The 144,179-nt window shown below is 38.9% G+C and overlaps 1 protein-coding gene and 1 pseudogene across 2 annotated transcripts; one reads left to right on the forward strand and one right to left on the reverse strand.

Annotated features, from left to right (window-relative positions):
* Nucleotides 1–3,503: 3,503 nt before the first annotated feature.
* Nucleotides 3,504–109,593, forward strand: LOC307104565 (succinate dehydrogenase [ubiquinone] cytochrome b small subunit, mitochondrial-like; the record flags this gene model as incomplete). The annotated part of the gene is made up of 2 exons (XM_079779485.1): nucleotides 3,504–3,570; nucleotides 109,172–109,593. The coding sequence occupies 2 exons, from the start codon at nucleotides 3,504–3,506 to the stop codon at nucleotides 109,591–109,593; spliced, it is 489 nt and encodes a 162-aa protein (XP_079635611.1).
* Nucleotides 109,594–139,222: 29,629 nt separating this feature from the next.
* LOC307103952 (large ribosomal subunit protein eL21-like) lies at nucleotides 139,223–139,707 on the reverse strand (annotated as a pseudogene). Its single transcript has one exon. The product of its transcript is annotated as a large ribosomal subunit protein eL21-like (transcript).
* Between the last annotated feature and the right edge of the window lie 4,472 nt (nucleotides 139,708–144,179).

The following is a 144,179-nucleotide window of genomic DNA, read 5'->3' on the forward strand; positions in this document are numbered from 1 at the left end:
CTCTCTCTAAAATCAATAAAAACATTTTAAGAAAAAAAGAAATAGAGCAAATGTCCAGAGATACTGTGCCATGTTAAAGCTTAGTTCAGTCTAGCATTCAGCAAGCTTAACTTGTATTCCAGGCTGCAATCCATTGCTGTACTGCTGTACCCAGGCTCCCACCTACATTTACTAGTAGAGTCTGCATGGCCAATGACCATATGGCTGCTAGTGTCACATGGCTACTACAGAGAGAACAGGCTAGCACTGGAGGCAAGCATGGGTCAGGAGCAGGGGAAAGAGAGTAAGAGAGAGAGATAAAGAGAGAGAGAGAGAGAGGTCTTTGTTTCCTGGGATTATAAACAGGAGCATTTTCAAATTAACCAATAAACGTCCCAAGATTTTGTGGGCTTCCAGTGGGGCCCATCCCCTAGCCAATGATCTTTTGCCCAGGTTAGACTGGCAGTCCTCTATGGTTAAGTTCCTCCCCCAAAGCCATTTTGACTTTACTGAGTATATCTTTATCTCCCCATGCTCCCTCCCCTACACACAAAATCATCCGTACTGGAGACTGGAAGGGCAGGATGGTAATCCCCTTGGAGGAACAATGCTGAGATTTCTTGGGGTGTGAAGCTGGAGCTTCCTGGTGAAGCAAACAGGCTCAGTGTCCCCAACTGAATATGCTCAACAATGTCTGGCTCCCCTTGCCCTCTTTTTATTAATAACTAGGTAACCCTGGTAATAGATGGAGACTTGACTTGGGGTGGTGAACAAACAATACAGTGTACATATGATGTGTTTTAGAATCATGCACTTGAAACTTGTATAATTTTGTTAACCAGTGTCACCCCAATAAATTCAATAAAAAGTAAAAAAAATGTATATTTTAAAAATAATGACTCCACACCCTCTGATGGCTCAATTTATGGGCTGTTGACTACAGTTATCACTGCTGTGTAGCTTGTAGGCTGTGTTTAAACTTCTAGTTATTTTTTTCAGACACTCTGGGAGAAGTACTACCAATGACTTTACTAGGATGTTGGATGTAGAGTTACTGAGTTCTATATTTCCAACAATTAAAATAGTACCGTGGTCGGCAAACTGTGGCTCACGAGCCACATGCGGCTCTTTGGCCCCTTGAGTGTGGCTCTTCCACAAAATACCACAGCCTGGGCAAGTTTATTTTGAAGAAGTGGCGTTAGAAGAAGTTTAAGTTTAAAAAATTTGGCTCTCAAAAGAAATTTCAATCGTTGTACTGTTGATATTTGGCTGTGTTGACTAATGAGTTTGCCGACCACTGAGATAGTACATTGCTAACACAGCTTCCTGGGTTTGAAGAAAGTAGACTGTAATTTCTTTCTTTCAATGTTAAATATTGGCCAAAATTTCTAATCCCACAGCTCAGTATCCTCCTCTGAAATATCAAATGTGAACAGAAACAGAATTTATTTAAAGAAAGTGAAAACTACTTTTTTTTTTCAAAGACGGTGGATTATGACATTATAAATAAAACATTAGCACAAAGGACGTTTATGACAAGGTCATGGTATCTTTCCAAGCAGATAAAGATTTGGGGGTAGAATATACACAATTAAGAGATTCATAGCATACACTTTATTTTTTTCATTCCTAAATTGTACTAATGCTATACACATTTCTCAGCAACAATACAATGGTGGTTTTATCAGCCCTGGCCCATGTGTTCCAAACGTTCTGTGGGGATCTTAGGAGCTTGTCTTGCCCTACTTAGAAAGGCTGAGATAACATCCCTGCAGGCTCATCATCCTATTAAAAAAATAGCTGTTAACTTAAATATGGGCAATAGAGGGAGCTACATTCCAAGAGACTCCCCACAGCAAAATACCAGCTTGAAAAGAATACAAAGCACTATGGAGTGCACTTGTTAAATAATGATCCTAATGGAACATCATATTCATCAACAAGCTCTGAGCATGCTTGCTTCAGCAAGGATTATAGATATTGTAGCAGCTATGGAATTCAATCTTTCTAAAGGTGGCTACGGTGGGGAATGTACATACTTGAGAGGTAGGCTCAATAAATAACTTTATGGTGAATTTGTGCCAAGCCTAAAAGTTATGACACAATGTCACTAGATGTTGTAAACTTTAGCATTGTTCTCTAACCTTCCAGGTATTAGAGACTAAAAAGGAATTTACTTTGCCCCATGGTGCTTTTGTTTAAGGTTGAAAAGAAATGAGTGCTACCAATTGGGGAGCATAGAAAAGCAGTGTTACATAATGGCATCTGAATGCCAGTGCCTTCAATAGCTCTACCACAGCATCTAAAACACAGTTATCTCCAAAACTCAGATGGAATCCAGAATTTACTAAACAATGGCTTCTATTTATCCTCTCTGTTTGGAAAATGTTAGATACATGTAAAAATGTTTCTTTTGGGAGAGAATAAAGAATGATGCACTAATTTTAATTCTTGTTGGTTTACTAAGTATTTAGAATTTTTATCACAGCTATTTGTTATAGTAAACAGCTTCTAAATTTACTCACCAAATGAAATTAAAACTAGATCTATGTAAACAACTATTCCTGAGATGAAAATATGTATTTGAAAGCTGACTTGAAGCCTGTTTAACTACAACACTTACGCAGAGTGATAAAAAAAAGTAAATATATGCTTAGAAAAATTACATATCGAATTAAGTATCCCCATCAACATATGATGGTGAAGAGAAAAAAGAGTAATAAGCTGGTTTATGAAAAATTGTTGGAAGGTCTTTAAAAAGAATGTTAGAAGGATATGGTTGTGATTACTGTGTTCTAAGGAGGAGACTCCTCTCCACTACAAGGTTCAAATCATGGTGGTGGTCCATACATAGGGTAATTCTTTTAGATAAGACTTTGCAGAATATGATCTATGACAAATAATTAATAGTTACCTAGGAAAATATTACATGAGGTGAGATTAACTGAGGTCAGAGGATGAACGGAGAAGGAAAGCGTTATATTGGCTAAATACACAAATAATATTCAGAATTCTAGTAATAAAAACACAAAGAATTAGGAAACATGATGCAACAGAAATAAAAGAGATGAAATGTTTAAAATGACTTAAATAATATATAGGGAATTAAATAATTTCTGGACAACACTTAACCACTCTTTAACTGTTAAGAAAATGATGGAAAATAATTTAAATTAAGAAAATTCTTAAATGAGCATCCCTGAAGATTAGCAAAATTTACTTTAAAATTTAGATAATTTTTTAAATTGCTGATGGAAGAATTTGAATGAGACCAGACTGAAGAAAGGAACTGAGGGACCAAACACTAATAAAATAAATAAATTCTACTTAGGAGAACTTAAAACCTACATCTACCCCATTTGGGGTTGTAAATAAGGCATAAAACAGACCTAAGTTTCCTGAAGTCCACTACACAATAAGATCTAAGGTTATATTTACAGAAAGATCCATCCTGGTACATGAAAATTTACAAGTGAAAATGATACCGGAACAGGGAGCTGTGGTTCTTCCCAAGATCGTGTCTCATGGAGTCGAAGAATGCAATCGAGGACCAGAAGAATCAAGCAAGAGATGAAGGATTTATTCAAGCAGGTACAGACTCCTGGCTCAGGGAGGGGGCCCAAGAGAGGGTGCCACTGAAGCTCACTTGTCTAGGGGTTTTATCCACTATGGATCCATTCTTTGTCTACCCATGTTACTCTCTTATGGCTCCTTCTATCTTTCTTGCCTAGCAATAATTTCAAAATCCACCCTGTGCCCGCCTCATTCTTTTCTCTTCCTCCCCTCTCTTGCAAGATTCTGTGCTTTGGAGATAAGCATTCTTATCTCCTGACATCCTGTTTTCTGCAAGATAAATATTCCTGAGGTTTTGGCTAACTCCAGTGGTCACCTTTGCACTTCCTCTTTCCTGAGCCCCTCTCCTATCTGCCTGTTTGCTTCTAACTCCTCTCAGATGGAGTGTGGGCTCACAGACCAAAGGGTCATGGTTTCATTCCATCAAGGGCAGGTACCTTGGTTGCAGACTCCATCCTGGCCCTAGTTAGGGTGAGTACAGGAGGCAACCAATCAATGTGTCTCTCTCACATCGAGGTTTCTCTCTCTATGTATCTCCCCCTCCCTTCACTCTTTAAAAATCAATGAAGAAGAAAAAAGCATCCTCAGTTTTTAAATTAAAATTAAATTATATTAAATTAAATTAAAATTTGCATTTGGCATTCAGTTTCTTGGGAACATGGATTACAACAGAATTTGTATTGGGGAGTAAACTAAGGTTGGGTTGGACATCTTTGCAAATATTTTCAGAAATCCTTTGACTTACATACAATTTTTCCAATTTTACTGAGTAAAAAAGTAGTTAAATAATATTCGAATGAATGGTAAAACTGCCATGCTTAACTTATACTAGGCAACTAAGGCTGTGTGGAACACCTTTATAATGGCTTCATGGTGTAATCTAATGGTTGACATCCTGAGGGTTCAAATCTACAACAGTTAGAATTGATAACATTTTTGTAAATAAAAAGCATGGAGTTAAACATATTATGGATAGTAATCTTTTTAATTTATTTTTTCTCTTTATTTAAATTTTCTTTTTTCATCACCATTTATGCCCCCTATACCCTCTTTTACCTTGAGAGTTAACATTTTTTAGGTTGAAAATGAAATGCTTTCTCTCTCAGATGGCTGGCCTATAGGCTAATAACTCTTGCTGTAGATATGCTAATTAACTAGAGGAATACTGCTTGAGGCTTGAGCAGCCCCCTTGTCAGCAAAGAGATGGTAAAATATGCACAAAATAATGAATGTTTTTTTTGTTTGTTTGTTTTTTAAAGATAAGGATGTTTCTTATTTTATTTTTATTTTAATATATTTTATTGATTTTTCACAGAGAGGAAGGGAGAGGGATAGAGAGTTAGAAACATCGATGGGAGAGAAACATCGATCAGCCGCCTCCTGCACACCCCCTACTGGGGATGTGCCTGCAACCAAGGTACATGCCCTTGACCGGAATCGAACCCGGGACCTTTCAGTCCGCAGGCCGACGCTCCATCCACTGAGCCAAACCGGTTTCGGCATGAATGTTTTTTAAAGATTCACAGAAGTCTCCATAACTGGACTCTGATCAGTGGGAGTCAATGGACCAACTGGGAATAAAGGGATTGAGAAATGTTGCACTCTTCCTTGAATCCCTTTTAATGCCTACCTTTCTATGGCCAGCACTTAACCCTCCCTCCTTCCCTTAATAATGCAAGATGTCTCAATTCCAAACTGTCTTATGATGAATTTGAGAATGGGTACTCCCATGTTCTTTCGCTAGGCCTTCTCAATCAATAAAGTTTTCCTTGCTCCAAACTTTGATCTGTTGGGTACTGGCCTTTCTTTTGAAGCATCAGGCACAAGTTCCTTGAGCCTGTAACAAAAATAGAAATGCAAACACATTTCAAATCCATTTTTGGTTACCTATACTATTATTTCCAAAAAGATTCATAAAAACCATTAACATTCTTGCCTTTGAGATGATGTGATGTTATATTGGTATGTCATGGGCTCTCTATTATGTCATTTTACAATATTTTGTACTACTTTCTGTTACTAGAGGCATATATCATTGTGTGTGTGATTTATTCACTCAAAAGTGATGCTGGGTGGCACCCAGAAAAGCCAAGGAAGCCTCAACACGATACTTGGTTCAAAGTTCTTGTTGCAAAACAAGAAAGAATTTGAGAGCATGACAGAAAGATTTAGCAAAACACAGTACATTTATTAAAACAATAGTAGGCACTCAAGAAGTGAGAGGGGCCCAGTCAGCATAGCTCAGTGGTTGAGCATTGACCTATAAACCAGAAGGTCACAGTTTGATCCCAATATGGGGCATGCATGAGGCAGCTGGTCAATGCTTCTCTCTCATCATTGATGTTTCTATATCTCTTTCTCTCTCTTTGTCTCTGAAATCAATAAAAAAAATTAAAACTTATAAAAAGAAGAAGTGAGAGCAGATGACCTGGGAGAACAAGATGCTCTGATGAGGTCAGGGTGGAAGGTTCTTATTAAACATGAACAAGGGTGTTTAGGGTGATCCTCTGCTTCTGACGAAAATGAGATAACTCCAGAAACAGCTCATCCTTGTCCCTCCTCTCCAACTGTTGACTTTCTTTCTTTCTTTCTTTCTTTCTTTCTTTCTTTCTTTCTTTCTTTCTTTCTTTCTTTCTTTCTTTCTTTCTTCCTTCCTTCCTTCCTTCCTTCCTTCCTTCCTTCCTTCCTTCCTTCCTTCCTTCCTTCCTTCCTTCCTTCTTCCTTCCTTCCTTCCTTCCTTCCTTCCTTCCTTCCTTCCTTCCTTCCTTCCTTCTTTCTTTCTTTCTTTCTTTCTTTCTTTCTTTCTTTCTTTCTTTCTTTCTTTCTTTCTTTCTTTCTTTTTCTTTCATTTCTCAATTATAGAAAACTAGAGGCCCATTGATTCGTGCAATAGGCCTTCCTTCCCTTGGCTTCCAGCACAGGTTTTCCTCTGGCACCCGGGACCCAGGCCTTCCCTCCAGCCAGAGTCTGCTTCTTTGTCTTTGCTGCAGACTCCGGCTGGAGTCTGCCATCTTCTCTCCAGACTCAGGCTGGAGTTTCCATCTTCGTCTTCACTGCAGACTCAGGCCAGAGTCTGCCATCTTTGTCTTCACTGCAGCTGTCTTTGTCTTTGCTGCAGACTCTGGAGTCTGCAGTCTTCGTCTTCCCTGCAGCCGGAGTGCTGCTCCTGTAGATCCCTTCACCCCCTGCCCTCCTCTCATAGTAGGCATCCTTCCCTGCCCAGCCACTCTGCGCCTGGAGCAGCTGGGCGGCCTCCATCTTTGTCCTTCTAATTTGCATATGCCTTCCTGATTGGCTGGTGGGCGTAAAGGAGTGATGGTCAATTTGCATCTTTCTCTTTTATTATTGTAGATTAGGGAGGGGACAATGAGGGAAGAGGTGGTCAGTGAATATTGCATCTATAATGTTCCAGTCAAGAGAGAAAAGGGGAGAGGTAGAGCTTGAGGCCTTTATTCCCTATTCTAACTATCCAGCCTCAAAAGTATGTTGTAAAATGTTGATTAATTTAACTAAGTATTCACTGCATAATTTTACATTAAAATATAAAGACATGAAAGTAAGAAAATATGAATAATTCAAAATACATTTCTTATTTTTATATTAATTTTTATTCCAACAGCCATTAGATTTATTTCTCTCAGATTTTAAGAATAACTCATAGTGAACGCACTTGCAATTCTCATATAAAACAAAAGTTGATAAAAAAAAAACTTTCTAGATGATATTCCTCTGTGTGCTGCCAGCACGCAGTGAAAGAGCATTGGTGTCATTTATTTGAAAAGTCTTCAAGTCATTGACATAAATGGGCCAGGAGCAGTGAGAATAAATTATAAGATAGAGGATATTCAATGGCCATCGGATACCATGTTATAAAGGTTGCTAGTGGTTTTTTTCTTTTTTATATTGACTAACAGAAACAAAAATCTACCCTTCATATTTTGAAGAAGCAAAACTATCATAATTGAAATTTTAACCTATTGACATTGAGCAAGACAAAAAGGCACTTCATTTTTTTAGTTGATACCAATAAAAGTCTCGATCACTTTAGATTATAATTATTTGAAAACCAATGCATAAAAAATGCAGTTATTTATTTCTACCTCAGTAAATCTTACTATACCTCAACCTCCCATATGTGGGTCCCAGAAATGCTTTTTTCATGCCCCATTTCCACCAGCAACAAGTTGAGATGGTATTCAATATGCTTGAACATTTTTAACTGTTTATTTTATTGAACACTAGTTCTACACTTAGCTCCAATATTATCAACTGTCCTGTCTCTCTTCAAATAGATGACAGATAGATGATTGATGATAGATGATAGATAGATGATAGATAGATAGATAGATAGATAGATAGATAGATAGATAGATGATAGGTAGATGATATAGATAGATAGATAGATAGATGATAGATAGATAGATAGATAGATAGATAGATAGATAGATAGATAGATGATAGATAGTAGATATATAAATATATAGGATCTCACCCAACACTGAAAGAACTCACCTCAAAATTTATTTTGTTGTCTTATGCTTTCCATATATCTTACCTTATTCCTTTAAAAAAAAAAACAACACTCTTTCTCAAGAAGCTTATTATAGTCAAATTATCTTATATCTTATTCCTTAATCCCAACAAATCCATTCTAACTTTACATAATTTCTCAAATCAACTTATGCACTTAATCGTTTTTCTTTCATTGTTGTAACTATTACACTTGAGTGCATATTCCCATCTTTCCCAGATTCACAAAATTTCTGTATTCTGCTCTCTCTTTCCTTTATCATTAAGGTATCCATATATGATGATATTCACTATTTTAGCAGCTCAATTTACCTCATATATTTTTATGTTTTCTGCCCAAATAATCACTATTCCTCTCCAACTAGAGTATTCTCAGGATTTTTGGAGTCTACCTTACATTGTGAGCTTAACCTGTGTGATCTTGGTAGTATCTGCCTTCTAATGTGGGTTATGAGTAATATCAGTAAACTTTTAAAAAGCTGATAGTGACTATCATTTTAATAAGCTTGTGCACATATTTTTATACATTTACTAAATAATACACCACAGCAAAGCAAAAAATGTGCTTTTTTTCATTTTTTACACATTAAGGATCACAAGCTTCTCTGTTCTATGTTCATTTCACATCTTTATATTGCCTACAAAAATGTTTCAGAAAATAGAAAATGGTCAAAAAGTACTTTTCTCGCAAAGAAACATGACCATTTTGATTTCTGCACATGGCTTTTCTAGCACACATTATGACTTTATGACACTTATTTATTTTTTTCTTATTTTTTTCTTTCTTTATTGATTAAGGTATTACATATGTGTCCTTATCCCCCACATCCTCCCATTGCCCCCCTCTTGTCCCCCCATGGCATTTCTTTTTTTTACATACCTTTGTCCACCTTGATTGTAAACAACCTAAGTCCATTATATGACTATTAAACAAATCTAAAAAAAAAAACTAAAAAAAAAAACCCTGAAATTCTTTCATGGCATTATACATTTTCTCTGTATCCCATTCCTTTGGTGGCTTTTACCCCTAGTTTTATTAAGATACTAGAGGCCTGGTGCATGAAATTCGTGCCTGGGTAGGGTCCCTAGGCCTGTCCTGTGATCAGGGCCAATCAGGTTCCCCGCCTCCCCGCCTCCCCGCCTCCCTGCCTCCTCCTTCTCTCGCTCCCTCAGCACCCTGCCACTGCTGCTGGTCACATGCCATGTTCCACACTGCCCCCTAGTGGTCAGCACATGTCATAGTGCATGATCAAACTCCTTTTCTCCTGGTCGAACTCCTGAGGGGACACTTTGCTTATTAGCCTTTTATACATATAGAAGATACTTTACATGTAATATTGTGTAACTTTAAAGTGATTTGATAAACATATGTATTGTGACTTGATCACCAAACAAATATTAGTTAACACACCTATCACTTCATATAATTACCGTTTTTGGCATGTAAGAACATTAAGATCTACTTTTAGCAACTTTCAAATATATAATAAGATATTGTTATCTATAGCTCCCATGCTGTGCATTAGATTGCCAGAAATTATTCATCTTATATGAAGTTTGTACCGTTTGGCCAACTTCATTCCATTTCCTCCATCCCACAGGCCCCACCAGTCTACTCTCTCTGTTTCTATGAGTTTGGCCTTTTTAGGGGGTCTCATATAAGTGATATGATACAGTATTTGTCTTTCTCTGTCTGACTTATTTTACTTCACATAATAATCTTTAGTTCCATGCATCCCACAAATGGCAAGCTTTCCTCTTTTTTCATGGCTGAATAATTGGTTTAAGTACTTCCATGTTTTTCATAGTGGCTGTACCAATTTACATTTTCACAAACAGTGCACAAGGGTTCTCTTCTCTCCACATCCACACCAGCACTTGTCATCTCTTGTCTTTTTAGTGACACTCATTTTAACAGGTGTGAAGTGATATCTCATTGTGGTTTTGGTTAGCATTTCTTTGATAATTAGTTATGTTGAGCAACTTTTCATGTAACCCTTGACCATTTGCATGTTTTCTTTGGAAAAATGTCTATTCAGACCATCTTCCGGTAGAGTTTTTTTAATGATGCTCCCACCTATCTGGCTGAGGACCCATCCTATCTATGCTTAAGCTTAACATAAAATAGAGGTGCTGCTTATGGTATTAATAAGAAATATGTGAACTATTTTATTTGCTAGAAAGTACATTAAACAACACAAATTATCTCGAATATATTACACTAATATATTGGATGGCCTGCCTGTGCATTCTTTTTAAATATATTTTTATTGATTTCAGAGAGGAAGAAAGAGGGAGAGAGATAGAAGCATCAATGATGACAGAGGCACATTGATTGGTTGCCTCCTGCATGCACCACAACCAAGGCCAGGGATGGCGCTTGCAATGTAGGGGATTGAGGCTGCAACCCAGGTATGTGCCCTTGACCAGAATCTAACCTGGGACCCTTCAGTCCACAGGCTTACACTCTATCCACTGAGCCAAACCAGCCACAGCTGCCTATGCATTTTGTAGTTCATGCATATATTTCAGTGAATCATCCCCAAACATACAACACTAGGTCTCTGATACAGAACAAATTTTGTTTCCAGATGAATTTAATATCTCTATATATAAAATACTAATATGCAACTAGACCTAATGGCGGAACAACTGAACAACCAACCAAACAACTGAACAATCGGTCGCTATGACGTGCACTGACCACCAGGGGGCACGCGCAGAACATGGCGGGTGTCGGCCACGACAGGATGGTGGAGCAGGTGAGCAGGGGTGCCAGACCAAGGTGGAGTGCCAGTCGCTGTCATCAGGGTGAGCCTCTGGTGGTTACTAAATATTCTTTGCTTCCACACGCCACGGTTCCACACTGTGCTTGCACCTGCTGCCAGCGCTGGCCCCGCTTGCAACCACTGCCAGCCCCTGGCACCAGTCCCAATTGCTCTGCACCATCAGTGGGTGTGAGTGGTGGCTGCCGGCCCTGATCGTCTCCCCCTGTGCCTGAGGGGCCATCAGGGCAGCAGCCACCACTCACACCTGCTGATGGTGCCGGCTCTGCTCACACCTGCTGCTGGTGCCGGCCCCAATCACTCTGTACCATCAGCGGGTGCGAACGGGGCTGGTGCCATCAGTGCATGGAAGCAGCAGTGGTGGAAGCGGGGCTGCCAGCAAAGTGGGGACTGAGGGCTGTGGCAGGAGGGGCCGGGCGGGAGCACGAAGGATGGGCCGAGAACTGTCCCCGTGCCCACCGCAGTCATATGGCCCAAAGTTCCTTTCAAGGTGCACGAATTCGTGCACAGGGCCCCTGGTTTTAAAATAAAACACAATTTTGCCTTGAGGGAAGCCTGGAAAGAATACTTTGATTTTGTTTTATTTATCATATGGACAGTGGAAATACTTCCTTGGTCCTGAAAGTTCATAGCCTATGTATTTGAATATCTACGATTCATGACTTTTTATATTTAACTTTGCTTTAAAACCATGGAGAGCACTTAATTTATTTTTTTAATGTTACATGCAATAAACCTTAATATTTTAAGAAAAATGATCTTAAATATAATAATGTTACATGCAATAAACATTAATATCTCAAGAAAAACTATTTTAAATATGATAATGTTACATGCAATAAACACCAATTATTCAAGAAAAATCTTACATGTAATATTAAATGCAATAAACATTAATATTTCAAGAATAAAAGGATTTTAAGTATAATAATATTATCAAAACTGTACTAAAATAGTACAATATCACAAAAGTGGTAGGAAATATTAAAAATATGCAAATAACAGGATTACTTCTATTATATTCTAGTATATTTTCCCCCCTCTGGCTCTATTTTTGTTCATCAGTTTATGTTGTTCATTATATTTCACAAATGAGTGAGATCATATGATATTTATCTTTCTCCAACTGGGTTATTTTGCTTTGCATGATGCTTTTAAAGTCTATTTTGTCAGATATGAGTATTGCTACCCCAGCTTTTTTTTTCTTTTCCATTTGCATGGAAAATTTTTTCCATCCCTTCACTTTCATCCTGTGTGTGTCTTTTGTTTTGAGGTGGATCTCTTGTAGACAGCATATAGTTGGGTCATGTTTTTTTATCCATTCAGCTACCTTACACCTTTTGATCAGAGCATTTAATCCATTTACATTTAGGGTTATTACTGAGAGGTACTTATTTATAGCGCTTTTAATTCTGTATGAATAGGTTTCTCTCTGTGTTTCTTCTACTCAGCAATCCCTGGCAGCAATCCCTTTAGCATTTCTTGTAATGCTGGCTTGGTGGTGATGAACTCCTTTAGTCTTTTTTTTTTTTTTTTTTTTTTTTTTGTCTGGGAAGCTCTTTATTTGACCATCTATTTTGAATTATAGCCTTGCTGGATATAATAATTTCGATTTCAGATTCTTGCTTTTCATTACCTTGAGTACTTCAGGACATTCCCTTCTGGCCTGTAGAGTTTACTCCTTTGTAGGTAACAGTTTTCTCTTGTTGCCTTTAAGATTCTTTGTCTTTAATATTTGGCATTTTAATTATGATGTGTCTGGGCATGGGTCTTCTTGTTTGGGGTTCTCTGTGCCTCATGAACTTGTGTGACTTTTTCCTTTACCAGGTTAGGGAAGGTTTCTACCATTATTTATTCAAACATCTTCTCTATTCCTTTCTCCCTTTCTGCCTCTTCTGGCATACCTACTATTCTAATATTGTTACGTTTCACATTGTCCCGCAGCTCCCTTAAGCTATCCTCCTGTTTTTTAATTGTTTGTTTTTTTTTTTTTTCCTTTTTGGTTCTCTAATTGAGTGATATTTTCAACTCTGTCTTCTAATTCACTGATTCAATTCTCAACTTCCCCTAATCTGAGGTGTGTTCATTCCAATGTGTTCTTTATTTGTGTTATGTCATTCTTTATCTCAGACTGTTCTTTTTTCATAGTTACTATATATTTTTTCATACTGTTGAGCATTTTTAACATCATTACTCTGAACTCTGCTTCAGATAAATTTCTTATCTCTGCTTCATTTATCTCTTCTTCTGGAGAATTCTCCAATTCTTTCATTTGAAGGTTGTTTCTTTGTCTCCTCATTTTCATTGACTGATTGGATTTGTGACTATGTTTTAGATCCTCTATCCCTCTCAATCTCTAGTGAAGAACAGTGTTAAAGGCTGTTTCTGACTAATTGGATCAGGCAAAGACTCAAAGCCTCCAGAGACCGCCTCTGTCTACAGACTAATAGGATTTTGACTTGAATTGCCCCCAGGCAATCGTCCTCAGGTATGGCGAGAGTTTTTTCAACAGGGGAGGACAGTTGCTTCTGCCTGGAGGCTAATTGTTACTTTTAATTTCTTAAGTGGCCTCAAGGCAAGGTGATTTCCAATAGGGTGTGTCAACTGTCTTCCCCCCTAAGGCAAGGCATATGTCTATGTGGTAAAGATGTTCTCCACTGTGTGAGGGAATGACTCAGCCCACGAAACTTGGGGTGTCTGCCTTCTGAGCTCTATCCCCCAAGTCCCCAGTTCTGGGTTCTGCTCTCACAGATCTAGTCCATTTCACTCTCCCTCTGCCAGAGCACAAGGTGGGTGGCTCCACATGGAATGTTTGTGCATTGGCCTTTTAAGAGGGTGCCTGAACTTTCAGCTGCCACTCCCTGGCAGACAGCACCCCTCTGCTTTTCACAGCTAGATGTTATGTGGGTACCCTCCTCAGTTTGGTGCTCTCTGCTGGGGAGCCCAGTTTTGGGATTAGATCCCAGAGTTCTCAGTGGAACCCATTCCCCCTCTCCCCCAACACAGCTGAGATATCTCTCTGGGACTTCAGTTGCCATCTGTGGGTGCCCAGCCAGCCCTTTTATGCCTCCGCCTATCCTACCAGTCTCTATGCCATCTCCACATTTGGTCCTTGGGTATCAGGGTTCTCTCCTGATACCCAATAATCAACTTTTCCATTGATTATTTAGGCAGCCTTTCCATATTTCAGTTGTAATTCCAACTTGTTCCTGGGAGCATGTCCATGCAGCATCCTCCTACTCTGCCACCATTTTTAATCCCATGGAGAGCATTTTCTATATTTAACTTTGGTTTTCCAAAAAATGCCACACTGACATTGCTGCCTAACTGCCACTTTAAACTGAAAATCCCAAGACTGATAAACCTTTGAAACTAACTTCAGGATTGGAAAGAAAGAGTATTTTCCATATAAACCTTTGTATTATCACTAAAACAACAAAATATCATATTCAAATAAAGTAATTTAGTAATTACTTATCTAATACTGAATACATGCCAACTATTCTATTAGGTATACAAATATCAACAGATATAATTTGTATCTTCAAGTAGTTCAAGTTCTTCCAAGTTATATAGACATATAAACAATTAATTATAAAGTAATCTGAAAGTGCTTCATTAATTTCATTAACAAAGTTTTGTTAAAAAACCTAGGGGTACCCTAACTGGTTTGGCTCAGTGGATAGAGCATCGGCCTGCGGACTGAAAGGTCCCAGGTTCGATTCCGGCCAAGGGCATGTACCTTGGTTTTGGGCACATCCCCAGTAGGAGGTGTGCAGGAGGCAGCTGATCAATGTTTCTCTCCCATCGATCTTTCTAACTCTCTATCCCTCTCCCTTCCTCTCTGTAAAAAATCAATAAAATATATTTAAAAAAAAGAAAAAAACCTAGGGGAATCTATCTCTTGGCCCTATATAAATTATTAAGTCTACTGAGTGATCTATTTTTATTTTATTTTTCCACAAAAAAATTAGATTATATGATGATTTTTAACAGTTTGACCCAAAGTATTGACACTTAAAATGGCATATTTAGGGAGTGTATAAATGTATTACTTTTCTATATGCAAATTAGTGGTTATTTTATATCCACTAATTTTATATCCACTATACAATCATTACAATTATAGGAAATGTTTGAATATTCAGTTTGGTTTTTTGTATCTTCTTTCATATGAACTAGTCTCTGAGTGCCCAGGTTAATTAACTAATCACTGCATTGTCAACTCTGTATTATTCTCTCTGCTGTATCCTATCACTGATTTGTTCTGGGTTAAGATTTATATTTGGAATTGAGAGCCAAGGCTGGAACATGCTGAACAGAGTGTTCTATTTCTGTATGTAATGATAAATGTTGCTCTTGCCCAGAATGACAACGCTTTGCACTACTCCCAATTTGTAAATTGTTCCATTTGTTTGGCATAATAAGTATACTGATGTATTTACTTCTCTACCAAGGCCATGCTGTTCAATTCCTCCCTGCTAGCCAAATATACCACAAATCATAACTTTCTCATCAGTAGGAAGACTAAGTGTGATCTCTTTCATATGTAACTTCCCTGCTGTTATTTTAAGTTACAGTATTTTTAAAATTCAAGATTAGAAAAAGATTTGTTGTGATCTTTTCACTTATATCAATGACTTAGTCTTAACCCAGCAAACATCCTGACAAAATAATTGTGTACAAAGTACAATCTGTGGAAATGATTTAATGTTTATATAACTATGACTCCTTTTCAAAATGAACTTTCATTTCTTAACTATATTTTTTACACTTCAAATTTTAAAAAGTGCATATTTTGACTTCACATATTACAAAATGAAATGACTCAAAATTATATTCAGCTATGGTACCACATATGACTTTGCTTTCTTTTATCACATTTTCTAGTTCTTTTTCTCTAATAAGCATGGATTGCTTTTACAGTTCCCCCTAAAGGAGCATGCTTCAAGGGAAAAATGTTAGGGAGTTCAGTGCCAAGTGTTATTGGTTTCCCTTATACTATAACATAACCAAAGTTATACATAGTACTTACCATCTAAGTTAGGGGGTGCCAAACTATGACCCATTGGCTCTATTCAGCCCATTGCCTCATTTTGTAAAACAAGTTTTCTTGTAGCCATGCCCATACACTTATATAATGTTTGTGGATGTTTTAGTACTATAATGGCAGGCTTGAGTTTCATTGCCTCCAAGGTTTAATGGCCAATAAAGCCAAAATATTTACTTGTATGGAATTTACTGAAAACGTTTGATGACTTTGATCAAAATCAGAGTCAAAAATTAGAGTTGTTTCTGGTGTTCTGCTATTTTTTTTGTTTTTTGGTTGCTTTTTTTTTACTTTTTTTAAAAAATTCTTTGAATTATTTCTGCTTTTATTATTCCTAGGGTTGTTAGAAAGATCAAATGAATTAAATAAGCTAATATTTGCAAGTAGTTAAAAAAATACACAGTCATTGAAAAAGTCATATAAGTGTTGTTAATAAAGAATGCAAACCAACTTAGTATGTACACTAACTCAAAGGATGCCAGATCAAAGGATGCCATTGATGTCTGTTTAACCAAAATGTGGATGCTAACAGTCTTTGGATATTCATTATAAAGATCAAGACTAACTTTGGCTAAATTGGGCAATTCATGAGAAAGCAAAAATGTGCGTGTTTTTTAAGATAATTAATAATTAATTTAAACAAAAGAAAAAAGACTTGTGACTGATTTTCAATTATAAACATACTAGAGGCCTGGTGCATAAAATTCAGCTGCTGGCTGCCGGCTGCTGGCTTCCAGCTGGGGCCTGCCAGCCGTGTGGAGAGACCAGGGGAGGTTGGCCAGCTGGGGGAGGTTGGCTGTGGGAGCTCACTGACCACCAGGGGGCAGCTCCTGCATTGAGCATCTGCCCCTTGGTGGTCAGGGACATCATAGGAACCCATTGTTCCAATCATTACAGTTGTTCTGGGGTTCCGGTCGCTTAGGCTTTTATATATAGAGATTCTAGAGGAAATAGTATCTGTTTTTGCTAACTAGTCTGTAGCTAGCAGGCAACAATAGGCTAATTATTGATATCCCTTTAGCTGATAATTGAATATATTACAGCAATTTAGTTGGTTGCTTTGAAGTATTACTCTTGATTACATCATATTCGACAAAAGTAATTTTTTGATGTTATAATGCTGCAGTTACACAAAAATAAATATTTTAGATTTCAGAAAAAATTGAAAAGTTTGTGAATAATATTTATTCTTCAAATGTCTGTTCCTCTAACTAAGAGTAAAGTATCTCTAGTCGAATAGTTCTATCCAAAGTAATTTAAAAATGACTGTGTTTGGTTTTAGGTGCTCATTTGTGTTAGTGATGACATTTTGATCAGTGAATACAGGATTCTTTTGCATACTTCTGTTCCCTCACATTCTTTCTACACTATTTTTTTTAGGAAAAATTAGGTAAAATTTATCTTTGCACTCATAGAAATCTCTTTCTGTTGTTTAGTGTGAGTGTACATTAAAGTGAACAGATTGCTAAAACATCTATGCAAAATTTGGTTGGCTGATTATGAATCTGTTATATGTAGTTTTACAGCATTTAGAAGAATATAGATCAAAGTAAATATGGAAAAATGTGATAAACAATTAACATTTTCATTATGTATCAATGAATTTAAAGATGGTATACTAAAGCCCGGCCGGAGTGGCTCAGTGGTTGAGCATCGACCTATGAACCAGGAGGTCATGATTTGATTCCCAGTCAGGGCACATGCCTGGGTTGTGGACTCCATCCCCAGTAGAGGTAGTGCAGGAGGCAGCTGATCAATGATTCTTTGTCATCATTGATGTTTCTATCTCACTCTCCCTCTTCTTTCCTCTCTGAAATCAATAAAAATAAAAACACCTTTAAAAAAAAGATGGTATACTATAAAGCTGCATGCATGTTTCTCATCCTCCTTCAATCAGTGGGTTATCAGGGTCATTTCTTCTCATCTGATGGCAACAGCAGATATAATACCACATTACAAATACATTTCAAGCCTCTAATGGCGTAATATCTTATGGAGCTGCATAAGTCATGTGGATGAATCTAAGGTCCAGAGTTGGGTAAATAGATTCCATTAACCGTGATGCAATGACTAGTCACATGGAGTGTCAATGTGGTGACGGAGAGTACAGGATTGAATATTTTTGAAACATAATTTAATCTGTATAGTGTATTCTTTTTTGTTGTTGTTGTTAATCCTCACCCAATGATATTTTTCCATTGATTTTTAGAAAGAATGGAAAGGAGAGGGAAAGATAGAAAGCAAGAAACATCGATGTGAGAGAGACACATCCATTGATTGCCTCCCACAAGCTCCCTGACCAGGACCAAGGATTGAGCCTGCAACGTAGTTATGTGCCCTTGATCGGAATCTAATCAGGGACCTTCAATCTGCAGGCCTGACTCTCTATTCACTGAGTAAAACCGGCTAAGGCTGCACAGTGCATTCTACTCAAATCAGTTTAATCACAGCTTCACTATTCCTTTATTACAAGTAGTACCAGAAGCATCACTAAGGAAACCTAAGATTCTGCAGAGAGTAAGCATTTGTTTTAGAATCAGACTGGAAACAAATAAATTATTTTAGACACAGAAATTGCTAATATTGCAGCCTTAAACAAGTCCCTTACATTTTCTGTACTTTTCTTATGTTTAAATTAATAAAAATTTATTTCATGGGGTTTATGTTCAAGATGACCAGATGATATAGATGATATAGATGTAGATATAGACATGTTCAGAGTCGTTTTGGGGCCTCGGTTCTTGAGTTCAGCTAAGAAAGAACACAGAGCCAAGAACTCTAATGCAAGAGGTTTATTTAGAAAGTCACAGAGGTGGAAGAAGGGAGCCAGCTGGGGCTGGGTGGACTCATGAAACAATCACAGAGGCAAAAGAAGGGGCCTTGGAACTTAGGGGAAAGAAAGCAAAGATGACGCAACTGAGGGAAGAAGATGGAAAAAGGTGCAGGCATGTTCTAGAGAGAGATAAAGAGTGTGCCTGAAGAAAGAAGAGGGGAAGGTGTGGGCATGCTCTAAGCAAGAGAGTGTGTTGGGCCCTTTGTCTTAAGGACTTTTATCTGTTTTCCAAAGGAAGGAGTTTTAGGGGAGGTCTCAGGGAAGTATCCAATAGAATATTCATCAGCTTTCCAGGTGTGTTCTTTCAGGGTTGTGGTCTCTGCTGACTAGTGGGTGCTAGGGTAGGGGATCATTAGTCATTGCATCTGGTCATGATGTCAGACACAGTATCATTTCCTCTGGTTCTGCTGCTTTAGTGGGCCTGGAGCTGAAACACAACTGGAGCCTAGATGTGATATCTAGTTTGACCAAAACTCTGTCTCTATGGTCAACAGACACAGGGCTTTTATCCTAAGTTGGTTTGATGCAGGCCAGAACCTCATTGGCCCGGAGGCCTACTGCTTAAGAGGATGGTCATGCAAGGCATTGTATGGGAGTCACTTGAGGCTATTCTCTTGTGCCTCCTATAAGTGAAACCGAAATATGGGGTTTGAGTCCAAGTTCCTTGTCTCACAAAACCAAAGAATGGATTCACAGACAAAAATGATTAACAGAGGCAAAGTTTATTGAGAGAAGCCAGTCCTGGAAAAGGTGCAGCTGGGGTGCCAGGAGCCAGGCAGTGTCTAGAGCAGTGATGGCGAACCTATGACATGCATGTCAGCACTGACACGCGTAGCCATTTCTGATGACACGCAGCCGCTGAGGCGGCCGCATGCCGAGGATGAAACATTTGCTGCTCCTGAGGATGAAACATTTGCGAAATAATGTTTTTTCCTCAAAGTGACACACTACCTGAGTTATGCTCAGTTTTTTGGCGAAGTTTGACACACCAAGCTCAAAAGGTTGCCCATCACTGGCTAGAGCTTCCTTTCCATGTTACAGTTGAGTGTTAAAGTCTATCAGTCCATGTGAAGAGCCCCACATGGCCATAAGCCACATGGGTGCAGAGGAGCATACTTCCTGCCATCAACCCAAGAATCTAGCGTGCCAGGGAGAGAGCAAGGGCAAGAAGAAATGCACACTTTTTAATTTAAGGGATAGCTACAGCTTTGCTAGCTCTTGATTGGTCTTTTCAAAGAATTCTGTCTAAGCAACATCCTTGCAATTGGTTTATATGTCTTATTGCCTTGTGATTGGTTATCTACAAGCTGCCTGTCTTAGTAACATTCATATATGTTAAAGCTCATGTCTCTCACATGTTGCGTGCCCTCCCTTCCCCACCCAGTTAGGGTGCCTTAGTAACTCCACCTAGTTGAAAGAAAAAAAACCCACTACATGGGAGAACATATTTGTCAATGTTATCACCGATAAGGGTTTAATCTCCAACATTTACAGGGAACTCATACACCTTATCAAAAGGAAGATAAACAACCCAATCAAAAAATGGGCAACGGACCTAAATAGATACTTTTCGAAAAAGGACATAAGGGAGACCAAGAGACATATGAAAACATGCTCAAAGTCACTAATCATCTGAGAGATGCAAATCAAAATGACAATGCAGTACCATCTCACACTTGTCAGAATGGCTATCATCAACAAATCAACAAATGACAAGTGCTGGCGAGGATGCAGAAAAAAAGGAACTCTTGTGCACTGCTGGTGGGAATGCAGACTGGTGCAGCCACTGTGGAGAACAGTATGGAGTTTCCTCAAAAAACTAAAAATGGAACTCTCATTTGTCCCCATGATCCCACTTCTAGGAATATATCCCAAGAAGCTAGAAACATCAATCAGAAAGGATATATGCACCCCTATGTTCATAGCAGCACAATTTACCATAGCTAAGATTTGGAAACAGCCTAAGTGCCCATCAGCAGATGAGTGGATTAAAAAACTGTGGTACATCTACACAATGGAATACTATGCTGCAGTCAAAAAGAAGGAATTCTTACCATTTGCAACAGCATGGATGGAACTGGAGAACATTATGCTAAGTAAAATAAGCCAGTCAGAGAAAGATAAATATCACATAATCTCACTCATACCCTAATATATAAAAAGCCAGGGGCTGTCATGAACAAAACAACTGGATGGATGACCAAAGAGCAGGCTGTATAGGGTGACAAGGCCAGCAGGGTGGTTAGTGAGGGACAACCAAACGACTGAACAGCAGACTGCATGTGGTGACCAGGCTTTTAGGGGGGTTAGTGAGGGATGACCAAACAACTGAAAAGCAGGCTGTGTGGGGTGACCAGGCCAGCTGAGGGTGGGGGAGTTGGGGGTGACAAGGCCGGCAGGGGGGGAAGTTGGAGGTGACCAGGCTGATGGGGGAATCAGTTGGGGATGACCAGGCCAGCAGGGGGTGCAGTGAGCAGCAACCAGGTTGGTGGGGGAGGCAGTTGGGGGCAACCAGGCCGGCAGTGGGGGCAATAAGGGGCAACCAGGCCAGCAGGGGTGTGGCAGTTAGGGGTGACCAGGCTGGCATGGGGGGGAAGTTGGGGGCAATCAGGCCAGCAGGGGGGGCAGTAAGGGGTAACCAGGCTGGCACGGGGGGGCAGTTAGGGGTGACCAGGCCAGCAGGGGGAACAGTTGGGGACAACAAGGCCGGCAGTGGGAGCAGATGGGGGTGACAAGGCTTAGGGGGGAAGTTAGGGGTGATCAGATAGACAGGGAAAGGCAGTTAGGGGTGATCAGGCTAGCAGGGGGGCAGTTAGGGGCGATCAGGCTGGCAGGCAGGTGAGCAGTTAGGAGCCAGCAGTCCCAGATTGTGAGACAGATATCCGACTGCCAGTTTAGGCCCAATCTCCGGGACATCCCCCAAGGGGTCCTGGATTGAAGAGGGTGCAGACTGGGCTGAGGGGACCTCCCCACCCATGCACAAATTTCATGCACCAGGCCTCTAGTGTGGAATATAATGATCAACATAATTGATGAACAAGAATCAATCCAGAGACAAATTGGGGGGGGGGGGGGTAAGAGATCAATCAAAGGACTTGTATACATGAATATTAGCATAACCAATGGACACAGACACTGAGGTGGTGGGGGCTTGCCCAGGGTGGGAATGGCTGGTGGGGGGTCAACTGGGGGAAAAGGAGACATGTGTAAAACTTTAGATAATTAATTAATTAATTAATTAATTAATTAATTAATTAATTTAAAAAATGAACCCTTTAGACAGCAGCCCACACAGTCACAGCAGATGTAAGTCCCTGACAAGATTTTGCCAACAACCTTTGTAATTAACAGTCTCTTCTGCCTCCAAATGCCTTCCCTTTATGTGCCACTTACACTAGTATAATACCTCTGTGGGGCTCCCCCAAACCCCACTCTTTTGGTTTAAATTTTCAATCTGGACCCAGCTCAGGGTCCACTGATGAACCTAACAAATGCATGTGTCCCAGGTTCTCACTGTCTGCACTACCCTGACGTTCCCCTATGGCTCTTTAAGGCAAGTGACAGGTACTTCCTTCATCAATTGTGAGATTAAACTTCTCAATTTCAATTTTTTTTTTGTGGTCTGTTACTGAACCGTGGCTCGCCATTTGACATTCTGTGCTCCACTTAATAAGTGTTAATTTGACAGACTCATAACAGGGTGTGAATAAATATTGTGTACTCTGCCTGCTTGAATGAGAAATCAATTCTAGTGCTAACTAAATAAGAAAGAATTGTTTCATGATAAAAATATTAATAAGTATGCAGTATTCAATAGAACAATAAAAGCATACTCACCTCAATAAGTATCACAGTATTTTTAAATCTTCCTGTTGCCTTTCATTTGAAAGTGTTTATTGCATGTTAGATTTCTGTTCCTGCCTTAAAGATATACACTCACATTCATTTCTAAGGTAAAATAAATTTTTCCTTATAATACTTCCTAAAAAATAGTTGTCTCCCTCATTATCCATAAAAATGTACTGCTGACTTGTGATTAAAGATGGCAGATTAAACATACTCATTTATATCATGTTCCTCTAAAACTCCACTAAGGTGATTTTTTTAAAGGTATAAACCTGGAAGAAAAATAAAAAAAATAAGAGAAGAAAATAAGCAAATAAACAGAAAAAAAGAATTTTGGAGGTTGAAGAGCAGATGCAGGGATGGTCACTAAATTAGCAGCCCTGAAAATGCTGCCTACTGTATTGGCAGTTGGAAAAGTCAATGGACTGCTTGATTTATACTGCACAGGAATTTGCTGTATCAGGTATTCAAGCAGAATCCCACACTAGATGCTCTTTCTCCTATTGCAGTTTTGCCAGACAGTATCTGCCAAGATTATGAATTAGGATAGGTTTGTGTCTCCAGAGTTCTAATCAACCAAGATAAACCATAAAGTAAGATGTAAACATGTACTCCTGGTGCAACAATCCAAACAACCAATATGACAACAATAAAAACACAAAAATTCCTGAAAAACACCGAGGGAGACAAAGACTATAAGGCCACGGTCTTTGTGTGGTTTAGGACAAGGCAGCAGTTGAGGTAGACAATAAGGTGACATTAAGAGGTTAAGTTGTAGAAAATTTTCAAAATTCACCCATTTTCTTCCTTTTTTTTTTTTTTTCTCTTTTGGAATGACTACTGAGTGTCTATGGAGTTTGCAGAAATAGTCTTGACCGCTGGTGTTGCAGCAGGTGGTGTCCACCGAATAAATATCAAAGTAATATAAAATCACTGGGAAGTGAGTAATAAGAGAAAAAAAAGTTCAAACTAGCATTCTGGTATTAGATACTCACTGTTTAACTCTATAACCTAGGAAGGTATGCTGTAAAGGAATGATCTCCTTTGCTTCCAATATCACTTCTTCCTAAGAGTTAAAAGTGAAACACTTATCATACGGGCTACTTTGTGGAAAAGGCCAACAGGGTGGCCAGCCCAGCAGAAGTCATCACTAAATCTTTTTCATATGTTGTACTTAGAATAGCAGGAAGCAGAGAACAACCAGAGCTGTCACAGAAAGCAATTTCACTCAGATAGTGAAGGGGGAGCCAAGGGCAATGAAGACAAGCAGAAGGACCCATGTTTTGCCAGGTTATCTTTTTTTCATCTTAAAAACCTTTATTTAATGTAAACATTTTCACGGAAGTCTATCAAATATACCAAAAAAAGAAGGAAATGAAAATAAAAAAGACACGTGTGGATAAAATACTGAATTTAGCAAGAGGGGATAATAAAAATCAGTTTCTACAAGATGGCTTTCTTTTAAGTGTTTATGACACACCATACCTCTCCCCAAAATAGTACAGCATTACAATGTACTTAGAAATGTTTATGTTTCCTAGAGGTTTACAATTTTAAATGATAGGAAGTTTCCTTCATAATTTCATGTAGGAAATCCACTGCTTTTGGACAACACTAATGAAATATCACCACCTAATATGATAAAATAAATATATAATATTAACACACATTTTGTTGTATGCATAGTATTTTTTACTACATTTAATTTTTATTGTATAAAAATAACCATTTACTAAAATAATATTTATTATATAAAATATAGAGTAATTTATTTACTTATATTTAGTAAATAAATATTAAAGTACTTAGTAATTAAATTAAAGTATATTTCTAGGATACTAAGATTTCTTGAGTGGTATAAAAGACAAAAATATATTATTATTATTTGTTGTTGTTAATCCTCACCCCAGGATATTTTTTCCATTGATTTTTAGAGACAGTGAAAGGGAGGTAGGAGGGGAAGAGAGACAGAAATTTCGATGTGAGAGAGACACATTGATTGGTTGCCTCCCGCACACACGGGAGATTGATCCTGCAATCCAGGTACATGCCCTTGACCAGGAATCAAATCCACAGCGACCCTTAAATTCATGGACCAACACTAATCACTGAGCAAACTGGCCAAGGCCAAAAATAAATTATTATGTAACTAGAGGCCTGGTGCACAGATTCATGCACATTGAAAGGAAATTAATTAGAAGAAAAATTTTAGAGGCCAGGAAGGGATCACGGAGATTGGCTCCAGGGTGTGTCCAGCCCGTCTCACTCAGTCCTGCTTGGCCAGACCCCAGCAGCAAGCTAACCTACTGGTCAGAGCATCTGCCCCTTGGTGGTCAGTGCATGTCATAGCAACTAGTCAAACGGTGGAACAGTCAGAGGGACAATTAGCATATTAGGCTTTTATACCTATACTAATAAAAGCCTAGGTGCCCTCGCACCCTCGCACCCTCACGTCATCACAAGATGGCCACCCCTATGTTGTCACAAGATGGCCACCCCAACATCGTCACAAGATGGCTGTCGCAAAAGATGGTCGCCACAAGATGGTTGTCAGGGGAGGGCAGTTGTGGGTGATCAGGCTGGCAAAGGAGGGCAGTTGGGGGTGAACAGACCAGCAGGGGAGGACAGTTGGGGGTGATCAGGCCAGCAGGGGAGGACAGTTGGGGAGGACCAGGCCAGCATGGGAGGGCAGTTAAGGGCAACCACGCCGGCAGGGGAGGGTAGTTGTGGGTGATCAGGCTGGCAAGGGAGCAGTTAGGCATCAATCAGGCTGGCAGGGGAACGATTAGGGGGTGATCAGGCTGGCTGGCAGAAACGGTTAGGGGCAATCAGGCAGGCAGGCAGGTGAGCAGTTAGAAGCCAGCGGTCCCAGATTGCGAGAGGGATGTCCTACTGCCAGTTTAGGCCCTATCCCACAGGCCTCCAGTATATAGATAAGCAACTATAATCTCTTCTAATTCATAATTTTCAATATTGAAATTATAAATTTAAACTTATGGCCATCATTATAAATATTTCATGTGACTATTTCAGGATATTGAGTGCTTGAGATGTACTTTTTATTTATTTTAATTAAAGTAGTACTTTATATTTGAAATGGCCATTTGAATAATTTAAATGTTAGAAAATGATAATTATGTTTCTAATAGTATACATAATATAAATACCTGCATATGGTGCTAAAGTAGGTAGTGTAAATTATAAAGTAAAATAAAATATGCTTTTATACCATCACTAGTGGCCCGGTGCATGAAATTTGTGCATGGGGGGGAGTTGTCCCTCAGCCCGGCCTGCACCCTCTCCAGTCTTGGATCCGTCAGTGGATGTCTGACTGCTGGTTTAGGCCTGATCCCTGGAATTGGGCCTAAACCAGCAGTCGGACATCCCTCTCACACTCCGTGACTGCTGGCTCCTAACCTCTCACCTGCCTGCTTATCTGATCGCCCCTAACCACTCTGCCTGCCAGCCTGTTCACCCCCAACTGCCCCCCCTTGCCAGCCTGATTGCCCCTAACTGCCCCCTCCTGCTGGCCAGCTCGCCTCCAACTGCCCCTCCTGCCAGCCTGCTTGCCCCCAACTGCCACACCGCCAGTCTGCTTGCCCCCAACTGCCCCCCTGCCAACCTGTTTACCCCCAACTGCCCCCCATGCCATCCTGATCACTCCCAACTGTCCTCCCCTCCTGGCCTGGTCATCCCTAACTACCTCTACCTCAGCCCCGCCACCATGGCTTTGTCCGGAAGGACATCCAGGTCTCCCAGAAGGTCTCCCAGTCTAATTAGCATATTACCCTTTAATCAGTATAGATACAATTATTTATTAAATGACCAACATTATTATAAATTTCAAAATGGTCATTCACATAACTTATCCTATCTAATAAAAGAGTAATATGCAAATTGACCGTCACTCCAACAAACAAGATGGCTGCCCCCATGTGGTCAAAGATGGCCACCCCCATGTGGACACAAGATGGCCACCACAAGATAGCTGGCAGGTGAGGGCAGTTGTGGGCGATCAGGCCAGCAGGGAAGGGCAGTTGGGAGGGACCAGACCTGCAAGGGAGGGCAGCTGGGAACAACCAGGTCTGCAGGGGAGGGCAGTTGGGGGTGACCAGGCCTGCAGTGGAGGGCAGTTAGGGGTGACCAGGCCAGCAGGGAGAGGGTAGTTAAGGGCAATCGGGCCATCAGGGGAGGGCAGTTGGGGGCTAACAGGCCTGCAAGGGAGGACAGTTAGGGGCAACCAGGCTGTCAAGGGAGGGCATTTAGGGGCAATCGGGCCAGCAGGGGAGCAGTTAGGCATCGATCAGGCTGGTTGGGGAGCGATTAGGGGATGATCAGGCTGGCAGGCAGAAGCAGTTAGGGGCAATCAGGCAAGCAGGCAGGCGAGCCTTTAGGAGCCAGCAGTCCTGGATTTTGAGAGGGATGTCTGACTGCCCATTTAGGCCTGATTCCACTGGGATCATGCCTAAACTGGCAGTCGAATATCCCTCAAGGGGTCCCAGATTGGAGAAGGTGCAGGCTGGGCTGAGGGACACCCTCTCCCCCCGTGCACGAATTTCGTGCACCAGGCCTCTAGTAATATAATATGTACATTAAGTTAAAAATCACTTAAGGCCTAGGATACCAACTGTGTGAAAATAGATTGCTTTTATGCCAGATGCCTGTGAAGACTGTCATACTTCAAAGACATATGAAACAGTTACAACCCTTCCTCTGATCTATGTAAAAAGTTCTTCTGTCTTTAGGCAAATGGTGAGAAAATAAATGGATTCCTTCAAAGCATTTTCTAATTAGCTATGTGGAACCACACATTTGTAGTCAGTGCATTACATCCACATTGGTTTGAAAAAAGGAACTAATTAGTATCATGTAATATGCAGTACCATTTCTCTCATTTTCAATAACTGAAGTTTTAAGGGCCTTAAGAAATGAAGATAATCTAATTTTTAAAAATAAATAAAAAGCTCAGTTTTAATTAGAAATTGAAATAGCTTTAAGGGCTTACTAAGTAATGAATTCTAAATTCTTCTTATTTAGACAAATTTAATATGTAAGTGTGGATAATAAATCTACTATGTGATATCTTCCTTGTTCTTTTACTTTTTCAATGTAAGGAAATGTAAAAACCAGCTTTGTAAAAATGGTATGAAAAGTCTTCCACTAAATATTTTCTTGACTGCAACAAAATTTGATCAATTAAAATACATCTATTTTCAACTATGTGCATGGTGTCTTTTTTTTTTCCCCACAAGCCTAGGAAATGTTGTTGTTTTTATTTTAACTTATTGTTGAAAGTATTACTGATGTCCCATTTCTTTGTTTGTTTTCCATTGACCCCCTCTACCCTGTACCCACCCCTCCCAGGCCTTCACCACTCTGTTGTCTGTGTCCACGGGTTATGCACATATGCATACAAGTCCTTAATTAATCATTCTCCTCCCACCTCCACACCCACTTGGTTCCTCTGAAATTCGGCAGTCTGTTCCATGCTTCTATGTCTCTGGATCTATCATGTGATACTTGTCTTTCTCTGTCTGGCTTATTTCGCTTAGCATGATACTCTCCAGGTCCCTCCATGCTGTCTCAAAGGGCAAGAGGCATTATAAAACATGGAGAAAATATAGCATTGTTTCCATCAACAAATGCACAGAAAGAGAGCCAAATACCATGCCTTCATTTTCTAAAAGAAGCAAAGTATTGTGATTTGACATATACAAATCCAGTCTCACTCCACACTAAAGAAGCAACACCCTCCACACATTCACACACATTGACTGGAGAGAACCTGAAACTCAAATGTTTAAATAGCTTGCCAAAGTCATATAGCTACTTTGCATTACAATAGAATTTGGATGAACCTAGGTTTCTCAAACTGCAAATCCACATTCTCACTATGGCTACTAGATTGCCACTTTGTAGTACCTTGAATTACCATAACAAGTAAATATATATACTTCAGTAAAAGAGACAAAATATACCTCCATGAAGTAGAACATGCTAGCAGTTCAGACCCAGGTATCATTGATGTAGGTGTGCACATGTGTGTGTACGTTTTTTTCTATTACAAATATATTTTTTAAACTCTGTCAGAAAACGACATTAGAATTAGCTTACATGACCTACTATCATCAGACATAATAAAGAAAAATTTAGATATTTGAAAGTTTACAAAAGGTTAATTGAAATAATAAAATTATAATTGGCCTTAAGCAATTTAGGATTAGAAGCAATTATACAAGCTATAGAATTGAAATATAGTGTGAGCTTTGAAGTATGTCTTGGCATAATTATGTGGAAAATCACATTTTTTCCTATGTGATGAGCAGAAAGAATAACATGGAATCTATTCAAAGGCAATGTTTTTTCTTCACTAGTATAATACCTTAATAATTAAAGAATCAGGAGAAAATCATCTAATAACCTACATGTAGAGATATCAAATTAAGGTTTTAAGTGACTAACATAAAAAAAAAAACCTCTGCACTGTAGGTAGTGAACATAATTTCAGATCATAGCTAAGAGAATATGATTTTGGAAAATTTATTTTTCTGTGAAGAACTTCTAATTTTTTGTTTTGTTTTGTGTGTGTTTGTGTGTGTGTGTGAGAGAGAATTATTTACACATGGATTATTTTTCTTATTCAATATCTTCAGTACATATCAAAATACAATTACCAATAAGTAAAGTAAGATTAAATTGAAGTGTAACTGGAGCAGAATCATTTCTAGTGACTAATTATTCATATAACACCATGCAAAGCAAAGACCCAATGACTCTGAACTGAGAAATAAAAATTGAAAAATACAATAAAATATTTCATTTGAACTGGAGATGGAGCAGAAGCTATTAAACAGCTCCTCAAATATTTTACAGCTTTCAATGAGAAATATATAGAAAAAAATAATTTATGCACCAACTTTTAATAAAATCTAATTAAATACTATGCATTTGAATAATGAAAGCACTTGTGACTAAACATTTTCAGATTTCTATCTCTTACCTCACTAGGAAATAACAGTCAATTCCTCTTATGTCCCTAAATATTATATTTGGAATCATGCAGAAATGACATTTTTAACATGTGTAGATCAATAGTTTATTGATATTATTTGATTTTTTAAAATATTAAATTACTTCTACAAATTTCATCATCATTAACACAACAGATTAACTTTTCAACTCCTTCCCCTGTTCTAGGTAGGCAGAATTATTTTCTCCTTCCTTATTGACTGTATTGCATTTTATTTATACCCTGGTTTAGTAGCTATCACATTTTACTATAAGATTTTAAACCTTCTAATATATAGTTTGTGAATTTTCTAAGATCAAGACTAAGTGCATTATTTTCATCAATTATCTTATTAATGAGAAACATGCCTACCTTATTACTGTGAGTATGGCACTAACAGTAATTAAAATAATTGCATTTATTTTAATCTCTTATCAATTTACTGGATTGTGCCTGAACATGATACTAAATATAAACATTATTTCTGCTCAACCATTCATGAAGCCAATATACTTATTTATAAATAAGGGTTGTAACTGTAAAATGAAATGCAACAACAAAAAATTTAATTACACACACACACACATCATATATTCTCCCACTTTATTCATGAAGTTGTCTTTACCTAGAATGCCTTCCTCTATTACTAGATGGCACAATTCCACCATCAAGATCCCATAAAAATCAATGAAACTTGAGACTCATTGTGGCAATTCTTATGCATATTCTTCCTCCCCATTTTTTTTTTCAATAATATATCCTAGGATCTCAAAAATAGTATTATTTAATAGTTGATTGTTCTTTGAATTTTCAAAAAAAATCTTAGTATTTTTCTTCCTTTCTTTTTCTAACTACACCCTATGTTTATATATTTATGACAGATCTTGCTGCTTCTATCTGTCAATCAAATATGTAATAGACCTAACATAGGATATATCATAGTAAAAATAGTGGGAAAACTTTTTAATTAAAAAAAGTAAAATAGTAGCTAGTTATCTTTAAAAATCTATTCACCTGCCTAGCTAGTGTGGCTACATGGTTGAGTTTCAACCCATGAACCAAGAGGTCATGGTTCAATTCCCATGCCCAGGTTGTGGGCTCAATCCCAAGTAGGGGTGTGCAGGAGGCAGCCAATTCATCATTCTCTCTCATCGTTGATGTTCCTATCTCTATCTCCCTCTCCCTTCCTCTCTCTGAAATCAATAAAACATATTTTTTAAAAATCTACTCACCTTTCCATGTATTGTAACTACTTATTAGAGTGTCTTCTCTAATAATTTTTTAAATTGATTTCAGAGAGGAAAAAAGGAGAGAAAGAAACATCAAAACATCAATGAGCCTTAGCCAATTTGGCTCAGCCCTAGAGCGTTGGCCTGTGGACTGAAGGGTCCCGGGTTCAATTCCGGTCAAGAGCACATGCCTGGGTTGCAGGCTTGATCCCCAGTGGGGGCATGCAGGAGGCAGCCAATCAATGATTCTCTCTCATCACTGACATTTCTATTTTTCTTGCCCTCTCCCTTCCTCGCTAAAATCAATAAAAATATTTTAAAAAAGAAAAAGAAACATCAATGATGAAAGAGGATCATTGATCAGCTGCCTCCTGCATGCACCTGTCAGGAGATGGAGACCACAACCCGGACATGTGCCCTGACCAGTAATCAAACTATGACCTCCTGGTTCATAGGTCAATGCTCAACCACTGAGCCACACCAGCTGGGATCGAATAATTTTCTAACTTTTCTCTACATTCCTCTGTGGCCTAAATTAAGTGACTTAATTAAATTAATATTTTAGTGTTCATAAAGTTCTATTGGAACACAGTCATGCAAAAATAGACAGCCACTTTAGAAGAAAGTTTGAAAGTTTCTTATAAAACTAGGGAGACTTTCTCTGACTGACTTATTTCACTTAGCATAATGCTCTCCAGGTTCATCCATGCTGTTGCAAATGGTAGGAGTTCCTTCCTTTTTACAGCATGTAGTAGTCCATTGTGTAGATGTGCCACAGTTTTTAATCCATTCATCTGCTGATCTCTCATTTGTGGAATATAATAAACAACATAAACTGATGAAAAAAACAGATCCAGAGAAAGAGAAGCACCGATCAGACCATCAAAGGGAAGGTAGGGGAGGGTGGAGGTAAGGGGAAGAGATCAACCAAAGAACTTGTATGCATGCATATAAGTATAACCAATGGACACAAATACCAGGGGGGTGAGGGTATGAGTGGGAGGGGGGCAAGGGGGGATAAGGACACATATATGTAATACCTTAATCAATAAAGAAAATTTTAAAAATTAAAAATAAAAAAACTAGGGAGACTTATCATACAATCTAGAAATCACACTCCTTGGTATTGACTAAAAGGAATTGGAAACAAGTCCACACAAAAATCCAAACACAGATGTTTATAGCAACTTTACTCATAATTGCCAAAACACGGAAACAACTAAGAGATCCTTCAGTAGATGAATAGGTAAACTGTGGTACACCCAGAGAGGCCACAAAAAGTCATGGAAGAAACTTAAATGTATATTGCTAAGTGAAAAAAGCCAAACTGAGAAGTCTACATGCTGTATAATTTCAACTATATGACATTCTAGAAATGGTAGAACTAAGGAGACAATAAAAACATCCATACCTTTCAGGGATTACAAGGGAGGGAGGGATCAATAAATGAAGCACAAAAAAAATTTAAACCTGTGAAATTATATATATACCGTACTTTCCGGCATATAAAACGACTGGGCGTATAAGATTTTCCTGGGTTAAAAAGCTGTTTTATACGCCAGAAAATACAGTATATTGGACTATATTGATGGGATTAGATATAATGGATTAGATATATTGGACTACTGTATTTTCTGGCGTATAAAACGACTTTTTAACCCAGGAAAATCTTATACGCCCAATCGTCTTATACATCGGAAAATACGGTACACACACACACATAGCCCCAGGGTCATAACATCCAAAATGACCAAAGGCTTGACTGAACACCAGACTGCATGCACAGCAGGTGAGTGGGCTGAACTGCTGACCTCTTGGAGAGAGAGAGAGAGGCAGGCTGACCAGAAGTGGCAGCAGCTGCTGGCGAGGCCTCTCTCTCTCTCTCTCTCTCTCTCCCAGAGGTCAGCAGTTCAGCCCGCTCACCAGCAGCCTGGGGAGGCTGCTGATCAGCCCTGCCTCTATGATCAGGCCCGAAGATAGGCCCAGAGATGCTGACTGCCATAGAAACCAACCAATCAGAACCAAATCTAGGTGAACTGTGAGGAGCCATTGGCTGCCTAGGAGGCAGAGTTTTTGAAACTGACTGGCATAGAAACTGACCAATCAGAACCTAATCTGGGTAAACTGCAAAGACAGAACCTAAGGTGGGGGCTGAGGAGGGGTTTTAAGGGAAACAGCTGTTTGGTGTAAGGTGTAAGAAAACAGTTCAATTTTCTAATGACTGGTTTGGCAATATAGCATATGGCTGGTTATCAGTCCAGATATAGGGATTATGTGTTTTTGTCTGCCAAGAGAATCTCTTCCTGCTGAAAAAGGCTCCCCCTGCCTTCATTTAAGCAATCCTATCCTATATAATCTATACTAATAAAAGGGTAATATGCTAATTAGACCAGATCGACCAGCCATCTTTCAGACGTCTGACTTCCTTCTGGACAAAGCCATGGTGGTGGGGGTCGAGGCAGAGAGGGCAGTTGGGAACAATCAGACCAGCAGGGTAGGGCATTTGGGGCGAGATCAGGCCTGAAAGGGAGGGCAGTTAGGAGTGAGATCAAGCCAACAGGGGAGGGCAATTAGGGGTGATCTGGCAGGCAGGGGGCAAGGTAGGGGCAATCAGGCCAGCAGAGGGGGAAGGTAGGGGCAATCAGGCTGGAAGGGGGGCAAGGTAGGGGTGATCAGGCCGGCAGGGGGGCAACATAGGTGCAATCATGCTGGTAGGCAGAAGGGTTAGGGGTGATCAGGCAGGCAGGCAGGCAAGTGGTTAGGAGCCAGTCATCCCGGATTGCGAGAGGGATGTCCGGCAGTCAGACATCCCCCGAGGGGTCCCAGATTGGAGAGGGTGCAGGCTGGACTGAGGAACCCCCCTCCATGCATGAATTTCATGCACTGGGCCTCTAGTCTATATACATAAAAGCCTAAGTGACCATTATGACCGAATGACCAGAACGACTGGAACAACCAGTTGAATAGTCACTATGACTCTCACTGACCACAAGCGGGCAGACGCTCAATGAAGGAGCTGCCCGCTGGTGGTCAGTGCGCTCCCACAGCCAACCTCCCATGGTCTGTCTCCTCGGCTGGCTGGCCCCCCAATAGGCCTCGATTGCTGGCCAGGCCGAGGGACCCCACCCATGCACAAATTTGTGCACCAGGCCTCTAGTTCTATATAGTAATACAATGGTGCATATATGTCACTACATAGGTGTAAAAACTCATATAATTTACATCACCAAGAGTATCAATGTAGGTTATTCCACTATTAAAAAAGGTACTACCATGGCACAAGATGTCAATAGCGGGAGATATTGTGCATGTGTGGGAAAAGGGGATGTATGGGAGCTCTCTATGCCTTCTACTCAATTTTGCTGTTACCTAAAACTTACTTTAAAATGATAGTTTATTAATAATTTTTAAAATGTTGTGACAGATGACAAGGCCTGAAAAGTTGATAATGTGTATTGTCCAGTACATTAAGAAAAAAAAAATGTTTTCTAATACCTGATTTAAGATAGCATATACAGGGTAGGGCAAAAATAGGTTTACAGTTGTGAGTACATGAAACAGATACTTTATTCTTATATTATTAAATATTAATTATTGTGTTATTTTCTGTACAAACAACTATAAACCTACTTTTGCCCCACCTTGTATATTCGTTCTAACCCATGAGTTTCATCATGGCATCCCCTGTTCAAAATCCTATGCTTATACTGATTATTTTCAAGACTATTTCCCAAAACAGATCTTTCTCTTGTTCAGCAATGCCGTTGGCCATGACACTTGCTATTCTCATAACCCCCATTTTATTCTTACTTGGCATTTTTAAACTTCATATGTAAATACTACTTCTTCCAAAAGGATTTGCATGACATTCTTCCCCCAAATGTACTTTTGTCTAAGTTAAACACAAAAATATAATCTCTTAAACCTTAATTTTTATTTTATGGTACTAAGTCAATTAAAAGTATATCATTTATTTTGATTATTTGTTCAAAGCTTGAACACATTTACTGTAGCATAAACTCTATATAGTAAAAGAATTATTATAAATCTAAATATTATTCTAGTACAATACATCATATATAATAGGCAAAATATAATTATTTTTTAATAAATAAATTAGCTTCCTGAAAGTAAATGCTGATCAATTTGACCCATTACTTCTGTCCCAATGTGGTCTCTTAGAGCCCTTGGTCACTTAATTTCATATAGTCCTTGTGCTTCTTTTCCATACTCTTTATTCTTTTATTTTTGTTCCTTACTCTACTGGATATACCTTATATAAATGAACATATTTAATAATCATCAGATCTTTGCCAAGACTCTGATGTATACTAGGCTCTCAATAAATCTTCTCTGAATAATTAAATCTATTTTAATTTCCCTGCCTACACTCTCTAACTATGAAAAATACATTATATATATTTTGTCCTTCACAGAGCTAACACAGTGATAGAAATTTAAATAAATGTTCAATAAGTACTTGTCAGTCATTAAATAATAGTTTTCATGTTTCTGTTCATCTCAAATTAAGGCAATTCCATACTTTCTAGTCAGTAAAATATTTTCATAGGGTAATACAACCATTCTTGCATTTCTTTAGTATTTAAATCTTCAACTCTTAGCTGTCTATGCAATACCCTCCTTTTAAAAACATTTTTAATGATTGATTTTTAGAGAGAAAGAGGAAGGGAGAGAGAAACATCAATTTGCTGTTCCACTTATTTTTTAAAAAATAATTCTTTATTGTTGAAAATATTACATATGTCCCCTTTCTTCCCCCGTTGACTCCCTTAACCCCTACACCTTGACCCCTGCCCCTGTCTTTTATCACCCTATTGTCTGTGTCCATGGGTTATGCATATATGCATACAAGGTTTTTGGTTGATTAGCTCCCACCCACCCTCCCTCCCCCACCTTCCCTCTGAGATTCTGCACTCTGTTCCATGATTCCATGTCTCTGGATCTACGCTGATCATAAGTTTATTTTGTTACTTAGATTCCACATATGAATGAGATCATGTGTTCCACTTATTTTGCATTCATTGGTTGATTCTTATATGTGTACTGACTGGGGATTGCACCTGAAACCTTGGTGTATCAGGACAATACTCTAACCAACTGACCTACCTGTCCAGTGCTTTTCCTTTTTTTAATGGCCTTACTCAATTCAGGGTTATCAAACCTCATAAAATATTTGTCTTCATAATGACTCTGAACCTTTGTATATCATGCTTACTTTATTAACATGTCCTTCTAAACTGTTTTTCTGATTTCAATAATTCTTGTACAAATCAACCAATATAATATTATAAGACAAATATTGCCCAAGCAAAAAATATTAAATTTCTATTGTCTAAAAATTACTTAAGTTAAAAGAATTTAAAGACATCCACAGTTGACCTTACATGCTAAGGTTGGTACAATTATTCATATACTTTATCCTCTGGATCTAATAAACTCATTTTTTAAAATCATAAATACCATTTTATTTTACAACTAGAAGCCCGGTGCACGAAATTCGTGCACGGCGGGGGGTTGTCCCTCAGCCCAGCCTGTACCCTCTCCAATCTGAGACTCCTGGAGGGATGTGCGACTGTCCGTTTAGGCCCGATCCTGGTGGGATCGGGCCTAAACGGGCAGTCGGACATCCCTCTCACAATCCAGGACTGCTGGCTCCCAACTGCTTGCCTGCCTGCCTTCCTGATTGCCCCTAACCGCCTCTGCCTGCCAGCCTGATCACCCCCTAACCACTCCGCTGCCAGCCTGGTTGATGCTTAACTGCTCCCCTGCCAGCCTGTTTGCCCCCAACTTCCCTCCTCTGCCAGCCTGGTCACCCCTAACTGCCCTCTCCTGCAGGGTTGATCGCCCCCAACTGCCCTCCCTTGCAAGCCTGGTCCCTCTCAACTGCCCTCCCTTGCAGGCCGGGTGCCTCACAACTGCCCTCCCTTGCAGGCCGGGTGCCTCCCAACTGCCCTCTCCTGCTGGCCATCTTGTGGTGGCCATCTTGTGTCCACATGGGGGCAGGATCTTTGACCACATGGGGGCAGCTATATTGTGTGTTGCAGTGATGATCAATCTGTATATTACTCTTTTATTAGATAGGATAGAGGCCTGGTGCACGGGTGGGGGCCAGCTGGTTTGCCCTGAAGGGTGTCCTGGATCAGGGTGGGGTTCCCTTGGGGCGTGGGGCAGCCTAAGCGAGGGGCCTGTGGTGGTTTGCAGGCTGGCCATGCCCCCTGGCAACCCAAGGGGAGGCCCTGGTATCTGGAATTTATTTTCCTTCTACAATTGAAACTTTGTAGCCTGGAGCAGAGCCAAGCCTGGGGCTCCCTCCGAGGCCCGAAGCCATTTGTGTTGGGGTTATAATTGAAACTTTGTTGCCTTAAGCGGGTGAGCCCGGCCAGGGTGTGCGGAAAGCTTTGCTTCCCCTGTTGCCGCCGGCAACCCTGGCCTGCTCTCTCAAGCTCCATTCTGCCGCCATTTGTTTGAATTTGTTTACCTTCTATAATTGAAACTGTGTAGCTTGAGTGGAGGCTTAGGCCTGCAATGGCTATGGAAAGCTTGGCTTCCTCTGTTACCTGGGAAACCTTGCTCTCTGTGGCTGTAGCCATCTTGGATTGGGGTTAATTTGCATACTCGGCCTGATTGGCTGGCGGGCGTGGCTTGGCTGGTGGGTGTGGCTTATGTAGCGGAGTGATGGTTAATTTGCATATTACCGTTTTATTAGAGAGGATCCCCAGGTATTTTCTCAATTTCTGCTCTTCTTGATGGTTTCCAAATACAAAATTAAAATATTTTATTCTAGTTAACATTCTTATTCAGATCCTTCAGACATAGTGAATTTATTTTACAGGCTTTCTAATAACAATTTAACCCAAAATTATTTTGCCCCTGCCAAATATACCTTCCTTTAATCGATTTTTTTTTTCTTTCAGAATCCATTTGAAGTTTAAGAGCTCATGATTCCATAGGAAAGGCAAAGCTTTCATTAATTATCAAGCAATAGAGATGAAAAGTGATAGATAAGTGGCAAGAGCTTTAGAGTAGTAAGTGCTTTGAGATTTTAAAAAGTCGGTACTAAAATTTGCTGCTTTGTGCTTAAGCCTTTGGCATGCACAAAGATTTTAAGTATTTTAATGACAGGTTAGAAATTAAACAAATTACCATTATATGCCCAAATATAAAGATTTCATTGATCCAATAAATTAAAAAATGAAATAATTATTCTACCTACCTATCATGCAGAAACAATTTTTTAATGGAGAGTAACTGAAAAAAATTATCTCTGAAGTCATTATATAAAAAATAAAATTAATAAGAAAATAATAATAATATAAAATATCAAAAAATAACTTTAAATAGAATTGACTTGTTTTGACAGAAACCATTGTAGCAAAGAGTAAATCTAATAGGCAATTAGACAGACATGAGCAGTGTAGGAACAAAAGGTCACCCAAGGGAGAAGCGATGGGTGCCTAGCAAAAGGGACCTCCCCCACCAGGGTGACATTTTCATCCCTAGCATATTGCTGGTCATACAGTTTAAACATCCTGATCTTTTGTATTGATGGTCATGCAGTTCAGACCCTCCCCTGACCTTCCCTCCTCTGGCATGTCACTAGTCATGTGGTAGACCCCCTTAGTGGAGGAAGAAGGTGGGGGCGGGGGGGGCGGAGAATAGCTTCATATGTTTCCCTTACAAGACCATGCACAGCCACTCCCTTAAGTATTAAGCCCTCAAGACAATGAGGTTCTGGCCCAAATCAAATAATCTCAAGGACAAAGCCTCCCATCTGTTGACCACAAAGACAGAGTTTTAGTCAAGCTAGAGATAACAGTTGTGTTTCCGTTTCAGGACCAGTAAAGGCCAGGTGGGTCAAGGCCAAGGCTGACGTCAAGACCAGCTGTAGTGACTAATGACCTCCTCCTCTGGCTCAGGATCCTGAAAGGAGACCAGGATCCTGAAAGGACACACTTGAAAACTGATGAGTATTCTATTGAGATCCTCCCCTGAGACCTCCTATAAAATCCCCACCTTTGGGAAACAGATAAAATCTTAAAACAAAGGACTCAGTGTGGCTCTTTCTCTCAGGAGCATGCTTGAGCCTTTCCCTCCCTGCTTCCCCCAGGCCAGTTTCCTTTGCTTCTCTTTCTCCTAAGCTCCAAGGGCCCTTCTTTTGCCTGGGTACCTTATTTCTTAAGTCTAGGCAACCCAACTGGCTCACGTCTTCCACGGCTTACTTCTCCTACCCCCAAGACTTTCTAAACAAACTTTCACTTGTATTTGAGTTCCTTGGCTCTGAATTCTTTTCTTAGCTGAACCAAAGAACTGAGGTCTGGCATCTGGTGCTGTTCCCAGTTAACACAACCACCCGATTTCCTACCACATTTTCATTTCATAAGATAAATTGAGTAATCATCAGATAAACTTAAAAATATTCAAAATAATTCATACAACAGAGAAAATAAATAAAAACACATTTTATCATGAATCAAGAACTTTGATATATTCATTCAGAGAATCAAATGAAAAGGGCATATTTGACTTTTAAAGCAAAACAATTATTCAGAGGAATACTCAAGTCAAACAATAATCTTTGTATTTTGAGTCAACAAAGTTAATAATGAGATACAGAAATTGGAAACTTACATAAAAACAAATCTCATATTTTATATATTGCTCTACAACAAAGTGTTAGCCATTTCTAAAACAGTGTGTCAAATATTTTGAAAGCCTAAAAACTCAGAGGAATTTCTCTGACAGAAGAGATAAAAGTTGATAAGAAAATGTCGACTTGTTTTCTGGGTGATGACCATCTGTCTTTTTCCTGACATCTCCTTTGTGTGCAACATAGCCTTTCATCACCCTTTCTCTCGGTAAAAGAAATAAAACCAATTTGAGTAAAGGATATTAGATATCACATTTTAAAGTATATACCCATTTCAGCATTATATTCATGTAAGTGGATGAAAATATTACTGAAGAAAGCCTTTTATTAGTTACTCATACTGACACATATTAACAAATATTTGCTAATCTTTATAAACACTATACTTTTACACTCTTTGCCTATAATATTCCTTTCATTTAAAATGTCAAAACATATCACTTCTGATAAACTATGTGATGAATATCCTTAAGGGTTCAGTTTATTTAAGAAATACTTACAAATCAAATTATTGAATATTTTCTTTAAAATATATTTATATATTTTTATTGGTTTCAGAAAGAGGAAGGGAGAGGAAGAGGAGATAGAAACATCAATGATGAGAGAGAATCATCAATCAGCTGCCTCCTGCATGCCCCCTACTGGGGATTGAGCCCGAAACCCGGGTATGTGCCCTCACTGGGAATCAAACCATGACCTCCTGGTTCATGGGACAATGCTCAACCACTGAGCCACACTGGCCGGGCTGAGTGATTTTTATTTGGGTGGAATTAAATCCCTGTGTTTCCAAACCCCCTTTTTCCTTAGTCCAGTCATAAAGAAGTATAGCTGAAGATTCAGTAAAGCTAAAAGCAAAGCCATGCTCAGAGTTTCTGTTCCATGCAGGAGCAGAGTCCAGTACTGCATTAGGCTAGCTGCAGTCCATTAGTCCATTGTGTGTGTGTGTTGGGGGGGGGGGGGGTGCATGACCTTGGGCCATGTGGGTGAATGCAGGGAAGCAGGAGCAAAAGAACCCCACAAGCCCAGAGTCACGTGAGTCCCAAGAGAGCCTAGAGCACAGGAGAGTGAACCTCTTTGTTTAGGAGGTTAAGTATTCCACATTTTCACCGGCCTGCAGTGGCCATGCCCATTCTTGCTAATCACCTTTGTCCCCAGGTGTGATTGACAGCAAGCACCTTCACTAGTCTCCCCAGCTTTACTGGGTATGAGTCTATTTTCCCCTTGTCCAGTGTCCTTCCCCCAATGTTTTGCAAGGTACATGCCTATAATGTCTGGCCTTCCCTTTACTCCTTTCCTATTATTTTGTCTTTATTTTTTAATGTTTTTGTTGATTTCAGAGAGAGGAAGGGAGGGAAAGAAAGAGAGATCAATAGAGAGGAGAGAGAGAGAGAGAGAGAGAGAGAGAGAGAGAAACATCAATCTCTTCCTCTCTCTAAAAATCAATAAAAACATTTTTTTAAAAGAAGCAAGTACAGAGAATCATCAATCAGACCATCAAACCTCAGAGGGAAGGCAGGGGAGGGTGGGGGGAAGGGGGAGAGATCAAACAAAGGACTTATATGCATGCATATAAGCAAAACCAATGGACACAGACACTAGGGGGGTGAGGGCACGAGCGGGGAGGGGGGTTTGGGGGGGCAATGAGGTGAAAAGGACACATATGTAATGCCTTAATCAATAAAGAATAAATAAATTAATTAAAAAGAAGAAGCAAGTACCTGCGAATGGAACAAGATCTTATTAAGAATAAATCTCGGGGCAGCTCCTTGGTGGGTGGCGATGGTGGCCCTGTTAATGTCGGGACCCAGCCCTGGGAGGATGGCGCCCTAGAGCCCGGCCTTACCAGGGCAGGGGCGGGAGGGTGGGGACCGGCCATGTCGGAGTCTACTGCAGTGCTGGGGCACCAATTTTAGGAGAGGCGCTGACTTCGACTCCTGGGGCCAGCTGGTGGAGGCAATAGAAGAGTATCAGATATTAGCAAGACATCTACAAAAAGAGGCCCAAGCTCAACACAATAATTCTGAATTCACAGAAGAACAAAAGAAAGCCATAGGCAAAATTGCAACATGCTTGGAATTATGAAGTGAAGCTTTACAGTTCACACAGTCCCAAGAAGAATTTAAGGAGGATCTGAAGAAGCTAGAGCCAACCCTCAAGAATATTCTTACCTACTAGAGGCCTGGTGCACGAATTCGTGCACAGGTGGGACCCAGTCTGCCCGCCCTGATTGGGACCTATAGGGCCTGGGCCCACTAGGATGAGGGGATGTGGGAGGTTGGCCACCAACCCCACCCTTATCCGGTTGGGGGGGGGGGGGGGTGTGATCAGGGCCGCAGTACATGTCAAAGCAACTGGTTGTTCTGGTTGTTCCAGTAGTTCCGGTGTTCAGGTCACTTGGCTTTTATATATCCTATATCAGGGGTCCTCAAACTTTTTAAACAGGGGGCCAGTTCACTGTCCCTCAGACCATTGAAGGGCCGGACTATAGTTTAAAAAAAACTATGAACAAATTCCTATGCACACTGCACATATCTTATTTTGAAGTAAAAAAAAAACAAACAAAAAAAAAAACGCAAAAACACCCACATGTGGCCCATGGGCCGTAGTTTGAGGACACCTGTCCTATATATTAAAGAGGCAATATGCAAATTGACCCTCATGCCCTCACACAAGATGGCTGCCTCCATGTGGTCAAAGATGGCTGCCACAAGATGGCCGGCAGGGGAGGGTAGTTGTGGGTGATCAGGCCAGTAGGGGAGGGCAGTTAGGGATGACCAGGCTGGCAGAGGAGGGCAGTTAGGGGCAATCAGGCCTGCAGGAAAAGGCAGTTAGGAGTAACCGGGCCAGCAGGGGAGGGCAGTTAGGGGTGACCAGGCCTGCAGGGGAGGACAGTTAGGGGCAACCAGGTGGCAGGGGTGAGCAGTTAAGGGGGACCAGGTGGCAGGGGAGGGCAGTTAAGGCGACCAGGCCTGCAGGAAAGGGCAGTTGGGGAGGACCAGACCTGCAGGGGAGGGCAGTTGAGGGCAATCAGGCCTGCAGGAAAGGGCAGTTGGGAGGGACCAGGCCTGCAGGGGATGGCAGTTAGGGGCCACCAGGTGGCAGGGGAGTGCAGTTAGGGATAACTGGGCCAGCAGAGGAAGGAGTTAGGAGCGACCAGGCCTGCAGGAAAGGGCAGTTAGGGGTGACCAGCCCTGCAGGGGAAGATAGTGGAGGGGGACCAGACCAGCAGGGGCGGGCAGTAGTGGGGGATCAGGCCTACAGGGGAAGGCAGTTGGGGGAGACCAGACCAGCAGGGGAAGGCAGTTGGTGGGGACCAGGCCTGCAGGAGAGGGCAGGAGGGTGACCAGACCTGCAGGGGAGGGCAGTTGGGGGAGACCAGGACTGCAGTGGGGGGAGTTGGGGGTGACCAGGCTAGCAGGGGAAGACAGTTAGGGGCTACTGGGCCAGCAGGGGAGGACAGTTAGGGGTGACCAGGCTGGCAGGGGAGTGCTTAGGGGGTGATCAGGCTGGCAAGCAGAAGTGGCTAGGAGCAATCAGGCAGGCAGGCAGGCAGGCGAGCGGTTGGGAGCCAGCAGACCTGGGTTATGAGAGGGATGTCCGACTGCCCATTTAGGCCTGATCCCAGTGGGCAGTCGGACATCCCTCAAGGGGTCCCAGATTGGAGAGGGTGCAGGCTGGGCTAGGTGCCACCCCTCCCCCGCCCCGTACATGAATTTCATGCACCGGGCCTCTAGTCAATGATGAGAGAGAATCATTGATCAGCTGCCTCCTGCAAATCCTACACTGGGGTTTGAGCCTGTAACTGGAGCATGTGCCTTGACCAGGAATCAGACCATGACCTCCTGGTTCTTAGGTGGATGCTCAACCACTGAGCCATGCCACCTGGGCTATTCTGCTGCTTTAAAAAATGTAAAACGACTGGGTAGTATGGAAAATAAAACAAATATACTCAAATTTTGTTCCTGGGGTGTCCATTCATTGGTCATAAGTCTTAAAGAAAAGCTGGAGTGATAAAATGCTTATTTACCCAGATTGTCTTGAAAGATCAAATATAATCACAGTCATCCTTAAATTCTACTCTTTCATTTACCATGACCAGTTGTTCCCAAGTTGGCTACCCTTCTTGAATATCTTTTTCACCAATTCTTTCCATTCATGCTCTGTGTCACAAATTAATTTATATACGGTATGTTAAGCATCAGTTATGGCCATCCTTTTCTGCTTTTGCCATGATATTGCCAAATTATTCTAATAGCCTCTGACAAATATTCACAAATTAATCCTCCATTGTGCTAAAATATCCAATATGCAAATCTGTTCATACAAATCTTCTATTTAAAATCTAAGACACCTCATTGACTATATGATAATATTATTTGGTATGGCATATGAAATATGAAACCTTTCATTTTGTGATCCCTTAACATACAACTTCAGCTCTGCCAATGTTTCATGTACTCTAGTTCACCCAAACATTTTATTTTATTATTTTTAAAAATTTATCTTTATTGTTAAGCGTATTACAGATGTTCCCCCTTTTCCCCCCATTAGCTTCTTCCACATCTCTCCCGCCCCCTCTCCAGGCCTTCACCACACTATTGTCTGTCCAGGGATTATGCATATATCCCTATAAGTTCTTTGGTTCATCTCTTCCCACACTCCCCCTCCCCACCCCTTAACCTCCTAAATTTGTCAGTCTGTTGCATGCTTCAATGTCTCTGGATCTATTTTGTTCAACTGTTTATTTTGTTTATTAGATTCCATATATAAGTGAGATCATGTGATACTTGTCTTTCTTTGACTGGCTTATTTCACTTAGCATAATACTCTCAGGTCCTTTCATGTTGTCTCAAAGGATAAGAGACCCTTCTTTTTTATAGCTGCATAAATGACTGTGATCCTTTAACATCACCACCTGTATGCACATTTTCATCCTTGTTTCTTAAGAGCTGCCAAATGAGCAGTGTTAGTTATCTGTGAAGATATACTTCAAATGTCACTGATTTATGAAATTTCTCCCCCAATTTTCTACACTATTAGACTATCTCTACATTTTAATCACATCGCAGTGGTACTTTTATATTGAATCATAATAATTTTAAAATACGATATGTTAAGCACCTAGTTATAGTCATCCCTTTCTGCTTAAGAACGTGGCCTGATTCATCCTTTTTTAAAAATATATTTTTTATTGGTTTCAGAGAGGAAGGGAGAAGGAGAGAGAGATAGAAACATCAATGATGAGAGAGAATCATTGATTGGCTGCCTCCTGCATGCCCCCCCACTGGGGATAAGCCTGCAACCCGGGCATGTGCCCTTGACCGGAATTGAAGCAGGGACCCTTCAGTCCACAGGGCAGCACTCTATCCACTGAACCAAACTGGGTAGGGCCTGATTCAGCCTTGAATACTCAAAACAGGACAACATTGCTTGCAAATTTTCTGTTGAAATTGCATATTTTAGTAAAGAAAGAGATAATTAATTCTTGTAAATGTGCTCTGATATTTATAAAATTTAATTATATTTACCTTGGGAGTGTGCATATACAGACATACATGTATGCCAGTATAATTTTATTATGCATTCTAGATTTTTGTTAGTTTTTATTACTTTAATGAGCTTTCTCTATCAAATATCTTTCAATTTTTCTAAAATGACTAAGCTACAACATTATTTTCCTTTTAATGGTCTTAGATATTAAAATGTTAATACCCATTATGTCTCCAGATAATGTTTTTTATTTATCTATTACAGTTAGCAAGACATTTACTTTTTTTATCAAATACTTAATTGAGAAGTTGTCACTTGCTTTCCAGTATTAAACTCATTATCATTTGCCGTTAAGAGGATCTCTGAAATGCTTCAAATATATCATCACATCATTAGTCGTACCCTCATTATGCACCTTTCAATGCTCATTTAAAAGAATGTTACATTAAACTAAATTGACATTTTTCTGACATAAAAACCACAGGTTGTATTATTGACTGATTAGATATAAAGAAGACATATCTCTGGTGTCACTTCCTGTATCATAAAAAGATTAACTTGACTAATTAGAAAAATACTATCTACATTGCAAAAACTGATATTGTATTTATTTTCTGTAAAGAGAGATTTGTAATGCAGTTTCAAAAATGATAAAACACATCAGCTTATGGTAAACAAATATTTTCATTTCAGTTCTCAAATGTTTATCTCATTAATTGCACACACACACACTGTGCTAAATTTATTCATTATACATAAAACAAAAATCACTACAAAAAAGCATTTAGAGGGCAAAAAGCATTATGCAAAATTTTAAATATGTTCTTGTGATAATACAATTCCCAAATAATACAAATTTTAATTATTTTAATTGATAGTTTGTTTTATATTATATTGTGTGGTTAAATCAAATTTTTATAAGAATACATTGATTGTCTATATATTGAAAGAAATCACTTGGGTGAATTTGCCATTAAACTGTTGTAGTAGCAGAAATATGAATCTCTTGTGCTCTATTTGTGCATTTATGTTATATTAATGATTAGGAATCAATGAAGGGTGAATGTATAAGACATAAAAATTACAGTCTACTTTATAAGATATATTTATAAAGCAACTCTTCAATAACATTCTGAGAATATATGTTGTTACTGCAAAGATCCTTGGTAGCCTCTTTTACACAAAGAGGCCATTCATGACATCACTAACTAGACTATGCAGCAATAGTTATTACCACACCATTTTGCTTTTATTCACATCTGCCCTAGATCATCTATGACAAAGGAAATTAGTTACCATAATTACATCAAAAGTGGTTATCTTGTTATGGAAAAAATATCATCTATGAATAAGGACTTGAATGTTTCAACCCCTATTTTGTAGTCTTGATTTTTCTGGAATGTGGGTCATTCATCAGATACAATATACATTGTATTGAAAATATATGAAGGACAAAAACTAGAAACTGTCCTAATTGTAGACAATCTACAGTGATCTTTTGAATGAAGTTATTTAATAAGTAACTTAAATGTCACAGTACAATTGATTGTCACTTTTTAGGCCTATTTTATTTGTTTTGTTTTAGCTTTTAGGTTACAAAAATGTCTATTAATAAATATAATGCATTTCATAATTTTCAAGCTGAAATGGTTTTGTGTTGAGTAATACCTGAAAGAATTCAACAGAACTATTAATATATTAAAGCACTTTAAACATTCTTTTAATTAATATTTATAGAACACCTATTATGAGTTAGGCATTTTCTAATAATTTGTAATTATGATAAAAATAAAACACTTTTGATTTCAAGATGTTGCCTGATTATGAGGAGGTTAAAAGCAATGACTCAGTCCTGGCTGGGTGGTCCAGTTGGTTGGAACATCATCCCATACAACAAAAAATAAAAAAAGATTGCATGTTCAGTTCCTGGTCAGGCACATACCTAGATTGTAGGTTCAATCCCCCATTGGGGAACATATGGGAGGCAAAAGATTGATGTTTCTCTCACACATCAATGTCTCTCTCTCTCTGTCTGTATGTCTCCCACTGTCTCTAAAATGAATAAACACATCCATGGGTGCGGATAAAAAAATAAATAATAAATAAATAGATAAATAAATAAATAATAAATGACACAGCTGTAATTTAGTGTGATAGCTGACATAAACCAGTGGTATAAAATAATGTGTCATCAAGGCATTGAGGAAAGAGTGTTTAATTCTGTTTCTGGGAGTATTTAGAAAAGATTTTGGTGGTGTTGAACTGGGTAAGAAATACTTAGCTCAGAAGAAAAAAGGGGGAGCTGACTTAGGTAGAAAGAAAACATCAATTTGTTAAATGAAAAAATAAACTTCTTTAAATAAGACAAAATAGATCATTCTCTAAATATTTGTATACCTCATGCATGATAAAAAACATAAGTTTCTCCAGTATTTAAATATATTTGAAAAATTTTAAATGTCTAAGGAGTTCATTAAAATCATGCCTAAGATTGTTGATTCACTACATTAAACAAAAGTGTACACACAATATTACAATGAATACAAATTGGTAAACTTGTTGTAACATAATTAACTGAATTTAACTATCATGGATTTGATTCAATAAATATACTAATTTTTGCTTTATTTTTATGGAGCTCAGTGTATTTTGTTGTATATTTTTACTTTTTATTTGTTTGTATTCCTAGTTCTAGATTTCCAAAAAGCAAAAATAAAGCAAAACAAAAATAGAAGACATATAGAATGAGATTTATTTTTTTCAGTTTTGCTACTTTTTTATATATATATTTTTTATTGATATCAGAGGAAGGAGAGGGAGAGAGAGACAGAAACATCAATGATGAGAGATAATCATTGATCAGCTGCCTCCTGCACGCCCCCTACTGGAGATGGAGCCTGCAACCTGGGCATGTGCCCTGACCAGGAATTGAACCGTGACCTCCTGGTTCATAGGTCAATGCTCAAACACTGAGCCACGCTGGCTGGGCATTTTGTTACATTTTAATAGTAGGTTTTTTGAGGGAGAGTTTTTTAGGTCTTGTCAGCGACTTCAAACAAAAGGTCCTGAGTTCCGCAGGGCACAGAGTGCTGCCCCGCACCTCAGTTTACATGACATCGAGAAAGTGCAGTTCTTGCCCCTTGAGGAGCTTACAGTCTGGGGGACTGACAACTCACAGTCTAAGAGTTGAGTGAACAACAACGTTATTTAAGGCAATTCCTCATCCCCTCCAGCTATTGTGGACGGAACCATTTTGAAATTAATCAAGATGAGAGACCAGACTAAATCTGGCTGAGAATTCTTTCAGGCTCCTAAAGTTTGTGACATCCATCTCAGTAAACAGAATTGACCCAACAGACAACTGAAAGACTAGATCTCTTGAAGTGCAAGGGCTAGGACAACTTAATTGTGGTTACTTATTTTAAAAAGCAAACAAACTATACAGTATGACAGGTTATCACACTAGTTTAAAAATAGGCCAAATACTGTACCACATTCCCCTCATGCTAGCATTGGTCATTGAAAGTAGTGATATTAAATATGTGGGCTCTACATCGAACCCACAGAAAGCCCACCGCAGATTTAAAGTATACTATGAAAGTTTTATTTATGCCCCATTAAGTCAAAAATAATGTAAATAGTCAGATTATAACAAGCTAATGACCTTCATATTTCCATATGGATAAATGGTGATATATCTAAACAGGAAATAAATGGCAATCCTATCTACCTATGTAAAAAAGAAATAAAGTATCTCCAAATCTCGCATACTCATTGCTATAAGAGGTATGCAGGTTTCCAGGTTTCACAATCAGTTGTCAGAAAACAGCAGTTATTCCTGCAGTAGCGCGTTAGCATCTGACTCAAATTATTTTTAGATTACATGATTTAGAAGACATTATTAACCCATCTAAAAATTGGTAATTATTCTGATATGGTTCCGCGTTAACCCTAGAATCACTATCAGAAAGAATAAAATGTGATGCAGAAGAACAGCAAATCAACATGACTAAAAATATGCTCGCTTTCAGAAACAACCTTGACATCTGGAAAAATCACAGCTACAACGTGGGAACACTCCCATATGGATACCGATCTGGCCAAGGCACCCTCTAAGCAGGAAAAGGATGAAATCAGGTGAACTTAGGCCACCTTCGAGGAGCAGCCTAGAATTTACTTCTTGGACAGCATAACTGGTCCAAACTCTCCAAAGCAGTTTCCTACTATCCTACCCACATCGGCCCAAAGTTTGACATTAATTCAAAAAATCAAGAGAGCATAGTGGAGCAGAAGGGAACAGACATGTAAACTCTAGTACATTCTTATCGCTGTAATAAGTTTGAAGATGAGTACATCCTACCCACAGCAGTGTTGTCCCAGGAAGCAGGGCAATAGTGGTTAATTAGAAAAGAGAATATTAACTACACTGAATAGAAAAGTAAAAACATGTTTCAAAGGAGTCTTATATGTCAGTGACATGCTGGACAGGCGTTCTGTGCTACAGCTTTGCAGTGGACTCCCTCTTATATCTCATTTCACCCCAAAAACAATAAAGACATTCACAAATATACTCCCACTAGATGTGTCCAGGGCAGTTTGGGAATTTCCACAGGATGATTGCAGAAACTGAGCTTCAACTGTTTCTCTATTCTAACTTTTCATCTTCTTTAGACCGACTCTTACCTTGTCTCTAGTCTACACTTTTCCCATTACAGTTTACTCTCTACATATCAACTTTTGTCTAGATTAGTGAATTAGTCTTCTTGCACATCTAAACCAATTCTCAAAAGTATTTCAGATCATGCTACTCTTCTCAAAATTCTTCAAAAGTTATTGTCTCACTAAAGCTAAAACACCAAGTCCTTACTTTGAAGAGGCCATATTCCCTGGCCAAGATCTGCCCTACTCCCTGCTTCCAAGACCCTACCAAGTTCTCTCTCCTTCAACTCTACTAACATTTCTGTTACTCCTACAATTTTTACAGGATGTTACATTTGTTATTCCCTATGAAATGTTCTTCCTGTAATCATTAGGGAAGATACGGATGCAATGAATACGCCAATATTTCTTAAGTTTTTCTCAGATATGCCTTTCCTGAGCCATACTATCTATAATAATAAAAATGCAATATGCTAATTAGACCAGACATCCTTCTGGTCAAAGCCGCAGTGGGCAGGGCCTCAGCAGAGGTGGAGAATTTCGTGTATCCAGCCTCTAGTCTAATATTATCTCACCTGGCACTGGCTATATAACACATGAGGCCCAAAGCAAAATTAAAATATGTGTCTCCTTATTAAAAAAGCATTAAGAATTTCAAGACAGTGAAAGCAGAGCATTAAGCTAAACACAAGGTCCTTCTGAATATGGAGCCGTGTGTGACAGCATAGGTCAAATGTTTCTAAAACTGGCCCTGGTTTTATCATCACCCATCCTTTCTATTTTCTAACTTCTTAATTTACTTTAGTCACATTCACATCACTTAATGGTACTTGGCATGTCATTTATTTGGTTATTATCAATTTCTCTCCAGTTGTATGTACCAAAAAAATGGGATTTTTTTTCCCCACTGCCATACTCACAGCACTCTGAGTAGTTCATGGAAGTAGTGGATAATCAGAAAATACTTGTAGACTGCATAATGTATAAAAAGAAAAAAACTTCTTAACAATATATTTGCATCACTATAGCTCCCTACACTAGTGTTACCAGGGAAAATTCAAGATGGAAGGATATATTTTTAAAGGAGTAATGATAATTTAATGTAAAACAAAGTAACTTATCTTTCATGATAAATTCTGGTTAAAACAATATTTTAATAATAAATTAACTGAAAATGGTTTTATTTGAAAGGTTTGTCTTGCTTTAGATAAAATTCTGAAATTACACATTGTAATAAATGATTTAAAATGTCTTCTACTGACATTCAAATTTAAAGTTTTAGGCTAGGCTTTGTTTTAACATTAAAAATGTAAAACTTGTGAATACTGCAATAGAGTGTGAAGTGACACATTTAATTCCCATCAGATTCCAAACTTCCAATCTTACAGATCATAGCTGTAGGGCATTTTTAATAACTTTGCCTGAATACGTCTCTTCTGTTGCTTTTAGTCTTTGTGAAAGTTTTTAATTTTACAAGAAAGTACACCTTTTAATATTAAAGTGAGTAGACTATATGATCTCTATCAATCCCTTAGGTAATACATTTCTCAAGTTTCTGAATAATTATGACCTTGGAGATGATGAGAAAACTAACAAAATCTATGGGGTTTTAAAGCTTTTAAAATCTTGTACCCTTGCTCCGGTCAGATGTCTCCATGGCAAATCCGCTTGTGGTGTGAATGACAATTAGACATGTTGTATATTCGGAGAGTGATGTCCTGTATTACAGTGTAGCGAGTACCAACGATATAAAAGCAGAATAATAGCCAATTATTATGTTAGTTTTATCACAAATATGAATGAAGTAAATAAATATTTATGTATTAAATTAAAATTTCTGATATGTATATCCTAATATCTATAGAAAAATTTAAGGATCAGGAAGGTACAAAAGAGAGTTAATTATCCACATATCCACATATACACATACAGGTGTCTGTATATACATAAAGCAAAATAAATATGTTGCAAAATTTCTATTTATTGAGTTATAAATACCTTTTTTTCTAATTTTTGCAATATTAATTATCAACTATGCTCTGTGAAGCCATTTTTTCTGATAAATAATAGTCTCCTTTATTGATATTTCAGTCTGCTTCTAATAACTACTTATATCATTTTAATTATTTAGATATATTAGTTTATGATAAGACTTAATGTCTATTTAAAATGTCAACATATCTTAGTCTCCCCCATCTTTCCATAAAGACTAGATATATGGTCCCAATAGCTCTGAGTGAGACAAGAAAGACAAATGCTTTCTCACCACTTCTTCCTTCTTCTTGCTACTCAGCTCTTTTGAAAGAAGGAAAATGTTTTTTTATTCCTTATTTTCCTAACATAGTCTTTAATCATCTATTGATTTGAAGCTTCTCTGTGTAGGGACTTTGTGTTCTCAGAATGACAGGCCTACAAAATCCAGCCCTCTCCAAAGGGTGCACTGACAATTTCCGGAGGGCCTGAGGAAGCTCTCAGTGCACACAGGCTAGTGGACATGTGCATTGATAGTGTCAGCTATTGACTGACCTGCATGGTCACTTACACTGCCTTTGGGTCCAGGCTCTCCTACCCTGGTGTGCAACCCGCTCTGTAACCAGAGGCACAACTCTGGAAGCCTCAGGCAAGACCATCAAAAACCAATTCACCTGCACTAGCATCCTATAACTCAGAAAAACTGTGTCTCTCACTCACCAAACATTTGCAACACAGGCAGCTACACTAGGACTCTCTCAGATCAGTTCCTTTGTCCTCTTTATTTCTCCATACGTCAGCACTTTTTCAGACCAATGGTCATCACCAGCAGCACCTGGTTTACTGTTAGAGGCTGCGTGGCATGTTTCATTATATGCAATTGAGAATGAAAGAAACTAAACATTGCATCCCTTTCTGATGGTGAGGATAACGGTAAGAGATCATTTCTTCTACATAACTTCCAAAAATCCATATCACTCTAATAGAAGACGTCCATCTTTCTATTTAAAATGATTTTACATCTTTTGATATCTGAATAATACTATTTCTTTAAACTCTGTCATGGGGAATTTAATAATTGTTCCCCAATAAAGTGCTGTAACCACTTTATTTTTAAGATACTTCAGGCAATAACATATTTCAAATGCCAACTGAAGCCTCTTTTACGAATACCAGTAAAAAATATCTGTCTAAAAACAACAAAAAATATATAAAAATTTGAGAATATTCTGCATTAGAATATATTGCCCTATGATTTAGTAAACTTCATGACCATCAATGCCTTTGTAATGCTATTAAACCTCAGGTTCCATAAATGGAATCCTGCTTTGTATAAGAAAAAGTTGGCTTAAATTATGTATAAGATCCATATGAAAATAATGAAATTGTGCTATTTATTTTCCTCATACAACTTCTAAATTTAATTAGTTTAAATGGCCAAATACTTGTCAGAGCAGTGATTTTCCTGCATTATGAAGATTTAGATGTTAGCTGAGACGGATGAGCAAACTAAAAAGATGGAGTTAAAAAAAAAACATATGCATGAAATTTTTAGAAGCCTATAGTAAAATAAGCTCATGTTTATTATTTCTTTCCTTTGATATAGCTTGAAAGCAAAACGGTATAAAAGTAAGTCCTCACTTATCTTAGAGTTGTCACATTCTTAGAAACTGACTTCAAGAAATGGTGTATAATGGCCGAAACCGGTTTGGCTCAGTGGATAGAGCATCGGCCTGCGGACTCAAGGGTCCCAGGTTCCATTCCGGTCAAGGGCATGTACCTTGGTTGCGGGCACATCCCCAGTAGGGGGTGTGCAAGAGGCAGCTGGTTGATATTTCTCTCTCATCGATGTTTCTAACTCTCTAGCCCTCTCTCTTCCTCTATGTAAAAAATCAATAAAATATATTTTTTTAAAAAAAGAAATGGTGTATAATGAAACCAATGATACTATCTACCTAATAAAAGAGTAACATGCTAATTGACTGTACCTTCATGACACCCACCAGCCAATCAGGAGTGAGTATGCAAATTAACCCAACAAAGCTGGTGGGTTGATTTGCATACACAGGCGCTGAATGGTTGGGGGTGGGGCGGAACCGGACACTTGCATTGTTGCTCCGGGCCTATGGGCAACGTGGGAAGGTAGAAAGGTGGCTCTGACCAGAGCGAAGGTGCTGCCAGCAGCCAAGGGAAGGAAGGCCCATTCTTTCATGAATCTTCATACATCGGCCTCTAGTAGACTGATAAAAACAAAACTTAAGTTCTTAAGACATTTTTTTTTAATGTGTACATACTTTTCTCTTCTTTTTTTTTTTTAATATATCTTTATTGATGTCAGAGTGGAATGAAGAGGGAGAGAGAGAAACATCAATGATGAGAGAGAGTCATTGATCAACTGTCTCCTGCATACCCCAGACAGAGGATTGAGCCCACAACCCAGGGATGAGTCCTAACTGGGAATTGAACTGTGACCTCCTGGTGCATAGGTCGATGCTCAACCACTGGGCCATGCGGGCTGGGTCTAAGACATATTTCTGATCACAAAAAAAATCACCAAACATCTAAATAAGGATCCAAGACACTAATAGTAAGCATTGAAATAAATGTGAGCTATACTTACATTTAAGAAAGGTTAATAAAAGCAAGGAACAATTAATTTCCAAACTGCTTGTTCTAGTTCCAAGTTGGGAGTGGCTAGAGTTTCCCCGCAGATCAGGGTGCAAGGTGGGAACCAGCCCTGGACAGACCAACCTTCCGGCACAAGGTGCACTCAAACACCTATACTCACACTGGGACCACTTCACCTAACATGCTCATCTTTGGGAAGAAACTGGAGGACCTGGAGAAAACCCACACAGATATAGGGAAAATGTGCAAACTGTACGCAGACAGTGGCTCTGCCTGCGAATCAATCTTTTTTCTCATCAATTTTATAATAAAACAATGTCACTCAAAGACCTGCTGTATTATACCATGTCCTTATGTTAATGTTACAAATAATAATTTCATTGGCTTGCTTTCTACAAATTTCAGAAGTATTGCAAATATTTATTTTTAAATATCTGTATAGGAAATTATTATTTGTCATCAATTACTCATGAAGAATTTCCCATTTTAAAATTTGAATGTTTCTCTAAATACACTAAGGCCCAGAAAAGTATGTACTTGAAAGTTCTTGTTTTGTGTTTGTTTGTTTTTTGCATCATATACATTTTATTATTTTCAATTGAACTATGGCTTCTTAATAAGAAAGTATTTCACATTTAGAATTTTGCTGTTCACCTCTACACACTTGATGGCTAACTCAGTAATCCATTGCCGTAATGTGCTGCATAACAAACAATCCCCAAGCATCCATGGTTTACTACAAGAAGAACTTTTGCTCATATATCTGGGAATGAGCTGAACTACCTACCCTAGGGTGACCGGGGTTTTCAGAGTGTGTGCACATTACCATGCCCTGTGATTAAAAACAATGGAAAACTTCAATAATTCAAGTCAAGAAACTCTACTAATGGCCTAGATCAGTGATGGGAAACCTTTTGAGCTTGGTGTGTCAAACTTCGCCAAAAAACTGAGCATAACTCGGGTAGTGTGTCACTTTAAGGAAAAAACATTATTTCACAAATGTTTCATCCTCAGGAGCAGCAAATGTTTCATGCTCGGCATGCAGCCGCCTCAGCGGCCACGTGTCATCAGAAATGGCTATGCGTGTCAGTGCTGACACGCATGTCATAGGTTCGCCATCACTGGCCTAGATGCTTCCTATTGGTTGTGTTTCTTTTTGGAGAACCCTGCATTAAATGTTCATGTTTGGGAAAATTTCAGATTGTGCTTCCTTTTTAAATTTTTCCTTCTTCAACTATCAACCCATTTTAAATTCCTATAATTGATATGTTTGAAGCCTGTATCTTTACATTTTTGTTCACTCTCTATGTAGCTGCTGAAATCAGTTTAGATGCATTTGGCAAAACCTTTTTCTCCACAGATTTTCTGTAATATAATGAAATGTTAATTAAATTAAATCCAGAATTAATTTTCAGACATTGATAAAGAAAAATAATTCTTGTATCATCTATATCAGTAACTTGTTAGACTTGATTTAAAATGTTTAAGTCTTTTTCTCTAATGTTAATTATGGTTAAGTATATACTTAATCACACTACACACAGAAATGCGTGTTTGTTTGTGTGTGTGTGTGTGTGTGTGTGTGTGAAATGCATGATTTCCTATCTCTGAAAATCAGCCAGCATAGAATTACTATCTAACAAAAACTTTTATTATACTTTTCTGTTTATCTAAATTTTTTAATTACACTGAATCCTTTCTTATATTTTGTTCTGCTTTATTTCCTCAGAGAATAAATTAAAGAAATCCTTTTTATTTTAAAATTATTTTTTGATTGCATCTTAATCTTAACTCTTGTTTTTTATAATGTCAAAAAAAAAGAATGAAAAAAACTCTCCTTTCAATTTTACAGTGCTTGACAATAGAATTTATAATAATTAACAACATTTTATAATTTATTACATATAATTTTATTTTGAGACATGAAATAGATTGCATAATTAGTAAGTTATCTATATGCATGTATATCAGTCAGGGCTACATCGGAGAAACAGAACCAGTAGTCTATTTTATGAGACTCATTTGTTTTTCTTTTATGCATAATAGGTCCTTAACTTCAACTGCTAAAATTTGTTTCTCTTTGGTTTTCTTTATCAAATTGAATATAATTATTGCAATCAAATAAAAAATCTGGAGCAAAAACATCTTATAATAACAACAGTTACTATTATACTTTGGCCTGGATTTTTCTGATCATGCAAAAATATTTAATTAAAATTGAATTATAATACTTCTTCAATTTGTACTTATTAACTAACCAAAATATTAAATGACATATTTCACTAAACTTTTACATTTTTTTCATATTCATAAGTTTAAAAATAAATAACTTCTAATTTTAATTTCCAAATGAATCCTCTGTTTGCACATTATTAGATAAGCACTTTCAGAAATGTCTTCAGAGAAAACCTAAAGAATTTTAACCACAATTATAGACTCTAGTGTTTTGTGTAATCATTGATTCAACTAAACTCTCAACATAATTTTTAAATGGGTGATTTAATTCCCTTCAATTATCCTACATTTGGTAAAGTTTTATAATTTTATTTTTATTTGCCTTTTACCCATGCATTATAGGAATAATCCCTTAGAGAGTATGACCTAGTTAATTAAAATCTTTAGGGAGTAATGCAAATATTTCATTTAAATTCTGATTATTTAAAGACTAATTAGAAAGTCCTTTTTGTTACCATGATCTGGGGGGAGGAAGAGAATCTAAAACAGAAAACATATTAATAACTAAGAAAAATATAATCTATAAATTATTTACAATAATTGATTAAGTTATATTTTCTTTCTGTAATCATGCTTAGCATTACTTTTATAGAATGAAGAATATGTAAATAAAATTTACATATATAAATGCATATAAGTTTATTAATGATTAACAAATGCTGTTTGATTGTAATAGCATTTGTTACATTAAAACAATCTTTGAATAAACAGTTCAATTAATGACTATTTTCACTTAGGTAACTATTTGATTTGAATTTTCACCTTTTATTTTCAAATAATTGTTTTAATTTTCACTCAATAAAAAGTGCACCTACAAATTTTAATTTTAATGGATCTAGAGATCTCATGACTTAACATTTTTAAGAGAAATATGTAAAAATGTAAAAACAGAGGGGAAACCAAGATGGTAGCGTAGGTAAATGCCAGTACTCAGATCCTCCCACAACCACATCAGCATTACAACTAAAATACAGAACAACCATCTTTTGGAACCTCCTAAAATCTGGCTGAATGGAATGAACTAGAGTGTTAAAGAAGAAAGCTCCTTGAGACTGGTAGGAGGTGGGGAGGCATGGAATGGGCTGGCCCAACACCCACGTGTGGCGTGTTTTTAATCGGGAGGGATATTTGGCTAAGGAGGTCTCCTGTGAGGAGAAACAGGTCCAGCCCCACACCAAACTCCCAGCCCAGGGTTCCAGTGCCTGGAAGAGAAGTCCCCACAACTAGGAGCTAAAAAACCAGAGGAGATGGTGGCTGAGTGACATGGAGGCAGCTGGAGACCCAGACAGCTCCTCTTAAAGGGCCGGGGCACAGACTTACTCCTTCTGAGTTCAGCGCTGGGCAGCAGCTTGGGGGTAATTTGGGGCATACAGAGAGGAGCTGAGTTGTCTGGCCTTAGGACAGGAACTCAGGGGCAGCTTTCTCCCAGACCAGGGTGCTGGGACCTCCTCCCACAGAGCTGACTGTTGGGGGCCATATCTGAGTCTCCATCAACCTGGCTCATACTGTTCACCCTATAGAAATATGAAAGTACCCTTATTCTGCCTGCCTATCTCTAGCCAGTGGTCCTGGATAATTTTCTTTGTAATGCTTGTCATTACCAGAAATAACCTTAACAACTATTGACTTCCAACTAAAAGAGAAGTTTTACAATTGCTATTCCCTTATTCAGGTATCTTACTTTTTTACCTTCTGTCCCTAAAATAGTTCCTAGCAAGTTATAGGAGCTCTTTAATTATTGATAAAATTAATTAGTACAAAATACATATATGCTTTGATCTTCAGTTTTATGTGTCAACTCATCTAGGTTAGAGCACCCAGTTATTCAATCAAGCACTAATACCAGTGTTCTGTAGAGGTATTTTGTACACGTGATTGACAGATGAAATCAGTTGATTTTACAGAAAGGGAGATTACATTGAATAATCTGAATGGGCATGATCCATCCGTTTAAATGCCATAACTGCAGAACTGAGGTTTCCTGGAAGAAAAAGTTCCACATTGATCTGTAATTTCACCTCCTGACTCAGCTCCTTTCTACTTTCAGCCTGCCATTTTCGGTGATCTGCCATGTTATTCAGAATTACTTATCCAGCCAAAATCACAGAAGCAAATTCCTTAAAATAAGTCTCTCTCTCTCTCTCTAATAAAATAAAATGCCATTTTAAAAATTAAATTCTGTTATGTTTACTCTCTGAGCATAATATCTCTAGGTAGAGAATAAGAGAAAACATGAAAAAAGATATTGAGGTATATTGTTAATAATAGACTGTGATTGTACACATTATACTGTAAATGAGCCTTTTCTATTACTCCCACAATATAGATCAAAGCTTCAACTCAAACTAAGATTTATTAATAAGAAATCATGAGGAAAATTAGAATATAATTTATGATTTTAATAAAAACAAAAATATATACTAAAACTTGCAAAATTAGTGCTCAGAGAACAATTTATAGCTGCAAATGCCTCTATTAAATTAGAATAAAGGTCTAAATCAGAAGCCAATCTTTCAATTTCTAGCTTAGAAAACAAAAAATAAAAATAAAAAGTAACACAAAGCAAAATAATATTTAATGAAGTTGAAATAATTTGAAAAGATTAAAAAAATATTGAGTGCTAATATTCTTAGAAATCAAATGAAATTCAGAATTGTCTAGTAGAAATTTACATATGAATCTTATGCTCATAATTATTCATTGTGTGACCATAGATTGTCAGATGTAGACAAAATTAAACAAAATTAAATTTACATACAGTGTTTGGTGACTGACTGCTAGAGCTTTCCTCTAGCCTCCAATGAAGAATGTCAGAGTGTCATCCTTTAGTCGTTGAATGTTGCCACCAAGACAGACCAGATGCTGAGAGCTGGCACATTCTAAGCATTTGGAAATATCATTTATTAGCAAACTATAAACTCAAAACATAAATATTAATTATATAATCAACATCCCAGACTAATCATTTGGTGGGAGCTTCACGGAGGTCAGCATGCTATCCTCTATCTTTTGCCTGTGAAGTTGAGAGGGTAATCCCAAATCATTAGAGATACTACAATTAAAATCTTCTTTAGCTGGTGCTGAGAAGAATGGCTCTGCTCAAATAATGCTCCATGTCGCAGACAAAAGTTTGTTAGTAAAATATTCAATAACAGAAGGTTTGAGAGGCTTAAAGATATGGCAGATTTTAAAATAAAAAGCACTTACGAATATTTTGTTTTTAATGTACTTATAATGTGTATATGAAATCAGTTCATTCGAGATGAAAATATCACCAATAGTTTGAAATTTGTAACAGAATAATTTATGTAGAAGCATTTTAAGTTGAATTCTTACAATGTTTATTTTCAACATATTGAAATATCTGAAGAGATTTAATATTTCCCTTATTTGTAAGGTTATTTTATTAGCAGTATGTAGTACTCAGGAGGTTTTGTTTATTAAGACATAAAACTGAAATACTTAAAATAGAATTGAGTTATGAATGCATTTATGTGTTTTAAGATATTTAATTAGCTCAGTATTTAAATGGGACTAACTACTCTTAAGGCATTTTAAACTTAATGATTAAATAATTTTAGGTTTATAAAAGATAAATAAGTTTGCAAACTTAATTTTGAAAAACAAAAAAAGCCTAAGTTTTCCACTGCCCTGTGATGTTTTAGCTTAGAGAAGGAAGACTCTCTTGTGCCATCCCCTAAATATTATGATTCGCTTTCTCCTTATCATAGCACTGAAAGTCACAGATCACTATCGTTCTAATCCAGAAAAGCAATTCTAAGAGGCTGATGACCAAGGCAAATATTAGTAAGTAGTAAAGTCTTATTCTAGGCTCTGTGGTTTCAATAGTTGTGTTTTTCTACAATTTTGAGAGTATTTAACATTTTTTGCCTTATATGGGAAGTAGAAATCCTGATCAAGCCTGAAAAATAATTAAATGCTGTGAAAACTGCCATATAAATACAGAAGAACAAGAGAGAGCAAATCAAAGTTAATGGGCTTTCAAGTTCAGAATTCCTTCTCAAATAATCAATGAGAACTGATACACCTGAGAACAAGGGAGAGTTTATCCAATAAAAAGGTAAAACAAATCAAACTGATAAAAGGATAACCAATTTTCGGGTCTTTCCAAAATATGGTGTTGCTTTTAGCAGGAAGGACTGGAAAATTTAGCATTCCAAAATTCTAATAAAGGATACCTTACAAGATCCAGCAATGATCTTGTTGGGATTTGAATTTATCTTTGGTTGTGTTTGTATCTCTAAACCTAAATGACTCCTTTTTTGTGGCAGTCACAAAATTGAGCTTTTGATAGTTACTGGAGCAAATCTATGCCAAATATATTTTATTTCCTTATTTTTCCCTTCCTTCTGAATTAATCAAGGATTTTTATATTATAACCATGATACATCATTCAGGTTTAAAAACAACAACAACAACAACAAAACAACAACAACAAGACACTCTCTGCTCATATTCCCTATTTCTGATTGAAAGTTTTAAAAGTAATTTTCACCAGTGAATTTTCTCAGCTATAATATTTTGTTGTTTTGGACTTATGTCATCTTTTGATTCCCAGTCTATCCACATAGCATCTCCCTCTCCTTTGAAAGAGTAGACCATGATTTTTTTTTAATGTGATTATTCCTCCTTCAATCAAATGATAGTGTACTAGTGACCTGGTGCACAGATTCATGCACATTGAAAGGAAATTAATTAGAAGGTGGCGGTGGGGTGGGACTGGGCGAAATAGGTTGACACGCCCTGGAGACAACTTCCTGCAGTCCTTCCCCAGCCTGGGGTGGCGCCGTGGCTCAAAAGGCATCTGTGGAGTGAGCGGGGTCCCTCCGGCAGGCAGGGTTCCTCAGCCTGGCCTGCAGGGATCGAGCCGAAACCGGCTCTCCAACATCCCCTGAGGGATCCCGGAGTGCAAGAGGGCACTCTGCAAAGTTGCTGTCATACAGGGTATGGAACGCAAATGCAAGTGTGCAGTAAACCAGATTCGGGCCAACAGTGCCCCAGCAACAACATAACCCCATGGCTGAAGCTGGAATCACGTGGCCCCACGAGGAATCGGGCTCCCTCCTCTCTGGTTTTGGGGTGTGTCACCTGAGAAGCACCGCTGCTAAGTCACTGCAGCTCTGCAGCTCCTGCATTGAGCGTCTTCCCCCTGGTGGTCAGTGCGCATCATAGTGACCGGTCAGATGAACACTTAGCATATTAGCCTTTTATATATATACTAGCCACCCATTGCAGGAATACTCCTGCAAGAATAGGGCTTCCTGCAGCCTGAGCAAAGCTCTCACCCATCTCTGCTGCCTCGCTCCCACCCATCTCTGCTGCCTCGCTCCCACCCGTCTCCACTGCCTCACTCCCTCCCATCTCCTCTGCCTCTCTCCCACCCGTCTCCACTGCCTCGCTCCCACCCGTCTCCACTGCCTCGCTCCCACCCATCTCAGCTGCCTCGCTCCCACCCGTCTCCACTGCCTCGCTCCCTCCCATCTCCGCTGCCTCGCTCACTCCCTTCTCCTCCGCCCTGCCTGCTTCCCTCTTTTCTCCACTGCCCCACTTGCTTACTTCTCTGAAGCTTTGCTCCCTTCTGCAGTGCTTGGCTTCCTTCTCCACTGTCTTCAGTCTTTGCTCTGTGCCTGGATATGCAAGTTAACTGCCATCTTGGCTGGGTTAATTTGCATATCACTCTTGATTGGCTGGTGGGCGTGGCTGGTGGGTGTAGTGGAGTGATGGTTAATTTGCATATTACTGCTTTATTAGATAGGACTAGAGGCCCAGTGCACAAAATTCGTGCACAGGGGGTGAGGTGGGGGGGGGCTTCAGCCCGACCTGCACCCTCTTGCAATCTGGGACCACTGGCTCCTAACCATTCACCTACCTACCTGCCTGATCACTCCTAACTACTTTGCCTGCCTGCCTGATTGCCCCTAACTGCCCTCCCCTGCTGGCCTGATCACCCCTATTCACCTCTGCCTTGGCCCCTGCCACCATGGCTTTGTCCAGAAGAAGGACCAGACAACTGGAAAATGTTCAGTCTACCCAGTCTAATTAGCATATTACCCTTTTATTAGTATAGATAGATATACTTCACTAAGAAATCTGTAAAGACATATTATTGTTCTTTCAGATTAAAATCATTTATACTTTTTTCCATCTTTACCAGACTACTGGAGTTATAAAGATGAGAAATGGTTCCTAAAATCCATTTGACCAAAGTATTTGTCAAAGTAAACCTTAAATGACTTTAAAAAAAATTTCCTTTACTCTATTGATCTATAATGTCCCCAAACAGAAATAAAGCAATAAATTAATAAGTAAACAAAAATCTTGGAATTCCTACAAATTTGGAATAGAAAGCAGCATAGATTACTCTCATGCAATCTATCATGCTAAGTAATCATCAATGTATATCCCTTTGGGCAATGTTTAATGCTATTGCAAAACTATGAGTTGCCCCCTTATGACTTAAGCCCCTATGACTAAGCTCTTGTAACTCAGTCCGTAACCTTTCTCAGATACAACCAACGATCTCTGAAATCAGTTATTCAAATTAACATTTTTTTAGATTACAGAACAGCAAATGGACCCTTCTCCAAATTAAGACGTTTTTCTTGATTGAAGTTGTAAGGACCCTACCGGTTCTCCCGACCATCTATGCCACAATAAAATGCCAAGACCTTAGAGTCTAAAAAAATCCATCATACTACATAAAATTCTCTGAACCAGGCAACAACTCAAAAGACTGGTCTCTGTTTTAGCTGATCATGATGCAACCCTATAAACATAAACATGGTCAAAGAAACAGTATGAATTTGAACTCTTAAGGCAAAATCAGAAATCATCATAAAGGAAGGTGACTTATTTGAGAGAGGATCCAGCTTTTGGGGGGGTGAATTTGAAAGTAATCTTTTGTACTTAAAAGTGACTAATTGTCTTTCAACTACTTTTAAACACAATAAGATATACAATAAACCACTCATAAAATTATATGAAATGCTACTCAACTTTTAGCTTAATACCATTGCAATTATGTAGCCAGAATGAAACAAATTAGAAATAAACAAAATAATACATAACCAAATGACAATTTTATAGTCAATTTTTATTTAAAAATGTCTTCTAGACACTAGAAATTTGAATGAAATAATTGTTTTTATTAGATAAAATTATAATCTGCATATATGTAAATATATATTTGTATATATGTATTAATGCAAAAACATACATATTTACTTATATATGTACTAGAGGCCTGGTGCATGAAATTTGTGCTTGGTGTGGGGGGGGGTTCCCTCAGCCCAACCTGCACCCTCTTCAATCCAGGACCCCTCAGGGGATGTCCGACTGCCGGATTAGGGCAGTTGGAGATTCCTCTCACAATCCAGGACTGCTGGCTCCTAACTGCTCACCTGCCTGCCTGCCTGATTGCCCCTGACTACTATGCCTGCCTGCCTGCCTGATCGCCCCTAACCACCTCTGCCTGCCTGCCTGATGCCCCTAACTGCCTCTGCCTCAGCCCCGCCACCATGGCTTTGTCCAGAAGGACGTCTGGAAGGACATCCAGAAGATGTCCAGTCTACCCGGTCTAATTAGTATATTACCCTTTTATTAGTATAGATGTATAGACTATGTATACATAGACTTATATATACAAGTATACAGATATATATGCATATATATTTATTATTTGCTCATATGATCATATTTTCTTCTTTTTTGTTGTTTAGATTGTTTTCTCATAATGTAGAATAAACTTTTTGTCCCTGCACAAAAACTATTATCCTCGTTTCAAATAGTTTTTTTCCTAAATACTTTAGGAGACCTCTGAATGGCCCAAGAAAAGCTTGACTCATACAAATATACAAATATTACCTCATCAAGTTTATATATTATATTTCCAAGATTCATTGTTCCCTGTTAGCCCCATTCTGCTTTATTATTTTTCATTTTGATACAAACCCCCAAAAATCATTAAGTAAAATTTTAGAAATCTTGTAATTCTGAGGACTTCTTCAAATTTGGAAAATAATATGCTGCTGTAAATTAAGTATGTTTAACACCACTTAATTTTTACACTTAATCCTTAAATTTTGTTTTGGAATAAATGCCATGCACCTAAACAATGCCATCAACAACAAGTAAAAAGTTAACCCCAGGGTTTAAAGTCCCATACTAGACATAGAACGACTGTGCACTTACTTTGAGGTTGTGAGAATGCACCCTGCTATATTTAATGTTACAGAAACTGATCTATTTGACCAGGGCATTATGCACGGGACAAAACGCTTCTAAATTCCTCATCCTATAAATTGAATTAACATAGTTCGATTTTCCTCTTACCAAGCAATGGTACTTCTACCTTTGTAATGCTGTCAATGCAATAGCTATACCAGTAACAGTTGTATATTGCTAGGAAAATCAATTTCAGTCAGTATATACTAAGCCAAATACCCATTTAATATCCATAACTACTATAATCCCAGATTCTCCTTTCCAATACAATAATAACTATAACAACTGACTTTTGGACCTGGGACTGATCTGGCTCTGTGGCAAAGCCCTGGAATTGCTGAAGCATTGGTTGTGTGAACTATATCATAGGGGATACCAGCATGACTCCATTTACAGTAAGTGCCCTATAGAAAATGTTTTCTCAGATAAACAGTACTTGCTAATCCTACCTAATAAAAGGGTAATATGCAAATAACCATCATTCCGCTACGCCCACGATTGGGCAGCAGGAGGCTGTGGGGAGGGACTCGGGGTGGCCCATCTGGCCATTGAGAGGCGCGGGGGGCAGGACTCCCACGCCTCTCAACGGCCAGATCCACGGCCGCGGAGTGGGGCTGCCATGGACACCCGGCTCCCCTGCCATCGAAAGCAGGGAGCTGGGTGTCCGCTCCAGCACCAGGCCAAAAGCCTTTTGGCCTGGTGCATGAGCAGACCCCCTGCCATTGATTGCAGGAAGCTGGGGGTTTCTTTGGCCTGGTACACCAGCGGACCCCCTGCGATTGATCACCTGGGCAGGGAGCTGGGGGTCCGCTTTTAGCCTGGGCAGGAGCGGACCCCCTGCGATCGATCGCAGGGAGCTGGGGGTCCACTCCTGCCCAAGAGGCTTTCGGTCTGGGCAGGCCTGGGCAGGGGCTGAGCCGGTGATCAGAGGGAGCTGGAGAGGCCTGCCCAGGCCTAAAGCTTCAGCCAGAGGCTTTAGGCCTGGGCAGGGCCCAGCCCTCCATTGGTGTGAACTATAGAGGAAACACCTTTTCTGACTGCACATTGGCTAAGCTTCCTGTATGCCATGGTAATATTCTTAGTAACTTGGGTAATAAGAATCCAAAAAGGTGATCTAGGGTTTTTCCACCACACTTCTGGAGAAAAAAATGAAGGTCCGCTGCTGGAAGGCTAAGAAATGTCATATTCTGCCCTAGCCGGTTTGACTCAGTGGATAATGCCTCAGCCTGCAGACAGCAGGGTCTGGGTTTGATTCTGATCAAAGGCATGTACCTAGGTTGCAGGCTCCTCCCTGGCCGGGGCCCAGATCAGGGCTCATGCAGGATGCAACCAATAAAATTGTTTCTCTGTCTTTCCCTTTCTCTTACACATTCTCTAAAAGTCAATGGAAACATACCCTCAGGTGAGGATAAAGAATAAATAAAGAAATGCATATCCTATGAAAGACACATCTTGAAAATGCCTAAAGTAAGTTGTCATTTTTTCTTGGTGAAGGGACTGGAGTCCGTGTTGATGAAAACACCTGGGTGGCTGCGGTGACTGACAGTGGCTGCAGCAGCGGGGTGATGGGGCTGGTGCCTTCCCCTGACCAGCCCGGTTGCCTCCCACAAAGGGAGGCCAGACTGCGGCTTAGGTACGCTCCCTGTGGGGCGCGGGCCTAAGCCATCAGTAGGACATCCCCTGAGGGCTCCCAGTATGTGAGAGGGGGCAGGTTGGCCTGAGGGACCCCTGACCCCCAGTGCACGAATTTCATGCACTGGGCCCCTAATGTTGAAATAAAATATTAGTCCAAATTGGTGTTGCTCTTGCCCAGATGCCACGCTGGCAAACCAATTTTTTTTTTCTTGTAAATGTTCTGCTTTACCAGAAATGCAATATATTACACCAGGGATCTCAAACATCAAATTAAATGTTGCCTCTATTCAGATGGCCCTTGAACAGCAAGGGTTTACCAGTAAACTGCGTAGATCCACTTGCTCATAGAAGAATATTTTCAATAAATAAAGCTGGCCTTTGTATCCGTGTTTTGCATTCTCAGGTTTTGTTTCGGCAGATCCAACCAATGGTATATTTTTCGCACAACTCCAGTTTTCCAACTGGGGACTCCCAACTGTGATTCCCAACTAAAAATGGAAAATACTGTTTTCAGTCGCTGGGCCATTGTAGTTAAGTTTTGGAGGAATCAAAAGTTATACACAGATTTTTCTACTGGGTGTGAGGTGGTGAAGGTCAGTGCCCCTAAGCAATTCCTTGTTTACAGTCAATTGTACTTATTTCTTTATTTGTTCTCACTTTAAACAAAGTTGGTGGTATGACACCAGACAATAAGATATTTTCTCTTTCTTGTATTACATTCTTTATCTATAAAAGCTTTCTGCCTTCCCTATTTTGTTGTTCTCTTCATGAAGTGTAAATAAATTTTTTATGACCTAAATTTTCTTCTTTAATAATTTCTTAACACTTTTTGGTGAAGAGTAATGGAATCTGAAACTGATTGCTAAAGGAAACAAGATGCAAAGAGCTAATAAAAAATTAAAGACAGCCTTAACCGGTTTGGCTCAGTGGATAGAGCATTGGCTTGCAGACCAAAAGGGGTCTCGGGTTCAATTCCAGTCAAGGGCATGTACCTTGGTTGCAGGTTCCTCCTGGCCGGGGTCCTAGTCTGGGCTCGTGCAGGAGGCAACCAATCGATGTGTTTCTCTCACATCAATGTTTCTCTCTGTCTTTCCCTCTCTCTTCCACTCTCTAAAAAATCAATGGAAACATATCCTTGGATGAGGATTAACAAACAAACAAACAAAAGATTAAAGACATAGGAGTTACCTAAAACAAGAGTGTGATATATAGTATATAGAGTATCATGCCATCTGCAAATAGTGACAGTTTTACTTCTTTCTTTTTATTTTGGACCCCTTTTATTTTTTGTTTTTTCTTGCTTAATTGCTCTGACTAGAACTTCCAATAACCTGCTGAGTAACTGGCGAGAGTGGGCGTTTTTGTTTAGTTTCTGATCTTAGAAGAAAAGCTGTCAGCTCTTCACCATTGAATGTGATGTTGGCTATGGGTTGTCATATATGGCCTTTATTATGTTGAGTTGCATTCTCTCTACATCCACTTTGCTGAGATGAACAGAGGAACATTGTCCTTTTATATTTGTTGTCAAGAGAGCTTAGTATGAAATTCTAGTTTTTAGAAAGCCTTTAGACAAATGTTAGTGTTTCTATATCATAGGATTTCAATGATACAACTTTGAGTCCAGTGATCACAGAGTGAAAAAATACTCCAGTGAAAACATTTCTTCTTGCATCACCAAGCATAAAATGTTTAAGGCCCAATCAAAAGGTTGTTCTGTTCTCTCATATTCTGGAATTATTATTTCCCTTACTTTTCTATATCTTTCCAAATCTGTCTGATTATTAGATTTGGTAAATTTAGTTTCACTTCACTTCTCACAATGATTTTTATAGTTGTCACAATGATATTTTGACAGAAATATGTTCAAGTTCCCCATAGATATCTAGCATTCTGGATGATAATGCCAACGCAGAGCAATGATTCTGCCAGGTGTGAGGGCTCTTCAGTTTTCATAGAGAGATGTTTATATATCCTTGAAAACCCCTCCTTTCTGACAGTTTTGACTATTCCAGCTATATGTCAATGTGACTGCCCAGGTATAAGCAACTTATGAACATTTGCTGAATGTTTACAGCAAGACTGGTTGAATAAGGTAAAGATTATATACTAGGAGCATTTCAGAAGACCCAGATTTCAAACCTGTCTGATACATAATTACACAACTATGCATATATATTTTTGTTTTATTTGCAGCTAAAGACTATCTTGTACAATTTTCTTTCATCAAAGTACATTATTTAATTCTGCCTTCAGAGATTAAGATGTTTTGGTATTCACTAAAGTGTTCCAGAAGTGATTAGTTATGCCTAGTATTAGAATTTACAGACTAGCTGATCTCTGAGTCTGATTATTAAATATGCTCTTATATTTGCATCATTGTATTGAAATCTCATTTTTTATTATCCTTTACAATTACTAAAGTTAGCCTTTCATTGTTCAACTTGTTTTTCAAGTGTGTTTTGTTAATTTTTATGGCTCATTCCTTTTTGCTATAAAGGTGTCAAGTATCCTATATAATAAAAGCGTAATATGCAAACCAACTGAACAGCTGAACAGTGGAACGACCATCCAGACAACCATCTGGGACCATGCTATGACACCCACTGGTGCCAGGACAGCCAAGGCAGGTGCAATGTGATGGGTCGGACACCATCGCCTCATGATCGCCCCACAGAGGGAGGCTCAGGCCACTGACTGGCAGGCTGCTGCAGGTGGGCTGGGCCTCCCTCTGCGAGGGAAGCCAAGTCTCGGGTACCGGCAGCCACAGGGAAGCCTGGGTTCCGGGTGCTGGTGGCTGGAGGGAAGCCCGGATACCGGGTGCCAGAGGAAAGCCAGTGCTGGCAGCTGGGGAAAGGAAGGCCTACTCTTGCATGAATTTCATACATTGGGCCTCTAGTTTATATATATAAAAGCCTAAGCGACTGAAGAACTGAACAGCCAAATGACCATTTGTCCGGTCACTATGATGCGCACTGACCATCAGGGGGCAGACGCTCAATGTAGGAGCTGCCCCCAGTGGTCAGTGCGCTCCCACAACAGGAGCGCCACTCAGTTGACTGACAGGCACCAGACACTGGGCTTACAGCTGGCAAGTGCAGCTGCGCTGGCCCGAGTCTCTCCCACTCTGCAGCAGCACGCTACCAGGCGAGGCTGGCACAGCGGGGCTGGGATGAATGGGAGCGGCGCGACACCCAGCCCAGGCTCAGGCTCCTCCCCAGCCGCCTGCCACTTAGCACACTACTACATTCCTTGGGGGATGTCAGACTGCCGGTTTCGGCCTGATCCCCACAGGCCAGGCTGAGGGATTGAACTAGTGCATGAATCTGTGCACTGGGCCTCTACTTACCCCATAAGTCCTTAGCTTGTTTGTAATAAAGTTAATACTTGCATGTAGTAATGCACCTGTCTATAACTGCTATCACAGTATTAGTCCCATCATATGATTATTTCATTCTTCATTTTCCAGTGAGGGTGAGGTTCAGAAAACTTAAGAATTCTCTCCAAAGATCATAAATAGCCCTGATGACAACATAATAAAAAAATAAATAAATAAGGCCTTAAAGGACCATTAAGATCTGAATCTGTCCTACATTTGGAAATGTATAACACATATCTTACTCTCATTACTACTATCCCTTTGAAATGTAATTCCTAGAGGAATTTTAGTTGTAAACATATTTTCAATATTTGGAATTTACTCTGGCCTTTACATTTCACAACAACATGGACCATGTCACTTTTGTTTTTGATAACATAGCATGCATTTTTCATAGTAGGTGGGGTAGGCAGCATAATGACTCTCCAAAAATATCCATATCTTCAGAATGTTTTAATATGTTGTCTCACATGTCAAAAAGAACTATACAAATGTGCTTACATTTATGATTTTGAGATGGAACAATTATTTTGGAATATGTAGACGGGCTCAATGTAATTACACAGGTCCTTCTAAGAGTGGGACAGATAATCAGAGTAAGAGAAGAAAATTTGAAAAGAGAGTAGGGGTCATTTTCTATTGCTAGAAAGGAACCACCCTCCAGAAGCCAAGGCAAGAAATGGATTCTCTCTGAGAGACTCCAGAAATAAGCACAACCCTGCCTATTCTTGGATTTAAGCCTAGTGAAATCCATTTTTTAAGGAATCTGACTTCAAAATGTTTAGATAATAAATCTGTGCTGTTTTAAGACACTACATGTTTGGTAATTTGTTCAGCAATAAAACAAAAATCAATATAATAGATTTCCAACAATTTTTTGTTTAAGTGATATATTAATTCTATAAATATATTTTAGCGTGTCTGAGTACAACAACTTTGAATTACAAGGCTAAGAAATTTCAAAGATGAAAAACCATTGACTATACAATATAATTTAACTTTAAATTCTTATATTTCAGTTTGTTTTAAAGACACTTTTCTTCATTTAAAAAATTCTAAAATAAAAAGTAATATTTTAGAAAATTGTCATTCAGTAATATACTTGAAGTACATAAAATTATTAAGTGTAAATTATATTTATTATTTTATATAATAAATTATTAACTACCATATGAACTGTGACTACTTACCTCACATATTTCTTAGTGATTTATTGGATACTTAGATTACTCCAGTTTTATCTATAATAAACATCCTATCTAATAAAAGAGAAACATGCAAATTGACCATACCATTGCTACGCCCACCAGCCACGCCCACCAGCCAATCAGGGCGAGTATGCAAATTAACCCAACCAAGATGGCAGTTAATTTGCATATCCAGGTGCAGAGTAAAGACTGAAGACAGCGTAGAAAGAAGCCAAGTGCTGCAGAAGGAAACAAAGCTTCAGAGAAGCAAGCAAGCGGGGTGGGGGGAGAAGGGAGGGAAGCAGGCGGGGCGGGGGAGACCACAGCAGGAAGCCCTATTGCAGGAATCTTCCTGCAACAGGCCTCTAGTAAAACTATAACAGTATTAGCCTCACTTCAATATAAAAAATGTTTTCTATTTACTATAAAGATCCTACCTAAAAATAGAGTAATATGCAAATTAACCACACCTTCGCTATGCCTAAGCCATGCCCACCAGCCAAGCCACGCCCATCAGCCAATCAGGAGCAAATATGCAAATAAACCCAACCAAGATGGCTACAGCCACCAAAAGCAGGAGGGAGGCTTGGGTTTCCGCAGTAACAAAAGAAGCCAAGCTTTCCACGCCTCCTGTTGCCAGCCTAAGCTTCCACTCAAGGCTACAAAGTTTCAATTGTAGAAGGTAAATAAACCCCAGATACCAGGCCCTCCTCTTGGGTCACCCGGGGGCGTGGCCAGCCTGCAAACCACCACAGGCCCCTCACTCAGGCCGCCGCACGCCCCAAGGGAACCCCCACCATTCAAGGCAAACCAGTCAGCCCCCACCCATGCACCAGGCCTCTATCCTATTTAATAAAAGAGTAATATGCAGATTGACCATCACTGCAACACACAATATAGCTGCCCCATGTGGTCAAAGATCCTGCCCCCATGTGGACACAAGATGGCCAACAGGGGAGGGCAGTTGGGAGGCATCAAGCCTGCAAGGGAAGGCAGTTGGAGGCGATCAACCCTGCAGGGGAGGGCAGTTAGGGGTGACCAGGCCAGCAGAGGAAGGAAGTTGGGGGCAAACAGGCTGGCTGGGGAGCAGTTAGGCATCAATCAGGCTGGCAGCGGAGTGGTTAGGGGGTGATCAGGCTGGCAGGCAGAAGCAGTTAGGGGCAATCAGGAAGGCAGGCAGGTGATCAGTTGAGAGCCAGCAGTCCTGGATTGTGAGAGGGATGTCCGACTGCCCGTTTAGGCCCGATCCTGGATCGGGCCTAAACGGGCAGTCGGACATCCCTTGAGGGGTCCCAGATTGGAGAGGGTGCAGGCTGGGCTGAGGGACACGCCCCCTCTCCGTGCAAGAATTTCGTGCACCGGGCCTCTAGTTATAAATAATATCAGAAGCAGTTTTGAGCCATTTATCATGATTAGTTTTGACACAATTGCTAAAAGTTTAACATTTGAGCCATAAAACCAAACATCTGTCAGAAAAGGAAAAAATCAAATCAATACAGATATTTATGAATATGAACTAATTTGAGTTACTGGGTTGGAAAGTGATATTAACATATTTTAATTTACTCTGAACAAATATTTTATAAAATAAAATTTTATAACTTGCTTGCAAATCCTAAAGAACTAAATGAATCCAGTGAGGGTGATGGTTATTAAATATGCTCTTATATTTGCATCATTTGCATCCTAAAATACTTTTCATTTTGACTTTATTTTTTCAGCTAATTTAATGTGTTAACAACTAAGAAAATCCTTCAGTTGTTAGAGAGAATATCATTATTGATTTTGACTCAATAAAATTGTGTAAAAAAAATTTAAGTGTTAATACTAGAGGATTGCTTGTTTGTATTTTTATTGAATTTTGAGCTCTGTCTCTAATCTTGCATTTCTTTACTAATTAATTTAAGTTTCCAAAGGAGAAAGATAGCATGATATACTTTCACTGAGTTAGTCATGTAACTATTTTAAGAATAGTTAGGTTCAAATGGTTTCTGAATCTATTTAGGACATTTCTGTATGAAAAACTATCCAGCAGATTTCATGCAGTTCAGATCTTGGTTAAACTATATGCTTGCTGCTTCACATCAGTATATACAGGATATTGATTATGTCAGAAGTGACACTAAAAAGAGTAAGACCATGATTTTATGTACCTAATTTCTAGGCATTGCATTTGTGATAATGGATAGTATCTAACTATGCCTTCTATTACCATTGGCTGAAAGCAGTAAAAATAATGTGTGCTCAGCAATCATTCAAATACATAACCTGCTCAAGTGAGGGGAAGAATTAAGCCTATCAATATTCACAGTTTTCATATTAAGTCAATTCTTTATAGGAATCATATATATGAAATTATAAATATGCAATGATGCTAACTTGAGTTATACATACCCATCTTCATTTTATAGATTCACATGGGACTATGACAATTTCCTGGTGATAAACACAAATAATAAGTGCTTCAAGATTATAAAATTGCTCCTACTTTGAATGTGAAATATGTATGTGATTATTTGTGACAATGGTTGAGAGCAATAACAGATTTTTTAAAATGTTGTTAACAGCACTTGAAGATCCTTGCTTATATTATTTGATATAAATAAAGATGACATGTTATCTGGGAAGACAAACTAACATTAGACATTACACTCTCTGATTTAAACCTGAAGTGTATTTAATTCTGGAATCTTAAAAGAGAGAACTGAAATAAAAACACTTCATTCCAATGTTTATTGTTATTTCAGAAATCACTTTTTTAGATTCCATAATTTCTCACTTAAAATCATGCTAAAATCCTCCTCCTAAATCTCTCTAAAATCTGTACCATCAGAAGTACTGAAAAAAATTAAGGAAGATAAAGCTTATGATTAATTTGACTCTTTTATTAAATACATTATTTAAGTATAAATAAATTGTCATGAAAGAAACCATTTTCACATTTTTGTAAGTTATAACAATTGCTATTTGTGGATAATGGATGGCAAAGCATGCAATGGCCTATTCACTGATTATTACAGTAATAAATATAGAAAGAAAATTAAAAAATTATGTTCTTAAGCTCCATATTTAAATCCAAGAGAGGAAAATGTGGAGTAATGAATCATGCTATTATCCCTGAGAATTTTCTGAGTCATTCAATTACATAGGTGGTACAAAAACATTTGACAGGTGGCTCAAAATATTGTGAGACAAAGTTACTGTACATAGATTTGAAAAGGTCAAACATCGAATAAAAAGTAAATCTCCCCACCCCAGTAATATTATCTCTGTGCTTTCAAAATAGTGCTAAAAATTAGAAAAAGGTATCCTAATTTGTATTATTCATCTGAACAATTACAGGTTTTAAAAATAAAATGTTTATGCCATAAACAAAGATAATGTTGCATAAATTAGTGGTTATGTTTTTTGTGTTTTGTTGTTGTTGTTTTTACATTCTCTTCATGTTAGAATGAAATATCAAGCCTAATAGCTCTGAAACTGGTTAGCATGTAGCATTAACAAAAACTAATGGTAGAACATACCTATTACTGTTATTATATGCACTAAGGGCCCAGTGCAAGAATCCGTGCACCTTGAAAGGAACTGTGGGCCGCGAGGCTACCATGGGCAAAGGGGCAGGTATCAGCCCATACTCCACGCCCCTGCCTGGCTCCTCCTGCCACAGCCCCTGGTCCCATCTGCCAGCAGCCCTGCTCCCGCCACCACCGCTCCCACGTGGTGACAGCGCCAGCCCCACTCACACCCGCTGATGGCTCGGAGCTATGGGGACCGGTGTCTTCAGCGGGTGTGAGTGGCGGCTGCTGCCCTGATTGCCCCTCAGGAGCAGGGGGAGGTGGAGAAGCCTCAGGAGCAACTGGGAACCACAGCTGCCACTCACACCCGCAGACAGTGCTGAGCGATCAGGCCCTGCACCAGGCACCGGCAGCGGGTGCGAGCAGTGATTTTGGTGCCAGCTGTGGGTGCAAGCGGTGGCTCTGCTGCCAGCAGAAGGTGCAAGTGGGGCCATTGCTGGCAGTGGGTGCAAGGGGAAGCTGCCAGCCTCGATCACCTCTCAGGAGCAAGGGAAGGTGGAGAAGCCCTGAGGGGCGATTGGGGACGACAGTTGCCGCTTGCACCTGCAGACAGCGCTGAGCTATAGGGGCTGACACCGGGTGCAAGCGGTGGCCCCAGCGTCAGCAGTGGTTGTGAGCGGGGCCAGCACTGGCAGCAGGTGCAGGTGCCAGCAGCAGGTGCGAGCACCCAGCGGGACTACAGCGTGCTGAAGCAAAGAATTTTCAGTAACCACCAGAGGCTCGCCCTGATGACAGCGAGCAGTGCCCTGCCTTGGTCTGGCGCCCCTGCTCATCTGCTCTACCATCTCACCGTGGCCGATGCCTCCCATGTTCCCTGCTCTGCCGCCTGCTGCCTATGTCCACCATGTTCCACATGTGCCTCCTGGTGGTCAATGCACATCATAGCAACTGGCTATTTTGTTGTTTGGTTGTTCAGTTGTTCTGTCCTTTGGTTTATTTGCATATCAAGGTTTTATATATATAGATACATTTTATTGAAACATCTCAACTTTGTATAAATGAAAAAGAAAAAACCTTCTGTTCATTTATTATTCAAAAACTGTCCCTCAACCATGTTATGATTGATGCACATGTTTACTTCAGCACTGGATAGTAGTTGTGCTAACTAGCTCGTCCAGTTTCCCATATTTTTTCTGTTATTTTGGGCAATTTGAATACATTTATTTGCCTTTAAAATAATTTTTGAACCCAGAAATCGACCCAAACCACTATGCTCAATTAATATTTGACAAAGGAAGCAAGAACATACAATAAAGTCAAGACAGTCTCTTCAATAAATGGTGTTGGGAAAATCGGACAGCTACAAGCAAAAAAAATGAAACTAGGACCACCACTTACACCATACACAAAAATAAACTCAAAATGGATAAAGTACTTAAACATAAGAAGGGAAACCATAAAAATACTAGAGGAATCCACAGGCAGCAAAATCTCAGACATATGCCGAAGCAATTTCTTCACCAATAAAGCTCCTAGGGCAATGGAAACTAAAGAGAAAATAAACAAATGGGACTGAATCAAAATAAAAAGCTTCTGTACAACAAAAGAAACCATCAACAAAACAAGAGAGCCCACTGCATGGGAGAACATATTTGCCAATGTTATCACCAATAACGGTTTAATCTCCAACATTTACAGGGAACTCATACAACTTAACAAAAGGAAGATAAACAACCCAACCAAAAAATGGGCAATGGACCTAAATAGATGCTTTTTGAAGGAGTACATAAGGAAGGCCAAGAGACTTATGAAAACATGTTCAGAGTCACTAATCATCTGAGAGATGCAAATCAAAATGACAATGCAGTACCATCTCACACCTGTCAGAATGGCTATCATCAACAAATCAACAAATGACAAGTGCTGGAGAGGATGCGGAGAAAAAGGAACCCTCATGCACTGCAGGTGGGAATGCAGACTGGTGCAGCCACTGTGGAGAACAGTATGGAGTTTCCTCAAAAAACTAAAAATGGAACTCTCATTTGACCCAGTAATCCCACTTCTAGGAATATATCCCAAGAAAACAGAAACACCAATCAGAAAGGATATATGCACCCTTATGTTCATAGCAGCACAATTTACCATAGCTAAGATTTGGACACAGCCTAAGTGCACACCAGCAGATGAGTGGATTAGAAAACTGTGGTACATCTACACAATGGAATATTATGCTGTGGTAAAAAAGAAGGAATTCTTACCATTTGCAACAGCATGGATGGAACTGGAGAGCATTATGCTAAGTGAAATAAGCCAGTCAGACAAAGATAAATATCACATGATCTCACTCATTTGTGAAATATAATGAACAAAAACAGATCCAGAGACAGAGAACCATCGATCAGAATGTCAAACCTCAGAGGGAAGGTAGGGGAGGGTGGGGGTCAGGGGGAGAGACCAACCAAAGGACTTGTATGCATGCATATAAGCCTGACCAATGGACACAGACACCAGGGGGGGTGAGGGTATGAGTGGGGGGCGGGGGGGAGCAATGGGGGGATAAGGACACATATGTAATACCTTAATCAATAAAGAGAGAAACAAATTTTTTTATTTCACATCTAAATCAAAACTCATATTTTCTCTGGCTCAGTAAAGGCTAGAGTTGTGACTAGGAGACTGAGAAAAACGTGGGGCCCTTTCTAAAAATGGGAGTTCTAGGAAAAGAGATGGGAAAAAATACATTGATGGCCAGATTATTATGATTATTATGATCTCTGAATGCATAATAATCTGGCCACTCAGTGTGTGTGTGTGTGTGTGTGTGTGTGTGTGTGTGTGTGTGTGTGTATATATATATATATATATACATATATATATATATATATATATATATATATATATATATATATGAGGCCGGGTGCATGAATTTGTGCATGGGTGGGGTCCAGCCAGCCTGACCGGGGGAGGAGACATGGGCAGTTGACCAGCCTGCCTGCTGGTCAAACTCCTGGTCGAGGGGACAATTTATATATTAGCTTTTTATTATATAGGATATACACTGAGTGACCAGATTATTATGCATTCAGAGATCCTAATAATCTGGCCACTCAGTGTATAAAGTCTTCTTAACTGACTAGAAAATGTTGTTATCTATTAGTTGTGACCATTTCTCTGACTAATGATTGCAAAACCCTAAGTCATGGAAAACTCAAATGCTGCCTCGTTATAAGGTGCACAGAGTATAATTTTTAGCATCCTGTGGGAACATCATATTGCTTATTTTTATAACATGCTTTTGTTCCACCTTTTCCAGGTCCAGTCACCTCCTGCCACAGACGATCTGTTTTCTCTCCCTGGCTAAAAAGGAAGACTTCCCACAGAGAGGAGTTGAAAGCAAAGATTCTTAATCCTTATTACAATCCAAGACATTTTCTACACATGGCATGAGAAGAAGCTATAAACAGGCTGCAACCTTGTGGTTGTCTTTTCCTCCACATCCCAGTGGCATTATATTTTCTTAGGTCTCGGTGACTCTCCAACTTGAAAGGGCCTCCCAATGAGCCCAGCAGAAGTGAAGCTGACCATAAGGCTGACATTCATATGAACTTAGAAGGTAGTATATTTATTAAGAGATTTGATTCTCAGATTTGATTTTTAACAACAGTTTCCACTCCAAGGGGAAATTGTGACTTGGTACCTTATAATTTAAAACAAATAGCTATTAGGTAGAATAAAAAATATTGGTTAGAATATTACTTTAATTTTTCTAGCCCAGATATGTCACACCTAGAGTTATATTTTTGAAGAATCATGAGTGGTTCCCTTGATGAAAGGAGATTTCTTCTTGTTATGCCAATTTTTAGTTATCTTTACTCTAAAAGGTTTAAATATATAGGCTTTGTCCTATTTCAAACTTTGGTTCTAGATTATTGGATCTGCTATATGAATTTTTTATTGATTTTAGAGAGAAAGGAAATAAAAGAGAGTGAGAGAGAAACATCGATTTGTTGTTCAACTTATTGATGCATTCATTGGTTGATTTTTGCATGTGCCATGACTAGGGATCAAACCCCCAACTTTGGCTCTAACCAACTGAGTTACACATCCAAGGCCTACTATATGAAGTTTCAAAATATGTAATAATGTGAACACTGACACTCCAAGACTTTTATTTTTCTTTATTTTTTAATTTTTAAATTATTTTTATTTTTTATTAACATTGAAATACAGTATTATGTTAGTTTCAGTTGTACACCCCAGTGATTAGACATTACATAACTTACTAAATGATCATCCCAGTAAATCTTGCAAGCATCTGACAACATACATAATTATTAGAATACTAGAGGCCCGGTGCACAACATTCGTGCACTAGGGGGATTGCTCAGCTTGGCCTGCACCTTCTCGCAGTCCGGGACCCCTCAGGGGATGTCCAACTGCTGGCTTAGGCCCACTCCCCACATTAAGTTGGCAGTCAGACATCCCCTGAGAGATCCTTAGAGCTACCACAGAGGCAGGAGAGGCTCCCGCCACTGCTGCTGCACTTGCCAGCTGTGAGCCCGGCTTCTGGCTCAGTGGCGCTTTCCCTGTGGGAGTGTACTGACCACCAGAGGGAAGCTCCTGTGTTGAGCGTCTGCCCCCTAGTGGTCAGTGCGCATCATAGTGACTGGTCGTTCCATTGTTCGGTCAATTTGCATATTAGGGTTTTATTATATAGGATTATTGACCATACTCCCTATGCTGTACTTGACATTCCCATTACTATTCTATAACAACCAATTTGTATTTCTTAATCTCTTAACCCCCACCCATTTCCCAACCCCCTCCCCTCAAAATGTTATCTGTAACTATAAGTCTGTTTCTGTTCTGCTTGTTTATTTTCTTTTTTAGATTCAATTTTTGATAGCTATGTATTTATTGCCATTTATTATTTATACAGTGTATCCCCCAAAAAATGTACACGTTAACAGCTCAGCTCAATTTTGAAAATGAAATGTATTTTAATAAACCCTGCCTTTATAATTAGTCCAAGTGTGTGTATACATTTTGAGGGGAAACACCCTACATTTTTTATCTTTTTCTTCTTCTTTTTGAAGAAGACTTTAACATTTCATATAACATTTCTGGTAATGAACTCCTTTCACTTTACTTGTCTGGGAAACTCTTTATATGTCATTTAATCTTAATATATAAAAACCCTGGATCATAATGACCAGTGACCGCAGGCTAACCAACTGGAAGTCAGTGCTGGCCCCGCCCCCAAGCAAGCGGTTAGGGTTGATCAGGTAGGCAGGCAAGCGGTTAGGGGAGATCAGATAGGCAGACAGGCCCTCGCTGGGCTGGCCCTGCCCCCAAGCAAGCGGTTAGGGGCAATTAGGCAGGCAGGCAGAGTGGTTAGGGGTGATGAGGTAGGCAGACCAGCGGTTAGGAGTAATCAGGTGGGCAGGCAAGCGGTTAAGGGAGATCAAGTAGGCAGACAGCCCCTCGCTGGGCTGGCCCTGCCCCCAAGCAAGTGGTTAGGGGCAATCAGGCAGACAGAGTGGTTAGGGGTGATCAGGCAGGCAGAGTGGTTAGGGGCAATCAGGCAGGCAGAGTGTTTAGGGGTGATCAGGCAGGCAGAGTGGTTAGGGGTGATCAGGTAGGCAGATGGCCCCTCGCAGGGCTGGCCCCACCCCCAGCAAAGAAAGAGGGAGGCCCACGCCAGCCAAGCCATCGCACCGCAGCCTGTCACCTGCAGAGAGAGGCCACCGGAGGCAGGGGAGGGGGGCAGCGCTGCATAGATGGCAAGCAGTGGTAGCGGCAGGGGTGGGGCCAGCTGCCTGCAGCCCAGAGAAGGAAAGCCCCGATAGGCCCTGATTTCAAGCCAGGCCTAGGGACCCTATCTGAGGGGTCCCGGATTATGAGAGGGTGCAGGCTGGGCTGAGGGACCCCCCCCCCTCAAGTGCATGAACTTTCGTGCACTGGGCCTCTAGTTCTAAATAATAACTTTTCTGGGTAGAGTAATCTTGGTTTTAGGTCCTTGTTTTTAATCAGTTTAAATATTTCTTGCCATTCCCTTCTGACCTGCAAAATTTCTGTTGAGAAATCAGTTGACAATCTTATGGGAGCTCCCTTGTCGGTAACTAACTGCTTTTCTCTTGCTGCTTTTAAGATGCTCTCTTTGTCTTTAACCTTTTGCATTTTAATTATGATATGTCTTGGTGTGGGCCTCTTTGGGTTCATCTTGTTTGGAATTGTCTGTGCTCCTGGGCTTGTATATCTATTTCCTTCACCAAGTTAGGGAAGTTTTCTGTCATTAGTTTTTCAAACAGGTTTTCAAATTCTTGCTCTCTCTCTTCTCCTTCTGGCACCCCAATGTTGTGAATGTTGGTACACTTGAAGTTGTCCCACAGGCTCTGTACATTGGTGTTCTAATTGGATGTTTTTTGCTTTCTTATATTCTACATCACTGATTGAATTCTCAGCTTCATCTACTCTACTGTTGATTCCCTATAAATTATTCTTCATTTCAATTAGTTTATCCTTCATTTCTGGCTAGTCCTTCTTTATGCTGTTGAAGTTCTCACTAAGTTCATTGAACATTCTTATAACCAATCTAATAGATTGCTTGTCTCCATTTTGTCTAGTTCTTTTTCTAGAGTGTTGTTTTTTTTTCCTGTTCTTTCATTTGGGATGTGTTTCTTTGTCTCCTCATTTTGGCAGCCTCCCTGTGTTTATTTCTATGTATTAAGTAGAGTTGCTATGTCTCGGGCTTGGTAACGTGACCTAATATAGTAGGTGTCATGTAGGGTACAGTGGCACAACCTCCCCCATCATCACAGCTGGATACTTAAGGTGTGTGCCCTCCTGCCCAATATGAGCAGGGCAAGAGTTGGAGTCAGCTTTCTCCCAGATAGAAGTTCTGGCAGAGCCATTGTTAATTTGATGAGCCCTCCTCCCCCAGAGCCTGCAGGCAGGCACCATGTCTGAGGCTCCATTATCCTGACTCACACTGTTCACCCTGCCCTGGTGATTCCCTGAGGCCCCACCCCACCCAACTTTTAGGTTAAGCCAACCTGTTTCTAGTGGCTTTTTTATATGATGGCTTATCTATGTTCATGCTTCATATTTTCCTAAAATTTCCTAACAAGCAACAGCCTGCCTGTACCTCTCCTAAGTGGCCTCAGGTCTGGCACTAGCAGTAGCCCACCATGGTTCCTAGCTTGTCCTCACCTGGGCACCTCCAAGCCCAGCACAACTAGGAGCCATCTACAGATTGCTTTGTAGTTCATGCTGAATGGCCCCTGGGCAGAGCACAGACAGCAGCTGACCTTAGCCTGAACCTTCTGGTAGGCCCCAGAGACAGTGCACACAGTGGACAGCTTCAGACCATGTTGAGGCATCACCAGCCAACCACCTCCACAAGCCACACACACAAGGGGTGAACTTTGCAGGCACCAGTGCCCCACTGAAGTAAGTCCTGCTCTGTGAGGTGGACTCCTGCACAGCTGATTTTCTACAGTGGTCAAAGTTCGGTGCTCAGTGGTCACAGCCAGTCCTCGCAGCTGATCAGCCTGGGGATAAATCTCTCCCATTGATGCACCAACAGCAATGAAGGTTCAACTACAAGAGGAGAGTGTACACATTCCCAAGAGTTTTAGTGTATAGTTTACTAAACTAGATTATCCCTCTTTCATTTTTCCTTAGAGTATTATCCAGGATATTTTTCTGATAACTTTTAATTAGGATACTTGGTCTTTTTTTTCTTTCTTTCTTTTTTGTTTCTTTTACCCAGTAAGGAAATTTAGTAACCATGTGAAGTCCCTTTTGATACCAACTGTATTCTTAGTGATTTGAAAATATCTACAGCCTACACCCACATGCTGGGCCAGACTAATTAAGACCTTTCTTCCCTCAAGTTTATCATTTATGTTCCACTTGTTAACACTTCTGCTTCAGGTGTTAAAAAAATAATTACTAGTGTAAGGATTCATTATTATTAATTTATATCATAACTATATCAGTGAAAAACTCCCCTTTTTGCTGTAGGCTATTTGTTAATTTCACAGCAAAGTATAAATTTGTCTCAGAAGTAAAGGCAATAAAGAGTTGTAGTTGGTCTCAGAAGATTAATAAATCTGTTAAATCATATTTCAAATTCAACTGGGTATGGAAGCAATTAAAAGCATTAATTTGTATATGATCAGAATTGAGAGTAATAAATTAAAAAGTGGCTGATTTAGAGGATCTTTCATTATTGTTTATGCATGATTTCATTTAGAAACTTAATATTATGAATAATTTTTTGTGTGCCAATTATTTTCTATATTTACACAATTTCACTAGAGTATTTGCTTTTAAGTAATATATTTTAGGCCCATAGTAGGCCCTAAATTGGTGTCACTTTTCTTTCTTTCTTATGCATTTATTCATTTTATACAGAAAGAGAGAGATTGGTGTTCTACTTATTTATGCATTCATTGATTGATTCTTGTATGTGCCATAACCGGGAATCAAGCCCACAACCTTGATGTATCAGGAGGATGCTCTAACCAACTGACCTACTCTTGCTTTTTTATTGTACATTTTCATAATACAAAAGATAGGTTTTATTTAATTTAAATTTGTTCCTATCATAAGCAACAATTCAAATCATTCTTTCTAATCACCCAGAATTAATTTCTAAGGGAAGAAACTAATTAATTAAATCTACACAGTTCATTCCATTCCTGTCAGTAAATTTCAGCATTAATTAATTTTTGTATTTCAATTTATCATTGATTTTCATATTTTACTTTCTCTTATAGTTAGTTTATTCCTCTTTTATTCTCATTTATTACTACTTTATTTTTGTTCTTTAAGCCCTCTAATCTCACTAAATTGTTCATTTTATCTCTCCATTTAAGTCCACTGTACATCCACATTAATATACTTTCACTAAATTAACTGAAATATTAGCATTATTTATTACATGGAAGGCAGACAAATAAAATATATTCTGAATATTGGATCACTTAAGATTTTCAATTTATATAAAATTTTTGTTACAGATTTTGAATGTATATGGGAATCAGCCATTACATTTCAACCAGTGGAAGTTTAAAGGCACATACTTGTAAATAATGTTTTCTATAGATAAAGCAGTTATTGTAAAATTTTTAATTCTTTAAAAAAAAATTTTAAGTTAGTCTACATTCCTCTGAGTTATCCAGAGAAACAAAATTAATATAATAGATATCTTATTGAAATATACCAGGGGTATGTGTGTGTGTGTGTGTGTGTGTGTGTGTGTGTGTGTGTATATATATTAATTAGCCAGGCATCACGACCAATCAGGAGGAGGCTGCATCACAACCTCTCAGGAGGAGCTGCGCATGCAGATGGGTGGGAGGGGACTGCGTGCCGCATCCAGCCCCAGCCGCGGGGAGGCTGGTGCTGGGGGTGGGCCGGAGTGGAGACACAACACACAGGAGCACCTTCCCCCACCCCAGCAGACACAATGCGGAGGCCGGGGGCATGGCTCGGAGAACGCCCCCACCCCAGCAGACACAATGCCGAGGCTGGCGCTATGTGGGTCAGGTGCAGGTCCCGGCCCCCAGCGGGGTGCCTCCTTGAACGGCATGAGGCAGGGTACCTCCTCGCATGATTTCAATTGTGCGCTGGGCCTCTAGTCTACACTAATAAAAGAGAAGCATGCAAATTAACCATGACTCCGCTACCCCAAGTCATGCCCACCAGCCAATCAGAGTGAGTATGCAAGTTAACCCATCAAAGATGGCAGGTAAATTTGCATATGCAGGTAGGGCAGGCAGTACCATGGCCTGCCCCTGGGGGTCTAGGTCCATCGGGGGCGGGGGAGGCCTGGCAGGCAGTACCAGACACCGCTGACAAGGTACCAGTCCATCGGGGCCCTGGGAAGTGGGATGGGCAACCCAGATGCCACCCATGGGGTCCGGGTCCATCACAGGCCCCGGGAGGGGCAGCGGCCTGCCTAGCCATGCCTGTGGGGCCCTGGGAACATCGCAGCCCAGGGGAGGCATGGCCAGCCCGCCTAGCCACTCCTGTAGGGCTCTGGAAACATCGAGGCCCTGGGGAGGAATGGCTGAGCCTGCTTAGCCACTTCTGTGGGGCCTGTGAACATCATAGGCATGGGGTTGCTGAGGCCCAGACAGGGCCTCTGGCCACAGATTCACAGCTTCACGGAGACCGACTCTACCAGGCCGCCCGGTGGCCATGTGGCTGGGCCACAGGGTGCCCGTTCAAGATGTGACACAGAGAGGAGGTGCAGGAGGAAATCCAGAGAATGGGATGTGGGGGTTCAAGACTCTCTTCCTTTGGGCTTTTTTCTTCTTGGTCTTGGTCCTTTTCTTTCGGGCCTGGAGCGCAAGCACTGCAGGAGAGAGGGATGGATGGAGGCCGAATGTGGAAGAAAGGAGGTGACCCAGGTGAGGGTGGAGACCTAGCAGAGGCGCGAAGCCCGACTGCGGGGCAGCCTGAGGGACGGCTCCAGGGCGAGCACAGCAGCTTTGGTGAAGGGGCCGGCCAGGAGGCAGGTGTTCCAAGGGGTGCCAAGCAGTGCCTCACCATCCCTCTATGAGGACACCCCACACAGGCACTGCCTTCGCCAGCAGGCTCTGGGCGACATCTGCAAATGCTACTGCAGCCTCTAACATTCTGGGCAAAGAACTGACCCTGTGCTTCTCTGGGTACCAGGCTTGCTAGGAGTGTGCTGTCACCAATGCCATAGATCAAAGGCAAAAACCTGGCAAGGCGGGGTGTACCAAAGGGGGCTCGGGCCAGGACAGGGGGTTGGTGGGCAGGGATCTGCCTTGCCTGCAGAGAGAGAGGTTCTGCAGTGGCCCCAAGATGCGGGTGGGCCCGGCCAGGGATCAAGGGGCATGAAAGGACACCGGGGTGGAGGGGCAAGGACTCGCAGCCCTGAGGTGGGGGTTGATCCCTGTGGGATCAGACCTAAACCTGCAGTCGGACATCCCCCAAGGGGTTCCAGATTGGAGAGGGTGCAGGCTGGGCTGAGGGACACCCTCCCCAGTGCACAAATTTCGTGCACTGTGCCTCTAGTACACTAATAAAAGGGTAATATGCTAATTAGACCAGACATCTTCTGGACATCCTTCCTGACAAAGCTGGCCCTGGCGAAGCCGCCAGTCCCAGGTGCCTGCAGCTGGCCGGGGCGAAGCCTCCGGAGGTTGTTTACTGGCGCATGTGGGTGTTATTTTTAAATGGAATGTAGTTCTGGCTGCTCCAGAGAGTGGTGGGAGCTTGGAGCCACCTCTCTAGCTGGGGATCCAGCAGGGCCCACACTGTGGCTTACCGAGGGCGCTATTTGCTGGCCATCGAGGCTGTCCCCACTGTGGGCTTCCGGCTCAGTCTGAAGCTTGGGCAGGGAAGCTGGATAGTGAGTTTCATGCTCTGTCCAAACCTTGGCGTAGATTGGGAGTTCCCGCCAGGAAACATTGTCTTCTCTAAGCCTGGGCTCGGCTCCCTCATTCACATTCCGGGAACAAAGCCACCTGCTTCTCTTCGACCTGGAAGCCATGTCAGGCCAGACTGTGTGGCCACCAGTTCCGGAGCAGATTTCACACACCCACATACTCACTAGCACACAACACCCTGGCCGCAGGTGGACTCTCATCACCCAGTTGGTTTGTGCCCTACTTTCTTTTATGAGGGCACATTATGTCTCCTACTTTCTTTCTTTTTTTTAAATATATTTTATTGATTTTTTACAGAGAGGAAGGGAGAAGGATAGAGAGTTAGAAACATCGATGAGAGAGAAACATCGATCAGCTGCCTCCTGCACACCTCCTACTGGGGATGTGCCCGCAACCAAGGTACATGCCCTTTACCGGAATCGAACCTGGGACCTTTCAGTCCGCAGGCCGACGCTCTATCCAACCGGTTAGGGCTGTCTCCTACTTTCTTATTAAATTAAAAAATATTTAAAAGTTATTAAAATAAAATTTATTTTAAATTATTGGGGTGACATTGGTTAATAATCATACAGGTTTCCATTGTATAGTTCTATGATATAACATCTGTATATTGATTTATTTACCATCCAAAGTCAGATCTTCTGCCACCATATTTTGACCCCCTTTATCCTATACTATTCTCCACACCCCTTCCCTCTGGTAACCACCATTTTGTTGTCTGTGTCTATGAGTTTTTTATTGTTTTTCTTGTTTGTTCATTTGTTACTTTCAGTTTTATATCCCATGGAGTGAAATCACATGGTTCTAGACTTTTTCTGTCTGACTTATTTTGCTTAGCATGATATTCTTAAAATCTGTCCAGGTTGTCACAAATGGTAGGTAAAGGAGATTAGGAACCTGGGCTTATGAAACAGAGAGAAGGTTATAGATTCAAATGGATGATAATGGTTAAAAGGTCAGGAAAAGTTTAAATGAATTTTAAATTTATTAATTTAATCATTTCAAATGTGCTTGCAGTTGCTAAACAATGTAAATGTACTTAATGGCTCTGAACTGGACATTTAAAAAGTTTAAGATAGTAAATATTTATGTTATATATTAAAATACAATCTAAAATTATACTTGCAAAGGGCCATCACTCAATAAGACTTTTTACAAATGTATGAGTCAGAATATGAAAAAAAAGTAATTTAATCTTAGCCAAGTATCTGTATTATTATTATTTATGTGATTTTTCAAGGTGAGTTTCTGAAATTAGCTCCCATAACTCAGTATTACAACATTTTTAAATTTTACTTTAAGCAAATAAGATAAGGAGGAGAAACATTTTATAACTGAGTTATTTCCATTGAACTGATAGGAGGGGCTCAGTGGGATTCAGGAAAAGTAATTCCTAAAGTTTAGGATTTTAATAATAAATATCTCGGGCACACCTGAATCAAATTTTTTAATTCTAAGAGAAGCTATGAAAATGTCATGAATTGTATGAGGCAAGAGTTGATTCTGTTTTTATTCTTGAATAGAAAACATGATAGTATTGAAAGAAGGGGGGAGGGTCAGTGATAAGCATAATATATTTACCTCCTAAGTGCTTAATTTTGAAATGAATTCACAGACTTTTCATCTTTCTCAATATGTGCTCAAAGATGATACTTTGTTTATCTGACCTTATTTTTTTTAATAAGTCAACAGTATACTAAATTTTCTGAGAGAAGAACTGTTCTAGCTGAAAATAGCACTGTAGAAAGCAACCAGCCAGGTTGTGTCATGATGACTTACAGCCATACATCTATACCACTGCTGTTTCCCTACAATCACGGCAATGAATTACAGTAATACATTCAATCCTGATAAATGATCTACTCAGCTTCTGCCTAAATTAAACTGACGGCAATCCAGAGGAGTGCAGCCACCTATTAACATGGGACCTACCATTCCTTGTCTCTATCCTGGTGAATTATGGAATGGTAGTCCTAGCTTTATGCATTGATTAACATTGCTGCTACAGCTTCTTCACAGATCAATGTTCAAGTGGAATGAAAAGTAGGTTCAAACGTTCTGCTGCCACATTTAATGCTGTCATCATAAAATAAATGTGTAGTGTTTAAAATCAAATCTAATAAATAACTCTAGACATAGCCATGCTGCAAAATATTAATCACTAATTTCTTTTACCATTACTATCTTTTTATCCTACCACTAAGAAGAAAATATTCACAAATGTCAGCACAGATACCTAAGGAGTTATGACTGCCTTTTTTCATAACATTTCTTTCCTTTTTTCCTCAGGGTCTAAGAAATAGTCTTAAGTTGGATGTTTTGCACATTCCCTATCAGTTTAAAAAACTGATTTTAATTTAATTTTTGTTGGAATGCATGAAACACACCTCCATGTATATATGTATGTATGTATGTATGTATGTATGTATGTATGTATATACACTGAGTGGCCAAATTATTATGATCTCTGACTGCATAATAATCTGGCCACTCACTGTATATCCTGAATAATAAAAGGCTAATATGCAAATTGTCCCCTTGACCAGAAGTTCGACCATCAGACAGGCCAGCCAACCGCACATGTCCCCTCCCCTTGGCCAGGCTGGCCGGACCCCACCCATACACGAATTCATGCACCGGGCCTCTAATATATCTTACCTAATAATAGACAAACAAGTAAATTGACCATTCCTTCGCTACGCCCACAGCCAATCAGAGTGAGTATGCAAATTAGAAGGCCAAAGATGGCGGCCGCCCAGCTGCTCCAGGAGCATAGTGGCCAGGCGGGGCAGGATGCCTGCTATGAGAGGGAGGGCAGGGGGCGAAGGGATCTACAGGAGCGGAGTGCCGCAGCGAAGACAAGACTGCAGACTCCAGAGTCTGCAGTGAAGACAAAGATGGCAGACTCTGGCCGGAGTGAAGGCCTGGGTCCCAGGTACTAGAGGAAAACCGGAACTGGAAGCCAAGGGAAGGAAGGCCTCTTGCACGAATCTCTTCGTGCAGTGGGCCTCTAGTATGTATATGTATATATATATATATATATATATATATATATATATATACACACACACACACACACTGAGTGGCCAAATTATTATGCATTCAGAGATATGAGATGCATACACTTTGTCATATTTTCATTTTGTCCTTGACTTGCCAAAAGCTTAGAACTGAATGAGGTTCTTAAACAAAAGTGAAGATTTGTTGCATAATCATTTTCCACTGCTCTGTAGTTGGTAGTACATCTTTATATATTTACCTCAAAATCACCTCAAATTCATAAAAGAGCATCTATATATATAAAAGCCTAAGCGACCATTATGACTGGATGACCGGACGAACAGAAGACTGGCCAGTAGCTATGATGCACACTGACCACCAGGAGGCAGATGCTCAATGTAGGAGCTGCCCCCTGGTTGTCAGTGCGTTCCCACAGCCAACCTCCTCTGGCCAGCCAACCTCCTGCAGTCCATCCCCCCCGACCAGCCGACCCTGATGGGCCCCGATCGCCAGCCAAGCCAAGGGACCCCATCCATGCACAAATTTGTGCAATGGGCCTCTAGTGTGACGATAAAGATATTGTAATTATGTAAGTCATAAACAGTTTTTGTGAAAAAATGTATCATTTCTACATAGGAAAAGGTTACTTATGATTAAAAGTATATTAATATATTACTACAATAATAATATATCTTAATATCAGCAATTGTTTTCCTGTAATGTACATCATTTATTCCAAATTACTTTTTCTTTTTTAAATTTTTTAAATATATTTTTATTGATTTCAGAGAGGAAGGGAGAGGGAGAGAAAGAAACATCAATGATGAGAGAGAATAATTAATGGGCTGCCTCCCATATGCCCCCTACTGGGGATTGAGCCTGCAAGCTTGGCATGTGCCCTTGACTGGAATCAAACCCAGGACCTTTCAGTCCGCAGGCTGCCACTCATCCACTGAGCCAAACCAGCTAGGGCCCAAATTATTTTTTTAAGAACTTTCAATATGACTGTTATATGCGGGGGAAACTCCTTGTCCCCATCAGTTGCTGGTGGGAGGGGGTTCCGGGGTACCACTGAAATAAGAATTTCCGGAGGCCCCCACAGGAAGATGAGGTATTTTGGAAAGCTTTATTTCTGTGGAATGAAACCCTTGAGTTTCCAAGGTACCCTCTCCTGCTGTCCTGCCAAAAAAAAAAAAAAAGCCCCATTTCACTTTCAGCAAGGCTAAATTCAAAGTCAATGTCCAGCTTCCACTCCATGTGGGAGCATAGATCCAGCCCAGCATCAGGCTAGCTTAGTTTGTGTTCCCTGCTGCAGTCCATCAGTCCATTGCATGTGGGGTCCACGCACCAACATGGCTATGAAGGCAGCACGGGCAGGAGCAACGCCAAAGGAGCCAGCGAGCCAAGAGAGAGAGAAACTCTTTTGTTTGGGGGATTATGTAGTCCTAAATTTTTGCAGGATTATAGTGGCCCCAACCCTTCTGGCCAATGATCTCTATTCCTAGATTTGACTGGCAGCAAGCACCTTCCCAATGTCACCCCATTCACGGTGCATGTGCCTATCTTCCCCTTTGTCCAGTCCCTTCCCCCAGTAATCTGCAGGGAATGGGCCAGTGGTCCCTGGGGAGTGCAAAATTGCAGTTCTGGAGATAGAGTTAGAAGTCTAGAGGCCACCTTGGGGCAACTAATTAGTATACAGAAACATACCTGCATGAGAATGTAGCTACATCTGGATAGAGAAAATAGAACAAAATTGAACTTTAAAAAAATCCTTGAGTATCTCAATTATTATTAGCTAATTTTAAATTTATTTTTTTATGTAAAGTAGTCTTAATGACATATTTCATTTTTAGTGCAAGACATTTCACAACATGAAAAAATTAATGCAAATATGATTATATTCTAGTTAGTACCTTATTATAATACAATTATCATTTAAAACTGGATTTAAAAATTTGTGAAAGTACTAAAATGTTTACATTTAATTTAAGACAGACTGTTTAAAAACACTAAGTTCACTTTTATACTATAGAGTTCATGAAAAATAGATATGCAGAGTATATTTCCCAGTGGTTTTAGTTCATCATTACATAATTAAACCACTTAGTGACATATATTGAAAATTACTCACTTTTTTAGAAAATTTTTTATATAAAATACTGATATTATAAGTGAATTATACACAATAAATTCCTGTAATTATATTATAATGTTATGGACTTTTCTTATCATAATACATTAAGAATAATTTTAATTAAACAAGAACATAATCTTATTTTATAAATTATAATATTTTCTGCATATATTGTTTATTTTAAAGTAAATTTAGGTTGTATATCATAAATGTGAATGCAGCAAAGATATATTAGTAGGATTGTAAGATTAATCTCTGTATAGAATGAGGAAATAGAGGAGAAGAAAGAAACATAGAGGGAGGGCTGGCCAATATACACAAATTTAAGAGTCTAATTTACAAATAGAAAAAAATTTTCAGCAAACCATGTATGTGTTTGATTCTGCTGTTCATTGCATGTTTGAAATCCAGACACGGGTTACAAGTTAACTTGTAAACTTCTTACTTACCAAAAAATGTAACCCCAAAATCCGTTGTCCTGGTTTTTTTTGTGTTTGTTTTTTGTTTTTTATTGCCTTTTAGGAAATTAACAAGATTTATATCTAGCCCTAGCTGGTTTGGCTTAGTGGATAGAGCATCAGCCTGCAGACTGAAGGGTTTCGAGTTCCATTCCAATTGAGGGCACATGCCTGGGTTGGGGGCTCAATCCCCAGTGTGAGGTATGCAGGGGGCAGCCAGTGATTCTTTCTCATCATTTATGTTTCTATCTCTGTCTCCCTCTCCCTTTCTCTCTGAAATCAATGAAAATATGTTTTTTAAAGATCCAAACATACTTTTAAAAACATATCTTTTCTGATGAATAATATAATACCCTCAAATGCTCTGCAACTCATATGATATTGCTCTTTTTATTCTTAATTACCAAATTAAGTAAAATCTTTCACAGGTGTTCATTGGAAATTTTATGAAAGCAGGAAGCACTTCAGGAATGGCAGTGTAAAAATTGTAAAAATCTGTACCTCTATAAAAGTGATGAGAATACTAACAAAAATGATCAAAATCAACTTTTTCATACCTCTGGAAATTAGCTAAGGGTTGCAACAATACAAGGGGTATTTATTTAAGAAAAAAAAAAAAGTTTAAATCTATGCCAGAACAGTGAGCTTTTGACACTATCACTTGTGTGATTGTCATCTTTCCACAAACCCAATGTAGTCTTGAAAACTAACATCCTCAAAAGTACAGTAGTTATGAAATGAATAGGGTAAAGCCACAGAATTTGAAAAAATGGGTGTGGAGCTACCTTAAAATTTCCTTCCCACAGAATTTTCACCAGCTAACTTGTCCATTTTCAGGCTTGTCTTTATTTGAACTGACTCAGAGCTATTCTGTGCCAAGAGCCAATAGCTAGGGCATTAGTGAGGGAGAGGGGACCAAAAGACTAGCAATTGTTTAACAATGCAGTTACCCGAAGTAGCAACATTGCTGAGGATAACAAAAAGTTGAGCTAATAAAAATGAAAAATAAAACTAAGGAATTAGTGATCTTTGAAAAGCTTCAAAATATTCCTAGAAATCTATAAGAACATTTGCACGTGCAGGGTTGCATGCATGGCTAGAAAGTTCTAAGACCCTCAGTGTCACAATAAGCTGACTAATTCAGTTTTAGCAATGAATTTATAGAACATTACTACTGCAGATAACCAGAATCTATAATATGGTATGTTCACAATAACCAAGGTTGTTCTATTCAGATTTCCTATTTCTTCATGATTCAATCTTGGTAGTTTGTATGTTTCCAGAAATTAATTCTTCTCCAGTTGTCTAATTTGTTGGCATATTTTTATGATATCAGTAGTAACATCTCTTTTATTTCTGATTTTATTTATTTGAGTTCTCTCTTTTTTATTTGAAGACAATAGCTAAAGTTTTCTTTTTTTGTTCATTTGTTTTTGCAAAGAGCCAACTGTTAGTTTCATTGATTTCTATTGTCTTTTTAGTCTCTATTTTATCAATTTCTGCTCTAATCTTATTTTCTTTCTTACTCTAACTTTGAGCTGTTTGATCTTGTTTTAGTTTCTTAAGGATAACATTAGGTTGTTTATTTAATACTTTGCTTTTTTCTTGGGCTAGCCATTTATTACTGTGGACTTCTCTCTGAGAATTTCTTTTGCTGCATCCCATAAATTTTGACATTACATTTTTATTTTCATTTGTCTCAAGGTATTTCTTTTATATTTCTTCTTTGACTTATTGGTTTTTCAGTAGCATATTGCTTAATCTCCACACATTTGTGCATATTCCAATTTTCTTTGTATAATTAATTTTTAGGTCTTTTGTTTGTTTGTTTGTTTGTTTGTTTGTTTGTTTGTTTTAAATATATATCTTATTGATTTCAGAGAAGGAGAAGGAGAGAAACATTAGTGATGAGAGAGAATCACTGATCGGCTGCTTCCTGCACACCCCCACCAGGGATTGAGCCTGCAATCCAGGCATGTGCCCTGACTGGGATTCAAACCATAACCTCCTGGTTCATAGTTGGAAGCTCAACTATCTGAGCCACACCAGCTGGGCTCAATTTTTAGTTTTATATTAAAATTGTGGTCAGAAATGATACTTGATATGTTTTTAATCCTTTTACGTTTATTAACACTTGTTTTGTGGCCTATCATGTGATCTATCTTGGAAAATATCCCATGTGAACTTGAGAAAAATGTGTATTCTGTTGCTTTGGATGGAATGGTCTGTAAATATTGACGTCTGTCTGTCTATTGTGTTGTTTAGGGCAGATGTTTCTTTATTGATCTTCCATTTGAATGACATAGCCATTGATATAAGTGGGATAATAAAGTCCCCTATTATTATTTAAATTTATATTAAATTTAGCTCTTTCAACTATACAGAATATTTATGTAGCTCATAATATATGCCAATTTCATACTTCTGCTTATGTTTATTTTCCCAGGATTTCAATTATGGTTTAGTCATTTTTATAGCTCATGTAACTTGTCAACATGACATTTATAAAGTAGATAATTAATAAATATGTATTTTGTTTAAAATAAAATTACTTGACTGTCATTCCTATAAGAAGATAAATTTGGAATGTATTAGCCTCTTAGATAAGTTACATAAAAATTATTGTTCTTTGAATAAGCAAATAAGTATAAATATATTACCAGATTTGTCTCCTAAGAAAAAGGTTTTAATAAATATGTAATTATTTTATAAAATCAGACTAAGAACTCTCTATTAGATCATTGACTTGATTCAATGGCATCGATGGGACTCGTAGTGATGGAATCTATCAAAATGTCATAAACTCTTTGTTTAAATATTCAGGGGATAAAGGCATAAGTAACAAATCTACTTAAATGTCAGATATTATAAAATTCACACTATTATAAATAACAATAATAGAAGGATAATCTTATATGCAGTTTTTCTCTTAGCGTAGAATATATTAAAGTATTGATTATCTTCTGACTACACTCAAATGGATTATATTATGTTTATAGTGCCATAATAAACTTTAAAAGATTGGGTTATGTGACCTATAAGTATATGGATAATAGAGTTCTTAAAATTTTTATCTCAAACAGAATGGAAATTTATAAGTGACTTTTAACAACACATCTACATTCTGTTTGCGAACATGTTTTTGGGTTTGTGTGTTTACACATAACATCTCCATCCAAATGCATCCATTTGGAGCATTTAATAACTTATTTCAAAAATGTTGATATGTGTTTTATGGTTATAATAAGTTTTACTGAGATATAAACAAGCTGAATGAGATATATTTTATTGAAACTGTTCTATTATCCACTACACAGTTAAAATTGGCTGTTTTGGAAGGTATAAAGTTGCCTGTCATTGGAGGTATTCAAATAAATAACTAGAAGGAAGCTCCACGGACATGTAAAATAGAGTAAAAGAGAGAATGAGCTTTTGTACCAAACTGAGTTTTAATGTCCTCAAAACAAGAACATAATGTGAATTTATATGACGTTCATATCCCATGGCTCTGATAAACAGGCCATACCTACGTATTTCCTTACAGTTTTCTATCCATGTCATAACATTTCTCTTAGGAATTCAAGTAGTAATTCAGTAAATTATTTATTTTGGTAATGACTTTTTTTTTCTAATTGTTATTTTTGTATAAATGTTATGACCCTTTTCCATTAATCAGGGGTGGGGAACCTTTTTCCTGCCAAGGGCCATTTGGGTATTTATAACATCATTCTCATACAAAATTATAAATTTAAAAATTAGCCTGCTATATTTGGTCAAACATTTAATTAACTCACCCCTCATACCTTGGCAGGGCCAGACCAAATGATTTTTCGGGCCTTATACAGCCCACAAACCAGACATTCCCACTCCTGGATTAAATGATCATTAAATACAAAATCCATTATATTCTCCCTAAATCTTTAATCAAAGCTTTACACAGCATATGCTTTCAATAAACATTATTTGTAGCTATATACATGCACCATTAATGACATATCTAGCAGCAAATGGACATTTTCATTGACTTAGAAAATTCAGATAAATTATATCAAACTATAGAAACTTAGATTATGGTATGATAATTGTATGATTATTTTATGCCATTTATATTTTGCTTCAATTTAATTTATGCTATGTCTCAAAATTTGCATTTTGTATTTCTGTAATAATTCAGGAATGCACAACAATGTAATCAGTACATCTAATTAAAAGAACAGTGTTTTTTTTGCAAATATGCTTTTGAATCTATAGGAAAAATCATGTGTTAGTGATTTGCTAATAGGGAAAGCATAATTTCATTTCATTCATGACATCAGATTTTTTTTCTAAAATTATCTATAAACTACTAAATCAAATCAGTGCAAAGTGATCTGTAATCCCTGTATGATACTGAAAAGCCTGAGAGTTACATGATAAAATGAAGATAATTCAAAAATAGTTCAGAATGAACCACTCTTACCAGAACAGATCAGAATAAAGTGCTATCAAGTAGGTAAAAAGAATTGAAAAAAATCTGAATTTAATGATGGAATAAAGGTAATTCCTAAAGTGGTTAAGAGAGAAATGAAAGTCTAAGCTAAATTGATATAGTATCTTTCCTCAGATTAACTTATAGAGAGAATATGACTATTGAGAGTTTAATTGAATGGAGTTGAGATGATTTATAGTTCAAAGAATATTGAAAATGTAAACTGACGAACAAAAGTAGAGACAGAGACATAGAAGCATCGAATACACCATCCAACCTAAGAGGGAAGGCAGGGGAGGAGGGGGGTTAGCGATCCACCAAAGTACTTGTATGCATGCATATGAGCATAACCAATGGACACCGACAGCAGGGGAGTGAGGGCATGTGCTGGAGGGTGGAAGCGACTGGGGAGAGGTCAATGGGGGAAAAAGAAGACTTATATAATATTTTAAACAATAAAGAATTTAAATTAAAAATACAAAACAACAATAAAACAAAATAAAAAATATTGAAAATGATCTTTTATAAATTAAAATATTTAAAATTATCTTTTTAGAAAATGTTATAACAAATATGGGTATTATTTAAATGCCTTTAAAATAAAAGACTTGGTTAATATATATGTGCACATTTATATATTCATATTCTATATGTGAAGTCTTGATTTTAAAAGTATTCATTTGTAAAGGGACCATTTTATGAGAAAGTGGTCATTAAGGCATATTTTTAGCTCTATGTTTTGTCATTTGGAAGCAAGACAATCAAAAAGAGCTTTAAAGTGAGTCGTTATATTTTATTGTTGATATATTAGATTAAATTTTTTATGGCCAGAGGATGATTTCTGGAATTAATTGAATATGTCTTGAAAAAAGAAAGCACTTTCTAGAGCTGACTCAGAAAGAACCATTTAGTCTAAATGAATGAATCAAAAATGCCCGCAAAACAAATAAAAAGATAATTTGTTATACATTCCCCTAAATCCATGCTTGAAATGTAACTGAAAGAATCAATATTTTTCTTATTTTTTCCTAATTCAATTACTCATTCCTTTAAATCACTATTGTTACAGTACAGTATTCTGAATGAGTGTAGTAAATTTATTTTCTCAAGAAAAGAAATCTACCAAAAAAAAAGAATTTAAAGAATTAAGCTGCAAATTATATTATTGAATTAGGTTTAGATTTCCACTGTAGTAAATCTTGCTCTCAATTCCCAGTGCAGCAGATAATTTCAAGGTTGTGTTAAATACGTAGCAACTCGAGGTTGCCAAATAAATGTGCTGAATGAGTGTATTTTAGTGAAGTGTGTACTATCTTTTTTGACATGCATGTAATGATAACACATTTTTTGGCAGCTGGATTCCCCAGGGCAGAATGAAGTAGTAATAGAGGACAAAACACCCTGCTTATGTAATGACCATAAAATAGCATATATATTTGATGAGAAGAGTCTCATTTGGATGACTGACTTTAGCTGAGGTCATATTTTATAATTCATATTAGTGAAATATTTTTCAATATCCTGAGTTGAATTCAAAATACCAAAATAGATACATCTAACTAAATTACCTCTTGTAAACAAAACCAAATTTTACTTAGCATACCATCAAATAATCTTAGTAAAGTATTTTATAAATTAAAAGATAAAAATGATTCTAATAATTTTAATTTTTCCAACTGATCTTGGTCCAATCAGTGAGCTCTGAAAAGATCAATTATTCTATCTTCAGAACCCCATTTAAGGGAAGCCAAGGCTGTCCTTGGCCTTGCAACTCTGGTTTATTTTTTCCTCTTCCCACTCCTGCTTCCCTCACTTTTTTTTCCAAAAGTGCTCATACCACACAAAAATCTACACAATAAAGAATAACAACATGCATGCTGAAATCCATCTAAAAGTCAATTTTCAAGTAACCCACTTTATAATAGTTGCTACTGGAAGCCATCTGAGAAAGAAAGCCATAATGTGGGATCCCTGGCATTCTAACAATGAGGGCCCATCAACAATACTAGGAATAGCGTACACAGTTTCTATACAAGAGACAGTATAACTACTGAAACTTATACTCATGGTTTTTATAATAACAAATACTGTTAGAAAAATCATTAGTTTGTGTGATAAATCAAGTATTTGAGAAATATGGAGGGTAGAACAAATATAAAAATGAGTAATTGATGCCTATTGCAAAAATCAACTGAACTCTGGAAAAATGTAATGGATCTCAGAGAGGAATGAATTGCTAACTAATGCTAAGTGTGTAACCAGGCAACTCCTGGGTAATTTACAATGATGCTTTCATTCCTGTCAATAAAAGGGTAAAAAAAACAAAACAAACAAAAAAAAACCTACAAAACCCTGAGGATCAAAAGCAGAATTTAATGGACAAAATAGCCAAACTTCAAAATGTATAAAACTTCCAACCAGGGAAGGGCCATGCTCAGGGCCTTGTTACAAAAGAATGGGACATTGACACAAAATATGTTGACAGATATCTGGTTGATGTTCCACAAACTATGAATCACCAGGTTTTCCTGAGTCCACTGAGCCTGCAAAAAGTGGTCCAATTCTCATTAATAAGAGCTAGTATTTCCTCCTTCTTTAGAGCAGATACAACAATTTCTTCTCTGCTAGAAGATACCATGCTCCTTTGCTTCTAGATTCTTCCTTTACACTCTCTCCTGAGAAAAATGTCTATGACTAAGATTAAGTGACAATTTAACCCAATCAGGGATGAGCTGGGTATAGTAAGGAAAAAGGACTAAACACTCAAAAGAGTTGTAAGGTCTAGCTGGCATGCACTAGAAAGAACCAGGAAAAACAATGGGGTTTGATCAGGTGGACAAAGCATTATAATGGATAGTTTACCAAACTGGAAGAACTTGTCTAAGAAACATGATTTGAAATTCTGGAAAGAACTCCAGGAGAGATTGTGCCAAGTTATTGCTAAGATATCTCCTAGATGCATTGAAAATGTGATCTCCAGTACTAAATATGGTTGATACACCTGAATTTTTGTGACAGTGGAAGAAAAATTTTAAAAGCTCAGAGAAATAGACATGCTATAGTAGATGTATTTTGTAAAGCTGAAAAAATATAACAAATGATTATGTTCCAGGAGAAGAACCAAAAGTACATGATTTACCAAGACAAAGGAGAATGCTTGGGTGAGAAAGCATGGCTGCTTTCCTCTATAAACAAAGGATGATGATATAGGAAGTTCTTAAGGAGCTAAGCTCAATGGCAGCTATCAGGGTATTGGGTTTACCAAACTTACAAGTAAATATACTTGCCTGGGACGTTTCTTAGATGCTGGCAGAGGACAGAAGTCTCCTAGATCAGAGACAAATTATAAATACTTACCAAAAAAAAAAAAAAAAAAAAAAGCAGTAGTCAGTAACACTGAAGTTATTGGCAAGGAGAAGGAAGGTGGCTCATTGAAAGGAATGTGACCTCACTTCTCAGACTGCCAGCTGCATAAACAATCCTGAGAAATCGCCAGGATTAGCAAGTAGTCAGGCCCTTGCAATATTGACATATTCAACAATATGTGTAGGAATGCAAGGGGCCCACCCTGGGCTGCCTCCAAATAATCAATAAAATGGTAGAGTTCCCTTAAAATAGCAGCCAGCTGTATAAAATGACCTTAATAAGTGGTAAGTGGCAAGGTTAGGACATTATGTAAGGAGGGGCCTGATCCTCAGCGATTTATAGACAACTAAATGCTGTCTAAAATGTAGTATCCCTGCTGGACAGTGTAGCTCAGTGGTTGAGCACCGAACTATGAACCAGGAGATCAAGGTTCAATTCCCGGTTAGGGCACATGCCGGAGTTGCAGGCTCAATCCCCAGTGGGGGGTATGCAGAAGGCAGCCAATCAATAATTCTCTTTCAGCATTGATGTTTCTATCTCTCTCTCCCTCTCCCTTCCTCTCTGAAATCAATAATATATATAATGAAGTAGCCCTATTTCTACTAGGTCCTTCTTGTTCTAATAAAGTGTCAAGATAACAAATAAGCATAACTGTGGAAATTGGAAAGAAGAAGCAGAATTATTAAGGAACCCTGTGATTTGAAGAATGACTCTGCAGAGGGTCCCTGGTTTTCTTGTTGTCTTCATGTATCTTGGACTGGCCATTGCAGAAAACCTCAAGCCAGAAACTAAAACAAACTGGAAAAAAATCCATCAAAAGCCTTACTCTCTAGCTGGAGGACTGGAAAAAGGGTGGCCTATCAGAACAGAAATTTTTTTAGGCAATATCTACTATACCCCAGCCAAACAACAATACAAAAACCACCCTCCTGCTGCCCTCATGTTTAAACATGAAAGAGTGAGCTCCATCCCACTCCTCATGGATGAATCAGATGTTAGAATTATCTGACTGGGATTTTAAAGTAGCCATCACAAAATTATTTTAGTAAAAAAATTATTATTCTCTTAAAGAAAATAAAAAAGGGGAAACCTTGGAAGAAAACATAAAAATTATAGAGAAAGAACCAAATGCAAATTACAGAATCCAAAAATGCAATGACATTCGGAACAATAATAAAAATGAATGTGCTTATCTATAATAATAAAACCATAATATGCTAATTAGACCGGACATCTTTCTGGACAACCTTCCGGACAAAGCTGGGGCTTCAAGGGAAGCTTAGGTCCCGGGTTCCATAAGGAAGCCGGTGCCAGCAGCCGGGGGAAGGAAGGCCTACTCTTGCACAAAATTTGTGCATTGGGCCTCTAGTAATATAATAAAAATGACAGAGTACAGAATTGGTAGAATCAATGAATTTGAAGTCAGATCAATTAAACATACCCAATCAGAACAGAGAGAGTAGACCTGAGCAACAATAACAAAAGAGATAACATTCCTAACATTGAAATCCCAAATGACAAGGAGAAGGAATATGGGGCTGAAAATTTTTTCAAAGAAATACTGGTTTAAAGTCCTCAAATTTGGTGAAATATGTAAATCTACAGATGTAAGAACATGAATGTCAAATAAGACAGACCTAAATAAACTCATGCCAAGACACAAAAAGCTAATAACAAAAAACAATCTTGGAAGAAGTAAGAGAGAAATGATACATTATAGGGAAAATAACATTTCAGATACAATGAATTTCTCATATGAAATCATGCAGGTCAAAAGAAATATCCTTGAATGCTTCAAGTGGAGAAAGAAAGGAAACATTGACTGTGAGTTCTATTGTCTGGCAAAACTGTCCTTCAGGAATGGAAACAAAATAAAACATTCTCAGGTGAAACAAAACTGAGAAAAGTTGTCACTAGCAAGGCTACCCTTTCTATGAACAGAAAGGAAATGATAATAGAAGGCTTGAAATTCCAGGAAGATAAGAGAACACTGGAGTCCGCAAAAATAAAGATAATATAATAGACTATTCTTTACAAGAGTTTTCAAAATCATATTTGGTGGTTGAAGTAAAAATAACAACATCTGATTTTGTATCAAGTGTATGCCAAAAGATTCTTAAAATAATTACGGTATATTATAAATTTGGGACAGTAGAGGTACCTAATAGAAGTTAGATTTTGACATTTACTTTAACTAGAGGATCATAAAAGAACATCAATACCAGTAAACTGTGGTAAGTTCTTTATGTATATTGTAATACCTAGAACAACCACTAAAAGAAATTATACAAAGCAAGATAATATAAAAACATTAATAAATCAAGAAAGAAACCTAAATAATTTCAAGTACCTCGATGTCTTAGACTATTAGAACTAATATAACAAATTACCATAGACCGGCTGGTTTAAAGAACAAAGATCTTTTTTCTCAGAGTTATGGAGGTTTGGAGGTCCAAGATCATCAAGGTGTCCCAGTCAGATTGAATGCTTGGTGAGAACCTTCTTCCTGACTTGGGGGCGACCGTATTCTCTCTGTATCTTCACATGAGAGAACAGAAAGAACTGTGGTTTCTTACTGCTGACTGTACAACTCTTCCAGCAATGGGGACCAATGCTGAGTCCCTGATATGATACCATCTCTCAAAAACATACTTTATTTCTGTACACTTTTTCAATCTAAGACAGTGATTCATGCTCACAGAGGGAAACACTTGTAATGCAGGCATGAGTCTTGCTTTCCTGCCCACAGGACCTCAGCCAGCACAACTATCTGGAGCCTTATTTACTATTTGATTTAACATGGGATCACCCTTACAATCATATCTGTCCAGTATTCTCACTTTATTCCAACTGCTGGGAGTGGCCCCATGACCTTGGGATCCAGAACACTATACAGAAGTTCTTGGCCTCATATAATGTGCACAGAAGATGTACCCTACAGGCAATACTTGTGTAAGATGGAGCAACCTTCAGGACAGATTGAATTCTGTTGTAATATACTTGTACTTATACATATGCAGATGAATTTCATATACATTTTTATATAGTAGTTCTCCAGAAGGAACTGTGGGGTCCAAGAACCAAGAAATTGGAAGCAAGAGAAGCTCTACTTACCCACATTCTCAGTACGCTTTTACTGACTATAATTTTAGGATCTGCACATTTAGAATGTTTTGCTTCCCCAAGGGGGAACTCCACTGCCAGAAGATGCATAAAGAGAGCGAGTAAATCATAAGCTGCGATTGCCAGTTGGACACATCACATTCCTTGTGTGAAGAGGAGCCATCATCCAGGCTGGGGAATTGATTCTGATCATCAGGAGAAAAGAAGGCCGCAGTCACACAGTGAAAGGGATGGGGAAGGTATTAGGTCCCCGGTGATTCTCTTGAGCAGCTCTTGTATGTCTTTTGCCAACGTTTGACAGCAAATGCAAAAGTATAGCAACTGCATCCTGAGAAAGGAATGCTGCCAGGGGCTCAAATCTCACAGAAATGAAGGTTTGATTACATCTCTAGCTAATGCATTGACATACCAGTTGTTCTAACTTAGGGTGGGGGAAGTCTAGCATGGGTGAAGGAGATAGAAAAGGATCTGTTTCAACTTTAGCCCTGAGACCAGCAATTGGATTAGTAGTTCAACCCAATATGATTCATTCCCTATATATCTTCCAGAAAGAGATGTTTATCAGGACTCCGGAAAAACTGACACTAAGTGGTCTTTGTTGAACACTGGTCCATTCCCCAGATCTCCCTTCAGTGAAGAACCAGTTGTCCCAAATGCTAGATGGGCTCTAAGCAGACTATCTTCAGTTGAAAGTCCTTCTGAATTTTTTAAGGTGCCCAGTCTTTTCTCTCCCAAACTCACATCTCTTCCCACAAAACCGACATCCAATAACTGATTAAATGAACACATAAAGAATGATCATCTTGGCCCATTCAGGATAACACTGAAGGAATGGTATAGCTCCAAATCTCCCCATGCAATCAGTCAAGATTGTTGCTGGGTCTACATCACAGTTTAGCTAGTCACTCTGCCCACTCCTGCTTCCTTTCTCTTCTTCCACAGGATTGTTTGCAGGGGTGCTTTACACACTAACACAATCTGCATGGTAAACTATCTCATAAAATCTACTTCCATTTTATATCGCGTGTTCACCTGGAACTAGAACCATGATGGGAGCTGCCCTGTAGGACGTGGCATCGTAGAGGGCAGACGTCTGAGAGCAACCATAATCCCGAAAGACATGTCCTGGTTTCTCCTCCTCCCACTTCTCCAATCATCTCATCTCTATGAATTAATTACCATAACTTGGCCAGAAGCCAATTGGCAAGGTAGCCTGAGAAATAAATTTTAGGTATAGAATTAACATAAAAAATAAAACTTTTCAGATATGAACCCCCATTTCAAAATGGATTAAAGTACTAATAAATACCTCACCGATCAGTTTTAAATTTCCCCCCACATCTTTGTATTATACTCAGTGAAATCAGTTGTTTCCCATATTTTAAAAGCTTATCTATCTGTCTATCTAAGTAACTAGCTATGTTCTATTTTAATTCTTGGAGAAATGGCATTATAGGATGGCTACTAATATTGCAGGTAGCCCCCTGTATGAGCAGGCAGCGTGGTTTTCACCACCTATTAATACTAGGGTTAGGATCATAGGAAAGGTAAGACTTATCAACTGCATGCATAAGAGAAAGCACAGCAAAATAACCTAGGTAGAATATATTTAAGATTTTAAAAAATACTGTGCCTATACCCACATTAAAAAAAAGTATATTTTTTCAAGCTTCTAAACATAGAGTAGAAGAATAACATAGCTAGTACTGTCAGCTAAAAATTCTACTATTGCATTGCATATAATCAGGAACAGTTTTTGTTTTGATTTTATTTGTATTTTAGTTTTTCTATTTCAGGTACATATAATCTATAATCAAAGTTACTAGAGTACATTTGCTGAATTTTCTTAAATCTAATAAGAAAAACCTACTTGATATAAATACTTTAAACTTATCCTGGACTTCTCAATAATGTAATTATTCCATGTATTCATGTAAGTAGCTTTAATTTATTAGCTGAAATATTTTAACTACAGATATAATAATTTAAGCTTATAGAGTGCAATTGAAATCTTTATTTACATAATATTAATTTTAAAGTTACAAATTGAAATGCATGCTTTAAATAATCAAAATTGCAAGTAGTAAATGTATATACATTTTGCATGAATACATTTGCAATCAAACATTTTTGTAATACAAAACTCTTAAGTATTTCTTTTGATTGAATTTTAATTAATTATTAAATATCCCCTTTAATAGAGTTGTGTGTAAAATAAATATACTACAAATGTTCAAATTTTGAATTAGTTGAAATATACTTCTTAAGGTTTTAACTCCATTTTTTAATGAAATATAGAAAATTTTCCAAAATGATTTAAACTTTTAAGGTAAGTTGGTTGAATCTCCTGAAGAAAAGATCTGTGTCTTGAGTGTATGTGACTAATAGTTATATTTTCATCTCATAAATCTGTAGCTGAAATTTAGTCATTTACTAAAGCTCTGATTTATAGCATATATGGATTTTTCTTTGAAGCAAAGAAGTAAGAATTATACTAGGGGCAAGCAGCTACAAATAAAATATGTTGACCTTCATATATGAAGATGATACTTCTGAAATTCCTTGAATTGAATAGGAACATCGAGGTTTTTTTTTCTGCAAATGAGATGGTTGAGCTTTAAATTATCTACGTAGTTTCTTTTTCTGTGCTCTGAGCTAGTTGTGATTCTTTTCATTATATTTCTCTATCAGCTTCTGACTTAATATTTGAAATTTTAGTTATTAAGTTTTTATATTTTAAAACATTTCATATATACAAAATACTGAGGTATTAAAATATTAATATAATTGAATAAATGTAAATGAAACAAGTGCATTTGAAAAGGTATGCATTATAAAAGTATAAATAGGTTAATTTAGATAGTTTAAGAATTATCTATAGTATAATGAGGTAATATGCAAATTAGGCTGGGACTCCATAACGGGACCAGACCAGAGGAGGTTGCGCGTGCAGGTGAGGCCCAGAGCAGAGACAGAGACAGAGACAGGGCAGTGCGGGTCCTGGCCCCCCACAGCCCCGGAATGGACACAGGCAAGGGGACCTGGGGACACTGCGAGTCAGGCGCAGGTCCCGGCCCCCCGCGGGGTGCCTTCTCACACGGCGGGAGGTGGGGCGCCTCCTCGTGCAATTTCAATCGCGCGCTAGGCTTCTAGTTTTATAATAATGTTGAATATTCAGAAATTGAGGTACTATTTCATTTTCCCAAAGGAATTTAAATATACATTACTTATTTCCAGAAAGCATCTGTGTTCCATGGGATCACATTTTGGGAAATTCTGATTTTTCCATCTTAGTTGGTTGATGAAAATAGCACCTGAAATGTTAGCCATACTTTCTATCTATGAAGTTCCAAGAGATAAAATTAAATCCAGTCTAAGTTACCAAAATTCTATATAAGATGTTTTTGTTTTTCACACCAGCAAATATATTTCAGGCACTAAAAATGTCATTTAATATTATCATTTATTTTGAAAAAATAAAGTCAAGTTTAAAATGTGCCTTTCCAGCCCTAGCTGATTTGGCTCAGTAGATAGAGTGTTGGCCTGTGGACTGATGGGTCCCAGGCTCGAATCCAGTCAAGGGCACATGCCCCAGTTGCAGGCTCAATCCCAAGTAGGGGGTGTGCAGGAGCCAGCTGATCAATGATTCTCTCATCATTGATGTGTCTATCTCTCTATCCCTCTCCCTTCCTCTTTGAAATAAATAAAAATATTTTTAAAAAATAATAATAAATAAAATGTGCCAGTCCAGGAAAAAATATTTTCTTATCAAAACTGGGTCTTATGCCACAAATGTCTTAATAGGTATTCTTATTTTTGGAAAAAATAAAATTTTCTATTGGCTCTTCTCTAGTTTTTAAATACTAAGCAATGAATAGTTGGAAACCATCAAATAAATACATTATCAAATACAATTTTGATTTCAACAACTAGAAAAGAACATCTGTACAATAATGATTTTAACAAAAACACCAGAAATACTGATATTTTCTTTGGGTGGTGACTATGTTTTAATTAGACATCAGTGTGTAACATTAACTTATCATAATCCTCAATTCAAAGAAGATTAGCATCAGTAGGCAACATTAGGCTCCTGCTACTTTTTTCTCTCTCTTTTTTTGTAAAAGTTTTGTTCTTTCCAAGTCTTACTTCTCTCCCCTCATAAGGACTTTAGATAGAATTTGCATTTTTCACAGCTATTTGATTATATTTTACACAAAAGACACTGTTATAAATCTCATATTTTCCAGCCAGCCATTTATAGAAACTATGTAGCTCTAATAATATCTAATTTTTTTTCCAATTTTTGCAGTTTTTCACAATATACATCAACCAAATTTTACTTCTTTACTCATCTAATGATAGGTTTCTAGGTTAGTCAATTACCTGTTACCAAAAGCCATAATAATGTGAATATTTTTGTGTATACCTACTAATCAAATGTATAAGAATTTCACTAAAAAGTAAGTCCAGAAATAGGAATTATGAGTATAAAGCATATGCCTTTCTGATTGGACAAAGTGGTGTCAGAAAATTATTTTATTTTAGTTTGCAATAAGTTTTTCTTCAATAAATGTTTCTATAAACCTATATTCTTGCCAGCACTCGGTATTATACACATTTGTAATAGACACAGACAGAGGGAAAGGGGGGGTGGAGGGTTGGTGGATGTGGGCAAAGGCAAGGGGGAATGGGGACAGAAAGAGAGTGTGCTTGTGGCAAGGGGCACACGATGTAGTGTGGAGATGATGTTTTATTGAGTTGTACACTTGAGACCTGTACCCCAAGTATTTCAATATAAAAGAATCATAAAGTTGCCTGGCCAGCATGGCTCAGTGTTTGAACCAAGAGGTCACAATTCAATTCCCAGTCAGAGCATATGCCTGGGTTGTGGGCTCGATCCCCAGTGTGGGGCGTGCAGGAGGCAGCTGATCAATGATTCTATCTCATCATTGATGTTTCTATCTATCTCTCCTGTAGAAAGCGCCTGGGAAGGCACATAAGCTGATTGTTGGCTGAGTCCAGTGGCGTCTGCAGAGCCACATCTTGGAAACATACTGTGCAGGTATGTTGTCAGCCTGACCCTTAGCTCAGGTGCCAGGGGGTGGGTTTCATTATCTAAGTTCAGCCAGGCACAAGGAACAGATACAATTATCTGGGCTCAGCCAGGAGTGACAATTACAAAGAAGCCACAAGAATGAAGAATTACAGCTTGATCTTTAACCATGATTTCACATAATTTCCTTTGTCTTAAACTCTAGCAAAGCTTCCTGGAATCATGCTGTATATAATTAAGGCGCTGCACCAGCTCTGGGTCACTCTCCCTCCATCAGAGGGCAGCGTCCCACCTGGTCCCAGCTTTCCCTACTGTCTCTGTGTCTGTCTCTTTCTTTTTCTCAATCCCGTCATCCCTACTCAGGACTCCAGCTGTGCTGGTCACGGCAAAGAGAGAAAGACTTATACTCTCCCACTCCCTTCCTCTCTGAAATCATCATTTCTGGATTTTAAAAATCACAGAAGTATGAAATATAACTGACATCATATTTGCTAGCTTTTCATTATACTCTACTATATATTGTAGTGATATATAAATAAAATCCCATGTATTTCAGTGAGTAGAAATGTAAATTCTAGTAATATAACAAAAAGATTTGTGGTTAAATAGTCATCAAATATATGTCATTGTTAAGTGATTTTGTGCCATAAAAATACTGCTAAATATTAAAGACAAGTGGGAGAAATGTAGACCATGAAAAATAAAATGTAATTGAAACTATGAGAATAAAAGTTAAAATAATATTTACTATTTTGTTTTAAAATCTTATTATTATATATCTATCTCTTTAGTGCTATATTTATCTAAAGCTATATAAGTGTTTAGACTGCTACCTCTAACTTATTTAGCCACATATATTTAGTTATTTGTTCAATATTGGGATATACTAAAATAATTTCAAAATTGTTCAATCACATTTGTTAGTTACAAGTGTACTGACTGAAGTACAGTATTTGGTTACCGTCTTTCTGGCTTTAACCTTAGAGTCAGGTAGCCAAATATTGTGTTCCAAAGTTACCTTAATCGCTCCTCTCTTCTTCTGTGTAGTATGGTCATATTATTCACTTGAAATTGAGTGATTTGTTTATTTATATTTGAATTCCATTTTTAGGTTTTTTTCTTTTTCTTTTCTTTTTAGTATGTAAAACATTAATATGGCTTTAAAAATGTACATAAAAAGGAACATTCAGAAAAGTATTAACCCCCTCCCAATTCCTTCTATTTCATTTTACTACTGAGACATAATTCCCATGCTGTAAAATTTATCTGATTAAAAGTGTACAATTCAACCCTAGCCGGTTTGGCTCAGTGGATAGAGCGCCGGCCTGCGGACCAAAGGATCCTGTGTTCGATTCTGGTCAAGGGCACATACCTTGGTTGCAGGCTCCTCCCCGGCCCAGGCCCTGGGTCCGAGAGCGTGCAGGAGGCAACCAATCGATGTGTTTCTCTCACATCGATGTTTCTCTCTCTTTCCCTCTCTCTTCCACTCTCCCTAAAAATCAATAGAAAAATATCCTCAGGTGAGGATTAACAAAAACAAAACCAAAAAAAAAAAAGTGTACAATTCAGTTGTTTTAAGTATATTTATCATATTTAGCTTTCTTATTTATTTCATCTTCTTTTTTATCCACACCCAATATTAAACAAAGTTAATAAATTATTTAACTCAAGTGTCCTCTGTGGTGCCCAAGGAGGCCAAGCTCTCTTCCTCCTAACCCCAGTGGTCAGACCTGCTCAAATCTCGGCATTTCTTCAGGACCAACATACCCCAGGATGGTGTGGGATACAGCACATTCACCGGTCACCCAGCCACCATTCTGGTTCCAAGGCTGCGTCTCTCCACTGGACTGGTGAGAGGGTTGTCAGTGTTCTGCTCCTGGGCCTACTTCCAGCTGTGTATTTGAATCCTTCTTCTGCGATGGACTACTCCCTGGCTGCGCTCCTCTCTCTCCATAGTCACTGGTGCCTGGGACAAGTTGTTATTGACTATGTTCAAAAGGATGCATTGCAGAAAGCTGCCAAGGCAGGCCTCTTGGCACTCTGGGCTTTCACCTTTGCTGGGCTTTGTTATTTCAACTACCATGCTGTGGAAGCTCTGACCTTCTTGACTTAATACCTTGAAAATTGATTGTACACCTCTTTGCCTCTGCTCTGTCATGCCATTCATCTCACAATAAGGAGGAAGTAACAGGTAAGTCCACTGGTGAGATAAATCTCTTCTCCTAATCACCTGGCTGGTTTTAAAATTTAATCTGTGAAGAAAAGGTTTGAGAGGAATTGTATCCAAGAAATCATGAGACAGAGTCCCACATTCTGACAAGTGAATGAGGTTGTCCTCCAGCTTCTCAAGACTCACAATATAACTGAACATTATATATGAGCTTTCCCATTTTAATTTACCAAGCTGTTAAAGGGAATTAGCTTTATTACTATCAATACCTAATAAAACTTCTATATTTGTCCTCGGAGTTATGGAGAGAGGAAAAGCTATTAATTCATAAGTAAAAGACTGCAGAAACTTATGCAGCACTTAATGTTTGAAAACTTTCCCCCTTTGTTTAGTTGATACCAGTCACTGATGGTTATAAGTCTTTGGGAAACTTTAAAGTTAGGAAATGCTGATGTTTCACATTACTAATTTCTAAGTCCTGGTAAAAAAGAGCCCGGAGAACTTCTGAATATAGAGAAGTTTCATGCAGGGAAGAGGTACATCTGTAAAGGTATCAAAATATTACATGTTCAAAACTGAGACTTAACTCCTCAAATGTGTTCATTTTACTTGTCCCAAAATAATATCCACAAATATAAAACTTTAAATAATAAATTGTTATTTTTCCCACTGTAAGAATCTTTAATGTGAAATGTATTCTGTGGAAAAAAAAATTTTTAAGTAAAATTCTGTGTAATAAATAAATAAATAAATAAATAATGTTTAACTTGTATTCTACCTCAGTATTTTTTTCTTACACTTTACATATATTACCTCATTTTTGCATATACAATCTTAATTTATAGTTGAGGATACTGAAACTAGAAGAGATTATGTAACTTTTACAATATTGGGCTTATGGTCCATGTACTTTATACCTTCAAATTTCCTCCTCTAATGCTTTCATCCTAGTCTGGATAGTGCAATACCTCACCCAGATTTTTGCAAAAGTGCCTACCTGGTATCCATGCTTCTGTCATTCATTGCTGATAGTCTCTTCTTTGCAATGCAACCAGAATAATCTACTAAAAACTGAGGAGAAAGCATGTCTCTTCTTTGCTTGAATCCATACAAAACTCTCCCCCCCCACACCCCCGCTTTCTTTTAAAATATGGAACGTTTTACGAGTTTGTGTGTCATCCTTGCACAGGTGCCATGCTAATCTTCTCTATATCGTTCCACACTGGGGATGGAACCCACAACCCAGGCATATGCTCTGACTGGGAATTGAATTGTGACCTCTTGGTTCAAACACTGAGCCATGCTGGCCAGGCAACTTTATGATCCTTTTATATTGAAACTAGTGTTCCCATTGCAGGAAAAATCCTGCAATAGGGTTTCCTGCTGCACTCTACCCCGCCCTGCCTGCTCTCCTCCCTTCTCCCCCGCCCCGCCTTCTCCGCCAGCCTGCCTGCTCTCCTCCCTTCTCCCCCGGCCCCGCCTCCGCTCCTCCCTTCTCCTCCCCCCCCGGCTGGCTTGCTTGCTTCTCCGCAGCTTTGCTCCCTTCTGCAGCTCTTGGCTTCTTTCTACGTTGTCTTGATATGCAAATTAGCCGCCATCTTTGTTGGTGTAATTTGCATACTCGTCCTGATTGGTTGGTGGGCGTGGCTTGGCTGGTGGGCATGGCTTGGGCGTAGCGAAGGTGCAGTCAATTTGCATATTTGTCTATTATTAGGTAGGATACTTGGGGTACAGGTCTCAAGTGTACAACTCAATAAAACATAATCTCCACACTGCATTGTGTGCCTCTTGCCACAAGCACACTCTCTTTCTGTCCCCATTCTCCCCCCCCACCCCCCCACTTTGCCCACATCCACAAACCCTCCACCCCTACACATTTGGGTGGTAACTAATTAAAACATCAGCCACACTAGAGCTCTTGCTAGACAATAATCAGTTCTATCCTTTAAAACAATTATTGTTATTGTTACTAGAGGCCCAGTGCACAAATTCATACACTGGTGGGGTCCCTTGGGATGGCCTGCAGGGATCAGGCCGAAACCCACAGTCCAACACCATCTGCAGCTCCTACCTGCTGCCCCCACTCACTCTGGCCCCATTGCTCCTGCCATGGGCTGGCACCCAATCAGTCCCAATTGGGAGAGGCTTGTGCTACCACAGCAGCACTCACCAGCCATGAGTCCTGTGTCTGGCACCCTCCCAAGGGGAGTGGCCTACGGAATAGGACTGAAACTGGCTCTCCAACATCCCCTGAAAGGGCGCAGGTCAGGATGAGGGACCCCACTGGTGCATGATCAGGGCCACGGAGGGACCCCGGGAGGGCTCCAGGGCATGTCCGGCCCATCTCACTCAGTCCCGATTGGCTGGACCCCAGCAGCATGCTAACCTACTGGTCAGAGTGTCTGCCTGCTGGAGGTCAGTGCACATCATAGTGAGCAGTTGAGCAGTCTTAGCATATCATTAGCATATTACACTTTGATTGGTTGAACAGTCAACTGGTCACTGGATGACTGGACACTTAGCATATTAGGCTTTTATTATATAGGATTATTTATGCTCATTACTTTTTCATAGCATCCTGTGTTGTTCACTCTCTTCCTATGTTTTAGCTTATGAGGAAGTAATTTTATTACCATGGTGCACTTTTGTCCTGCCCCAGCATTTTACATCACCTCACCGTTATCTTCCTCTGTAGCACTTATTACTGACTGGCATAGGTTAAAAGTCTATTGTCATTCTTCTGTCTCTACCACTAGAATAATGGCAGAGAATATGGTGGTTTTGTTCACTACAGTATCCCAAGAACCCATAATTTATACTCTTTCAACAACACAAGAGATTAGACTTTACAACCAAAGATGATAATGTACTCTAAAATATGAAGTACATTTAGTTTGCTTCCCTACTCCAGAATTATCATAAAAAAGAAGTAAACTAAAGAACTAAAGAATTAAACTAACATCTGCTATTGAACTGATTCTAATTATACTAATAAATCTTGATATTGCCATTTTCTACCACACAAATAATTACAGAAAGCTTATTTGCATGTGAATATATGGGTGTAAATTAATGCAAATAAGAACCCAAATAAAGAATCACCTCATGTAAATTGTGATCAATTTATTGTATAAGAATTTATTATAAACAATTTCAAAACTCTATGAACTTAAAATATGTTTATTGCAGTAAAAATAGAAGAAGTTATTGTAACATTCTGTTGCCGGGTGTTAGTTCTGAATTGCAGACATTCATTTACTACATGAACAGCGTTAGCTAAATATGGTCTAAGGAGGATCTTCTGGAAAACAGAAACTGCTAAATATTCAAAAATTATTTGTTCACATCTAGTTGAAAGGTAAAATGGAAAGAAATAATGTTTAATAGAATCTGATAAGTATTTAGAATAAAAGCATGCCATAAATTACAATTACAGAAATGCTTATCACTGATGAACTAAGTACAAAATTATCTTTATTTATTTTATTACTAAAAGGAAAAGTAAACATTTTATATAAAATCTATGTTGGCTCTGATTTAAAACATTTCTCATCTGCTGAAATTTGACCTTTGCTAATGCAGAGTGACAGAGCAAAGTATGATATTTTCCTTTTCTTTTTTAAACTTATACTTCTCCATTAGAGCATTTCAGAGTAAATGGCAAAGAAAGACTCAGGATGTTGATTACTTTTATTGTCTATGTTACTGTCTACTTCAAACAATGTTGCGTTTTGTTATGGCTGTACTGTAGACTTAATGGCAGATTAGAAAAAAATAGTCAAGGGATTAGAAAAAGAAAAATAAGAACAAAGTAGTCCCACAATTTTGTAGCACTTTTAGATTTTATTTCACCTTAAATTGTAAAATCTTCTAAAAAATGTTTCAAAATGCCATCGTTTATTTTTTTACTTATATGACAAAATGAACGATTTTATCATTAAATCCATTTCAAAAACAGTTATTACTAAAAAAGGATATGGAAATCTCAAGATGTGATGTGGAATTGCTGTACTAGTTGGAAATATCTAGTTTTGTTATAAACAATGAGAAAAAAATTAGAAGAGTGAAACTCATAAGAAAAAAAACATAAATAATAAGTAATCTATTGGCTCATGATATATAGATGCTCTCATCAGATGTTTTAAGTATACAGAGTGTGCTGGTGGCATAATAGACTTAGATTTCAGAAGTTTGTTAAATGTACAGTAAGTTAAATATAAAAAACAACAAGGGTAATAGTAATAAAGAGAAAATTTGATGAAAGAAATGTGTCTCTTTTAATAGACATGAAAAAAAGCAAGTCATGATTATGTCACATCTGGGCCAACAGCTATGTCTCCCCTAAATTGGCCACCCATTGGTGACACTCAGTATGGTCCCATTCTGCCCATATGTGCTCAGCCCGAAAAATGAAGCTAAAACTCATAACTACTCAGCAGGATAATTGGCAAACTGCAGCTATTGGCAAGGCATATTTTTACCTATTATAATAGAAAATGTGTACGTATCATTGGCCATCTGTTGGGGCCCCTTTGCTCAAACCTCGACTCTGGTTCCTGTAACCAAGCCATCTGCAGAGAAGCCGATGGTTGGGAGAGAAGAAAGTGAGTGAGAAAACATGAACATTACATAACTCAGGATTCAGACAATGTGATTATTTTAACAATGAATACATTTTTCTATGTATATTTACCTCCCCAGTATCTTTCTCCTTACTTTTCTCCGTGCGTTTCAATTTAAGTTGATAAACTAAATGTTTCATTTACCTTAAATCCATCTGTGAGTGTTTCTGTCCTGTGATATTGGGATCGTTTACCGGTATTGCACTGGGAGGCTACCACTTCATCAACATAAGTCCCCCCACATGACAAGGCACTACTTTCTACTTCCCTGGCAAAATGTCAAATGCATCAGCCACCTTTTTTGGAGCCTTACTAGATTCCATTTCTACACATACCCCTCCTCATAGACCACAGGAACATTCCCACTTATAGCCCCTACCTCCAATTCTGTTCATCATGCACCGGGCACCTCAGACTGAAATTCTGAATTCAATTGGCTCTGAGACAATTATTCAAGTCTGCATGGACTTATGCCCAGGTCTGTCCTCATTGATAGTGGCCAAAAGGACTTGTTTTCTGAGTATATGAACAACATTTGGTCATGTAGGCAACTGGTCCACCAGCATGTGTTCAAGGGTTCTCATATTGCAGGAGGGAGCCAGGAACAGAAAGGCCCAGAGGCCAGGGCTGGCTGTCTCCATGGTACCATGGAGAGAGACACCATTCTGGCACTAAAAGAAATCCAGTATTTTCAAATTCAAACCTGACTATCCCGGACTTTATCAAAGTGTATTTGTCAAAGTAGAAAGATAAAATATACTATATCTCACAACCTGTTAACTTCATTTGTAACTTTGATATATTTGTACATAGGGTATGTGGGCCACCATTTGTACTGAACCTTGCAAGTGTTCAGACAAGGCCTGTCTTTATGTCTTCATTTGTAAAAGAAGGAAAGTATAACAGCATGTGAAAACAGGATGACATTTTGAAGCAATAGCAGAACTTCAACTAAAATATTACATAATTTTCAAACAATGTTCTTTCTCTAAAATTGTTTCGCAAACTGGTTGCTTTAAGTTTGGGAAGCATTTCAAATAGAATAACTGTGTTTCAGGAAAGGCAGGTTTAAATAGATAAATGAGTAATAGAAACTTTGGGGGAAAATAAGGTTTGGTGGCACAAAATAATATTTCAGTGAAACCTCTGGAAAAGAGAAGGTGTGGGAACAGTGTATGACTAGACTTTGGTATGAATACCATATTTCAGTCAGTTGTTCAGAAATAAAACTGTACTCAAACACTTGAATAAAACAAATCCAGGACAATAATCAGTTATTCATCTACCAGGCCTGTTACTTGTTATGGATTTCATTAGCTACCAATCCTTTCTTAATCATTTCTACTGTTGCCCAGCCAGCATGGCTCAGTGGATGAGCGTCGACCTACGAACAAGGAGGTCATGGTTTGATTCCCTGTCGGGACACATGCCCTGGTTGCTGGCTCCATCCTCAGTGTGGGGCATGCAGGAGGCAGCCAATCAATAATTCTCTCTCATCATTGATGTTTTTATCTCTCTCTCCCTCTACTTTCCTCTCTGAAATCAATAAAAATATATTTAAAATAAATAAGTAAAATAAAAAGTAATATTCTAAAATACTCATAGAAAAGAACAAATATATAAATTTGGTAAAGTTTAAGAAAAAAATATTTTGACCCTGGAACTCCATACCCAAGAGACCACCCTCTAATTCTAAGTGAAAAAATAATTTTGAAATTTGCAAGGACTCAATTTAATATATATATATATATGGTATATACATATACATAAATATAATTTCTTGAGCATCACAAAATTTTAACAGAGAGAGGACCAGGATAAAATACATATTAATGAACTGATTTGAGGGGCTCTCAAAAATAACAACTCTATAATAATCTAGAAATCATTTGACCCTATTAAAGTCCATCAGGGGGAAGATGACTCTGTGTAAAAATTTACAATAAGAATTTAGTAGGAATTATTAATATATGATATTTCAGTTTATACTCTTACAAGAAACATGTTATTTAATTTGGCATTTCTAAAAAAGAAATTAAAAAAAACAATGAAAAAGAACTTTATAGGGAAGTTATAATCCCAATATAAACAACAAAATAGATTGTGACTTTGAGAACAATGACGACATTAAGCACAGAGAGGCCATTTTATTGTTACACTTCACTGTGAGCAGCACAAGGTTAGCATAGTAGATTTGCATTTCTTTCCTAATGTCTTTATTTGTTCTAGTGGGTTTACCAGTCAATCTATAATAATAAAAGCATGATATGCAAATTGACTGGACGACCGCGCTATGACATGCACTGGTGCCAGGCCAGCCAAGGCAGGTGCAATGCGATTGGTTGGGGGGCCCACCATTGCCCCACGATCGCCCCGCAAAGGGGGTCCCAGGCCACCTTCTGTGGGGCGATCATTGGGGGGCTCCGCAGAACCAGGGAACCAGAGGTGTGTGGTGGCAGGCAGTGCCAGGCCAAGGAGGGTGTGGGAGGAGGGTCGGATCCGAGAGGCAGCCGGGTCCATGAGGCAGCCGAGGGTGAGAGGGCCATGGCAGCCGGGGCTGGGAAGGCCTACCCTTGCATGAATTTTGTGCATTGGGCCTCTAGTAATAAGTTATTAAAAATTTAAGAGTCACTTATTGTACTGTACATTAAGAATGAACCTAAAAAACAGATAACTAAATTATGGACAATGAAAAGGCAAATGTGGTTGAAATATATGTTGACATTAATCCCAAATTTTCACTGTTTCTTCAGTCTTTCCCCTCTATATCCACCTTATCGCATTGAATCAATCAGCTGCATTCAATGCTCCAATATCATTTATTAATATGAGGATGATATTTAAAAAGAAGTCAGAAAGAAGAAAAAAGTAATATTTCTCACTCCATATTTTAAAATAGCTGTGTGTTTTTTTCCCTAAGATAGGTATTTTAAAGCCAACACTTTTGACGAGTAAGAACTACTTTGCAATTTAAAATGCTATACTCAGCAAGAATAAGCACATAATGGTTATGCCATAAAGACAGACTGGAAAGATAATAAATAAAACAACAGACCACCCTTAAAAATTATTTACATTTTTCTGGTGAAGGAGGTAATTTAGAAGCAGAGATGAGAACTACAGAGTAGTACAATACTCCTATTGAAATCTCAGTTGAAGATTTAAGTGGAGTGATAAAATCCCCATAAAATGTGGGAACTCCAGGACAGATCTGATTGCCCCTTGCTTCGGCGGGGCAGGGCGGGGGGGCGGGGGGGAGCTGAATATGTGACAAGCTTCACAGAGCAATTTCCCACTTATAAGCATGGTGAGATGATGTAAAGTATAAAGAGTGGTGTTCTGTGGTTATGTATGGAGGTCCAGAGTGAACTTGGGTGACCTCCATACATAAAAGATGAGTCACGAGGTAATCAGAGAGTAGAATAGGTGACATGCCTGCTGTGTTTACTTATGGAGGTGCAGAATAAACTTATCAGAAACAAAAGCCTGCAGTGAAAGGCAAAAAGTCAGATATTAGAAAGAAAGTGCAAAAAGGCAGTGGATGATGCTATAGCTCAACAGAACCATTTAGGAGAAGCAGATAGATCATCAATAAACAGAGGGTCCACCTTCTTGCAGGATGAAAATGAAGCTCTTGACCACCATACCTTCTCCCAGAGTTGAATTAGATCAGTCTTTGGGAAGATATGAAAATAAGCTCTCAGGGGGAAAAAAAGGATTATAAGGCTAAACCTTAAAAAAAAAAAAAAGTGTCTGAGTTTCCTTCCCTTAATTCTGAAAATCTAGTCATGATAGTGAATAGTCAGAATGAGGGTTTTGTATGTTTTAAAAATATCCAATAATTGCAGAGGTAAAGGGATTTCTCTCTGCTTCTTCAGTGTCATGCTAGACGACCCACAGTCTCCATTCCTGCTCAAGAGTCTCTATTCGAGGAGTGTGTACATTTTGCTGTAGAAATTATTTACTCTTATATTGATCAGGTATTTTACATTTCTGTAATTGTACCTGGTAGCTACTTAAACAACAAAAATGATCAAATGAACCATGTATGACAGAGTTGCAATTAAGTTCTGTTTATAAGAAAATCCCCAAAATGAAAGTTTTATTGCCTACAGAACTTTACTTTTATAACTAAAATAGTTATTCAAACATGTTTTTTCTTTCAAACACTATAAATACTTCCACACTCACTTTCTTTTGGAATCATATTTATCATCATGCTAGTGTCCTCATTAGAGTTAATTAAATGTTTTTCTCTCTCTCTCCCTCTCTCTCTCTTTCTCTCATTATATCTTCTGTTAAAAAAAAATATCAAAGTATTGAAAACAATTTGTTACTGCTCTAAAATTTCCAGGAAGAAATTTTTTAAATCGTGAGCTAGCTTTTATTGCTTCTTTTTTAAAAATATGTTTTCATTGATTTCAAAGACGAAGGGAGAAGGAGAGAGGGATAGAAACATCAATGATGAGAGAGAATCATTGATCAATCAATCAGCTGCCTCCTGCATGTCCCTTAATAGGGATCAAGCATGCAACCCAGGCATGTGCCCTGACCGAGAATTGAACTGTGACCTCCTGGTTCATGGGTCAATGCTCAACCATTGAGCCACACCAGTCAGGTATAGAAGAAAATTTTAATATTTTATGAGTTGCATAGCTAAATTAATACAGTTTGTTCTGCTGGCCATGATGTTCTTATTTTTATAAATCATTGCAGAAAAGAGAAACTATGGTGTGTTTGAGTGACAAATGTTGAGGGACTTTGATAATTAGTGCATAAATTTTAAAACATAAAACAAACAAAAAAACATCCATTCAACTCACCCAAGCCAAATGCTGTCCTTCCCTAATTGTTTTTTTATATCCCCCTGCAATTTGGGCCCAAATTGCATCATGTTCCCTGTAAATAAATAGCAATCCCTTGTAGAGGCTAGAAGGAATCATCATATTCTGGCAATTTAAGATTACACTTCTAAAATGACCATTATATGAAATAGAGTATAGATAATTTTTTAAAGCATATGGGCTTTGTGCTGAAGATTTTCTGAAGTCTACCTTATTTGAATACCTGTGAAAATGGCTATGCCAAACGAGTGTATGAAAAGGCAAAACATTATAATTCTTCACTCGAGGCCCGGTGTATGAAATTCGTGCATGGTGAGTGTGTGTCCCTCAGCCCAGCCTGCACCCTATCCAATCTGGGACCCCTCGAGGGATGTCCGATGCCCAGGGGGATCGGGCCTAAACGGGAAGTCAGACATCCCTCTCACAATCCAGGACTGCTGGCTCCCAACCATTCGCCTGCCTGCCTGCCTGATCACCCCCTAACTATTCCCCTGCCAGCCTGATCGACACCTAACTGCTCCCCTGCTGGCCCAATTGCCCCTAACTGCCTTCCCCTGCTGGCCTGGTCACCCCTAACTGCCCTCCCCTGCCAGCCTGGTTGCCCCTAACTGCCCTCCCCTGCCAGCCCGGTCACCCCTAACTGTCCTCCCCTGCCGGCCTGGTTGCCCCTGCAAGCTTGGTCCCCCGCAACTGCCCTTTCCTGCAGGCCTGGTCTCCCCCAACTGCCCTTTCCTGCAGGCCTCGTTCCTCCCCAACTGCCCTCTCCTGCAAGCCTGGGTTTCCCCCAACTGCCCTCCTCTGCCAGCCCAGTCACCTCTAACTGCCCTCCCCTGCTGGCCATCTTGTGGCAGCCATCTTGTGTCCACATGGGGGCAGCCATCTTTGACCACATGGGGGCGGCCATCTTGTGTGTTGGAATGATGGTCAATTTGCATATTACTCTTTTATTAGATAGAATGTTAAACCCTGAATCCTCATCAAAAGGTAGAAGAAACTTCTCCACCAGGTGTGTTGTACTAGAAAAAAAAAATTGTTGCTGAAGACATTGATAAAAGAAACAAGTCAAGCTCATTTTCATCAGGTAACAGTAATACCTACTTTTAACTAACTCCACATGGGAGGTCTGACTGCCCTCTTCATGTAATGCTCACTGAAGTTAATTTAAGAGAGAACCTAATTTTCATTAAAATAGTTGTATTTCCTTTGTTTTTATTACATATATATCCATACACAATGTCACATGCTCACAGATACACAATGCTATACACCACCAAATTGAAATTAATTTCAGGACAACTGCATATCTCATAAACCCACATCACAGATTCTTGCTTTAGATATTGATTAAACAAAAATTGAAAGCAGAGTTAGTACAATTTAAACATTAGCCGTAAGAAGTAACATAAATATGACTTAATGGTGTATTTGTGATTCTGAAAATAAAATATTCTAAAAGTGAAGGTTAATTATCTGCTTAACATAAAGAATGAAGACTTACTGATTTCTAGTAGATATGCTAAATAAATGTGGAATATCTTAAGCACAGCACAGTATTAAATATATAGTTAGTATTCCGTTATCACATTTTTTATTTTAAAAAAAAGGAAATAACTGATCACACCTATGTTTGTAATATATTTTTCCAGTTTTCATTATGGTAGTGGTGATATTAATTGAAATGAACTCTAGTCTCCTTAAAGTTTGTCACATTACTGATCCCTGATAATTTGGATGAAGACATAAGAATAAAGAAATGAGCCCTAACCAGTTTGGCTCAGTGTATAGAGCCTGTAGACTCAAGGGTCCTGGGTTCAATTCCGGTCAAGGGCACATGCCCATGTTGCGGGCTCCGTCCCCAGTAGGGGGTGTGCAGGAGGCAGCCAATCAATGATTCCCTTTCATTATTGATGTTTCTATCTCTCTCGTCCTCTCCCTTCCTCTCTGAAATCAATAAAAATATAATTTTTAAAAGAATAAAGAAATGAAAAACATGTCTTTTTTACAATTGTACAGTGTGAATTTAGTCTTTAATATAGAGTGTTTTCACTACTGGATGAAACAAATGATGCTCAATCAATTTTGTGTCTATGGGGGGTAAAGATCTATAAACATGTAGCACTTAATGATTCACCTATTTTGGAAATTATTATAAAAAGATTGTTTTGCCTGGCTGGTGTAGCTCAGTGGTTGAGCATCAACCTATGAACCAGGAGGTCCTGGTTAGATTCCCGGTCAGAGCATATGGATGGGCTATGGGATCGACCCCAGTGAAGGGTGTGTAGGAAGCAGCTGATCAATGATTCTCTCTCATCATTGATATTTCTGTCTTTCTCTCCCACTCCTTTCCTCTCTGAAATCAATAAAAATATTTTTAAATTGTTTTAATAAGTATTAATGCCCAATCAGTGTATGTTAACAGGTTTTTATGTCATCTTCAGTTGAGAGGTAAATCAGATGGTTAAACATTTCTGGACATACTGGTACCTAATGTGTACAAAAATAAATATGTATGGCTGAGAAAATAAGCTATAAGAAAAGTGTCAAGATTAAGAAAGCCGCATGTAGCCAAGTCAATAGAAAAACCACAGGAAATATTATTGGTAGGCGACTAACATAGCACAAAGAAATGCTGAAATGTACAAAAACACTCAGAAGCTAGAATGTTTAGAAGATGCTGCAAGAAGTGATGAATACATGCTTTATAATATGCAGACATCTTGGCAAGCAAGAAATAGGCAGTGGAATAACTAGTTGAGGAGATTTGCTATTTTTATCTCTGCTTCTGGCCACAAACACTAAGGTCAGGTTTCCTTTAAATCAAGGTGAATCAAGTAGACACTTCTTTAGGTAGGCTATTAGACACTTCATTGGGCCCTGGAGAATCACAGAATAAACAGTGAATTAAAAGTTAATATAGAAAAGTCACTTAATCCTTCTGCATATTTTGATAATGATTAATGTGTCAATGGCTGTGAATTTTTCACTTCACTATAATACTGAGGAAATTTGAAGTGGGAGAAGAGATGAGAAAAAGATCAAAGGAAATGAAGAGCAACTTTTCCCACTAAGCCTACCTCTTCCCTCCCCCCGCTTTGAGTAAATAGCACAGTCAAGTGAAATAGAAGTGTCAGTGTCCAGCCATGTAGTGTCAAATAAGAAGTAAGGAATTTTGTTTAGGGCTCAATAGAGAAAGCTGTAGGTCAAGAATCTCACGTTCTAATCTGGCTCTTCTGGGGCTAGCAAGGTTATTTGTAGAATGAGCCTAATTTGACACATAGCCTGGGATAGTCTCCATTTCAAGGTCATAGTCTAAAACAATGAATAATCATGCTCACTTTAACTCTTGCAAGTATCTAATTTAGATGATAAATTAGAGGGCTTATAAATCATTAGCTCTTAGTTATGGGGCTCATAGTGGTTTATGTGGACACAATGACTTGGAGGAAGGAGTGCAGTAAAATGGCAGGTGGGTGAATTGATAGAAATTGTGCGCCAGCCTGTTCCCATTGTGTGGTGTGTGTGTGTGTGTGTGTGTGTGTGTGTGTGTGTGTGTGTTTAAGGAAAGCAAAATGGCAAACATAATAGTTTGCTTTGGAGGCAGTGTGAAAAAAGGAATTTCTCATTGGGAATAACAATGTAAGGGAGATGAGAGAGATTTTTTAAGCTGGGACAATTTGAAAACAATTAACACATGCCATTGTTCTTCATAGAATAAGGGTAACTATTAGTTGATTTCTACAATAGCAGTGATATATCACATAAGCACACCTGGCACTTTATGAGCATTTTACTTAATTTATACTATTTAACCCTCAGGTAAACCCCAGAGAATAGATATTGTTAGTTGGTATGTTTTGTAGAGGAAAAAGCTGAAGTAGAGGAATTTAACTGATTTTCCAAGGCCACATGATAGTAATTGGATACACATTATGTAGTGCAGACTTTTTGGAGTTTCAGCACAAACTTCAAAAATAACCTCTCAAGTAGCATTGCCAAATAAATATTTAGCAATGATGGAAGTGCTTCACTATGTTGTCCAATAGATAGTCACTAGTTACAGTCAATGACTGAGCACTTGAAATGTGTATACATTGATTGAAGAATTGAAATTTAATTTTATTTAATCTAATTAATTTTAATTTTAAGAGTCAGATTTGCTACTGGTTACCATATTAGATAGGACATCTCTAGAAAATGACTTATTAATAAGAAAATAATGCATTTTGTGGCTTTTAGCAAAGTCTAACTACATACTACATTGCACCTGCGTATTTTGTTTTGGTTTGATGATATTTCCCATATTATTATGTAAAAAACATTGGTTATGTATGTGTCAACCAGTTAAACCTTATTTGGAAACAGAATATTATTTGTAGATTATGATAATGGACATTTAAGAAATACCTCTCTTTAAATTTTTCTATTGAAAGTAACTTTGTTAAGCACAGAATTTATTGAAAATTTAAACACAACAGTTGGACTCATACACTTTAGTTAAAATGTTTATTTTTAAATATACATAATTTTAAAGATCATTTTTTTTCTATTATATCACATTTTTTGTTCCACAGAAGATTAATTGTTATGTGCACACATTGTTTTTCATCAAAATAAGCTTTAGCCAGACACAAATTATGGCTTTAAAAATTGGCCTTTTATAAACAGAAAGCCAGATACTTAAGTAAACAAAAAAGAGGGAAAAAAAAGCTTTTTCCTTAATATAAAGAGCAGGAAATTGATTATAATCTGGATACACTATGAGAATTTGTCCAATCTTTGTTCCCAGGTCAAGTGATAATATTTGCTCAACGTTTATTTAGAAGAGGGTAAATCATCAACCGCACCTGGTTGAGCCCCATAAGTTATATTTTAGGACAGTGATGGGCAACCTTTTGAGCTTGGTGTGTCAAACTTCACCAAAAAACTGAGCATAACTCAGGTAGTGTGTCACTTTGAGGAAAAAACATTATTTCATGATATTTATAGTTTAAATAACATAAATGTATAATTGTTATATATAATTGTATTTAATAAACCAAAAACTAAATATTTAACTTACCTGCTTAGTGACTTCTTTGTTCATCCATCAGTCGGTTTCTTTTGTTGATCTTGATATTATTTAGCTTGTGTAGGGTGCCATGAACTAAGATAAGTGAGGGGGAGGGGGAATTCTTTAACTAACCTGCCTATTAGTGACTTTTTTGTTGCTAAATTTCATTGGCTAAATCTTCAATTGAAGGTTGGTATTTTGTACACTTCAGGCCCAAGCAAGCACTACTAACTTCATCTGTCAATCTGTTTCTTTTGTTGGTTTTGATATTATTTAACGCTGAGAATAAGGCCTCACAAAAGTATGTAGAGGGAAAAATTGTGAGTAAAGCCATTGCTATATTTTTCAGGGTACTAAAAGTGTCTGGTAGTCGGTTCCAGGCACTCCAAATTTCCTGTTCGTAGTGGCACTCCTCTTGATTCTCCAAGTGGCACCATTCCAGATTCTCAAGCTTTGACCTCAAGTCGACAAACACCTGAGCTCAGATACTGTCTTGAAATTCTGCAAGTTGCATCTCCAAATCATCAATTTGCATCCATTGGAAACCATTTAATTCCAAACTACTGTAGACTACTACATCAGGATACTTAATTATTTTCATGGTCTGTTCTAGACTTCTAAATTGACTAAATCTATCACTAAACTGGTCAAGTAACGAATCTAAAACATGCTGGTACTTCATATGCAAGAGTTCCATTTCATTTTGTACAGCTGCACTGGCCTTCTCAAAATACGTTGTTACTCGAGGAAAATACTTATAAGTTTTAGTTTCTACATCTCGCTTGAAAATTTTAACTTTACTTTCAAAAGCTTTTTTTTTTGATTTATTTATTTATTATTTTTTTTTAATTTCTTTATTGATTAAGGTGTCACATATTTGTCCTCATCCCCCCATTCCCATCCCACACCCCTCCCCACGGATGCCCCAACCCCCTGTTGAACTTAAGCATTGGTTAGGCTCATATGCATGCACACAAGTCCTTTGGTTGATCTCTCCCCCCTCCCCCCACCCTCCCCTATCCTCCCTCTGAGGCCCGATAGTCCGATCGATGCCTCCTTGTTTCTGGTTCTGTTCTTGTTCATCAGTCTATGTTGTTCATCATTTCGCCTAGATGAGCGAGATCATGTGTCACTAGAGATATACTTATATGAACTGAATGTGAGACGAGCAATAATAGTTATGCTGACAGGCAAATGAATCAGTCTGTAGTGAGTTTCTTTCTGGACCAACAGTTCTTTTGAGACCCAATATCAATGTCCACCAGTTCCTTATGTGTACATGTCGGCATTGACCCTTCTGCTCTGGATGGTGGACAAATGGTGGTAATGCAGGCTCAATTCCCTCTGGTTGGGTATCGGCCGGACCCAGGGGCACAGCTTCATCCGGACCCAGGAGCACGTGGCCTCACCTGGACCCAGGTGCGCGCGGCTTCCCCCGGACCCGGGATCCAGCTTCACCCGGACCCAGGGGCACATGGCCTCACCTGGACCCAGGTGCGCGCGGCTTCCCCCGGACCCGGGATCCAGCTTCACCCGGACCCAGGGGCACATGGCCTCACCTGGAACCAGGTGCGCGCGGCTTCCCCCGGACCCGGGACTCAGCGTCACCCAGATCCAGGGGCACATGGCCTCACCTGGACCCAGGACCCAGCGTCACCCGGATCCAGGGGCGCATGGCCTCACCTGGACCCAGGGGCGCGTGGCCTCACCCGGACCCAGGGGCGCGTGGCCTCTCCCAGACCCAGGGGCGCGTGGCCTCACCCAGATCCAGGGGCATATGGCCTCACCCGGACCCGGGATCTAGCTTCCCCCGGACCCAGGGGCGAGTGGCCTCACCCGGACCCAGGGGCGCGTGGCCTCTCCCAGACCCAGGGGCGCGTGGCCTCACCCGGACCTAGGTGTGTGCGGCTTCACCCGGACCCGGGACCCAGCCTCACCCGGATCCAGGGGCATATGGCTTCACCCGAACCCGGGATCCAGCTTTACCTGGACCCAGGGGCGCGTGGCCTTACCCGAACCCGGGGGCGCATGGCCTCACCCGGGCCTGGGACCCAGCCTCACCCGGATCCAGGGACACACGACCTCACCCGGACCCGGGATCTAGCTTCCCCCGGACCCAGGGGCGCGTGGCCTCACCCGGACCCAGGGGCGCGTGGCCTCTCCCAGACCCAGGGTCACGTGGCCTCACCCGGATCCCGGGGCGCACGGCCTCACCCGGACCCGGGACCCAGCCTCACCCAGATCCAGGGGCACACGGCCTCACCCGGACCCGGGATCCAGCTTCACCCGGACCCAGGGGCGCGTGACCTTACCCGGGCCCGGGACCCAGCCTCACCCGGATCCAGGGGCACACGGCCTCACCCGGACCCGGGATCTAGCTTCCCCCGGACCCAGGGGTGCGGGGCCTCACCCGGACCCAGGGGCGCGTGGCCTCTCCCAGACCCAGGGTCGAGTGGCCTCACCCGGATCCAGGGGCCCACGGCCTCACCCGGACCCAGGACCCAGCCTCACCCGGATCCAGGGGCACCCGGCCTCGCCCAGACCCAGGATTCAGCTACTTTCAAAAGCTTTTATGTATCCAAACATAACGTCAATACTTTTGCCAAAACCTTGTAACTTTAAGTTCAGTTCATTAATATGAACAGAGAGATCTGTAAAAAACATCAGGGTGTTGACCCACTTATCATCATTAAGATGAGGAAAGTTTCCCAGATCCTTATCATCAAGAAATACCTTAATTTCTTCAAAGCACTCCACAAAGCGCTCAAGAACTTTGCCTCGGCTCAGCCATCTTACATTATTGTACATCAGCAGTCCACTGTAGGTGGAATCAACCTCCAGTAAAAGTGCCGAAAATTCTCGCTTGTGAAGGGGGCGAGCAGCTATTAAATTAACTATTTTTGTAACAACTGACATTAAGTCGTTTAAGTCGGTGAATCTTGCCTTGGCACATAAAGCCTCCTGATGGATAATACAATGAAAAGGCACAATCAGATGTCCAATAGCTTCTGTAAACAATTTGACAAATCTGACTTTTTTCCCCACCATATTTGGTGCCCCATCTGTCATCACTGACACAACTTTGGAGATATCAATGCTTAGGTCACAAAATGTTTGTATAACAACCTTGCATATTTCGCTTCCTGATTTACTTGTTGACACTGATACTAACTTTATCAACTCTTCTCTCATTGTGAGACCATCAGAATATCAACCAATAACGGCCAACTGAGCATGTGATGTGACATCAGTAGTTTCATCAAGAGAGATCAAAAAATATTTACACTTCCTTATGTCTCTCTTTAATGGATGTTGTACGTTTGTGTTCAGTCTCATTATTCAATCTTTTATGATATTTCTACTGTGTGGTAACTCAGATATTCTCTTAATAATTGCATCTTTATTCTGCATATCGTGAAATAGAACTGGTGCACATCTTAGGAGAGTTTCTTTAATAAATTCTCCCTCACTGAGTGCTTTTCCATGCTGAGCTATAGAGTGAGCAATGCTCAAACTTGCAGATGTTAAATTCGTAGAGCCTTTCATAAATTTAAGGATGGAATAAGATTGGCTCTTACAAAGGTGTAGCTGCCTGGAAATGTATTCCTTCCTTTCATCCTCACTTTTTTCCAAGAGCTGGGAATGATTAGTTTCAAAATGTCTATTTATATTCCACATTTTGCTTACTACCATTTCAGTACATAGAACGCAAAATGATCTGCCATTTTTTTCTATAAAGCCATACATCTCGGTCCATATCTCTTGAAAGGGTTGGCCACTGCTACTACCACTTCCTTTGCTTAACCTTAGTTTTTTATTTTTTGGGTTCTCCATCAGGGGGGCAGTGACAGAAGATAGAGTTATAGATAGCTTGTTAGGCCTGCAGGCAATTAGGGGTTAACTAGCCTAACTAACCACAAAATGGTGCATTTAACTGTCTTTTAGGAAAGGACAGGGTTAATAAGCAGAAATAGGGGTTAATAAGGATGCACAACAGTAATAATGGTGAAATGGAGTCTGCACTATGGAGCAAGATGGTGTTCCTTATGTGAATTAAAATGGCTGCCGCTATTTCTAATGGTGGGAAACGGCACCCATAGCACGCCACAAACCCTCGCCTCTCCCAGCCCCCTCCCCTCACTTATCTCAGTAATGATGGATTAGAAATCCATGACACACCAGAACAGTAGATAATGGTTGCTGTGGTTAACTGTTATTTGGTTACTGGTAATGGCAGGGCCCCCAGAGATGCATCCCCCGCTGCATTCCGCTGCTCCCTGCTCTGCTGGCGGAAGTGAGGGCAAAGATCCCGGCTTAACCGGAAGTCCAAGAACTAGACGCTCTGTGCCCGACTTCTGTTGTTTTGGCCTACAGACCTCCAGCACAGAGTGTCTAACAGGGGAGGATGAAACATTTGCGACTAGAGTATTGTAGTTAGAGTCTAACTCCAAGACTCTAGTCGCAAATGTTTCATCCTCATGCGCAGCAAATGTTTCATCCTCGGCATGCGGCCACCTCAGTGGCCGCGTGTCATCAGAAATGGCTCTGCATGTCAGTGCTGACACGCATGTCATAGGTTCGCCATCACTGTTTTAGGATATGTTTGATGACATGTAAACTATAGCAGGGCCTGAGCTATAATTTAAGATTTTCTGATTATGTAAAAGTATTGCTAATGGAATTACTCTAGAACAAGAGTTTTACATTTCATTACGTAAATTGTTCCTTTCATCACAATGCTTTATTCTAAACTTTCAAATACAAAAGCTACTTTAAGGAAAAGAGAAAATTTTCAAAAAGAAAAAAAAGAGAGAGAGAGAGGAAATGTTCAGATGCTCCTCTCATTTACAAGATAAAGCAAAGTCTAACTATATACAATACTGCACCTGCATATTTTGTTTTGGTTTTGACCATAGTTTCACTACTTGAAAGCACACCAAAGATGAATTACCATTAAAGTCACAGAAACAATGCACTCCTGACATTATCCTAACCAACATTCATTAGGTAATAAACTCATTCACTTGCACTTGTAGATTATGATAATGGTCATATAAGAAACACCTTTCTTTAAATTTCTCTATCGAAAGTAACTTCGTTAAGTACAGAATTTGAAAATTTAAGTACAGTGGCTAGACTCATACACTTTAGTTAAAATGTTTATTTTTTATATGTGAGGATATTTTACCCAAACTGACAAAATACAGAAAGATTTCAAAACAAGACCAGAGGCCCAGTGCATGAAATTTGTGCACAGGGGGGTGTCGGGGGGGACCCTCAGCCCAGCCTGCACCCTCTCAAATCTGGGACCCCACAGGGATCGGGCCTAAACCAACAGTCAGACATCCCTCTAACAATCCGGGACCACTGGCTCCTAACTGCTGACCTGCCTGACTGCCTGATCACCGCTAACTCGCCCCCCCACCAGCCTGGTCACCCCTAACTGCACCCCTGCCAGCCTGGTCGCCCCATGCAGCCTGCTGCTCAGTCATTTGGTTGGCCCTCACTAACCCCCTGACAGCCTGGTTGCCCCACGCAGCCTGTTCAGTCATCTGTTCGGTTGTTTCGGTTGAGACAGTCACTTAAGCATTTATATATATAGACTAGAGGCCTGGTGCTCGAAATTCATGCACGGGCATGTGTGTCACTCAGCCCAGCCTGCACCCTCTCCAATCTGGGACCCCTCGAGGGATGTCCGACTGCCAGTTTAAGCCCGATCCCTATCGGGCCTTAACGGGCTGTCAGACATCTCTCTCACAATCCAGGACTGCTGGCTCCCAACTGATCACCTTCCTGCCTTCCTGATTGCCCCTAAACGCTTTTGCCTGCCAGCTTGATCACCCCCCTAACCACTCCCCTGCAAGCCTGATTGATGCCTAACTGCTCCCCTGCCAGCCTGGTCACCCCTAACTGCCCTCCCCTGAAGGCCTGATCACCCCTAACTGTCCTCCCCTGTAGTCCTGGTCCCCCCCCAACTGCCCTCCCCTGCAGGCCTGGTCCCCCCCAACTGTTCTCCCCTGCAGGCCTGGGTGCCCCCCAACTGCCCTTCCCTGCAGGCCTGGTCACCCCCAACTACCCTCCTTTGCAGGCTTGATCGCCCCCAACTGCCCTCACTTGCAGGCCTGGTCCCTCCCAACTGCCCTCCCCTGCTGGCCATCTTGTGGTGGCCATCTTGTGTCCACATGGGGGCAGCCATCTTTGACCACATGGAGGCAGCCATATTGTGTGTTGGAGTGATGGTCAATTTGAATATTACCCTTTTATTAGATAGGATAGAGGCCTGGTGCAAGGGTGGGGACCAGCTGGTTTGCCCTGAAGGGTGTCCTGGATCAGGGTGGGGGTTCTCTTGGGGCATGGGGCAGCCTGGGCAAGGGACCTGTGGTGATTTGCAGGCCAGCCACACCCCCCAGTGACCCAAGCAAAGGCCCTAATATCTGGGATTTATTTTTCTTCTATAATTGAAACTTTGTAGCCTTGAGCGGAGGCCAAGGCTGGCCAGGGCGGGCGGGAAGCTTGGCTTCCTCCATCGCCGGGGGCAACCCAAGCCTCCTGCTCTCTCCGTGGCTGCTGCCATTTTTGTTGGGATTTATTTATCTTCTATAATTGAAACTTTGTAGCCTTGAGCAGAGGCCAGGGCCAGCCAGGGATGGCAGGAAGCTTGGCTTCCTCCATTGCTGGGAAAACTCAAGCCTCCTGCTCATTCTGTGGCCACAGCCATCTTGGTTGGGTTAATTTGCATACTCGCTCCTGATTGGCTGGCGGGCTTGGCTTTGGGCATAGCAGAGGTACAGTCAATTTGCATGTTTCTCTTTTATTAGTGAAGATATGTCTAAATGCTATTTGCACAACAGTTGTATAGAATCCATACTAGTGTTGCTTTTATAATTGTTGTTTTTGTCATTGCTTTTTGGGGATGTGTGTGTGCATGAGAGTTAGGAATCAGGAATTCTAATATGCAAATGTTTTGGCATCAAATATTTTAATATTTTTTAATTAATAGAAGATTTGTTCTTTTGGCACAACCAATTGATAAAACAAATGAAAATGTGTTTTTGTAAGAACATGTAATTCCCATTTCTATGCAAACTCTGAAGATATTCATCAGATATTTAATATGACTTTTCTGCTGTTTGGGAGAAAATATTTGTATATTAAGTGTTTAAATAATCCTTTTAAAATGAATGAATTGTATGTTATTTAATATTAGTGTAGAATAATTTTAATGTTAATGATCAGGGAAAATTTGTTTGCTATTCTATGAACTTTGAAATGAATATTAAAAATATAGCTATGCCCTACCTGGTTTGGCTCAGTGGATAGAGTGTCAGCCTGCAGACTGAAGGGTCCCAGGTGTGATTCCAGTCAAGGCACATGCCCGAGTTGCAGGCTTGATTACCAGTGGGGGGAATACAGGAGTCAGCCAATCAATTATTTTTTCTCAGCATTGATGTTTCTATCTCGCTCTTCCTCTCCCTATCTGAAATCAATAAAAATATATTTTTAAAAAATAAAATAGATAAAATAATATACCATAATGCTGGGGCTGACCAACAACCCCTGAATGACAGATGAACAGATTACTCAGACACAGTTTGACTGTGAAAGAGAGGGTTAAGGGGCTCCTGGTTCTAGTGGCCAGGGCAGCATCTATTGCCTGCCTCCTTAAGCCTTTATTGGAATTTTTATCTTTAGATATAATCAGTAGGGTGGGTAATCTTGGGAGGACACATGTGTTTACATTGTCCTCTAGGCAAGGGAATCCAGGGATTAAGCATAAGGATTCCAGTAAATATTTGGGGGTCTGTTTGGAAAGGTCAAGGAATAATTAGGGTTGCCGCCTTTGACACTCCCTTAAGTCTCCCCTAAGTTTGAATTCTGATAAACAAGACAGGTGGCCTTCCACACACTTCCCTTTTATCAGAATGACCTCCTTACAACTTTCCAACCAAAGCTCTTGTGCTCCCCAACACCATAACTGCAGTTTCTTGGAGAAAATTCAGGCTCTTATGGCTGCCAATTTACAGTCCTGATTATTCACAGACCTGGTGATGTTCCTAGCTTTCTGTGCATAAGATTTCTTTACTTGCTGTCTTGTGGGGTCAAACTATGTAACCAGTTATGGCCTAAAAACTGTTAGAGGAATATATATATATGTGCAATTTCCTGATAACTGAGATATTTAATTGAGGTAGCAATAGAGTTATGATGAAAAAATATGATCATCTTAATACAGAAAATACTAAAATATCCATCCTTGCTTAAAAAAAAAAAAAGAAAGAAACAAAGAAAAGAAAAACTCTTTCCAATTTAGGAGTAAAAGGAAATTTCCTCTATTTTTCTTTCTTTTGTTTTTTGTTTGTTTGTTTGTTTTGGGGTTGTTGTTTTTTTTTTGTTGGTTTTTTTTTTGCAGCTTGATGAAATTTATTTTTTTAAATAAATTTTTATTGTTCAGATTATTACAGTTGTTCATCTTTTTCCCCCCATAGCTCCCCTCCACCGGGTTCCCACCCCACCCTCTGCCCTTACCCCCCACATTGTCCTCATCCATAGGTGTAAGATTATTGTCCAATCTCTTTCCGCACCCCCACACCCCCTTCCCCCCGAGAATTGTCAGTCCACTCCCTTTCTATGCCCCTGATTCTATTATATTCACCAGCTTATTCTGTTTGTCAGATTTTTTATTCACTTGATTTTTAGATTCACTTGCTGATAGATATGTATTTGTTGTCACTTTGTTGTTCATAATTTTTATCTTTACCTTTTCCTTCCTCTTCTTAGAGAGTACCCTTTAGCATTTCATATAATACTGGTTTGGTGATGATGAACTCCTTCAGTTTTTTCTTGTCTGTGAAGCTCTTTATCTGACCTTCAATTCTGAATGATAGTTTTGCTGGGTAGAGTAATCTTGGTTGTAGGTTCTTGCTATTCATCAATTTGTATATTTCTTGCCACTCCCTTCTGGCCTGCATAGTTTCTGTTGAGAAATCAGCTGACAATAGTATGGATACTCCCTTGTAGGTAACTAACTGTTTTTCTCTTGCTGCTTTTAAGATTCTCTCTTTGTCTTTTGCCCTTGGCATTTTAATTATGATGTATCTTGGTGTGGTCCTCTTTGGATTCCTCTTGTTTGGGGTGCTCTGTGCTTCCTGGACTTGTAAGTCTATTTCTTTCACCAGGTAGGGGAAGTTTTCAGTCATTATTTCTTCAAATAGGTTTTCAATATCTTGCTCTTTCTCTTCTTCTGGCACCCCCATAATTCGAATGTTAGTACGCTTGAGTTGTCCCAGAGGTTCCTCACACTATATTCATATTTTTGGATTCTTTTTCTTTTTGCTTTTCTGGTTGGGTGTTTTTTCCTTCTTTGTATTTCAAATCTTTGACTTGATTCTTGTGACCCTCTAGTCTGCTGTTGGATCTCTGTATAATATTTTTTATTTCAGTCAGTGTATGCTTAATTTCTGATTGGTCCTTTTTCATATCCTTGAGGGTCTCACTAAATTTCTCGGACGTTTCTAGAAGATTTTTGAGTAACCTTATAACCGTGGTTTTGAACTCTATATCTAGTATTTTGCTTTCATCCATTTCTTTCATTTGTGACTTCTTTGTCTCCACATTTTGGCTGCATCCTTGTGTTTGTTTCTATGTACTGGGTAGCTGCTGAGTCTACTTGAGTTGATAGAGTGGCCTTGTGTGGTTGGTGTCCTATAGGGCCCAGTGGTTCAGCCTCCCCAGTCACTGAGGTAAAGACTCTTGGTGCACCCCTTTGTGGACTGTTTGCACAGTCTTGTTGTAGTTAATCCTTGATTGCTGTTGGTATCACTGGGAGGAGTTGACCTCCAGGCCAGTTGGCTGTGATGACCAGCTGTATTTATACTGGAAGATTTTTTTGCACAGGAGACACCCTTTGGGGCAGGACTTGCTTCAGTGGGGCTTTGGTGTTCACTGAGTCTGCCCCTTGAGTGTGTCCCTTATGGATGTGAAGAGTTGTAATCCGCTATGGTCTCACTCTGACCACTCGGTACACTGGCTCTTGGATCTCCAAGGAGGTGCAAGGTCAGCCACTGTCTGGGGCCACCCAGCAGGAGCTACAGAGACATCTGCAGGTTCCTCCTCTTTGTATGAGGTTTGGAAGTGCCCAGATGAGGCCCAGCTGTGAAGCAAGGCCACTGCTGCTGCCAGGCAGTGGGCCTTCTTTTGGAACCTCTGGGGCTCTCTGACCCAGCCGCAGTTTGTTTTAAGTGAAAGGACAGGCCATTCATATACAAATCCAATGCGTACAGCTTGGTTGGGATTGTAAATTGGGAGGGGTGGGGTATCTGGAAATCACCAGGGCAGAGCAAACAATGATGGCTGCCCTGAACCGGAGAAGTTCCAAGTTCTCCGTGTCCTGCACTCCCTTGCAGGAACAATGATTGCTGTGAGCACCTCTAAGAGTAAGCTGCCCTTGCATTCCTGTTTTGACGCCAGACAGTCCCGTTTCACTCCCTATGTGCCTGGGTCTCCCAGGGTCTCGCCCAGAACTGGAGTTCAGAGCAAGTGGGAGCTTGTATCTCCCTCCAGGTTTAAAGAGCAGCACATCCAGGTGCCAGCACTTTCCGCACCTCCACACCTCTTACCCGTCTCAATGCGCTTTCTTCACCTCTCTAGTTGTGGAACTTCCACTCAGCCAGCTTTCCCATGGTTCTGGGTGGTAGTTGTTCTGCCTTTTAGTTGTGGTTTTGATGTGGTTGTGAGAGGCAGCAAGTATAGGTGATTACCTATGCCGCCATCTTGGTTTCTCCGGAAATTTCCTCTGTTTCAAAAAAGACATCAATGCAAAACCTATAACTGGCATCATCCTTAATGGTGAAAGACTGAATGCTTTCCCCTAAGATAAGGAACATGTCAGAGATGTTGACTCTCATCATTTCTATGAGGGTTATAGCCAGTGTGATAATGTAAGATAAATAAAGTCATCCAAGAAAAAGTTTGTAAGTTTTTATTTTTCTGTGGAAAATTGTACAAAGTCTACCGAAAAGCCACAAGAACTTGTGAGTTTAACAAATGTAGACAGGTATATCTTTGTATTGTTTACTATGTCAGTCAAACCCACACAACATTTTATATAGATATTTTGTTATTTACAAAGTAGACTGTGCTATCACTTGTACTCACTTTACCTTTTCTCCCCCAATGCTTGTGTCTTCTGTCTCTGTCAAATTCTCATTCTCCCACTCTGATTTTTCTGGGTTTTTTTAAAATATATTCTTAATATTGATTTTATTTTGTAATTTTTAAAATGAAAATGAAGTTCAGCTACCAGAGACCAAATTCAAGTGATAGAACAAGTTTTTGAGCCATTATTAAAAATTGTCTAAAAAGTTTCATCTGTAAGGTATTTATAACTTTTGCTAATGTAATTTAACTAGATTTTAAATTTCAAAGGCTTATATTATATCCTTTAATCCTTAATCTTTTTCAACTAAAATAGTAATTTATATTTTATTTATATGTGTACGTGTATAAAATTTGAGAAATTTGAATTACAGATTTAATGTTAATGTATTTTGATTAAGCTTTGCAATTATGTTTGCCTATATATGGAAAAAACTACCATGTGTTGTTCAAGTTTAATAATTTTTTAAATAATTTTTATTGATTTTAGAGAGGAAGGGAGAGGGAGAAAGAGATAGAAACATCAATAATGAGAGAGAATCATTGATTAGCTGCCTCCTAGACACCCTCTACTGGGGATCCAGCCCGCAACCCAGTTATGTGCCCTGAGTAGGACTCAACTGTGAACCTCCTGGTTCATAAATCAACGCTCAACCATCAAGCCACACTGCTGGGCCAACTTTAACCCTTTGCACTCACTTGCTTTTTTCTCAATTCCTTTATTCTACTCGGGATTTAATTTTTTAAATACCGCAGATTTTACAAAGCGTGGCAGTAGAATAAAAAACTGGAGTTTCTTTTCATACAAACTTATTTATTTGGATTTTTTTTATATTTCAAATTATTGATACATTCAAAGAGTATAAAAAGAGCTGCTACCGATGCTAACCGTGTCGAGTCACACTCGACATCTGAGTGCAAAAGATTAAGTATTTTTAGAGAACAATACTTTCATTGTATTTGTTTATTTAAAATGCCAGGTGCTACCTTGCAAAGCTTCGAAGATCATTAAATTTTTGTTTCATTTGAAGCTTGTTTTGTTATTTTAAAGTATATGTCAAGAGTATTAATTAATATAAGTGCAATGTGAGTGTGGCATTTAATAAAAACTTTATAGATTTTCAGAAATGTAGAATCTGAAAAATGTGGACAGAATATTAATCAACTTAGCAATGCATTTATTACAAAGAAATGTAAAATAAAGGAAAAATCATAAACGTCAAAGTCTGTGATAGAAAACAAACAAAAAGAATAGAAAGTGCATGCTTTCAGGTAGTTTGTATAATTTATGATGTTGTTTCATCTATAGTGCTCTGATGTAATATTTGCTATATATATATTGATTTTTATTTGCTGAATTAGAACACATGTTCTATGATTTTATAGTATATAAGAATGGTTAAAATACTGCTTTAGTCTTACCAAGGTCAATAAAATAATAGTAGGGCTAATTTAAATAATATTAGGCAACTTGTTATGATCAAATTTATTTTTAAAATGTCTATTCTTTCAAAAGGTAATTTGTACAAAACAAAATGAGGTATTTCTGCTTCTCAACTTGTTGCTATGCTTCTAATTGGAGGATACTCTTTCATCATATAGAACAATTTTTGTATGATTGCTTGAACAGATTACAAATAGGTTGTTAGCATTTTGGAGGTCATTATTTACAAATTGCAAAGAATCAAGCAGTGATTATCAAGGAACAAGAGTGCTTGATAACACAATCAAAAATTTACATAATTCATTATGATCTCTTTATCCAGGAAGATGTAATGATAGCATGCAGTTGGGGGATAAATTATTTTTAAAAATTGTCTGCTTACTTCATACATATTTAAAAGAAATATTATTTTTTCTGATAAACCAGGCTCTTCAATTTCAAGGCTATTTTGTGCAAAGTTGTTATGCTTCTGTTGTTACAGGACTTAATGCTCACCTTGATCTTTTCCTCAGTGCCCATATGTAAAAGCACCTTTATAAGCATAATTTATAATGAAGATATATGTATGTGCATATACATATGCACACATAATAGCTTTTAAAAGTTTAAAATAATCATTTTATTTTTTGGAACCAAGCAAGTACAGTTTTGTTTTGTTTTTACAATTTTTAATGTCTTTCTTTAATAACTGTCACTTATTCTAAAACCCCTTTAAAATTCTCAACAGAAAACATAATGATGATTTTAATAATACATTTGAAGTTTACACAATGGTAACGAAGGGTGAGCATTTGCATTTTAATTCCAGATATGATATTAAAAGCCTTTTAAGTCAGCTATTTCTTCTCTATCTCAACTTGAAATGTGAAACAAAAATTAAATATATAACTTAAAATTTTATTAATACAGTCTCATATTTTAACATAATCAATGCTTAATTATAAATTATAAATAAGACAATGTTATTTCTCATGGATATATATCAAATGTCAAAAAGTAAAAATAAATAAAACAGTTTTCAATTTGTTAATTATATTATAGGATCTTGGTTCCTAATTGAAAGATCAATCGGGAGCCTAAAACCAGGTATCACAGGCTTTATTAGGAGAAAGAGACCGGGCAGTCTCGAAAGGGGAGAGCAGCAATCTGTACAGAGGTGAGCACTCCTTTTGAGGGGAGGAATGGGGGCTTAGGGTACTTGGCAGGCGCTGATTAGTGGCTTAATGTATGGTCCATATAAGGTACATAGTTAGGCACTCACGTATTTCCGGGCTGCAGGTTACGTCATACTCGGCCCACCATTTGGGGGAAGGGAGGATCTATCACTAATAATTTCCTTAGATTACTTAAATTTTGTATTTGATCTATTCTTTTACACACCTGATATTTTAAAGGTGCATATACACCAACTTGGATATAAATCAGGCTGAGATGAGGGGGAAAAAAAACTAAAACAACAATAGTACCATTTTTCTTAATCTTGTTTGTAAAACAGATTTAAATAAGAGGTTGTTTACTATTTGGTGATTTTTAAAAGCTCTGAACTGCCCCCAAATTTTCCTCTAGTGATATCAGCTCCTTCAGTTTTACTTCTTTTGGTAAATTAACACAATATGTAGACATTTTTATCAACCAGAAACCTGTTGGATAGATAGGTCATCTCATTTTCCTTATTCACCTTTTGGGATCAACTACTTAGCCCAATCTATCCTGTTCACCTCCCCCCTCCCCGCTCCAGAAAGAGGAAGGGAGAGGGAGAGAGAGAGCGCGCGCTGTCTCCAGCATGCCCCCTACTGGGAACCGAGCCTGCATCCGGGGCTTGTGCCTGACCAGGAATCAAACCCACGACCTCCTGGTGCCTCGGACAATGCTCAACCAACTGAGCCACACTGGGGAGGCAACCCTGTTTACTTTTTTGTCTTTTGACCCTGACTACCAAATTGATCAACTGTTGTTACTTTTCTCAGTTATCCATGCTTCTGACATCCTCAACTCCTATGGCATTACAAGATATATTTCTAAAGAAATAGTTTCATAAGACCTCCATGCTTGACTACTTCAACAATGCTTCCTTGTTCTCAAAATAAAATTTAATGTATTTACTTTAGCATACAATAATTTTAAGATCTGAATGCCTTTTTGTTTTTCCACTTTATACTTTACAGTCTGTTTTTGTTCTCTGATTTGTCCCCGTGTCTCCTATCCACAGATTTGCCTTCCTTCCTATAATTTTCTAACTTTAATTTACCTAAACATTAGAAATATCCTCGTAGTTCACAGCTTTAACTTCAAATAATCTGGTAACTTTCTTTGAATCCAAAAATTTAGATAATAGTAGTCAAAATTTCCATAAGCCTTCAGGGTTCCCTGTATATATTTCATTGAGAGATCATGCCACATTTTGCAATTCTTTTTTTTTTTTTTATCAGCACGTAAGTCTTTTTTATTTTTTCCAGTTATCATGCCATGAATTCATAGGGAACGGATCCCAGCAGCTCAGGCTCCTTTCCATTGGTTCTCACAAAGTGTGCTTCTCTGGGTGGAGCAGGCTGACGCTTCAGTTGAACCCAGGTACCTTTCTCTTTGGCTTCCTTCTTTTTCTGATCACTTTCCTTCACATGTTTCAGGAAGCTATCTGGAGTGCTTAATATGCTCAATACATACATTCATTCTCTTGGCAAGAATCTTGCCCTTGACTTGCTTGTTCACAACAATGCCCACTGCAAGCTGGGTGACACTGTAGACTCTTCCTTCCAGTGTTGCCATGGTAACATTTGTGGGCACTCCTTTTTGAACAGTGCTCATTCCCTTGATGTCCACAATATCCCCTTTCTTGTAGATTTGCATGTATGTGGCCAAAGGAACAGCTCCATGTTTTCTAAAAGGCCTAGAGAACATATGGCGGGTGCCTCTCCTCTTTCCCTTTGTGTTAGTCATTTTGGCGAATTACTGGAAGATGCCGGTTCCAGCTGAAAAAAAAGCACATTTTGCAATTCTTGTTTCTAACTTTTCTCCACAAATAGACACCTATATCCTATAGGGTACTAGGCACCTCAGATCCTCGCTTAAACAAGAGTTCATTAAATATTTGTAGAATGAGTCAAAGATAAATTAATGGCTTAACTCATTACTGTCTTCCTCCTTTCTTTCCTGAGTAATTAATTCTCAATAATAAAAACACAGTTGAGTGCTAAAATGCATGTTTCCAAAATGAAAGAAAAATTATTTTCTTTCTCTCATCCATAGTCCAACAGTGGTAACTCTGTCAGACAAACTAGCAAGCATATGGGACAGGCAATGTTGAGAGGCCAACACCAAGAAATATTGCCTTTATTAGCATGTGACTACAGATAAGAAAATAAAGTACAGGAGCATAGAATGGAGCTGTGAGACACAAGTAAAAACATGTACTTATGTTTATGCTTGAAGAAGAGTTTTAACGTTTAATCTAGTTGTGGATAATTTTCAGGAATAAGATCATCTATAATCTTCCAAGAAGTAAGGTCAGCATTTTAAACATGTTCTACACTACTCCTTGTTTTTAATCATTTTTACAAATTAAAGAATGATAATTGACAGGGATCACGTTAGTTGGGTGATGAAAATCAACCACTCTATAAGTAAAGTATCTACAAGATAGTTAAATCACTTATCTCTAAAGAAATAAATCAAACTAGTAAATGTTTTCTAATAAAGTAAGTAGCCTTTCCCCTCCTTTTCCCCCTCACCCCCAAGTGCCTAAGGCTCTTCCTTTGCCTTCATAACTCATTTCCTCAGCCCATCTCTTTTACAAATTACTTCTTCTACCTCTGTAATTTTATAAATAAATGTTCTCTTATAGTTGGAAAAAATTAAATAAATAATCTTGAGCCATAGCCAATTTGGCTCAATGGATAGAGCATCGGCCCACGGACTGATGGGTCCTGGGTTCAATTTCTGTCAAGGGCACATACCTCCATTGCAGGCTGGATCCCAGACCCCAGGTCTGGGCGTGTGCGGAAGGCAACCAATCAATGTGTCTCTCTCACATCAATGTTTCTCTCTGTGTCTCTCCCCCTCCCTCCCTCCCTTCCACTCTCTCTAAAAATCAATGGGGAAATATCCTTGGGTAAGGAGAAGAAAGAAAGAAAGAAAGAGAAAGGAAAGGAAAGGAAAGGAAAGGAAAGGAAAGGAAAGGAAAGGAAAGGAAAGGAAAGGAAAGGAAAGGAAAGGAAAGGAAAGGAAAGGAAAGGAAAGGAAAGGAAAAATGAAGGAAGGAGAAGAGAAAGGGAAGGGAGGGGAGGTGGGGAGGGGAGGGGAGGGAAGGGGAGAGGAGAGGAGAGGAGAGGAGAGAAGAGAAGAGAAGAGAAGAGAAGAGAAGAGAAGAGAAGAGAAGAGAAGAGAAGAGAAGAGAAGAGAAGAGGAATGACGAATTTTGAAAAATCCCATTTAATAAGATTATAAAAATAGCTACTGAACATTATTTTTTCCTTCTCCTTGTTTCTCCTTCTACATGTTACACTTGTAAAAAGTTTTAATCTTATTCCCCACCAATTATATGAAAATACATCAATAGAAAGAAAGAAAAAGGTCAAAAAGTAGAAAGAGGGGATATAGCAGCAATAATATAGGGAGAAGAGATGGTAGATTAGTAAGGTTAAAAAATAAAAAGGAGGGCTCAGAAAAAGGGCTAGAAATTAAAGATTATGTGAAAGTGGTTGCTACTAAGTCATCATTTTACTTGATTTTAGTATTTTAAAAAATAATTTTTTCATAAATTTTTCTCAAAATTAAGAGTTTAAGAAGTGAATGGTTGGCCCAGCCAGTATTGCTCAATGGTTGAGCATTGACATATGAACTAGGAGGTCACACAGTTCAATTCCTTGTCAGGGCACATTCCAGGGTTGCAGGTTCGATCCCCAGTGTGGGGTGCGCAGGAGGCAGCCAATTAATAATTATCTCTCATTATTGATGTTTCTATTTCTCTCTCCCTCTCCTTCTCTGAAATAAATAAAAATATTTTTTTTAAATAAGTCAGTGGTTAAAGTAAAACAAGATACTGAGTGGGGCAAAAGTAGGTTTACCATTGTTCATATGGAAAATAATACAATCTATATATATAAAAGCCTAAAATGCAAAGTGTCCCTTCTGGAGTTCAACCGACCGAGAGTTTGATGGCTTGCTATGACTTGTGCTGACCGCCAGGGGGCAACACAGAATGAAGGAAGGCCCCGGCCGGCAGCCAGGAGGCACTAGGGACCCTACCTGTGCATGCATTTCATGCACTGTGCCTCTAGTAAGTAATAAATAATAACACAAGAATAAACTCTGTGTTTCAAACCCCCTTTGCCCCACCCTGTAACACAACAGTATCCAAAATATTTACACAATTCACCATTTTTTCCTGTGACAAGCATTGTTCATTCCACTTCAGAAAGAAGAAAAGTGTAACAAATACATCCTGAACAAACTGCTATCCTAATTCACACTGCTTTCATGCTAGCTGAGGCATACAAACAAGTACCAATAGGGATAAAACTGGGGATGATCTGCTTGGCTTAGATCCACTCCTCCGATAGTTTGTTGCATACCCTTGGGCAGAATGTGCTGCAGCTAAGTGGTGTCTAAACGGAATTGGACTTCTATCATGATTTTTTTTTTAAGCATTTAGACAGATAAGTAATTTCTATGAGTCAGAAAATGTGAAAAAAGTTTTAAGGCTAAAATTATTTCTAGCGTCTTTCCAACTCATTACTTATAGTTTTACTTCATAGAGTTCTAGAGTAGAATAATTTTGCTAATGTAAACTGCCTTGAAGTTAATAAGTTCTATCAAAGTAATATGTATATAGGTCCTCTTTGGATTTGTAGGTGTATTTTCTTAAAATTATCAAAGTAACATGATACCAGGACTTATCAAAGTAACAAGAAACCAGTGACTTATTTAACTTAGGAAAGGTCAGTACTAATTGGAAAGTCTTTTAATAAATTATTTTAATGATGATAAACATCTGAACATTGTCTAATGTAGAAATTGCCTCAAAGCATACATGTCCTAAATACAACTTTATTAATTAAGGTGACTTTTTGAAAGATACACTGCAGGGAGGAAATTTTAATAAGCTTAAAAATATTTTATTTAATGGAAATTAGCACAACACCTGAACCCACATGCTGAAATTAATTTTGACTATCCTTCAGTATATATTTGTATGTTTTTAAGTGTTAATTTAAAAGTTAAATCAGATAAGTCCTATTGTATGTGAATATTGCAATATAACATTTTTTTAATCTCAGTGTAATAGGAATAATTGCCAAGGAAATTTAATATTTCCCACTGCTAGAATAATAACTGAAGACTTCTTGCTTAAACAACTGATTAACTACTAAAGATATTTTATAAAACTTGACAGTACAGTAATACTAGTATAATTGTAATAATTGCTCTCTGTTCATTAACATAACAGAATTTTGGAGTAATATCTTTTTGTAGTCTACCACTTGCTTAGTTCCTTTAAAACAAAGCAGAGGACTTTGGATTTTAAAAATAAACTTTATAAAACAATTTTTTACTCTAAATTGACTAGTATATTTGTAGGACAATCACTTTAATTAAATGTAAACTTCTAGTTAAGTTTTAGTCCATTTTATTTTTCTATTTACTGTTTTTTTCAATACATTGTTTAAAAAAGGAATTCAAACATGAAGGAAAAAAGCAAAGAAAAGAAAGCAAGTTTGAAACAAATATAAAGTTACTTTCTTTAAAATATATATTAGCTTTAAATGGCTGTCCATATGATTGATAAGTACATCTTTGAAAGGAATTTATAAATAACTGAACTTTTGGAGACTTTTTATTGATTTTTAAATATCAACTATTAAAACATAAAAATCACTAAACAGAATACAACAGTTACAGGTAATTATCAGGTTAAAAATAGCATGAAGACAAAGCGTAATGTTGATTGTTTAACTTAATAATAGCTTAATTGCTGTTGATTGAGTGAAATTTGTAGAAGAAAATCTCAATGTGATTGACAACATTATCTTCAATTAGTGCTAATGAAGTATTGCATTAGCAAATAAATCTATGCACACTTGCCTTTAATGTGAATAATAGCCATAGTACTGTAGTTTTAAAATGACTCTAAGTTAATATTAATTATGTTAATATATGGTCATATTTATATTCAACATAAATCAATATTACAGATGAAAAGTGAGAGTGACATTTTTTGTTATTTTGGATTAGAGGTGAGGAAGCCAAATCATCTCCCCCTTCTCATTCATCTAAGAATTCTGGTGATGTCTAATTAATATAAAATGAAGTGCATACTTTTAAAGGATATAATTTGATGCACCTTGACATATGTGTAAAAGTTTAAAACCATGACCAAATTAAGATAATAAACATTTCCATTACCCTAAAAGTTGTTT

Source organism: Cnephaeus nilssonii (genome assembly GCF_951640355.1).
Source record: "Cnephaeus nilssonii genome assembly, chromosome: 8".
Taxonomy (NCBI): domain Eukaryota; kingdom Metazoa; phylum Chordata; class Mammalia; order Chiroptera; family Vespertilionidae; genus Cnephaeus; species Cnephaeus nilssonii.